Source organism: Teleopsis dalmanni, chromosome 1 (assembly GCF_002237135.1).
Source record: "Teleopsis dalmanni isolate 2A chromosome 1, ASM223713v2, whole genome shotgun sequence".
NCBI classification, from domain to species: Eukaryota; Metazoa; Arthropoda; class Insecta; order Diptera; family Diopsidae; genus Teleopsis; species Teleopsis dalmanni.
The window spans coordinates 182,015,202-182,142,516 of NC_051846.1; the positions used below are offsets into that span (position 1 = coordinate 182,015,202).

The 127,315-nt window shown below is 29.4% G+C and overlaps 5 protein-coding genes across 5 annotated transcripts; 1 reads left to right on the forward strand and 4 right to left on the reverse strand.

Moving 5' to 3' along the window:
• Positions 1-33,588: 33,588 nt before the first annotated feature.
• Positions 33,589-44,319, reverse strand: LOC119666850 (FK506-binding protein 4-like). The gene is made up of 2 exons (XM_038076130.1): positions 44,220-44,319; positions 33,589-34,979 (listed from the first exon to the last, which is right to left on the reverse strand). Exons 1-2 carry the CDS (start codon positions 44,317-44,319, stop codon positions 33,589-33,591), a joined length of 1,491 nt encoding a protein of 496 aa, XP_037932058.1.
• Positions 44,320-49,814: 5,495 nt separating this feature from the next.
• LOC119670558 lies at positions 49,815-56,449 on the reverse strand. The gene is made up of 11 exons (XM_038080858.1): positions 56,243-56,449; positions 55,998-56,160; positions 55,613-55,935; positions 54,339-54,474; positions 54,071-54,273; positions 52,041-53,750; positions 51,814-51,969; positions 51,399-51,578; positions 50,787-51,212; positions 50,531-50,722; positions 49,815-50,464 (listed from the first exon to the last, which is right to left on the reverse strand). Exons 1-11 carry the CDS (start codon positions 56,439-56,441, stop codon positions 50,097-50,099), a joined length of 4,056 nt encoding a protein of 1,351 aa, XP_037936786.1. The 5' UTR covers positions 56,442-56,449; the 3' UTR covers positions 49,815-50,096.
• Positions 56,450-75,332: 18,883 nt separating this feature from the next.
• Positions 75,333-77,784, forward strand: LOC119670560 (FAST kinase domain-containing protein 5, mitochondrial; the record flags this gene model as incomplete). The annotated part of the gene is made up of 3 exons (XM_038080859.1): positions 75,333-77,022; positions 77,382-77,554; positions 77,624-77,784. Coding segments are annotated over 3 exons (1,953 nt in total), but the record flags the coding sequence as incomplete, so codon positions are not given.
• LOC119670561 (mitochondrial ornithine transporter 1) lies at positions 77,697-79,401 on the reverse strand. Its single transcript, XM_038080860.1, has 5 exons — positions 79,326-79,401; positions 78,609-78,973; positions 78,442-78,529; positions 78,124-78,229; positions 77,697-78,054 (listed from the first exon to the last, which is right to left on the reverse strand). The coding sequence occupies exons 1-5, from the start codon at positions 79,399-79,401 to the stop codon at positions 77,763-77,765; spliced, it is 927 nt and encodes a 308-aa protein (XP_037936788.1). The 3' UTR covers positions 77,697-77,762.
• Positions 79,402-84,162: 4,761 nt separating this feature from the next.
• Positions 84,163-100,956, reverse strand: LOC119670563. The gene is made up of 8 exons (XM_038080862.1): positions 100,085-100,956; positions 90,257-91,605; positions 89,801-90,157; positions 87,669-87,816; positions 87,440-87,603; positions 86,062-87,386; positions 85,254-85,999; positions 84,163-85,168 (listed from the first exon to the last, which is right to left on the reverse strand). Exons 1-8 carry the CDS (start codon positions 100,909-100,911, stop codon positions 84,163-84,165), a joined length of 5,922 nt encoding a protein of 1,973 aa, XP_037936790.1. The 5' UTR covers positions 100,912-100,956.
• Between the last annotated feature and the right edge of the window lie 26,359 nt (positions 100,957-127,315).

Here is a 127,315-nt window from a genome sequence, read left to right on the forward strand (position 1 = left end):
GAACATGTGTGTGCGATTATTACCTCATAATTTTACAGACCACTCTAAATTATGTTAAATGTTAGTTAAGTAAATATTTCGTTATTATATTATTTGACATAGTTAAATAAATTATATAAAATATTAGATATTATTATTAGATATTTATTTTAAAATATATGTACTGTAATAAAATAAATGTGATCATTAAGATTTAAATCAAGTAAAAAATATCTATATAACTCTGTTCACCTAAGAAGAAATGTATGACGAAGTCAATGCATCTCAGCTCAGAGCTTTATGAGAAACCGAAATTTGAATCCAAGTCTGTCTGTATGGTTCCATTTTAGTTGGTTCACAGCGTTTCAACTTCTTCTTTTCACTGAATGTGAGTTAAACACAACAAAAAAAAAAAAATAATAATAAAAATGTATATTTAAATAAACTTTTAAACCGTAATTTGTCATAAAATTTGCTTTTGTGTATGCGTGTGTACGCATGCTGATGATCGTAAACTTTTTTTCGAATCCGAATTTGGTTCATGCTGCAATTACGGAAAACAAGTAGCGTTTGCAACATTTTAAGCATCAAAAAATCTTTTATTTCTGGTGTCTTACTTTTACGAATGCTATTTAAATCGTACGAACTTCTGTTTCTCAGCACCTTTTAACCTTAGTACGTCCTCTTCGTTGTGGTGCCCAAAACAGATAAAACCGAAACATGATCTGCAACTTCTCTGCTGTTTCACAGAGACATCATTTCCATTGAGCTCGCTTGGATTTCATCGCATATGGTGTACACTTAAATGGCTAATTGTGAACTTGTTTCATTATTTTTGGACAATTTCTTTTGGTTTTTTGATGTTTTAATTACGTTGCAAAAGTGTCATTAAACGACATTTAATGAGTACTTACACGAATACGTGCAGGTATAATTGGCCCAGACCATCGACATCATGTGAGAGTTTTTCACATATTTGTATGTAAAAATGAATGTTAAATTTTATGTTAGAAATATGATAGATATGATTTTTTTCTCATACATATACTCTATGTTCAAGTTTAACGAGGTTAAATATTTTGAAAGTACATTTCAGTTCAGTTAAATCTTACGAAAAATTTATACTTCTATCATGCTTTTTATAAAAAAAAAACTCAATAAATTATTTAGTGAGATACGGAGATACAGTTTTCATACATATTTATTTATTTTATTGAATAAATTTATAAATAAATTTTTATTTTATACTCTACGACGACATACTTAGAACATTACTATATGTATACAATATAACATACTCTACAATATTGACAATATTGTCATGTAGAGGTACTTGTACTTATACTTATAACTTCAATCACTACGTAGCGTGGCATGAAAGAGATTATATATTGTTTACAATTTAGAGACACTGATGTTGAACATCAGTACTTTAGAACTTGTTTCAAAAGTTTATTTTTACACGATAAACTCTAAATAGTTATAGATATTTAAAATATCAAATAAACTATTCGATAAGATTCTTAATATTCCTAAAAGGTGTATGAAGGACCATTGATTTAGGAGTTTATAATATACATCAAATTCTTAATTGTAGAAATTATGAAGGATTATTATTACCAGGTATGTTATATTCTAGGTACATCTTTGACTGAAAGAACCCACAGTACTATAGCCATCTCAATGCTGACAATGATTTTCTTAAAGTCAATGAGCAGGCAATGAAAAGTGAGATCCTAAAGCTTTCTCTGTTAGTACATTCGGCTTTTAATATAAAATCGTTAAATCCTTGCAATCTATATAGAAGAAATGTCGCCTTTCAAACACATGTTTAATTAACATAATCGTATTGCACAAAAATTAACGGCTACTTTATATATTACATAGTATATCCCTACACTCCTCACATTTCGCATTGTTTCCATTCTTAAATATGGAACAAATTATATCCTAAATCTATAGTACAGATTTTAGAATCTTCTTCCATACATCATTATATATACATATGTTACGCAAATTATTATAATTTTTCCACAGAATTGAAGTAATTATTTTCAATTGATAGTATTAATTTACTATAATAAATGTTTTAAATATAAATGTCTAAATATTTGATATATCTTGAGGTTATCAATTCTTGACAGTGCTTTTTATATCTGATACATATTCTGCTAAAAAAAAATGTGCAGGTATGTTATTTTAAAATAAAGTTACTTTTAGACGTCAGTTCACTCGGTATTCACGAATTTCTGATTAAAGCAAAAAATGTACTTTAATTTTTATAATACATACATTATGCAAATCATTAAAAAGTATTTACGGAAACAAGCCTAAGTCCACCACATCAACATAGAACAACAATAGGGATTTCTTTTAAAGAAAACTTATAATCACAGCTAATCTTCATTAACCAAGCCAAGTTATATCACAGAAACACAATCTTCGATTTTTACACGCAATCATAGCGTACAGAATATTAGCCCTTCGCGCATTTTCCACGTACAAGCATGTAAGCTATATAAAAAGGATCATTTGTCAGAAATAATTATGCGCATCATTATCACCCGGGTCAATATTTACACATTCATAAGACATTAGTGATGCTGTGCAAAAGCGTTAAGATATTTTCATTAGAAACTTGTAGAGTAGCTTCATTTTAGCATCCCTTGGGCCATTACAATTCATTTTAATTTTCTTTTTATTTTAAGTTTGATGAAATCAACGCGTCCTATCACTTTTTAGTGAAAAATAAATTTTCTTCTACTCGAAGAACTCATAAATCAAAAAGCAGAAAGAAACGCGCGCATTTTCTAACGGACAATGTGAGTCCTTTACCTCAGAAAAACCTGTATTTTATGTAGCCTTAAGATTAATTGTGAAACTACTCTCCCCTTAAAGATTACATACATACGATTTCTATACACAACTTAAGAAACGTACCTTTTAAGGTCATGTCCGAGCGAAAGGACGTTACGCTTGACTAAGATGTTATCCTTTGACGTAGGGTTGAAAATTATTTGATGCTGATGTGACTAATTGTGAGTTGGAGAATCAAAAAATGATGAACTTTCTACCTTAAAACTAATGAATTTTATGAGATCGTTGACACAAATTCTGATTTGTTCACATTCCTGCCAAATATCCCTTTGCACAATTGTTAACCTCTTCATGAATTAAAGACATCTAATTGAGGGTTGAACTCATGGTATGGCAGTAAGCTGTAAAAATGATGTTAAAATGGGTGAAAATATAAGAAAAAGTTACTTTTAATTGATATTTTGATCTTCCCTAATTTGCAGGGTTAAAAATGTACAAATTTCTAAGGGGAAAATATGGCTGCTTTTAAGAACATTTAAAAAATATTTATTTTATAAAGGTTAAGTAAAGTTAATTTGAAGATTAAAGTATATATGTAATATAAGAAAGTTATTTAATAGTAATTTTATAGGGTTTTCAATTGGTAAATCTCGATTCAATCTAGGTTTATTATCGATCTGTTAAATTTTGTTGCCCAATTGAAAATTTTTAGAGTAATTCAACATTTTTGTAGAAGTCTTACAAGATATTTATAATTTTCATAAATACATTAATCGAATAAAATCATACTTTTTTATCGTCATCTATGACAGCTGTTAATCTTGCTACTCTGGCAAAATATCTGGAGTGTTATAAATTTATCTCGAGTGTTATAAATTTACCTCGAGTGTTATAAATTAGTCTTGAGTGTTACATATTAATCTCGAGTGTTATACAGATTTACGAATTGAAAATGAAAATTGCACTAAAAGTGAATCTCGATCAAAAAAGTTATCCCAAATTTACCCCAATCGAATACGCCATCATTGTTAAGGTTTTGCTTTCATTTTTTTGCAATAAACATTATATTTTTATTTTAAATATAACATAATAAGAATAGATTAATCTTTTAAATTAAATATTTAATGAAAGAAAGCGTAAAATCAAATAATTTTAATTTTCATCCTTTATAAGATTTTATTCAAAGGCTGCTATAGACTAATAATTTTTTTACTCTAAAAACGGATAGTCTTTTACTTGTCATCTTTATTGGCGCCAAAAAATAATGTGTACAACTACCTTCCATAAACTGCTACTTGAGACAAAACGAGGAGCTGTCACAGCTAAAAGGATAAAGGATAAAAATCTGTTTGCATACATTTCCACATGAACAGCTTGCCATTGTTAATTAAATAGAGTAACAAATCTCAAATTAATATTCAGAATTGACCAATGTCCAGTTTAGAATATCTGAAGTTGAGTTTCCTAAACAATCGCACAAAGGAAACGCAACAACTTACCAGATCCTTTGACGCTGAACATTTCGCTTGTAACTAAGACCATTGAGCATGTCCGTTAAAACTTTTGAATTATGCTTGCCAACCCAAAGGATATTTTCATGTTTGTTTGCGTGTCCAGTTTTTTACTTTTGTTTGTTGATCTAATTTTAATAAATTTTTCCGTTACTATTTCACTTTTACAGGCAAATCCTTAAAAAGTGCACGTACACATGCTCAACATATAAAATGTATCTGTTGCCTTATGTGCTTACTTTAAAAGGGACGGATGTTAATTCTTAATTTAATTGCGAAAACCTTCATGCTTAAAAGTTTTACTTCTATAATTACATATGAGTATATCGGAATATAGAAAGTATTTTAAAGATACATTCTGTTTGTATTAAAACTATGAATTTTAAATTAATTTTATGCGCATAAAATTTGTGCTATATTAGTTAATTTAAACATATGTTAGCTGTAATACATAATAGTTATACTTTTAGTTATGTAGTATATATGCTTAGATCGAACAGGTTACGTTGAAGAAACGAAAAAAGAACAGCCACAACGCATTGTGCATAACTCGAAGTGACCACTAAGCGAAATTCGTGTTGTGGCACTTGTAAAAACAGCCATAACGTGTTGTAAATATTTTAGAATAAATGCAAGGTGAGATTCGATTTATAACACATAAAAAATAGAACGAAAATGTTATTGTAAAAATATATCTTGTGTGATTTTAGTACACATATTTTTTTCTAATTTTTTACTATATGAAAGAAAAGTAAGGTTGTCAACAATTTCAATAGTCACCATGGTACATAAATTTTTTCTTTAGTAATTGGCAGATCTCTTCGAGGATAAATATAAAATATAGTCAGTTTGTGCCATTCAATAAAGCATAAAATTCTTGGTACTTACTTATAGTAAAGAGGTATGTAGAGAACTATGTACTTAAGTAGAGGTATTTTTACTTATACATATCTTGAATCATTAGATAGCACGACATCAAACAGATTATATATTCTTGTTCACAATGTGGAGACAGTAGTTCAACATCAGCATATTAGCTCTTTTTTCTTTTTTTAACTATTCAATAAAATATTTAATACGATTTTTTATAATTCACAGCCTTGTGGTCTCTAAAAGACCTTAATTTTTGTACAAACATCTTACGTTAATTTTTTTAGCACGCTAAATATTACTAAATGTTAGTGAATTAATACTAGTTCAACATAAAGCTTAAATAATATATCTACATGCCTACATCTATATTACATATATATATAATTTAAGTCAAATCCTCTATTTAGATCAAAATCAAGGAATGAAAATAAAAGTGAGAAGTTATACACTTCTCATAGAATCCATAGAAGTGTAAAAATGGCTCAAGTCATATTCACAAAATATAGAAAACAGTAGAGTTCTTAGGAGAATATATAATATAATCCGTAATAAGGAGATACAGTTGTTTGGAAATTCTTTAGGAAAATATATAATTAATAAATATATAATATTTAAAAAAGGTCTTAATAGAAACTTGTAATCTAATTATAATTATCTATCTGTTATCTAATCAAAATTCTCCAAACTATAAAATCCATTTTAATTTAAATTTTGAAATTGATTGACTCAATTTAAAAATTAATTGAAAGTTTAATTCTGTAATGAACTATAGTTGTTTGACTACAAATGATCTTAAATCAACATAAGACGTGAACTGTATCATAAGCCTATTCTTTTAAAGGGATATTACCATCTTTATACATACGCCATATTGAAAAAAAAAACAAGAAATAAGGATAAAATATTAAAAAAACAAGATCACTTTTCTAAATTTTTTAACATTTAAATAACAGAAAAGTTCAGCAGAAACATATCTAAAGAAAACATGTCGTTGCTCTCTAAATCACCCCAGGAGACCACTCAACCTTTAAGAGTTGAATGGGTAGAAATCAACAAATATTATACATAAAGATAATAAAATTTGTAAAAATAAAAGTAAGGCACAACTGCCATTCCCGTGCTGCTGTGGACGTAGTTACTATTGTCATTGTAGCGCGAAAATATTCCCATCGTTCTCGACCAGGACACTACTAAACTAACAAAAACACTTATCCTGTTTTCGTACACGAGTTGCAAACTGGACACATAAATAAGAAAACTCAATAAATAAGAAAATATGGAAAAAATGCAAATTAGGCGCGATTATAAGTTCTCTACAGTACCCCCCTTGCTGACCCATGACCATGACGAATATGCAGCCTATACACATGCATACAGAACGATCAAAAACAGAGCAAAGAGGGTAAATAGCAAAATATTTTTGAGAAAACGAATTACAAGTTCAGGCGGAATTCAATTGAATTTATTTTAATCTTAATTTTGTGCGTCTCTGACCATTGTCCAGTTTAACTAAGAAAAATTGCATTTAGATATGAGAAAAAGGACCTTCCGCAGTGCTGTGCATAACTTACCCTTGGGTGCGCAACAGAAAGTAGCAAAACTTGATCTTTGTCTGTAAATACTTGCCATGCAAATACACTTTTGATCTTCAATGAAGAGATAGGGTTGTTCTTCATTTTAATTCCTTTTAGTTCAAACGCATTTAGCTGCTGATCACTCGATCTCTTGCCATCCGTCGGGTTATTAAGATACCCTTTACTGCATGCATATTGCTACTGCTCTTATTATAATGAGTCTTATTACTTACAGATCTATAATGTTGTATATATGTACGTTGAATGTATACTTTTATCCTTAAAGCGGTGGTCAGTTTATTCCTGGCTTGTTGTTTCTTATATTTGCTTGTGTGGTATTAGCTTATATAAACATCAGTTTAAATGAATTTTTGGTTCTTGTCCCATCATTTCATGGATTTTATTATGTTATGCTGTGAAATTGGTGGTGTGGCATCTTTGCATAAATTAATATTATACGCTTGACCAACGTTGGCGTAAATGACTGACGTAAAAATTGGAATGAAAAAAGAATGAAAGGGTACGCCAAAGATGCATCCTTTTAGTAATTTAACTATTTTATGTCCTTTGAAAATATACATTTTTATATTTGCATGAGCTCATATTTCATTTGAGATAAACATAAAAATGCTCAACAAGAGCATTACAATTTGATCCTGATTTAAGGAATATTATAATTTGTTTTATGACTTCGTAATTTTATTTTTATGTGATATTAAAATTTTTATATGCTGTGATAATTGTTTTATGTTGTCTATTATATATACGATTTTTATAAATACCTATTGTCATTATTGGATATAAATTCGTTAATGAAATTTGGTAGTTTTATTGGTTATTGCGTTTGAATAAGTAAGTTTATTCTTTGTAATTTTAATCGAAAGTTAAAAGCTCTGAGCAGACTTTTCAAAGTTCCATGGTACATTAGGACGAATGACATCCTCAGAGACATCAAGATTGTTCCCATCAAAAAATACATAAAGGATAGAACCCTGAAATTATTTGCGAAAACTGACAGACTTGCCAACACCGCGTTATCAAATCTCAGAATAGTTACAGGCTCCTCGGGGAGGTATGCCTATCTGAGGTCAATTATTGCTTAGTCTGATGAAGTGATAAACAATAATCCAGTCAAGGCGCAAAGAGGGGTTTTGAAGAAACCTCGCAGTTAATAGAGAGTAAAAGTGCTCAGGTGCACTGACTCAACTAGTCTCAACATAATTAATTAAAAAGCTATAAATAAATATTTAAAACTTCAAGTTTAATAAAAACAATGGTAAAATGTTTAATTTAAACTTGCAATTCAAAAAAGATTTAACGGAATTATGTGTTAGTCATTATAAAATATTATTTAATAGATACAGCTCGTGAAATAAATGAGTTCGGTTTCAATGAAAATATTTCTGAAGAAAAGGAAAGTGACGATTTTCACAACAAATGTTTAGACTTTGAGAAACTATGTTATGTGTTAAATCGTATCGTATAAAAAGATACCCACAATTAATGAGCTAAAATAATTTTACCTACAATTACGAACACGTCATACATTCTACGAATATCTATCTATCTATCTGTCTAATTTGCAAAAGTGCAATTGCCTGCAGATTTACACAGTACGTGTATACCCTTTGAGTACGAAAAAATTATAACTATCTTAAATGCTATTTTTTGTAATAAACTAGATACAAATTGCATAATGGTATAATAGCATATTATATAAATAAAAATATGCTATTAAGCATGAAAAAAAAAAACAAAAGAAAATGCATCAAAAGATATTAAAAAATATCTTGTAAGTACTGTTTAAGACTGATTCAAGGTACACATAGCACCAACACAAAATGCAACTGCAATTCAATGCAACTTCGTAAATTTTATTATTTATTGCTTTAATAGTATTAAATGTAATTTTTATTAAACAATATTGAAGTGAGGAAAAATTATTTAGATTTTAATTGCTCGCAGACGCAAGCGCGTTTCGTCTATACTCGTACTCGTGCTCGTATGTTGCACAGACAAAATGTGTATCTAACAGATACTTGGCAAATGTATCTGCGAAATACCAGCAAAGTGCGTTCACTTGAGTTGCCAACAGTTTTTGATGTTTTATAAATCTTTTTGTTTGTTTTTAAAAATATGTATATATACATATATGCATATATATAGATATATATGTGTTTATAAATTTTTTGTTTTTGTTTTTAATTCTTTTGTTTTATTTGTTGTTAGAGTTTTGCGTCAATCGATGATGGCAGGCCATGCGACGTTGCATTCATGCTGGTTGGTAAAAATGTTGGCAAATGTATCCAAAAACAGTTTGTTTTGGAATTGCATTTTGTTATTGTAATTATCTGAAATATGTATAAGCATACATAAAATTTATAATTGCATGTGATTAATTACTGCATCAAATTTATGCGATTACTTGGCGCAAAAATTGGAAGTTGTTTTGTATGCAGACATGATTCACTTTTGCACTTTTTTTAGTTTTTCTAATTTTTTATTTTTATTTTGTTGATTTTTCTTATGATTTTTAATCCGCACTGTGGTACTTCTTTGTAAAAATACGTATTAATACAATAATTTCTTAGATTTTTTTAGCATCCAGTTTTTAAAATCATATAAGTATAAACAATATCTTCTTCTTCTTTGCTTTTATTTCTTCGAGAAGCATTAATAGTTTTAAATAATAGTATATATATAATGGTATATATAATATATAATTAATGGTATTAGGTTCTATACTACTTTTTATCGACAAAACAGTGTTGAGAGACTAACTCTAAATCCAGAAGGAGACACAATAGACAATAGACTCACACTATTATGAGTTGATTCTGTACCGAATGCATAATTTCATGTGTGTTGAATAAAGTTCTACTCTGATTGTACTTCTTCAGGTCTTTTACGAGGCTTTTGGTCGACGACTAACCCGTGAATTTCATTTAAGAATGCATCGAATGATATAGTAAATAAATTTACATAAAGTTTTAACACTGTAGTAAATGCTATAGTTATAGATTGCATGTTACACTCTTTCAAAAGATGATCCAGCATAAAGTACGGAGTTATCATTCGGCGACTGTCATACATATTATATTAGAGGGTGTTTTCAGGAATATAATTCAAAGACTTAGGTAAAGTAACGTCAATTTAGTTAATGTTATAGCGATTGTTTGTATAATGTAATTGTTGATTCTTTAAGAAAGTGAAATTAGCAAATTGCACTAAATATCGAAACTATATCATTTAAAAAACATTCAACCTTATTTTGTTGTTTTCCTTATTTTTCTAGATTTTTACACTTTTGTCAAAAGATTTTTTCCAATTATGAAATACCCATATTATATACAAAAACCATGATCATATATTCTAATATACAAAATTATTAAAATCAACGTTGAAGTTAATAACTTCTCTAGCGCTCTTAATGATATGTTATCTCTACCTACTATACGTTTTAGTCGGTTCAGTTATGAACTGAAGTTATCTCATACACAACTGAGAGTCAGTGATGAATAATGATCTTCAAGTTTCTTAGCCAGATAAAATTACTGGCTAAGAATAAACCACACTATATTTGACTGAGAAACCATAATATTCTTTTAATATACATGCAATAAGATAAGTATCTACAGATACTTATCGAACAGATACTTAGAGATGAGAAATAAGTAACACTTTCCTCTGAGGTTCTACTTCTCTTTCTGTGGAATCAGGACCACAACTTGATAGTCGTTGTTGAAAGGAGCCTTTTCGTCGTTAGTACGTCATTAGTATTGGGATCAGTAAGACTAATCAGTCGCTTTGTTGTTTTCTGAGATGTGTTTTTGTTTCTTACATTTGTATACTTCGAATGGGTGGGATATGTAGAATAGCAACGATTTGTTCCACTGTGCGTTATATGCGCTTCACCAAAGACGCAACACAATCTCCATTCGAATATTTCCTTATTTGGATTTCAAAGTTGTTATTGCGAGAGGATTTGCTAAGATTTCATTTAATAATTTTTGCTGCCTGCAATATATTTGCTATTGGCTGGCTGCTCATAAGCCATCAAATTCTATCTGCAACAAAATGATGGACTTTTACATTGTTAATTTTATTTATTCTTTATTTATTTGGATTTCGTCTGTGGTCTTTCATCATTTAAGCTGCGCTACCTTTTCTTACAACACTTGATGCATTTTATTATATAATTTTTCTATATATTTTTTTTTCGTGAGTACTTAAAACTCTTCTGCTGCAACGATTTTTGCTTAATTTAATTCCGTGTTAAATTATTTAATAATTTAATTTGTAATTGTTTTCGTTATTGCTATTGTAATTATGAGGCTTTTCATTTAATTTGCTCTTAATAAAAATGAAAGTGTTTAGAGTTTCTAATTTTTTTCTTCAGTTTTCTGTGTTGAATTTTGTACCAGTTTCATGGTTGCACGTGATGATTTTGATCAGTTGTAGTTGCTTTTGTTGTTGTTGTAATTACAACACAGATTGTCTGTACTTAATTCTCTTATTTTTTTAAAACTTTAATTATTTTCTCGTAGCGGAACAAACATATTTTTAACTCAAGTCTGCAGATATAGGAAATATTTTTAATATTAGAGCATGAATTAAATCATTTTTCAGTTTTCACTTCCTTTAAATTGGTTTATATATACGTACTTACTTTTAATCAATATTCGAACTTTCATTTTTATATAATTATGTGATCAGAATTATCTTTTAAGTAATTGAAACGGTTTCCTTTCATTTGATTTGTACTAATTAATAGCAGAGATATTCAAAGTTAACCCAACGACACATACCCTTTGTAGAAGTGAGCATCTCTCTTAAACAATAAACAATTATCTGAAGGGCTTAGTGAAAAATATCTATGGATACACGAAGAAAAACCGCAACCTTTCATTTAGCAGCAATATCTTTAATGTTTTTTTTTGCGGTGAGGAGATGGAATGCTTTTTACTCCGTCAAGCCGACCGGAATGGTGTGCTCGATTCCCATATTAATATGTAATATATGAACTAAAACACCCCCTCTTTAGGGAGACTATTAGTTGTTTAGGTCCAGCATACAAGAAAATTATGGCCCAATGTTTCCCAAGGAACGCAATAGAATGAAAAAGAAAAAAACAAGAAAAATATTACAATTTTTTCTATACCTTATTATTTGTCAAAATACTAAATAGGTTAAAATTTCAGGCATGTATTGTACATAAAATATATGGTAGCGCCAAAACCACTATAAATAAAAGCTACTACGGTTCAGTGCCTGGTATACATTATACCAATATACGAGAAGTAAATAATATTAATTAAGATGTAAGATGATGCCTTTTAATACAGGGTTCATAATGTATATATAGGTATATGACCTTGATCAGTTCGAGAAATGGAACTGCATTAATATTGAGACTCTGTTTCTACTTAAGTTATAATCTTAAAATAAATCACAATGTGTATAAGTATAACTTTTGTTAAAATTCTTTTTCTCAAATTCAGTTTAACACCATATATATTTTAATTATATTTAATGATTTTTTTGGCTTAGTTGTATTTGACACTATATATTTTGATTTATAAGTAATATAACTTGTCCTTTCCTTTTCATATAAAAGATTCATTTAATGAATTTAATAAGCTTTGACACCATTGACAATATGTATTAGTATCAAAAAATAAGATGTTATTCATTGGTTTAGAGTCTGATAAAAATGACATGAAGACGTACTGAAAATGATATTTCGATGAAGTCAATACTACTTCATATAATTATATATGAAATAGTTGGTATATATATAGTTGATATATGTTGATTAAAGTAGTTCTGTATTTTGAATTATTAATAAAATTTTAACTGTTTAATATAAAATAAATTATCATTAAAGATATCATTTATTGATCTGCATTCATGCAAAAAATCTCAAAGATTAGATCAATGATTAATAATAAAAAATATAGGTCATTAGTGCAGTAATCATTTTATTAAATTAATTATTTTTTTACAGCCTCCATACCCATTCTGTAAATAGTGTTATTAAGTTTGCTTCAACACTTGTAACGCGCTTTAAGAAATCTGAGACAGTATATAAACCTATATAGGTTAAAATATAATTATATATATAATTACATATATAACCTATACTTGCTTGTATTCTTAATCTGTATGATAAGATGAATTGATTTAACGTTGTATATTTATGTTGTCTATCTATTTAGACAATCATATAAGTTAGTGCCAATATCGTGTTGTTTCTCAAACAACATAAGTGGTAGATGGGTATTGCTTCCCACCAGCCATTATCGGCACTACAGTCAGTGTTTAATCTTGCGTTCTTTAACAAACATATGAACTAATTCTGTTGCAAACCGATCCCATTCAGTTGGATACCCCAGATTTCATTCAGCGCAAGCGTAGATATGCTTATTATCTACTATAAAATATTGTTTACTACCAAAGGGATAGTGATATTTTATCAGATTGATTTTATCAGATTGATTTTATCAGATTTTCCATAGATGTATTTATTAAGCATATTATCCTAGTTAGAAAATCCGTGATAATAATAACGAATTTATAGATTAGAATAAATGAAATTTAAAGTGCCAACTAATAGTTCGAAAAAGAAGAAGAAGGTTTATATAGTGCTAGCTAACTGTATAGTAATGCTAGCTAATTGCACTAAAAACACAAAATAGAAACTTGTTTCTAATTTCTTTAACTATGTTTAATATTTTTACTATTTGTATGAACGGTATTAAAGTTTCGGCAAAGCCAAAGCTTACTTTCTTCAAGGTAGTACTAATAAAAAATAAATTTTTTTTATTTTTACACTATATTTTTTTAGTGTTAAAAAGGAAAATTAATAGGCTAACTTTTGAACGACTATTAGGCTTCGACTTTTAAAAAAATTACAAAACTTTTATGCGCAATTATTTTATTACATTATGTGTATAATTGAAAATTAATTAATTGCTTTTTTCCTACTGATTGTCTCATTGGATTAATCATTCACAACATCATAATCATCTGAACATATACTCTCACCAAGGATACTCGAATGATACGACGTGTACTATAATACCAGACAGACGTCATAATTTAAAGTAAATTACAATAACAAAAATTATAACAACAATAACAATCCTAATAAGAATCACTACAATAAAACATGAAGCAATGGCGTAATGAGTGTTGATCTCAATTTGCGTGTTTTATGCAATTATCTTCAGCTGAAAATGCCACCCCCCTTGGGATAATATGAATTACGCACCCTTGTCGACTCACACACCCACTGTGAGGCGGAATGTATCAGTCAATTTGTCCGTTTATTTGCTCATTTAGAGTACAACAATTGATGCTGCTTTGTTACACTGAACAACAACAACGACAACAACAAAAAGCGTATTTTATTCCTTGGCTCTTTTTTGGTTAAGCATGCTGAGTGGCATATTAAGTTCCTTACACTAACATTATTGTGTAGTGTGTAGTGTGTTGTGTTATGGTAACATTATGGTGCATTAGAAACGAGGGAGGCAATATGTGTTGTTGTTTGTTTTTGCCATTTGCTATGGTGTTGAATTGTAAGGAATGACTTTGCGCGCGAAGGGTAAAAGTCTGCGATTATCCATACTTTAAGCTGCTAAGTGGTCGGTAATGATGACTTTTGGGATACGAGTATATGCGCGTACTTGTTAGCGCGGTGTTGGTGTTTTGTTTGCGGATAAATTGCGTGAAATTAAGTAATTAATTTCAAAGGTTTATGCTGCGAAGTTGCAAAGCTGAAAAGCTGAAGAGCTGGAAAGGTTATTCAATTAAAATGAATATGTTCTGTGTTGTTAATGATGACATTAACAAAGATGATGATGATTATGATGATGATGCAAAAATTTATTTGCTTGTGGATTAGTATAAACATGCAAAAATGGTATTATGCATCCGTTGTGTATTTATTCCTAGAATTTTCTCAGTTTTAATAACTGCTAAGGGAATTATAAGGACATTTAAAAAATGTTACTTTATGTAAACAAGGGAGTTTTACACTATAATTTCAAATTATTCAAAAAATTTGATATGTGAAGGCGCACGTGTGGGTTTTATCTGTGAGTAGATATACATATTCATCAAAATACTAAATAAAAAAGAAATGTACTCGTACATGTACTTATGAAAAAAATATTGGTTCAATTTTTATCAAAAATTAAATATAGTAACACCTGTCCATTCAACTTCCGGTATGAAAATCATATTAAAATCACCCTTTTTACAACAGATATGTATCAGACACGAGTCCTTTTAAATCATATAAAAAGTTTTAATACAAAGCTATTAGTATATTATTGATATACGTGGAATAATATGATGTTTTAACATTAATGGTATTAAATAAAAACATATGGATACATTTAAATAATTAATTTATACTAAGCTTAGTTGTAATATAAGGATTTCGCATTAACGAGAGTTGCACACTAAAGCAATAGACCATAAAATGTAACAGGGTAAATAATTGACAACAAACTTAAAATTTTAGTTATATGTTATGTACCAGAACTTATTATATCTACAATTTTCCGAATACATACCTTCTGCTCAAAAAGTACTCGGATTTTGTAAATAAAACACACAAATTTAAATTTTATTCCAAATTTATTTTATCTTCTTCAAAATATGCTCCTTCTGAAGCGATACACATATGCCAACGCTTAACCCAATCTTCCATTCACTTCAGCGAATTCTCTTTTACCGATTCAATCGACTCAAAACGCTTCCACGAAGGGACAATTTGAGTTTCGGGAACAGAAAAAAGTCGCACGGGTCCAGATCTGGCGAATATGGTGCCTGGACGATGACAGTGATGTCATCACAGAAATATGCTATCATATGGGTCGTTAGCGGTGTTAGAAGGATAAGAAATAAATTCATTATAATAATAGAAGTATATTAAAAGCATCTAGGTTAATATCTGTCCTAATGGGACGCTGGACTTTAGAAAGTCATGAAGCCAGGCTTGGCCCATTAAATTTTTTTATAGAATATGTCTGCCGGCCCTATAAGAAGAGACACCAGAACACCTGTTGTATTTACGTCCAGGCTTTTCTAAAGCAGGGTTAAGTTATTGGGGTTCCCATTCTTTAATATACTCAGCGATATTTACAAGATTGTTAATGGCCATATACTGTTATTGGTATACAGGGTGGCCTAATTAAACTTTTCAAAACGGTGTGTATTTTATTTTTAAACAAAAAAATGTTTGAAGGCAACGCATTTAGAATTTTTGATATGGTCTTTGAACTATAAATATGAATAGGTCAACAAAAGAGTTGAAAGCACTACCAAATGTTTATTACTGATTTCCAAATACTATGAAATTGAAAAGAGTAAATCTAGTAGCTGTGGATGCAAGTTCAAATAAAATGAGAATATTAGGTAAGGCTAGGTTATTCCAGAGATCAAATAAAATGAGAATATTAGGTAAGGCTAGGTTATTCCAGAGATCTTAAGGTTCCACTTAGGCTTTTTGGTACATTGTGTTATCTGTGGCAAAGCTTAAAATGCTCTATAAGAGGAATTTAGGATTTCCCCAAAATCATCCAAAAAAGGAAAGAACCTAAAATAGTAAATTCTCGCCACGCATGCGTTATGCAGTAAGATAGATAGTAAGTTTTATCGTTATATTCACAACCGCGACAGGTGTAATTAAATATGAAATTCAATCTTCTATTATGGTGAACATTAAATCACTGTCATTGTAGGTCATACCGTCCAACTCCCACTATTGGTGGTACTTAACTTTTTGCAAGTATATAAATGTCAAACTTTTCATATCATTTCTTTGTTAAGACAATTAGCTTATTCTCGAAAGTTTTTATCGGATATTTTTTCATCAGAGAGGATAACATAAAATAATTGTTTGCTTTTCCGCAAGCACAATAGTTTCTTCTGTTTATCCAAAGTAGTTTTTTTATATATTTTATATTATATGTATTATATATGAATTATATATTATGTTATATATTATATTAATATACAACTAAGACGTTAATATTATATAAATTGTTCAACATAATCAACATTAACTAATAAATATTTTAAACAAAACATAAAGTATTCTTAAATTTTCTATGCAATATAATAAATATTTATTCAATGTTTAAAAATATTCCTGGTAAAGCCTATGATTAATAGCAATGTATTCAAATTCTTATAAGCCCAGGAGTATTTTCGATTCGTAATAAAATTACTCAGCAAACTGTAGTTTTTGTTACAACAGCAAAAAACACGAAATATCCTTTAACGTGAATCAGAAGAGGGTCCCTCTTCTTTCGTTTTATAAATTTTTGCTAAACTATTGATTTTTCCCATTTCATCACAACCGCAACACTACCTTACAAATTCCAGTCCCCACCTCAATCCAATCCAAAACAGAAAGTTAGTGTAAGTACGCTACCGAACTCACATCAGGTAACTTGAATCTGTTTCGTTTTGGTTTGTGCGTTTCGTATCCAGCATTTCATGTACAAATAAACCAACAACATTGATTGCTGTTCATGTTGTTGTTGTTGTTGCTAGTCTACTGTCAGTTCGTCATTCAAATGTTGTGCTTACGTGTCCTTGCTTTAAGTTGAAGCCCAACAAACTAAGCATTCAGCCCACCCCCGAAAGCGGCAGCGAGCGAGCACATTATTGCGGAAGCTTGCTCCGTAGTGTGGAGGGTTGTGAGAGAAATAAATTGGAGGGTGTGGGATATACTCGTACCTTTGCTGCCAAACTCAGGTGAAACATCATGACGAATGATGTTTGCTGCTTCCGTTGCAACAACAGCAGCAGCAGCAATGACTGCGGCGGCAGCAACAACGTAGTCGTCGTTGCTCGCGCTGCGGCATTTCCGTTTTGTTTTGGCTTCGTTTATTGTTACTGTTACTATTGTTGTTGTTGTTGTTGTTATTAGTTTTTGTTTCTTATTTCGTTACTACTCTTAAATTATTTGTGTTCTTTTTCATTCATTTCAGTTCAGTTGAGTTCTTTTTTTTGGTGTCAGTTTCCGAGGGAAATAAAGTGAATACAAACGACGTAGGCCAAAATGAAAATATGGACACTAATTTCGATCGATACATGAATCGCAGATGAAAGCACAGTACATGAGTGCTACACAGTATCTACGAGATACATTCATGTAAAGTCCAACTATGTTAATATGTAAATGTGTTTGTGAATTGGTGAAAGCGCGATTTACTTTGGCTTCTCTGTTTTTGTTTGCTTGCCACAAATAAAATTACTTGTCGGTCGGCAGTTCGCAGGACTCTGGAGGATATTTCATGTCAAAAGTTTTGCGTTTACCTCACGACATTTTACACGACAGAGATATCGTACTATATCTGTAAATGGTCTGTGTTCTGAATTTCTGAATTGTAGATGAGGTTAGTGAATCCTTAGTATTGTTTTGATGTAAGAACTAAGCTGAATATTTTTTTGTATTGCCGCACATGTGTGCAAACGTGCTGTGCGGCCATTTGTTTCATTCTTGGGGGAGTAAGTCCACGGCATATCGTGCAGCATTGTTTTTTCTGGCGAGGTACGGTGTGGAATGATTTATGCCATGCGACATATTTGTTTTGTCAGTTCTTGTTGGTATTTTTATTATAGATACTTTTGTTGTTGTTTGATGCAAGTAAATATTTACTTGCCTGCAAATGGTCGTCGCCGCATTTACTTAAAATACATGTCGTTCATCGTTCATCATCATTGGGTTTTCAACGCAGTTCATAATTGCTAAAGAAAGGGTGATTGTAGAGATATCCTTTATCCTTTTACGAATAAATAATAATTTACATTGAATTTAAATGCTATAGCATACAATTATTGATTGAATTAATGAATACACTGAATAGTTTACATTTGATTTTATGTGTAGGTCGAAAATCTACAACGAATATGAATTATTTATATTCTAAACCAACTAATTAATTAAAAATTTCAAAAGAATAAGAACTCAGCAGAATTCAGAGGATAGCATGTGTTGGTAGAGCCCATAGGACGATCTCTTCGGATGCCCTAAACATTATGCTATTTTTGCTACCCATTGATCTTGATATTAAAAATATCATTTGCAACATCGCTGTCAGATTCAAAGCGACCTGCTTCTGGACAGAATGTACATACGGATATAGTTTGATTCTAGACACAGTTCCAAACTGTCTGTATAGAATGACATCAGATTATCTCGAACAATACTTATGCTTTAAAAGAAATTTTTAAACAATAATAACGTTAACAAGTGCATAAAAAAAAAGAAACTTTTAAGCAATACAATTTTCACAAATGTCTCAAGAATGGACTGTGGGGTAGAAGTAGTGATATTCTCATCATTTGAAGTCACATCAAGTACAGATGTGGTGTTGCCATATTTATTGATAGGCGACAATTGAAGCACTGCAATCTTGCATCATAAAATCAAAGCTAGTTAAATAATGTAGCAAAGTAATTGACGAGCTTAACCAGCTAGGTGACATCACTATTATCTGGGTTCTTGTAAATAGGAGCTTTGAAGGAAATGAAAAAGCAGATGGTTTGACACGCCTTGGTGCTTTACTTAAAGTATTTCTAGAGGTACTGTTTTATGTTTTCGTAAAAATCGTTAAGAGATCATCTCTACTTTCTTCAACTTAGCAACAATAAATGAAAAACTTTTACATCATAAGAGCATTTCTATAGGTACTGCTTTATGTTTTCGTAGAAATCGTTAAGAGCTCATCTCTACTTTCTTGAACTTATCAACAATAAATGAAAAACACTTACATCACGTTAAGTTTCCGGTTAACAAAGTCACCTTATAACAAGACTATCCTTATATCTCATTAAAAGGTGAACCACGTGAATATTGTAAGTCGTACTACAGTTCTCTCTGGTGACTGGTGTATAGGAGAACTGCATATAGAAAAAAAGTATAGTCATAACTTCTTAATCGCTTTTTCGGTTAATGCTCTATTTTTGCCTTAAGAAGAAATAGGGTTTTAATGAATAATTTTTCAACTGCTTGTTAGACTTTAAGGATGAAAGACCTTTACAATTATTTAAATTTGACGGAATGGATTTAGTTTGTCTTTTCATGCCTCAAGATTTCTTGCAAGAAATGGAGTAACAAAATCGCAAATTAAGTTCAGCGAAATATTATCTGCTGATTATAAAAGAGGTTATTGAATTGTTCCTTGATATATGAAGCCTACTTAAGTCTGTGTAGTGAGTTTTTCTAAATTTTAGCAACTAATCATATTTTCCTTCATATATTGATAAGAATCAATCGGTAGAATTGATCCCTGTCTTAGTTTTAAAAATGATTTCTGATTTTTCTGCGGGACGAATTCTTACATAACAAGGTCTAAGGGATTGTTGTATGGCACACAACACGTCCTGGTTTGGTTTTGTTGTGCAAGAAATTTTTCAAACGCTTAATTTCACATTTTGGTGATGTGAATTGGCCACCAAGATTATGTGATGATTCGTCACTAACGTACTTTTTTTCGGTATATGCACAAATATAGATAGCACTTATTCTCAAACTTTGAACGTTTTTAAAAGGAATATTTAACATGTCATCACCAGCTATTCTCGGCTAAGTGCTAGCAAGTCATCACCAGCTGTTCTTGGCTAAGTGATAACAAGTTATCAAAAATTATCTCAAAATGATCAAATGATCCAAACAATGTATTCAAATGATAATTTGATCAAAATCTCTATCAAAAGCATGCCATATATGTTTAAAAGTAATGTTATTTTAATTCCAAAAATCACCAATCCCCAATTAAGCCTACAACAACGGAGCCCTAATGTAATATAATGTAACGGATATTAATTTACACTCCACACACTAAATTAGTGATATTATTTTAGAATATAAGTATACATACAGGTTAAGTAAATAAGAAATACACTTTTTTAAAATGTCTTATCATAATAAATAAATATGATAAATATGATAAATTTTAAAGCAAAAATGTAATTCTCATTTACTTCATATGTGTGTACACTTTTACTAGTATTTTTACTCTTTATGTCATTCCTGGAACTAAGTTTAATATTTGGTGTTATAGAAATGAGCTTATGTTGACGAAGCGTTAATTGTTGTTATCTAAGATGTGAAAATTAGGGAACTCTAAAATTCTTATTATTAATCGTAACTGACTTGATGTTGATAATGCAATAATTTTTCTTAAAATTAAATTCAAATTTTGGTTCTAATCCAAATATAAAATAAGATATATGGTTTAATATTCGCATTTAGTTTTATATTATGCGCTTCACTAAACTTACGACAGAAAATTTTGACAGAGACGCCACATCTCAGGAATATTTTAACCCAGTTTCTCTAGAGACAATAGATTATATATCTGTAATTTGGATATAATGTTAACATTGTTTGATATAAGGAGCCTTATAAAGTCTGCGTGGTTAGCATTTCTAAATTTCAACAGCTTATCATATTTCCATGCATAGATCTTCTTATCAACTGGATGAAGTGTTTCAAGATTGGTTTACTTTATACACTTAAAACACTACTACAATTATGGCAATGTTTTAAAAGTCATTTCTGATTTTTCTGCGGGAAGAATCCTTACACAAATGAGTCTATAATATGGTAGTATCTAATAAAATTGTTGACAACCTATATAGTCATTTCAGTTTGTGAGATTTATTGAATTCTTTCATAGCTTTGTACAATTCATTATTGTATATGTTGAGATTATTAGAAATAATAAACAACAGGTAGATAACAGGCAACAATTTAAAGATGATTTGCCAAAATATACACAGATTTCAAAGCCCGGAGATCCGTTAAACTATTGTAAAATTTTGATTTACTTTTTATGATATTGACTTTTGATGTGGTTTTGAATTTTTCACACATTGATTGTTTTTATCCAAACTTTCGGAATTAATTTAATCGCATAATATGTTGATCAATTACAAGACCTGCTACTAAACAGCATTTTAAGCTTCGCCAAACGTTCTAGGTGGTTTTAAATCCTGGGTTTTTTCTATATACGGTAATATAATGGGCTAATAGGCCCATTAATCAAACCTAACCTATAACAATGAAACAATAAAATAAAACATGTTATACTTCCTGCAGTATATATATCATTGTTCTGATTTCTATCAAAATTATCATTAGTTATATAATAAATATTTATATTCTTACATCAATTTTTTTTCTTTTTTCTATATTTCTTCATATATCCACTATAAAAGGTATTGGAATATTTTTTTATAAAAAAATACTTTATTATTAGAATTTTTAGACTCCAGATGTTTGAAGACTTAATAGCTTTCAAATGTTCAATTAAATGCCATAATTAACAGTTTAATCTTGTGTTTTACCTTTCATTATTTATCATCATCACCTCGAAGAGATTTAGTAACGCATCATGCTAACATTATGAAACCAATTATTGCTAAATAGAACGCACCTTGAATTCATCAGAGGCTTAACGCCTACGCCCTTAACAATAAACAACAGAAATCTAAGCGATACAAATTAAGCAAGTCAAAAGAAATAAAACTATGGATAAAAATTTTAACAAGAAAAAACTGTAACATCTGCTGACAGTTGAACAATCTGTCAGTCTGACACATGCACATAAAAAAATTCAGAACCGAGTCGATAGATTACCAAGGCAACTGGCGCTCGACTTAACTAAAAATTAAGATTGCAGTCAAATACAAACAAAAAGTTACGAAATATATTAAAACCCTTAAAAACGGATATCAGGAGCAACCCTTGTCGTGCAGTAACACCTTGGCTTGAAACTCGGCTTCACTGCTTATGTGTGCTCAAATTCCCCGTTTAATCAATAACGAATAATAAATCAGGAGGGGTTCAAATATTTAGTTCAACCACAAAAACAAATTAAAGAAAATGTAGCAGTGAAAAAACAGGCACATTTGCCTTAAAAAGATACAATAATATTAAAAAAAAAATTGTATTCCTTCGTGGTTGTTGATCCTGTTGCAGCATGGCATGTGCCATTGACCGTTCAAGAAGTCAGCAGCCTTTTGACGGACGCCAAAAGCAAAGACGCGGTCATCAGCCCTTAAGAAACAGTAAGGAATTATAGAAAAACAATGGAAGATGTACAAGATCAGATACAAATTGTGCAGCTTTTTTTCTCTCGTTTCTTCGTTTTCTTTGTTAGCTCAATTTAAGGATAACAACCGCTGTTCAACTGTTGCAAATGTTGCAACATTGTGGCTAAGTAGGCCACTGCAATAATTCAATTAAATTGCAAAGAAGAAATACGACCAGTGCATTCTCCTGATAACATAACATACATATAGAAATTTTACATATTTTTTTTTGCCAATTAGTTCGAAAATTTGCATAATAATGATCACAGTTTTTTAAATAACTTAATTATAAATTATGCAGATAATATCGTTCATTAACGTGGAATTTTTATGATACACCATTAGACTAGATAAAAATGTTATAGGTTATATTTGGATCCAATATGTCCCAAGAAATTCGACCCCCGCTATCCTCTTGAATTAAGAGTTAAAAAAAAAAAATGGATCAAAATATCACGATTAGAAAGTCTCCAAGGGATAATCGCAATCCCCCTGCTTAGGCACCGCAGCTTGCACTCCTGATTTGGAAATGCAAAATTCATGTTATCTTAGCAAAAATTCAAATATAGCAGAAACATGAAAAAACAGAGACTTATGTTCCAATGGAAGATGTAGGAACGATTGAAGGATGCTTACAATGATTATGAAATTCGATTAGAAATGATCAGAACTTCACAATTGACTGAAAGAGTAAGAAAAATACCTGAACAACGTAATGCGCATCTTCAGGCTAGTCATGTGCAACCAACAAATTTCTGTTAATCAATAAATTTAAACGACGGAACATATTCTGATTAATTTTTTCTTCTGATTTTGATAAAAAAAAAAATGGTTTTTTAAAACTGTTATTTATTTGTAGTCAATCAACCAAAAATAAATGGGCTAACCTCTGATATTTATTGTGTGGAAACACGGTTGCCACTTATGGTACTTTAGTGCCAAAATTGGTACTTTTTTTCCGTTTGGTACTCTGGTACTCATGTTCAAAAAATGGTACATTTTCGGCGACCCAACTTTATTGTGGATATTGTATTGTTTTATACTTTTTGTACATTCTATATAAATTGTATTTTCTTATAAAAAGACAATAGAAAAATTTTGGACCTTTTTTTACAGAAATGGTACCTTTTTAAACCAATTTTGGTACAGAAAAAAATTTTCAAGTGGCAACCGTGTGTGGAAAGTTAAACTTTTTGTTCTCCAAATTGACAGACAAAATAGATCTTTTTAAATGTGACAATTTTCTCCATTTCTTATTTTACATTTATAGACAATAATTTTTAATCAAACTTTGCTATATTAAGTTTCACAAAGAACATAATATAAAATTAATAAGGAACATTAAAAAAATAGACTTTCCTATTTCCCCACATCTAGGGTTACAACAATTAAAGCTACAAAAACATAAAATTACCTTCTATAATACTAAACATTAAAATTAATTCCATAGACAACAGCAGATAATAATACTCTTAATATAATGCCGCGCACATATGAAGTAAATGAGAATTACATTTTTGCTTTACAATTCATCATAAAATCCAAAAGGTTACAAGTCTATATTTAAAAAAAAAAAATGTAATTCTTATTTACTTTCCTCGTATGTATGATATATTTTTTTATTAATACCATTTATTTGGTGTATGGAATATGAATTAATATATGTTACGTTTTACAACGTCAGTGTTACGTTGTTGTTGTGTTAGGTGTTGAATATGGAGTTTAAAGTAAAAATAATATTAATACAAAATCAATATTTCGAACAAATTGTTAAAATATTTTGTTTCTACCCCTGTGGGTTTGAAGTACATTATATTCATACATTATTACTTTGTGAGATTCTTTTCTTCGATGATTTAGCTGGCAATGACTTATTGAATGCTTTCTCTTTTTTTTTTAAAAAATTTATAGTTTAAGAAATGTCCGCATAAGCAGGATTTCTTACAGAATCGACCCCAAAAAGTCAAATCTTCATGAGTCATCACATAACTCGTGGCCAAGTCAGATTACTGAAACGTAAATTTGAAAAAAAATTAAAACAGGACGTGTTGTTCAGTGGCGTAACTACATTTTTTAGGCCTGTAAGCAAATTCTAACTAAGGGGCCCCTACCAACATACTAAGGGGCCCCTCTTTTTATACTCTTTACACGAAAAAATGTAAAAAGGGAATATAAGGTTTGTCAAGACTTTCGTAACGCATTAAAGGAAACTTCGGAAATACCATTAAGTATATATCAGTATACTTTTACAGTTCAAACTACTCTCTCAGCTTTTGAACTCTTCGAATAAAACTTTATACACATACTTTTCGGGAGCGCACCCTGTTCACCATTTGATTTGATTGAAATTGGACGTCTATTTTTTGTAGCTGTGATATAAACTTAACAATCGTATATGAGGTTTCTCCGTTTTTAATAAAGGTATTCAAATGGAATATGGTGTATACAGTACTGATATTTGCAAAAGACAACGTATAAAATTATTTTCAAATGGGTTTAAATTTAGATATAGCTTCCATATAAACTCTCGATCAAGACACATATTTTTCTTAGAAAAACTTTTTTATTTCATAAATAGGTTTAATATTTTATTTGAAGTACATACATATTGTGTACTTTAAATTTTAAATTTGAAGTACATACATATTATGTACTTTAAATTTAAAATTTACGTATCTTTTATAAAATGCAATATGAAGTTATTCCAACAAAAAACGTTTCGTCCCACTTTTGAAAATTTATTAAAAAGAAATACAATGAATACAAAAATTTATAGTGGGGCCCCCTAAATTCGGGGGCCCGAAAGCGTTGCTTCCAGTTGCTTCCCTGTAGTTACGCCACTGGTGTTGTTTGTCATGTAGGATTGTGTAGTTGAAAGCATACATATATACTCTACACGAATTCTTTCAATTTAAAATAAGAGTCATGCGACTGTGATAAACAGAACTGACGGTTTGTGTCACTTTCATGATTTCTAAAACCATACTTTATAAGTACTTAAAGAATCACAATCAGTAATAAGCTAAAGAATCACATCACCATCATTTCCAAGTATTAACTTGGAACCTATAATTTATCTCGTTAAAATTTTTGGCTACCGTCTATCTTAGTAGATTATAAATATAAGTTTATAAATATTTATATATATATACTTAAAATCAATCATTTAAATAACGAAATCGTGAAGTAAACGAAAACCAATTCCAAATTATTAGAAATTTTTTGCTTCACAAGAAAGGACGATTTCCAATTTGCAATTCATGTATCCTGACCATAACAGATTCTAAATATTCATCCTAATTACAGAGCGGTACAAAATTTTTTTTTTATCGCAGCGGCACATATGAGTATAATTATCTTTTGTTGGCTTAAACACGCAACATCTTTAATCTCGCGCCAATTTACCCTCTCTTCCGTTATGGCTCGTGCTAGCAGCCCTTGTTTGTGACCAATTTGGCGACTTTACACTTGCAGCCTGAATCGGCGTTGATCTTCTTCAACGATAAATGCAGCTTGCGTTTCATTGCATCACAATTGCTTGCAGCAACACGGTCTTATGATTCTTGATCCTTTAAAGAATTGTATCTTATTTGCAGATCGCGAAGTTCCTTGCGTTCATCATTAATTTCTGCATTTTTACTGTATTTCAGACGGGAAAAAAAGGAAGCATCACAATAATGATAATGCATTTGCTGCATACGAGTATAACGCGAGTTGTGGCACAATGCATTGAGTTATTGCTGCATTGCTGCACATAAAATAAAGTTACTCGTGTCAATGTTTATTTATACAAGGAAGATGCGGTCAAGATGGAAAATGCACCTGTCCTTCTTTATATTGTATCTTAACCGGTCTTTAATATCTTATTGCAGCAGTTCATCTTCATTAATGCTCTTATTGTTGATTATCTGAAAACAAAACAAACACATCGAGTCTCACGGAATCTGTAGTTAAAAACATATCATTTGAGTTAATTGTTTTTTCTATTTTATTATCCTGCGTTAATTAGTTGAAGGTGTTCTACTTTAATTTGTTTTGCTCTCGTTAGGTTAATTAATTTTTGGGCTGATCTCATTTCTGGCATGAATCATTGCTTAGACACACCCACAATTTGTAAGGGGTAAGAAATTTTTAGAACAATTTAAATGCACCCTTTGTATAAAATTGGTTGCCCTTTATAGTTAATTACGCTTAAGCATCCCTTGAAATGGGTGCGGTATGATTTTTGTAGAAGGAGTAGAAGGACTTATACAACTAAATGAGCTTGTCGTTTTATTATATATAGTCTTATAGCACATTTTAATGATAATATATATTATTTTGGCTGTGTAACTATTATTTTCATTTCAAACATCTTTGCAAGAATAATAAAGTTTAGATATAAAATTTCTTTACTATGATATAATATACAAATTATAATTTTCGAGACATGTTTTTAGGTCTTAATTTTTAATATCTCAAAGCTCTTCTTATACTCTTAACAAAAATATATAAGATTTTAGTAACTACAATATAAAAACTTATATAAGAAAAATCTGAAAAACTTGGATAAGATTATTACTTGGTTTAGGGTCACTATAAGAATTGCCGAATATACTATAGCTCTCATATTAAGAAGCGATTAATAAGTACTATTAATACATGTCGTTGTAGCAAGATAAATTCACCATCCGAATAAGTTAAAAGAAATTAAAATATTTAATGTATTTAAATAATGTAATGTTGTCAGTAAAAATCAATTTCATTTTTATTGGTAACCCACCAATTGGGATTAGTGCAAAAAATTCTATATACATTTTTTGCAATTGCAATAAGTCAACTTTTGGTGGTGCATAAGCCCAATGGCACCAAACATTTATATCGAAACATTGGACATATAATAACATTAAAATTTTAAAATATATGTAGGAATATGTTTTACAAAAAGCGGTACCGCTGGTATACAAATCTGTACAGATGAGTATGTAATGCAATTCTATTGACAATTAACTGTTATACCTACGGCCGCTATGAATTGTGATGGTCCTCGAATATTTACCTTCTTGGGAAAATTTAAATATTTTGTCAATGTGCGACTCTAAATCTCATACAACTCAGAAATTTCAACAAATATGCTGTGGATGCTTTATGAAAAATTTCAATTCCGGTGGATATATCTAATAGGTTTGAGATCGGACGTAGTTGTTCAAAATTTTTCGATTTCGAATTGGTTTATATTAACCTATATAAGCCACAGGAACTAAGATTGCAGTTTATTTTTATTAACAAGGCTTACCAAAGCGTTAAAACAACAAAGTGGAAAAGAAGAATAAGTAGCAATCGTGATATCGAAAGGTCTAACGATCTACAGGTATTCAAGCATTTAAACTATAAAAATAAGTAAAAATTATAAAAAAAAACATTATGTTACTCAATTACTATCATTATATTGTACTAAATATAGTGCAATACTATTATTTATATTATGAATTTAAATAGGGTTAGGATGATTTCAATGTACCTGTCAGTCTATCCAATACTTGGATAGACGATATATCGTCTTATCGTCTTTTTTGTCGTTACCTGACAAGTGGTGATCGTTTTACCACATAAAAATTTGTAAATATGCATATATTAAACATATAATAAACATATATTTGTTCCCAATATATTAAACTTTCATAATATAATATATTTTAATCAAAAGTCCAACAAATATCTTATCCACTTATGACGTCGTAATACCTTTATACCGTATAACACTTTTTAAATTCTAAGCTATCTGTAGTTTTTTTTAGTTACAAGATAAAAAGTATTAAAGATATACCGCTTTATGTATATGAACTATCTATTTATTTACAAGATTTCTCTGTTAAGAAGCAAAAAATCAAGTAATTGGCATAATAGTGAAATATCAGTCTTATAGAGGAATTGTTGTCAGATCGCTTAAAGACTAATGCCGCAGGTATGAAAAACATTGACTTTATTTATTTACTATATTAATAATAGATGCTGTCCTGTTAGATTAGAACTTTTCTATGGTTTTTGAGACACATGTGATCTATGTAATAATTTTTGTATATTGAAAACTTCCCTCAGAAAAATTAATGAGTCAAAATAGCAGGTTATTTAAATAAAATAACTATAAATAAAGTTTCGGTCAATATTTATTTTACGGCTTTTACTTAAAGAAAAAGTTTTTCCATAGAATTCAGGACATTAATGGATCACTATTACAAGATCCCTCTTTATATAATGAGATATTAGTTTTGTTATATTTTTAGATGAGCCCATTATTCCATATGCCCCTTTAGCTACACCCGTGACCTTATCAATAAATTTCGATAATTGTTGAAGAACCTGATGATACTCTATTAAATATTGTAGAGCCAAAATATGATATTATCTATTAAATAGATCGATTATTAATAGCAAATATTTAAAATGAAATAATTTTAAGATAATTTGAACAATATTTTTACTTGATTTCTTAAAAATGAACTTGTCTATAAATTATTTCTTCACAGTCAACAAAGAAGTTCATTCTTTTGAATCACTTTGTAAATGTTGAAATGTGAAAGAATTCTTATTTATTTTCTTATGCCAATATTTATCAATTCCTAATCAGCTAATAAATGCTAAGTAATCTATATTTTTCAGAATTCCCGTCAAGATATTAATAATTATCAATTGCAATTTATTCTGTAAAGCGAGCTTTGCTATTCATTTTTTTATAGTACTTTTATGTGAGGAAAATATCTTTGGGTAAATAAAATAAATACATAAAATTTTTACAGGTTATTTTTGTTACCTCAACAATCAAAAGAATTCTTTCCCTTTTTTCGGAATACAACAAAAAGTATATATGATTCATATATCAAATACATGAGGATTTCTTCATGAGTAAGTCAAAGTTATCAAAAATTGATACTATAGTAAAAAAAGTTCCCCCTTCAATGATAAAAAACATAGAGTCCAAAGTAGAAAACACAATAAATTCTATTAAGATGCACTGACAGCATGGAACGTATGAACTGCTATGACATCTTGATATCTTCATGTCGAGATAAAGACCAAGAGTGGAGCATATTTTCTTTGTTTCCTAAGATACTCATATGAGTCTTCTTGCTCTATTATACGCTACTCTCATTTCGTAGCATATGTCTGAGTTCTTAATAAAATTGTATACGGCTTCTTTTTTATTTTATTTTATTTTTTCAGTCATTTATATTATTTCATATATGTTACGAAGTTAAAAAAATTTACTTAAAATATCTTCATATATAGGGTGCATCCATGACCAAAACTAATAGTTAAAAACGAATTCGCTTTTATCAAAATGAAAATATTTCTCTTCTTATAATTGTAAAATTTTAATGGTAAAAAGTCAGTATTACAAAAAAAGACCCCGATGCAGCCAACCGCAGTAAAAGTGCATCAAGAAGCAGTTGCATCTTAACCTTCATTATTAAACTATATGAAGCACGAAGCTGTCAGGTGACTGCCGGATCTTAGCTGCCTTTAGGAAAAGCGGGAAAAGGCGCGCTCATTACTTTTCTAGGTAGGTTGTTTTATTTTGTTCTTCGCTTGAAAGGACACGTGCCCTTATCGAACTCAGCGTTGATGGATCTGCTATTAAAAAATAGAACAATATTATTCTTTTATAACGTGATGAACACAGATGACATTTAATTTCTTTTGTTATATAGTCTTACTTTAAACTTATGTTACACCTTCATACACTCGCCAGTGGCGGTTTAAATAACTTCAAAAAAAAATTTGATTTAATTTTTATATTCTTTATATTGTTATTAAGATTATAAAGAAGTTTATTTGTAATATAGTATGATAGATCATAAAGTACAATGAGCCTTCTATTTCATTTTCTCTTCTTCTTTGCTTGATCAAACGCGAGTTAGTGTCTAAAGCAGTTTTACTCAATAGAGTCTGTGACTATTTAGATGATCCACTTTGATAAGAGCTTCGTTGAATTCTGATAATAAGTTATGCAGATGATTTTATAGAAGTATGCTTCAAAGCCCAGCATATCTTTCTGCTATTAATATAATAATAAATATATTATTTCTAATTATCTTAAATGTATAATCATGTATATATTATATAAACATATAATCTTAAATAAAAAATTAGCTATTTAATTTATTTAATTGATACGTTATAAATTGTTATTTATTGTATATACGAGTACATTATTTTTTTCTTCTTTTATCAGTTTTTAGTTAATTCAGTTTAGTTTTTTAAAAATAAAAACTATTAAAATAAATCACGTGATCTTAATCAAATCAAATCAAATAAAGTCTTAAACTTAGTTAAACTCAATGCCATCTTAACGATCATTTGCTATATATTTACTGGCACATTATTTATCAAACAAACTCCGCCAAAACACCTATAACATTCAGTATACGTGCTCAGAAATACTATGGACTGAAAAACTCTTCACAAGGAATATGTTAGAAATATTCAATACAGTGCTTCGACTTATAACTAAATAAAGAAGTGATATAGAGCATAAGAGAAAAGCTTAATAATATAACAGAAAAGACATTTACCAATTTAGCCTTATTTAATAATCGTCTGCAGTACTTTTTGGCTATATCTACAGCTGATATCTGCTATGTTAAATATAATTTCAGTATTTACTTTTAAAATTATTCTTAATGAAATATTCTATTGTTAGACCTTTTAAAATACTTAAAGTGATAATATATTTGCTATATTTCACATTCGATAAAATTAAAATATATCTATACTTCTTGGTTTATTAAAAATTTCCAGATCACATAAAACTACTTAATCGCTTATCTTACAGACTGATTTCTCTTCAAAATAAATATTAGCAGTTCTATAAATTTCATAACTAAATAGGTTTAATTAAAATTTTTTATTAAGCTATTTATTCAATATTTTGCAAATTCACAAATAATAATATATCGTCAAAAATATATATATATAAAATATGTTTTAATAAAATATTTTCGAATGGATTGCTTTGCGAGATATAAGGCTTCAAAATGTTCGAGAATAACTTTATAATAAATATTAATAAATTTTTTATAAAACTTGATGAATATCTGTACACAATGTAAAGATATAATACAAAAATATAGTTATTTTATTTGAATATGATATAAGAAATTTGTTAATTAATAGATTTGTCTCTAGCAGAACTAATAATAATATATTATAATCAGATTTTGTTAAAATTATATATGCCCTATAAAGATCAAAAAATTAGTGACTGCTAAATATGAAGAATCAGAACTATGTATATACTATGATATTTTTCCAACACAAGTAAATTTTTAACCTTTTCACACTTCCCAACAGGTCAGCTAAATTTCAATAAATTAAATTAATTTTTGTCCTTGTCTTTTCCTTGCTATTCGAATCCATCTAACTTTTAAATAATATTTTACTTTTTCGCCATTCAGCATTCTAAAACACTGGAATTACTATATATACGTATATTGTTAATAATTTTAACTCCAAAAAATGTGAGAAACCCGCCACTGTGTGTTAAGGAAGTTTACTATAAACTTCTTTTGACATATGAAGTTGTGTGCAATTAACTCGTGTTAGATTTTTGACGAATAAAAACTGGCATACTTAGCATACTAATGCAGGTACATCGGGGTAGATTCGGTAACCTAATTCCTTACGAAATGCTTGAGTGAATCATTTGATTTCATCAATGCAACCACGTTCGTCTTGACACATGCGACAGTTTTGACACATATGGTTTGAATATCTAAAATTTTGGAGGGAAAATTACTCATTTTTGTTAAGATAAATAGATAATCAAATTTTAGTATTTATTATTAAATTATGTTCTTTTATTCTAAATAATAATTTGTATTGTACTAATGGAGAGAGACACACTCTATTAGAAGCAAATAGGTATGTCATCAAAAATTTGGCTTAGGAACTAGTAGGTGGTCAAAAAGTAAGTGTCTTAATAATAATACATATGTATTAAGATAATGAATGTTTAGATGTAATGTAAGTATTTAATTATTTATTGTCAACATAGTTCAATGTTTGGAGCATTGTTTGGCTATGTTTTTGTAATAAAAAAATATGAAAAAAAAGCTTTCTATCCGTGGGTATAATTTTTCCTACTGAAGGTCTTAACATGTCGCATATGTGCTACATTTTCGTCTCTGGGCGCATATGCTTATCGCAATTTTTAACGTATTTTTTCCTTAATCGGTAATAAACCCAGAAACTTGTTAAGCTTCGTTGAGCATTTATAGTGTTCATTTATGAGACTGGGAAAAATTAGAAGAACTCATAAAGTTCATATCAGCCACAACAAATTATTTGCATAGAAATAGAAAATAAAGAAAATTTGAAAAAAGCTTGGGAAAACTCTATTAATTACATGCGGGTGATAAAAAGTCCTGATTCTACGATAAACTAAATGACAAATTATTTAGCAATAAAATTAATTTTAAACGAACGTGTGAAAAAACTAAAGAGAAGTTAGTGGAAGTTCTGAAACTAAACACAATTTTTTAAAAATAATTTCTTATAAATTATCTCTATAACTCTTTATAATGGTAGAATCTAAGACTGAACTTTTGAAAAATTAAACAAAACCATAAACATATATCAAAAGCATTTAATAAATAAATGAAGTAAATTAACTTAAGACAAACAAATAAATTAAATAAATAAACAAAAAAATTCTAATTTTTTTAAATTAATTATGATCCTACACGTAGATTGACACGTTTCCGTTTGCCATATTTGCCGCTCTGGTGTACTGTGCCAGCATCACGCCCAAATATATTCCAGAATGGACGCGGTGTTGTGCTTGGTGGTGTCTTATTAATGATAATGCAGTTTACGTCATTGTCATTGGAACCACCAGTTTGAGTTGTGGTAAATGTTTTAGTAAAAGTATTAGTTCCCTTATCGATGTTTTCTAAATTGTTGTTCTTTCTGCGGTTAATATCCCTGTTGGAGAGATTTGCATTGTAACGGTGATTGAAGTTAGATTGGAAACGGTCTTTTTTCCTGTTATCATAATTTGGTCGTCTTGTTGGACGGCGTTTTCTATACACTTGAGGACGTCTCTTATTTTGATTCTGTATGCGTTTCCTATTGTTTGTCACCTTCTTGATTGGTTTATTTTGTTCAATTGGTTTACTTGGTCTGCTTGGACGACGTTTATTCACAATAGTTTGTGGTCGCCTTGTTGGCTTTGTTTTCTTATTCGTTACTTTTTTCTTTCCACCCGTTTTAGTTGGTCTCTTCTTATTTTTCTTACTTTTCTTTCCTTTTTTACTTTTCTTGCTTTTTTTACCTTTCTTGCTTTTCTTTTTCTTACCTTTTATTGGTCTCTTATTTGCATCAGCATTGTTATCATCAACACCAGTTGACCAAATGGCCGTTGTGCTTATTGGACTAAGCTCTTCTTCATAATTTAATGCATGATCATCACCATCATCATAATCGTCGTATTCATATTTTTCAACATCACCTTCATTTGGTGGCACATATTCGAAAACAGCATGTGTTTCTGGATTAACTTTAGGAGGTTTATTGGAATGTACGATCACAATACCATTTGTACTACTCATTGAAGGTCCTGCATTTACTGCGTTTACTGCACTTACTGCATTTACAGCGCTTACCGCATTCGCATCTTCTGTTCCTACAATAATGCCACCATTTTGTTGCAAAATTAAAGGTAAGTGTACGTCTTCTTCCTCATCATCATCTTCTTCATTATCATTGTTTTCATCAGATTCAGAAGCTTGTTGTAAAATTGCAATATGTGCAATTTCATCATCACCATTTTCCATATCATCCTCGTTATCATCTTCATCTTCAGCATCTACCGCTGTATCAGTATTAACAGCGGTTGCTGGTGTTACCAACGCCCATGTATCTGACAATCCCTTCTTGAGTGTATGGATTTGATTCTCATTGACTGATTCGTCTGAAGCTGGTTCTGAAGCAGGAGCAGAATTTCTCTTACGTCTAGTAACCACACATTGTCTTCGGCCGCTATTCACTTGACGACCTTCAATGTTAAATCTCTTTACTTCATATTCATCACCATTCTCATCGACTTCAATTGAAGTTTCAGCTGAAGGAAATAAAAATGAAAAGAATTTTATTAAATATAATTGAGAAAAATTGGCATAAGGTTTATATACGTATTATGTATTTATCTATTATGCTATATATGGGTGCTATAAATACTAAAGTTGAATAAGTTATGATGTTTACTATTACTGATTCCAATTAAGATATTTCTCTACAAATTTTATATTATATAAATGTCTAATAAAAAGTTACGAAGCAGTACACATATAGTAGCAATGAATCATATACGAGTACATATACAAGTATCCAATATGACATTGAAGGCACATAGTCCAAATACACAATATTCCAAATTTTTAACGTAGCTATCATATACTTAGTGGTTGTTACGTAGTTAACAATAAATCTTATATCTCTCTAGTTCCCACCCTGAGAGACTAAAAGTATATTGCTTATCGATTTCGAATTTGAATTAGATAACGCTAGTTTAGGTAATTCAACAGATAATTTTTTTTTTAAATCTACATAAGAGCATTTGAGTCGGGAAAATTAAATGTACTCCGGGTTTGTGACTTAAACCACGGATCTACGATTCTAATTTGACTGGGTTCAATTCCTAACAAATTCTGCCAAGGACCAGTATTGAGAGGTATTTGGCGATATCCGAAACAGTTGTATTGGGAGTACAAATTTTACTTGATATGAACAGTATTTTCGAATCATCCTTTTCTAAGCGAAATGAATTTCTTGTCATATAATATAAAATTTTAAATTAAGTTTATTAAGCTATTGTATTATAGCATCCGTAGATTAAGTTGCGGATATTATTAACTGCAAAAATTATTAAATCATTAGAAGCGGATATACTTCATTGGCAATAAAATGTGGATCTTATTAATAAATATATCTATAGTATCCATTGCACAACTATATAAAACTGAGTAGAAAAAAATTAATGAAACTAACGAAATTTAATAAAATAAATGATATCCTATGTAGTACACAAATAATAATTTTAGACCATTATATATACATAAAACAATATGATAGGATATGCTTCTTTCTTCATTTGTTAGAAATATTGAGACAGATTTGTAATATAATAATAAAAATTATTATATGTGATTTCCATATCTTCAACTGTTCTGGCAATTCAAGTGATTAGATTAAATCAATAAAATATCCCTACTAATGGAACTATTATCTTATGTGCAGACGTATCAATGGGTTATGAACGGCTACTGTATTACCAGAAGATCAGAGGCAAAAAGAGAATTTCAACTTTCACTGGTTTGCTTTTTCGCTGCTTAACACTCGCTAGAAGGCGTTTCTTCACTCTAAAGTCTTCAGTTTCTCTCTGATATCACTTGGATAAGCATTTCAGACTTTATCGTCTTTATTGAGATAACGAAATGTCTTCTTAGTTCGTAAAGGAATATTTTTATTTCACCTGGTTATAATTAATAGCCCGAAATAACAAACTGTGGTATCACAATAATCCCACTTAAAGCCTGAGGATGAGCGCAACTCTTTCCAAAAGGATTGTCTCTAACATTTAACATCTACGGATCTACTTTAGTTATACTATAATTTGAAAATATATACTTTTAGCTTAGGTATAATAAAATTACCGAATTATTTTTCATAATTATTAACCAAAAAATTATCTTTGGTTTATATTATCCCAATCTTTTTCTTATTGGGATTTCTATTCTTATGTGAACAATATTTCTAAAATATGACATGGATAGAGCCAATTTCATATCTCTTTATGAAGCTTGAAATTTGGAACTCTATATTGATAATTCTATATTACTGAAATGTTATGTATTATGTGTCTTAGTCACATGGGAAATATATTTTAGAATAGTAATAAATAATTGAAGTTTATTTTCCAACGAAAGTCTTGACTGGACTTAAGTGATTGCATTCTAGCGAATAAAAAAGTTATGTGTTGATAATCCTACGAAGGTCTTAACTAAACTTAACTGGTTCCACTCTATAGAGCAAAAAACTTATGTGTTGTTCATTTTTAGTTCATAGTCACTTATGTTTTCAAGGTTCGAGCATATAGATGATATGAGACATGTTTGAGAGGGTTTTATTTCTTGATGGATGTCAAACTAAAATGTTACAGCTTGAGTTTTATCTGGACTTTCTAAGCCAGGATCAAGTAGCACTCACTAACTCTATTTTAAAAATACTCTTATACCTCCTCATCAAAGGAGATTGGAAATTTTAGTAACTAATAGCTAATTATCAAATTTGATCTGGCTTTCTTTTATAATAATTTTGTAATATTAAAAGCATTTATAGTGACATGCTGTAAAATATAATTTATTGTATTCGATTAATTAATGTTTCGTGTCGAATCAAGTTTTATACATACTCATGTATAGTATATTTTCACGATTAATATATTTTTATTTTTTATTAAGGATTAAGTATTAAGTGATCATTTATCATATATCATTTATTATAAATTAAACTGCAATACACAAATGTATTTATTCCAATCAAGAACTTTTCATTGTATATATATGTATTGTAGATATTTTTAAGCGTCAACGATTTAACATCTTTTATAACAACTTTATTCAAATAAATATTTTATATAATAAATGTGAAATATATATTTAACAGAATCTCACTAAGTCCTTTTATTTGATTTTATAAAATTTGAAAGGACTTTCGCTTTTTATTGCAATTTCATCATAATTACATGAAATTTTTTATAATGATTCAAATATATTTTTAACAAAACTTCACTTAGTCCTCTACTTCAATTTTATAAAATTTGGAAGGACTTTCGATTTTATTATTTATTAACTTATCCTTTTTATTACATTTGACTAAAACCACGATGAAGCACAAAAGAAATAGAAAGCACAGTTTTTGCCTCATCTTTCGAACTCTTACAGAGACAAAATATAATTAGAAACTAAAGCCAACGAAATCTGTGACTTACTTTTATAAGTTCGCCACTGCGAAGATGTTTTTTTTTTAATCGCTAACTAACTAATCAAAAAAAAAAATTTATTAAAAAATTGATACATCCAAAAGCGAACTGTATTTGTTGCCAAACAAAAGAACATCATTAATTATTCATAATCACGCATGATTTCACTAATAGACAAAAGATTTGCATATTCGTATCAGAAGAAGAAATGAAGAAGACACACACAAGATACTTAGTACGAATCTTCTATCGAAGAAGCGAATTCTTCTTCTCGCAATAATCAAAGATAACTGGTTTGTCCAAATTTGCGTAATTGGGTTAATGGCATGAGTCCGTATTTTAATATTAAGTTCATTCCCATTTCACTATCGCCCATGCGTCGTCGCTTTTCGATGAAACGAAATTGAATTGCTCTCGGTCATATGTGAGTAATCTGATTGACCTGGCTGAGTTGGCTGAGTTGGCTGAGTTAGCAAAGGTGGCTAAGTTGTCTAAGTTAGCTGTGTTGGCTGTGCTAAGCGAACCACAAGAACTCTTCGTGGAATTTAGGTTTTCGATTAATTATTCGCAATTTGTATGTAAATTTTATAGAAGAAAGTTAAAATATGATTTTAAATATAATTTTAGGAAAAAGTCATTTGAATCTCAAAAAAAATAATTCTTTTATGGTATATTTAAAATATTTTCTATTTTTTTGTTGATGTGATTCAAGTATTTCTTATTTCCCATATTCGCTTTTCGACACAATTTAGACACTTTCCGAGATGTTGTCTAACTTCGGGAAGGTCAAAGTTTTTTACTATTCCATTTCAAATATTTACTTCTAAATATTTTGCAAAATTTAGTAATTATTTTATATTGTGCTATATTATATTATATTTATTTGTTTTTCTTTTTTTTTTTTTGAGATTATTTATGATTTTTTATCATATATATTACAATGTTATTATATTACTTTACTTTTATAATTCAGTAATTTCAAATTTATTTTTATTTTTTAATTTAATTTTATTTTGTTTAATTGTATATTGCTATATTTGTTTTTAATCATTTTTACTGTTTTTTAATTATAAAAGAATTATTAAATTTTTTAATTTGTTGATATTAATATTGCAATTTTTGAAATTATAAGAATGTTAACAATTATTATTTATTTTATTAGAAAAAAAATAATACATTCATATTTTTATAGTATAGTTTAATTTTTTATTAACTATATTATTATTTATATGATTTTTATATATTATACTTTTTTTTTATTTTTATTTTATGTAATTTTGTATTATTTTAATTATATGTTTTTATTTGTAATTTACATTACTTTTTGATTTCAATACGTATATTATTTTATTTTATAAAATAATATGAAATAATATTATTTTATATTAAAATAATATATATAAAAATATACGTATATTTTATTTTCATTTTAATAGATATATTTTCTTTACTGGTTTTTATAAATATTAAATTTCATATTTCAGTCTTTTTTAATTTGTTTTTTTTTTTTCAACACATTATTTATTCATTATTATTTAGTTTTGTTTTTAAAATTTTCTAGTTTTTATTTAAATTAATCAAATTTTAAATAAATTAATTTAATTTAACTTTATTATTGTTGATTTTATTTCATTTGTTTCTTTTTATTGGATTTCAATTTTTTTTTATAGTTTTGTTATATATTGACTCTTCCTTTATTTATTATTTATTATCATTTTATTTATTGCAAAGTTCTTATTATTTGATTTATTTAGTTCATTGTTTATAATATTATTTTATTTAGTTTTAATTTTTATTAGTAAATATATATCATTATATTTTTTTTGTTTTGAATTATTTTATTTTATTTTAATGAATTTATTTTTTTCACTTCTCATATTATACTTCATTATGCCTCAAGACTTTGTAGGCATCGCCAGGAATCGGGGCAGTGCGATGAGGGGATTATGAACAACCCATTTTTCTTTTAAAAACTACCGATTAAAAAAGATTATTCGAATGCTTAATAATTCTACATCACAAAAACACCATTGCATTTAAATCGGAACTCTGGTTTCAATTGCTACACCCGACTTTGTGCACATGTACCTTCCTACAGATCAGGACCAGGCATACTGATCGGTATTGATCTAATATATTTATGTAGAATCTTAACAAATGAGCTTTTTTGTATTATAAAATATTACATCTAGTAAACATTTAATGAAAGATAAGAAGCCCTCGTACCTTCCTACAGATCAGGACCAGACATACTGATCGGTATTGATCTAATATAATTATGTAGAATATTAACATACATATGAGCTTTTTTGTATTATAAAATATTACATCTAGTATACATTTAATGAAAGATAAGAAGCCCTCGTTTCATATTTCTACTTTGACTAAATCCATCCTATTTTTTATTTTATATTATGTTATTAGATTTACTCGTTTTTGTTTTTTTTTGTAGTATTTTACTATATGTTCTCTATTCATGAAAGTTCAAATTTAAAATTTAAGACCTAAAAAAGATTCCGTTTAAATTCTGTTGGACTATTTTTTTTTGGGTTTGTAAAACTAAACGTTAGAAAGGGTATTTAAGAAACCACACTATAAGTTTATCGTGAATTCAGGCGCCATTAGATGTAGTGATATTAGATGCCATTAGCTTGGTACTTATCTGAAAAGATATAAATTTTTATTGAAGTTACAACTCCTAGTTCTCAGATCTAGGCAACCGAACAAGCATCAAAACAAATATAAATAAATTCAGATTTTATTGGCTTTGATCTGTTAGGAATTTAAAGACTCCTAAATTTATTAAGATTAACTTTTTAACCTATTGTAAAGTTCGTGTAGGTAGTCAGTAATATATGTAATGACAAGAGTGTGATTTAAACTGAATTCTGGATAATATTAGTTAAAAGTCTGAGAGTTCAACATTTGGTAGTCCTCTTTTAGTTATCACTTATTAGTTAGATAACTTAAACATCAAATAAATCATTTGAGTTAAGCACCGTCTTTTATTGAAGGTTTGTGTGTTATTATAAACAAGTATAGAGATTTTTAATTAAAACTTTAAACAGTTTTTAAGCCAATGTAAGTTAAGATATAAAATCTTTCTTCATATGGATTTCTTGTTTTGCATACTAAAATCCGAGAATCTTAGAAATATAATTTTTATCGCATGCCTTTATGTTATTACATAGCTAATTTTATGTATGAAAATTTATGTACTTAGAGACCATACAAGAAAGTATCTATTAAGTGAAGTGCCCCACGATCTTAAAAGCAAACCTTTTACGCACGAACTCAGCGATACTGCACTGAGGCAGTGCCATCCATTGCATTCTAATGAAGAGCAATAAATTTCCCAGAAGTCATGCATCCGTCCAGGCGACGAAACCTTTTCAATAATGATCACAAGAAAGAAGAGAGAATGAGAAGAGAGAGACACATGAAAGACATGAAAAATGTTTAAGAAAGAATTATCAAAGATCGATTGGCATTTACTGCAGACCAAGGAGAAATGCTGCTGTTGCTGTTGAATAATAATTTTAGATATTCGCATAAAAACCAATAAAATTAAATAAATGGAAGCGTTTATCTGTGCAGAGTAGAGTAGAGGCAAAGGCTTTTCACCATCCATGATGAACGAAGTACATATAAAATAATTTTATTATGAAGAAGGTGTCGTAAAGCTAACAAATCAACAATTTAAGAAAATTTAAAATATTTTTATATTTTAAATGAAATATTTATGTAATTGGTTTATTCACCAAAGACCTAAAAAATGTAGAATTAATATAATAAAACTTTTATAATAAAAGGTTTTTCTTATTAAAATAAGAAGTAAATAAATCTATTTAAAGTTCTTTTCCCCATTAATCTTTCCATTCTTATTTTGTATTGTTCAAAAAATAATATATTCTTGATGAAAATGAAAGATAGTTTTTTATCGTATATAATTATTTATGTTATATATCTTTCATTTTGGTCCAACAACTTTTGCCAACTTTCTGGGAGTAGCTTAATTTCGCACTCATAAACCTTTTGATCTTTGTTTACAAAAATCTGATCAAAGCAAAACCTTTGTGCCTTAGAATTTAAAAAAAAAGATCAAAAGATACTACTTCTGGAGAAAATCGTAGGGGTGCTAATATATTTTATTCAAAATTTTTGGTGAGTTACCAAGCAATAATAAGTTTTATCATCATCCGTGACTATACAGTCTATGTAGGACCTAAGCCTGTTTAATAACAGTCTTTCATTCTTCTCTGTTTTTTGCTTTTCTTTTCCAATTTCTTATATTCATCTCTTCTAAGTCCTGCCTCACACTGTGTTTCCATCGTTTTCTTGGTCGCCCTCTTCTTCTGCTGGTTGCTACTTCGTTTTCATAAATATTAAGCGATACTCTCATATCCGGCATTATAATTATTTTTATAATAATAATAATTTAACAATGTAATGTAATATAATATTTAATATAATAAAATTTAATATAATATAATAATTTAATTATACATCTAAACCTTAAGATATTAGTGTTCTGAAGATTATACTAACTTTTATACTAGTTTGGTAACTCTTCAAAAATTTGGGATAAAAGTTATAAGCACACCCACCCAATCAAACCTTAACCAACTGATGATAATAGAATTCAGAATTGATTATAATATTATTTGGTAAAAACTAAAATAAAACTTCAAGGTGAACCTCCAACAAATAGGTAATATAACGTTTTTTAATAAATATCGGCTTTAAGTCGATTCATCTTTTTATTACGTGATCTATTCTGCTCAACATTATTATACTCAGTGATGATTTGGACGAAAAATAGATAATTTTTTGACGTTTAAGAAAGAAAGTGTTAGAAAGTGTAAGAACATGTGAAATCCATATATCTACTTTTCAAATTTAATCAAGAATTTTCATGTGCTCATGAATGTTCGACTTCGGTAAATTCAAACACTCAGCTTTCTCATGAAAGTTTTTGTCAAACAATATCTTTATTTTAGACTTTTTAGTTCTAACTGGTCTTTCGAAATGTAGGATAAGTCATTAAAGTAAATGGCACGATACTGTTTGGTATTGATCCGTACGGATCGGCACAATTTTCAACCTAGTTTGGAATTATTAGTATTTTTTCAATATATTTTTTAAATACAATAAGTTAAATACTTCTTGATATATACAACTAGTTTAGATAAGTTCAATGTTGTGATTTTAGAGACCTACTAAGACTTTTTGATCTATTGCGTTGCTGTATATACCTCGAAGGATTTAAATTTTAATTTCAAAGTTTAATAACGACAAAAATGCTCTTCTAGAAAAACGATGGCAACTAGCTTCTAAAATAAGACTCCAAAACTCATTCTAGATGGCAAGACTTTAGTTTGTTTCGCTACAATCCTCTTGGACCTAAGACTTTATCATATTTAATACACATTGCGGATATGGTGAACAATCACAAAGCAAATATCAAGTACTATTCTATCCTTTTCATAGGTCCAACAAAAGTTATTAGAGACTATGTGAAATCTACTAGCATGGTGTCCGACTTGTTAGCCATGAGCAAATCTTTCATAAGACAGATATCTTTGCAGAGCATCTTAATTGGTAAATATTACTGATGTCAAAGCAGATGTAAAACACTCTCTTTCATGCACCTGTGGCAAGAATTACTGAATGGAATGAATCAATCCACTAGTATGGTTTTCGAACCGCAGATTGATATAGTAAATATCATTATAAAAGAACAATGACGTGTATACAAAACTTTAAAGTTTTTTAGTATGTAATTTATTAAAGATCAGCGGCCTTTCTTGATAATATCTTTCCGTGTCAATTCAATGAGATCACTATATTTCTTCCTTTTTAATAGGGTCCAACGGGAGTACTGATATTTGGATATCATAGATGTTTATTATCTTGCTTTTAGCTATACTATACATATATTTAACTTATTAATCTATGTATTCTCTATCCGTCACTATGACATTTGGATATCACCTTCAATACCTTTCGTTTGTTATTAAGTCGACAACTCTTATACCAGTCACACTGTCGCTTAAGGATATATAAAAAATCAACAAACAAATGTAATAAATTCAAATAAAATAACAAAAACCATTGTTGGCCATTTACGTCTGCAGTTCAAAAGAATGCAAATAAAGAAATCATTTGACTCCGTTCGTTTCAAATGCATCTTACAACTCCCTGAGTTTTTATTTCTTTTGCGATTCACATGCAATTTTTAGTACGATGGCTTCAAATATCACGACTTTACGAGTAGTTTTAATCAAATTAGGGTATGGAATGCTACATGATTCTTCTTACATGGCTCTCTGGTTGGCCTCTTGGCTGGCTTTCTCCTACTGAACTGACCGTTGATTCTTGCGCGTTCATCATTGTTCGTCTCTTGCATACTTAATGTCATGTCTTGTTTTCTTGGACTCAAGCAGAGCTAATGGAGAGGCTTCATATACTGGTGCAGTCGGTAGTGAGGCTATGCAGCATTTGTCTCTATGCATGTAATATATGTAAAGTGCGTGTCTATTGATTTCCCTAAATGCAAATTAATCGTTTACAGTGCTTTCTTTAATGTAAAAAAATTAAGTTTACTTTATTTTTTGTAATATTATTCTTCATTTACAAAAAAAAAAAAAACTGTAAATACTTGTATGTTAATAAATTTGCTGATATTTAATAAAAATATTTTCTCATTATTTTACGTTATCTTTTGAATTTTAATTTTATATATTTTAGTTAAACACTTTAATGACGATCATAATTCGCAATTAATGTCAAAACTTATTGGTCGTGTAGATTTTTTTGAGTATAAAACGAATTGTTAAAACTGTCATAAATAATGTTAATAAGGTTAATTTTATTTAACTATTTTATTTTATTTTCTTGTAAATAATTTTATTTCTTCTAAATAATTTTATTTCATTTCTTAAATCAAGACAACCAAATCCTAATCAAAATATTTCAGTTAGAATTTTTTTTGAAATTTAATTCTAAGATTGAACTTGAAAACAGGGTTGTTATTTCTTTTACTTACAGCCTAGTACTAACATCCAGGGTTAAGTTAGGCTAGGTTGGAGTGGCGGTCTTTTCTTGTACCACAGTAATAGCGTTGGTTTATGAAAAATTATGTTAGTATTGCTGGCCCTATGGAGTGAGAGAATTTTCTCTGCGGAGGTTAGCTCCGAAGGTAGGTTCAACTGAAGTTGAATCTTTGGTACTTCCAGTTTAAAAAAAAAATTATTTACTAACAATTAAATACAAGAAATATTTTCAAAAGACCACGGTCTTTTTTTAATTATTGAATTAATTAATAAATAATAAAATTTTATTGTTGTGATTTACTACTGTTAAAACTACCTCTCTATAAAAATAAAAACTTAACCTAACTTAACCTACAATACTCAATAAGAATGTGAAGAGGAAACAGCGCTTCATCTCATGTGTCAGTGTCCATCCCTTGCAAGGAGTAGATGTAAAATGTTAGGGATTTCTTTTCTTATCAACCTGACCAAAGTGTTATCTTGCAAAACTAGTGACTTAGCCAAGTTGATAGAACTATCAGGTGGGTTCAACTTTACCAAATGGTAAAGGTATATATGAGTTTTTACCTTTTCAGCGTTGTTTGTACGCTGACCTCTAATCTATGTATGAACGAAAGCGAATCTCCTGGTACTACATAAGCATTATCCATAGGTACACAGTCCATGTAGGACCTAAGTTTATTTTACGACATTCCTTCATTCTTCTTTAATTTTGGCTTTTATCCTTCAGTTGTTGACATTCATATCTTTCAGATTTTGTCGAAAATTGTCAATGCATCTCTTCTTGGTCTTCCTTTACTTCTCGTTGTTCTAAGTTCACTCTTGAAGATTCTGTCTGCTGCTCTTTCTTCTGGAGTCCGCACAATGTATCCTACCCACTTCAAGCGTTGCTTGTTTATTTGCTTGATTATTGTAGCACCTTCCATCAATTGATCGAGTTCATCATTATATCTAACGCACGTGCTACTACAATGGGCTATTTTTTGAACACAAGTGGGCTTTGGGTTCAAGGCCGCCACTCCAATCTAACCTAACCTATTGGGACTTCGTAACAGTCAAATCTAATTATTTTCTCTTTTTTATGAACATAATATTACACTTACGTATAATTTTGGTTTCGGTGCTAAAATTTCCAACTGGGTCACTTTTTTTAGTGACTGCGTTGTGTCTTAACTGACGTGAGGAAAACAAGTTTTTCTTTAAATCTTTGGATTGCAGTTTAGCTCTAATATTTCCATGCCTTATTGACGAGCATAAATCAGTGTAGAAAAACAACAACAAAGGTTGAGGTGTTGCATGTGTTGTTGTTGCTGTGGTTTGATTGGTGCATCTCAAATAAAATGCATTTCAAAAAATGGTTGTTTGTTATTATTAAATTGAATAAGAGTCAATAAATTCTAATAATATTAAAACAAATGATATAAAATAAAATAAAAAACAATAACAAATAGAATCATATAAATAAATATTAATTTTTAATAAAATTAAACTAAAAATTAACTTCACAATATTGAATAAACAAAAAGTTGCAGTTAAATGGAAAAAAATAAAATAAAATTAATAAAATATATAAAATTAATTATTTACCATCAACATCACCGTCCACTGTCGATTTTGACCCAAAAAATGCTGTCATCAAGGTAAAGAAACGGCTTCAAACTGATGCCCGTGATGATGGCTGTTAAAAAAAAATATTACCTCTGCGCATGCTCAATGAAATCCACGCGTTTTGCATAAAAAACATTTCAGATGCGTAACACGTAACGCCACAGAAATTGTTTCATCAAAACAAAGGCCCAAAGCACTGCGAAAGATTGGCTTTACCGCTAAAGTTGCTCTGTAAAATAAATGCTTTTAATTGAATATTCAGATAATTTGCAGTTTATTCAATAAATAAATGCAATTTTATGGAAAAAAAAAATTTAATTATAATCTGAAAATACGAGGTTAAAAAGGGATTCTCAAAACTATACATATCTTAGGAATAAAATTTTTATAACATTAATTAAGTGTTAATATCATATATTATAAATATATATTATTTTAATAATATAATACTAAAATAATAGATGAATTAAATGCCTTTAAAAAGTTTGAAAGAATTCCAAGGGGTTTACTTCTGAGATTTGACACCAACCATTTTTTGAAATGCATTTTATATGAGATGCACCAATCAAACCACAGCAACAACCTTGACCTCAGGGATTTACTTTTGGGATTGTGTATCAATTCCGCAACCTTCCTTAAGGTGAATTGGGTTATAATGAAGATAAATTATTGTTAAGTACCATATACACAGAAGCTTTTGCTCTCTTGTGCTTTGATATAAATTGTAACTTAGTGTTAAGAATTTGAATGTGAATAAAGTTAGTCTTTAAATACAATGACTCAATACACAACATAATTGGCGACGAGGATGGGATCCGAACCCACGCGTGCAAAGCTCATTGGATTCTAGAAGGTCGTATAACGGTGTCACATATACACTCTTATATCTTATATAACCGTAGTTCTGAAAATCACTTAGAGGTAGATCCGTAACGAAAAATTTTAGTTCACTTGCAGAAAACTTTCCATACATTTCAGTACTTTAAAACAAATCTTTATGTTATTAAAAAGTCACAATATATTAATAATAAATGTGTATATTTATAAATATACATACATCAGATTTGATAATACACGAGTTCAACCCTTGGTATTGCAGTCTCAAGAAATTATTTTCCAATAATTAATTATAAGAAATAAATCTAAGACAAGTGATGATGGGTCTTTTGGCCAATTTTGATGGCCAAAAATTCAATTAATTAATAATATAATAAATTCTTTTGTTCGAAATACCTCACTATTGAAAATAATATTTTATATTAAAAATTTAGTTTCTTTAGTCAAAACGGACGTTGAAATTCAATTATATATACTTAGATATAACTGTAGTTCTTGATTTTACTAAAAGGGTTAAAACCTCCTTCTCTTCGGTAAGTGTCTGGTATATGGAAAGAAATCTAATAACAAGAGTTCTGGGGAAATGCAACGATATTTACAAAATTGATCACACTTTCACTGCTAAAACAGATATCTATTTTGAGGTTATACCTACCCTAACCTATAAGAACTGCATTCCCAATTAAATTATTTTGGGCCATCGTTATTGCCTTTAAATATGTAACTACATTGCAAACATGCAAAATGTGGTTTTAAGCGTTATGACTCAAATAATTGACATCATAAAATAATTTTTATACCTAAGTTAACCTAGGAGAACTACGCTTTATGTCTCGGGTCCACCGTTATTGCTGTTAAAGAAAGTTTTTACCAACACTAAATTACTTTGGTTAGAAAATTTTAACTGAATTAAAATAAATAAAAAATCATCGGTGTTATTGCATACGGAGTTCTACATCGGATTACAATAAAATCACATCCTACTAATATTTATTTTGTATTCTTTTCATTAAAAATAAAATAAATTTCATTTTAAATAATTAATATGAATTTAATTTAATTAACATTAGAATTTAATTTAATTAATATTAAATTAAATTGACATTAATTTATCAGTTATTGAATGCAAAGTAATTACTAATATTTTTGTTTTTTGATACATAAATTATTTCATTTAATTATAAATAATTAAATAAATTCGACTTTAACGAGTGTTAAGAAATTAGTATATTTTGCAACCAAAATTCCAATGACTTTCAAACTAATATATTGCTTTATCGTATTATACGATCTTTGTGGCCTAGTATTGAAGATCGTATAATTACAAAACTAAAACACCGTAAGAATCAAAAATCGTAAAGTTAAAAAGGCGGTTGTTTAAATAAAATGAGGAAGTGCAAAATATTACATTAGAATTTTATACAACGCATCTACATCTACATCTTTTAATATTTATTTTTTTTAAGATTTAATTAAAAATGAACAATATCATTCATTTTAATCATGGATAATATAAAACTCTAATATAAAACAATACAAAAACTAGAGAAAACTGAATAATTTTGACGTTCAAAGTAGCCATACAATTATTACAGTATAAGGTCTTTGCAGACCTATTATAATTTGAAATAAACAGTTGAATATATATAAATAATTTTAATTTGGGACACATGAACACATATGAATATTTTTCTTAAATATAATTTGTAATTTAACGTAATTTTTAAGACGGATGTGACTATTATATTTAATAGAAATCAAAGATTTTATTATAGACAGTTTAAATTGTAAAAATTGTTAACGAACTTTGATGAAATAATGCTATTATTTTCACAATGCGCTCTATAGTCATCATGGGAGCATATTATAAATTATATTCTACAATATTTATGTTGACACTAAAATTGAGGAAGCGTGTGTGTTTCAACAGATTTATATGCCAGTTAATTCCAAACCCTATGGAAATAACTCGCAAACGCTACATGGTAATCTGTCTAATAATATTATATGTGCTTTTAATATGAAACGCCATACATTTTTTATCACCTACTTAGTTATAGAATCGCTTCCACATCCTCAGAACCGCTTAAACTTAAAAATAAACACTTTTATTCTACTCCGTTGAGAGCTAGTACCCCGCTCATTTCTATTCTAACTTCATTCGATTCCACATATTGAAATTTCACCTGACATCTTCATCCACAAACTGACAACTGTAATATTCCTGCTATATTTAACAAATAAGGAATAAGTTACGAATTATAATTATATTATTAAAATTTAATTTTTATTTTTCTTTCAAAAGATTGAGCAAGGGCTAAGCTGTTGTTAGTCATTATAATATGAGTATATTTTATCTTTTATAAATAAAAGTAAAATAAAATATTAAGTAATGAATAAAATACAAAATTATGGAATTTGGCAACAATTCTCTTTATAAATTCTTGAATAATAATATCGCTTTTTCTGTGAAAGTTTCCAAAATTATATTAACATAACAAATTCATAAAATGCTGAGACTTAAAATTAGTTTAATTATAAATACTATACATTAAATATCCTTGTAAGTGTAACGACTTAATTCATAAAAATAACTTATGTTGAATAATTTATTTGAATGACAATACTTAGTATTGTGTTAAAGAGCTTCTGGTACATTTTTTTTTCAAACAGAAAAAACTTTTTAAATATATCACAATTATTGGTAATTTGCCATTACTTCTCGAATTCTAATACCACACAGATCTTGTGTTCCATAACTCAATTCACCCACAGCGTAACTTAAATTCTTTAACACCAAAGCAGGTTTACAGTTTTCCATATTAATATCAACGATAAAACGTTCTGGAAAGTTTATATCCTCCTCGTTAGCCCGATCATCAACGGATTTATTCAGTTCCATTGGTGTACGTATTTTCAGTTTAAGCTGTGAATTTACGCTACGATAGATTTCATCGAAATGTTTAAAATATTTTTGAGTTAAACGACAACGCATGTTTGGATCTGCTGTGGCATAAATGCGATAACTTCTGATGGTATCATCTAGTTTTTGTAGGCAGTTTATAACTATTAATTAAACAAAAAAAAATTAATTAATTAAATGTACATATAATAACCAGCAGAAAAACTAACCACTTGTATTCATTTCTTTGGCAACGCTTTTCCAAGCATTATATTTTTCCTGCATGTCGCAAGTTTGGTAAGTTTTCGGATTTCGCCGCAATGACAAAATAAATGAATAAGTACTAATTGAACCACGCATGTACAGCGAGGCGAATTCAGAAATAGGATTTTTAGCAGTAAGCGAACTCATATTGCTATAATCTAGAGTAGAGATAATTATTAGTAAAATAAAATAAATTCCAAACCCATCGTATGAAGCACTTACCCTTTGCTAATACTGAAGCAGATAAGCGAGAGTCTCGTTGTACATTTATTGGCGATGGCGCCGATTCGGTCATTTCCATTAATAAAGGTGATTGAGGAGATCCTATTGGTGATTCTATGTTTATAGTAACATTTGTTTTTGTAACGTTTTGCAGAAACTTATTTGAGTCGACTTTCACATCATTCAATTTACGACGTTCAAGTGTTGATTCTAACAAATTGCAACGTTCAATTTCTTGAATTATCTTATTACGTGTTATATAGTAGAATGGTTCCAAGTTATTATAGCGCGTTTCCATTAAAAATTTTAACTTGGCCAAAGTTCGCCACCAAAATAATGGCCACTTGTTGTCATTGCCAAATTCCAAATCGCACATATATTTGCAAAAGGCCATCTTTAATTCAAGCCAAAAGTCACTGATGTCAGCTGTAAAGATTTGAAGAAAAAATGAGAAAAAAATGTTATTAATAATTGTTTTAATTTTCATATTAAACAATTTTATTCAGAGTTGGGTTACAAAAACTGTCAAGCCCAACCGTATTTTATAAAAAAGATAAGATTAGGAACAAAACTCAAAAATGGATTTATTTAACAATATTAAAAGTTACTTACGAAAAGTTGGAAATTGTTGAGAGAGGTAAGAGTATACTTTTTTCACGCCTTTTTCAAATGGAGCCATCGGCGAGTGAATTTTTGGCACCTTTGCGCAATCCAAATATAATATACAGTTCTTACCAATGGTTTCCACAAGCTTAGGAGTAATATTTACATGACGTTCCCAATTTTTAAGTTCTGTAAAAAAAAGGGTTTTCGTTTAAATTAATTATCTTTAGGTTTATAGGCGATTCAAATATTAGTCGGGCTATTGAAAGTGTAGGTTATACTAACATTCGAATATGTTACACCCGTTCAAGAATTTTCGAACATCACTTTGTGTTCGAGCATTTTGAATACTCGAATTGCTTAATTAGCTTAATGTGTACATACTTTCAACCACTATAACATATATATGCATTATAAAACTTACTTGCTGTTTCCAAAAACGCTTCAAATGCTTTCTGTGATTCACTCCACACCGGTATGTCAGCTTTGTGTGGTCTCATCAATTCTTCGATGGGTGCAATTTGAGGAAAATGATTAATATTCTCAGATAGAAAATTCCAAGTGGCTTTACAAATATGTACTAAGAATAAAAATTGAAGAGGTTATAGATCTTGATTTAGTCACATATACAATCGTATACGTTTAGCTTACCAGGCATTACAAATTTTTTTGAAATATACATCCAAAACGATTGAATTTGTGAAGTATTTAGTTGTTTGTTATGTAGCTGGGGTATAGCCATTACTTCTCTTATGAAATTAGATGTTGCAGTCATTGATATAGAGAACTTCTCCGCCAACGGTGGGCCATGTATAATCAATTGATTGCCAGATGACGATGCGATTAATTCTATCATAATTTCGTTGGAGTTCAGTAATGAAGCAGCGCCTGATATCTTAGGCAATGGTCCTGATTTATTATCCTTTGCAGCGGTTTTTACGACTGCTGTCGATGTGGGCAATTGTGGTTGTTGAGGCGAATGTGGCAGTGGTTCTTGCTGCAGACCGTGTTGTACTTTTTGAAGTTGTTGTATCGACTGGAAGTTTTTTTGTTGCAATTGTTGTTGATTTAGAACTGGCGGTGGTTGTAGAACCAATGGTTTTTGTAGAACTGGTGCTGGTTGCAGAGCTGGTGGTGTTTGCAGCATTGGTTGTTGTGTCAGAAGAATTTGTTGCGGTTGCACAACTGGTTGTACTTGCAGTTGCTGTTGTGGTGGAGTAGATATGTCTTGTGATACACAGACTACGTTCTGGTTTACAAAAGTTGGAAGGGTTTCCGGACGAGCTGGCAGCTGTATTGGCCTAAACTGTTGATTTTGAGTTGTTAATACTGGCAGTTGTGCAGGTAAATGAGTTTGAGTTTGTAAATGCGGAACTATATGATTTTGCGTTTGTGTCGGATGCTGATATTGAAACTGTGTTACCACGGAGTTCACTAACGTTGGCGTTTGTTGTTTTGATTGTGTTTGTGTGATCGTTGGAAGTAGTTTTGGTCGAATAAATCTTGAATTACCATGTCTATACGTAAATGGTGGTTTAGGTGATAAGGGTTGCGTTGGTAAAACAGTATTAGCAGTATTAGTAGTAGTAGTAGTAGTAGTAGTAGTAGTAGTATTGGTATTAGAAATAGGCATTTCTTTACGAGTAATTTGTATTCCAACCTTATTATTTAAACTTATAGAAACCGGTGTGGCAAGACTTTTTGCTGATGCAATTTTGGGAACTACAATTTTTGGTTCCTTATTATTTACTGTTTGATTTTTTTCTATTCTTGCGGAAGATATACTATTCTCATCAATATTCAATGTAATTGGCATTACTGGGTAGGTAATAGCATTTGCCACTTTTGGTAGAAGTGGTCGTAATTCTGGTGCTGATGGTAATACTGAAGGATAGTTTGTTGGCCTTGGAGGAGCAACTGAATTCATAGTGGTGTTTGTGGACATAGGAATTATTGGTGGCGTGCCAACACGCAGTGTTGATACACGTTGTAAAGCTTCAACTGTTACTGGTAGCGGACTCTGCATGTAAGCTTGTTTTTCATTCACAGATTTCGCGGTTTTAGGCCTTTTACTTGGTGGTTCATTTTCATGTGGTCTTGAATTTGAATTTAACGTTTTTGTCACCTTTGGTTGCGTTTGTGATACAGTTGTTGTTATGGCATTTGCTGGTTCCGGTGCAGTATTAGAACCCTTTTTAGGTTTTTTAATTGCAGATGCGGTATATAACTCAGTCATGGTATTTTCGAAATACCACTTATCTTGCAATTGGTATTTATGTTTACGCAAATTCATTAATTCCCAGTAAAATAGGCGTAACAATAACCAGGTAACTTCATATTGTGCAGGAGTTCCTTCTATGCCTGAAAAATAAAAAATTAATTATATTATTTAGTACATATATTGAAAGCTCTCTTTTAAAGATAATAAAAAATCATTCGCAATCGAGTTGCGAAGGATCAAAGTTCTCAACAGGTTCTAGCTTAAACATATATTAATGAAGTATGGTTTCCTTGTGTAGCCAGAACTTCCTTGTATCTTATTAAGATCAGGATGGAGACAGTAGTCACTTATATACATGCCTAAACATAGCCTAAGTGAAGCTCTATCTCTTATAAAATCACTCAACTGTCTTGAAGTCCTAACTAATACAAAATAAATATACATTTAATTAGTTTTTTACCTTTATTTACTAAACTGTTTTCCCACATAACACGATAGTCTGCATTTTTCTCTAGTCCATTTGAGATAACGTTCTCTGTGTACTTAATTAGATGGGGTAATTTTTTCAAACATGTCAACAAGTTGAAGATACTTTTAAAATGCTCAATAGGTTCTACCCATTTTTGTTTCATAAAATACGATTGCTTGCAGACAGTATTCCGACTGAAAATTTTAAAACATTTTTATTTCATCACAATATTAATATAAAATTTTTAAATATTACATACTTTTTTAATATATAAGGTTTAAGGAACTCCAACAAATTTTCTAAATCTGTTTTATTATCCTCTTTTTGCTGTTGTGTAGTTAATATCCATTCATAACGAGTTTGCAAATAAATCCAGGATTTCATCAATTTAGTAGCTAAAAATTCAACAACAAATGATTATATATTTATTATGCACATAACAGTTATTATAGACAGAAGACAATCATAAGTATCTTAATTGGACACAGTTTATTAGCAGAACATTCATATAAAATAAAAATCACCAAGAGTACCGAATGTAGAGAATTTATTTATTTCGTAATTAAAAATTAAATTATATTAATTATCGCTAGGGCTATGTGTGGGGCTCATGCCTGGCCATTTTGAAGTAATCTATTATATAGACCTCTACTTATATAGTATAATAGACAACACAATTCATCTGCACTAATGACATCACTATCCTTATCTCCAACTCCAATTTATTATCACGACATATGTATATACATAAGAATACTATTTCGAACTTTTATTTGTTAGGCTATAAGTACAAAACTCAACAACTTTAATCAATCGAATTGCAGTGAATCTCAAAATCTTAAAGTAAATTCCCTCCCTCAAAGTCATCCAGGGAAATGACCCATTTGCTCATGTAACGAACCGCGAACTTAAAATTAGAATTGGGGTTTTAATCGTGGTTTCTCTCTATCGAAATTATCTCTTTACCATTTTAACAGCAGTCAACACCAAATACTGTGTTATAGATCGACATGCTGAATTTACAGTCGAGCATTACTAAGGCCACGGTCTGAAGATGAGGATACCTTCAATCATTTTATCTGTATCCATCGAGGGAAATACAATAAAAGAATAATGACATTAGTTTATTGTGAACTGGAAAATAGGTCATGTGTCACAAAAGTTACCACAATTTGTAAATTCGTTAAAATGATACAATAAAAAATTATTTTTATTAGAAACCCTATGGGTTTCATGTGGTTTCATATAGAACCAAATCGGTCTATCTCGGTTTCTGTTTAACGGAAATTTTAGCAGAAATCATTTCTAATAGTTTTAGGTTTTGAAACATAACAATCTATATACATATGTTATTTGCATGAAAGTCAACATAATGGTGGAGTTGAAAAAATATGTTACACTTTTCCACCACATTTTAGATTAGGAAAGAAAAACAATAAATTGTTATTTGAAATAATGCTTACAAATACTCAAATATATATAATCAAAATCTATATAAAATTTATTTCATAAGACATATATTATAAAATTTACCTTTATCGCCAACTTCATTTGCAATTGCGGTCCAAATGAAACCTTTACGTCGAAATTCATTAAAATATCGATGTTCTGTATCATACAATTCTGGGTATTCTTTTATAATTTCAATTAATTTTTTAATGTCATGATTTATTGGAAATGCTTTACGCAATACTTTAGCATTACTATCATCGTCATCATCATCATCAAGATTAATAATGACTGGTTCATCACATAACATAATTAAGTCATCATCTTCATTATCAATTTTTTCATTCGTTGTATTCTCATTTTCTTCATTTTTCTCATCCGGCACATTTTGCAATGGAAAGAAACTCCTAATAATTTTTTTAAAATAAGTTTTAATTTTTTATAATTTAATATACCATATATAACTTACTTATCAGGTATATATTTCCACAAGAATAACATTTCAGATTCAAGTAGCATTATTGGACGACGTTTATTATTTTTATTGCCGGAATGAAAAAATTTACGTAAACGACGTACATAAGTCTGGTAGGACTCCCTTATATTCATCCAAGTATTTTCACAGACATCCACTATAAAATAAATTTAAAGATTATATTATTTAATTCTAAATTATTAAATATATAGTATATATATAAAATTAATTTTATTAACCTGTAGTATTCATTATTTGCGCTATTTGGGTCCATGCATATCTCTTCTCTTCGATCTTTGAAAAGTTTGGATGCCGTGGATTAAATAAAACTGGATATTTCTGCACTTGTCTTATAAGTTTCTTTTTTAACTTAACATCATCAAGATGCGAAATTGGATCTGCTACTTTTATTGGATCTGAAGATGCACCTTCATCCATTGGTATATATATCTGAAAACCAAACGTTATGTATTTGTGAAGTAAATATTTTTGAATACAAAAATAATAAAATATTTTCTCATAAAAATTCATACATTAGGAATGTGCAGAATATCAATATCGGTAAGGAAAGAAATTTGTACAATTAATTTAAGTCCATAAAGTCATATATATAAAAAAACAAAAGTAAAGCCCATAGCCCATAGCCCATAACTGACATGTGTTGGGGATCCAGGTTTTTCCATTATTGGATACCAACCACAATGTTCGCTTCATTTAGCTTAAATAGCTCTAAACAATCCTCAGAATCGTCCGCACATTCACTTCACGATCACTCAAAATAGTTTTTAGTTTCCGACTCCCTTTTAGTTTGCTAAATAACAAAAATTTCAGATATCCAGACTATTTAGCTTAGTCGACTAATTATTCGGCTAAGCCTTTGTTCAAATCATAATTAATAACATTCATAAATATATTAAGTTTTCGAAGATATGATCGTTTACTAAGATATGATCGTTTACTCCTACATTTACTATTATAATCAAATTGAGAATTTTATAATTATCATACATTATCTTTCTACGAAAAACTTTCAAAGTGAGATAGTTACTCTCCACTACAGATCGTATATTTATTTTTAAAATTAATTAGATTGCCCTATGTCTACCCAAAAAGTAGACTAAACGAATTATACTTACTATATTGTTGGTATTTAAGTGATGCTCAAAGTATTATTATATTATTTATTATATTTCACTGGTGTTTTATTTTCAAAGCGTCTTGCAGTTTATAGATCTTTTTCAATTTTGTCTCATTTTTTTCAATGTTTTGACATTTCTTCATTTCAATTTTTACTATGTTTACTAAGTTGTTAATTTTTTTTTCTTTAATTTTTTGCCATTTTACTTTTTCTAATATATATATATATTATTGAATCCTTTAACTCCTAGGTGGAGCATAGGGCCGCTTACGGTTTAGTTAATCAATGGGTTTAAGATTGGCAGGTGACTGGACTACCGCATCCGATTCTGGTGTTGGGGCTGCCAACTGTTACCTACAAACCGATAGAAAAATATTGTGACAGTACTCCTTTTAAAGGTATACGAGCGCCGCCTTCGACGAGATACAGTTCCTCCACCACCATCTCTTTTGCAGACTCCTGTCTAAACATGCAAGTCTATCCGCAACCTACGACCTCAAAATATCCAGTCGGTAGCTTAGGGTAGGGGTTTTTAAGGAAGTGAGCTTCTATCGAGTATTTGGTCCACGGGAGGTATTTTATTTCTCTCCTGCCACCCGATAACAAGAAATTCATCCGCCACCCTCGACACGTCCCCTAGGGATTACAGCCTCCCCTTCTAATATGACTTCCAATTAATAAATTTTTCGTTGCCATTTTTAATTTTGCTCACACAAATGCTTCAGCAATAGAAGTTAATTTTTTTTTTTTAATTAATTCAATTATTGATGTTTCTTATGTTCTCATTAAGACAAAATTTTTGAAAAAAGAAACCATTTCTTATAATATCCTACAAGCGCCACCTATCGGATTCAAACATAACCTATGACCATTTTCTCTTAGGGCAGTATTATGTAGAGTGTCACGGGCACGTCATGAGCAAAATTGTTGTTGTTTTCAATGCAAATTATAAATTTTAGATTGGAAGAAAAAATATGTCTGAGAGCCGAGGCTATCTATGACTCGTTACTTAGACAAAGCAATATTGTCCACTAATAAATGTCAGACTTTGCGACTTTTAGGAGCAAATTACTACAATTTCAATACGTTTTAAAGAAAAAATGCCAGGAAGCAACACAGTAATTATTATAAGATAAATTAATATTTTTACAACCTCTGTTTTTTTTTTTTTTTTTTTTTTTTTTTTTTTCAAATTAGCATATCTACATTTTTTTAAATAGTAGTCACAACTAAAAAGTGCGATAGTAGTAGTAAAAATACGAAATTGGCAACACTGACAAAACATGGTATTTATTAAATTCGATAAAACATTATGAAATATTTAATATTTATATAATATTTATAAGTTCAACTATTTAAATAACTTTAAATAACTTACTTTTGAGGTCTTTAAGGTATTCTGAATCGGGATTTTTTCCAGACAGTTTTATAGGGTGTCGTTTAATCGCCTAAGTTAAATTAATTTGCGATGTTAACAGCAACGATGTTAACAGAAGAACCCACCACCAAAAATACTTTCCGATTATTGCTCTCTCGTTTGATTTTTCTTACTCCGCGTACAATGACTAATAAAACAACACCAAAAACGACACAAATGCATGTGCACAGCTCTTACATGTTCACGCACATCTACAAAACTTGTAGTTCATAGCAGAAATCGGTCATTAAGCAGTTGTGTTCACAAACACAAAATTTGTGACAAAAACATGGTTGCCAATAGCATTGAATTTATTAACAAATTGTTTCAATTTTTAAAAAAACAAATTATTTGTAATTAATGATAAAAAAAAAAATAATTAGTATGCTTAACTAACACTAGAAAGCAAACCAAAAAAACAACTAATTAATATACATAATATATATATATCAGTTATATATCGGATGTATTGTATATCCTCTTCAAAAGAGGTACAACCAGAAATTCGTCAATTTTGTATTAATATATGGAACTTGCTTATAGTTTACCTGTCTACTAACACGCAAAATTTCAATTTGTTTTTATAATTGCAAATTGTCGAAAAAAACAGTTAGATCTTCTTTTTTGTTAGCAATGACACTATGCTGTAAAATAGTTTTGAACGTTTTCTGAAAATTGACAAATTTTCAGTTGTGCTTGTTTTGAAGAGGGTGTGCGTTATATAGATATCTATATAAATATTCTATAAAGATCGATATCAATACATAGATATCGGCAATATAAATACATAGATATCAATATCAACATATATCGGTATAGGTATATGATATCGATAGAAATATCGATATAGATATAAATATCGATAGATATAAATATCGATATAGATATAAATATGGATATAGATAAAAAGATTTCGATATCGATATAAATATATAGATATCGATATAGATATATCGATATAGATATATAGATATCGATATAAATATAGATATCGATATAAATGTAGATATAAATATAAATATCGATAGATATAAATATCGATATAGATATAAATATGGATATAGATAAAAAGATTTCGATATCGATATAAATATATAGATATCGATACATCGATATGGATACAGATATATAGGTATCGACATAAATATATATACGTAAATATCGATGTACATATATACATATCGATGTAAGTATATATAATAGATTCATATATTATATAAAATAGATTTAAATATGTATGCATCCGTATTTTCCTTTACAAACACATTTTCATGTATTTCTACATCTACATTATCTAGATGATCTTCATTTACATGATCTTTATCCACATTATTTTTATCTATGTAATCTGTATGTACATGATGCTGATCTATGTGACCTTTATCAACATGATTCTAATCTCTATGATCTTCATTCACATAATATTTATCTACATGATCTTTATCTACATTTTTTGAAATGTAATGAAATTAGGAGTAAAAAGTCCACAATAAAATTAAATTAGTTAATTCTTAAATGCAATTAAAACTTCCCACAGAAGTAAATTATACTATGTTTCCACTGCAGCTAAATCAATTTATGTTAATTAAATTAAGTTTTGTTCATTTCCATTGACATAAGTTGATTTATGCATGTGAAAAAATTTTTATGTTTTAGAAAAGTTTTAAGAGAGCTTCTGTTTGCTTACATTTCAATTACTTACAGTTAATATTTAGTTTTATATTAGGTCTTGCCTTTGGTAAGCATGTCGCAAAAGAACAAATAAAATAAACACTACTTTCGATGGCAACTCTGGACAAAATGGAAATTTTGTTAGGCTTATATATGCAAAACACGTAATAAAGTTTAAAGTTAAAATTTCGAAAATGAACAATAATTCTTTGCGAATATTAGTGAGAATATTTTTTTTACTTGCTTGTGAATAATCTATAATTTTTCATGCCTTTTAACAGTAAAATAATAAATCGAAAATATAACGTATGTTACGAATAATGACGACATGATGAAAGACGAATAATTAACAAAATCATTCGTTGACAGTTAACTGTAAATTTCGTAGGTACTTCCAAAAATCATTCACAATAGACGAATTTTTAGTGTTGGCAACCATGTGATTTGAGCTGCTTATTAGTTAAGCGATTTTAAAAAGGTTGGACTAAATAAGCAAGCAGTGTTGTTGTTTCTTATGTTATTTTTAAAAGAAGCAGAAGCAGTTGTTCTTTTGTAATATGTTTAGAAAAGAAAAGGCCTATTGTTAGCAGAAGTTAATTAATTGATCATAGAAAACACAGAAAATGTAAAAAATTTTGTATATAATATTCATTTATAAAAAAACCAACATTTATAAAAATTTCCCTTTTAGGAAATATAATTTGCAATGTTGCATTCAACATGTGTTTGGTTTAATTTCCCTTGACTTATGTTTAAGTAAGTTAAAAAAGCTCGAAAGCTCTTTATATAGTTAATGAAATTGTATTTGTATTTCATTTTAATTGTTTTTAAGAGATAATTTCAACTAAATAATGTAATCTAATGTAATTTTACATAACAATTCACAATAACAATTACAATGACATATTATAGTGAAGAACACCCAACTTATTTCGGCTAAAAATTTAGTTTAAATTTAACCCAAAGACAATTTTTGCTCTTATCGATTCTTTCCCCGTTCTCAATTACCGTCTCTTTCACAAACGAACTATTTCTCATTTACAATTACGTTCAAAAGAAAATAAAAAATCATTGCTTAACATTTTTACATTGCTCTTTACTAGTTCATTCGCAAGTAATTTTTTCTGAGTACATCATTCCGCAATATAAAATATACGAAGAATACAAGTCACACAGCCGCACAAAAGTATAAGCAGTGGAAATACCACACACACACTTATAAACACATATTCATAAATACGTTGCTGTGGCTGCGTTACTGTTTGCCGTACTGTAGGTTTTTAAATGTTTTTACTCTGCTTGTATTTTGGTAAGAAGCGCACATTCAGTAATGCTTGGCATTGGGCACATGTATAAGATATTCAACCAACAATAACAACTTGTGTACACGGTAAAAAATTTCATACTATTACGCGATTATATGCACGAATATTATATTTATATAAATTTATATTATTAAATATTATAATTATTTATTATATATATTATTTATATATTTACTTATATATTATATATATATTTTTATATATATTTATAATTATATAGTTATATTTATAAATATCTACTTATATATTTTTACACATATTTATGAATATCTATATTTCTGTATATTTTTTTTTCTAATATTAGAATTTACTATTTATGTATATAGTATATATATAATGTATATATATAATGCATATAGAGATTTTTTTTTCGAAAAGTAGTGAACTACAACAACAAAAATTATTTTTCTACTATTTTAATTAATTAATTTTTTGGCTGACCATACAGCTGTTTCGAGTATTGTCAAATACCCATCATCAGTGGTTTTGTAAAAAATTCTTGCATTTAATTATTCGTAAACAATTTTTTGAGACTGCAAGTATCAGGAATCGAACTCGTGCCCTGCCAAATTTGAAGGTCAGAGGCAGCGCACCTTAACCAACTGATCCAAAGCCATATTTGACTGTTATGTTCGCATATTTTTCTAAAGTTTAATTAATTTTAATGTGAAAGTTTTTTATTAACAAATTGAGACGTAAATGACTTATTCTTTCTTTTTGTTTTGCTCTTTTATTAATAAAAATATCCCTGCTCTCCAGTGCGAGCATGATGACGTCATAAATGTACGACGGCGCATATCACTTATTTTTAAAAAAGGCGAGAAAAAAATACTACTTTCGGGTGCGACCATAATACCGTCATAATTATAAATACACATTTGTAATTATAAAATATATAATTATATAATATAATATAATTATATTATAATAGCCATTAATTTTTTCTTTCAGAATAGCAAAAAAATCCTCGCAACTTACGTCTTATATTTTAATGTAACCAAATTCAAAAATGAATATATTATGAATGTTCACTGTTAACATGCTGCAAAACTCCAGTCATCCGTTAAAATCACATGAGCATTTTATTTACTAATAAATTCGAATACATAAATAAAAAAAAGTAATTAAAATATATAAGATAAAAATGCTAACCATTGCCCTTCTAACATTCATTTTGTTTCTTTTTATTTAAATGAATTAATGTAAAAATACACAACAAAAAACATATGTCAAATATGAGTCATTTAACATAATTTAAAAGTGATGCCAAATTTTTTTAATCAGATTTAATAGGCCTTTTCGGTGGCTCGCAAGTATGGCAAAAAATGCATGCTGGCTTATATTCGCTACGCGAGACATTGGCATCACTGTTGCAATCTGTCAAGTGGTATATTTTGGCAAATAGCAAATCTTGCATATGTAAACATAATGCAAGCAAGTTACATTTTGTATAAAAATAAATAATTCATATAAATTGAAAAGTAAAATGAATACAAAATTAAAAAAAATGGTTAAAATATTGAAAATTTGAAAATAAACACTGAAATATTTCTTTTATCTCAATTTTTAAATTTATGAAATTTTTAAATTTTGTTTGAATTTTTGTTTACATATAATTTTTGACATATGATTGCAATATTCGTTGGAATTTCCAATGAAGGTTCACAATAGCTCGATTATTGCCTTGGTAACACTTTTTTTTTACTGACCGATGTGTTTAGTCAGTATACCTATACAAGGGTAGAGAAAATAGTGTTGTTGTTTTCCGTAAATTTCGGCTAGTATAGGCCAGCAAATTGCTGTTTTTTGCCATACTTGCGAGCCACCGAAAAGCCTTAATGTTGTGTTTTACAACTCTGAAAGAAGAAATTACAGCGAATATAATTACAATTATAATAATACATCGACACGTACGTATTAGTTTTGTTTATAATAAAAAATTTATATTTATTAAATTATATTTGAAAACATTTATATAAATTTATTATCTGTATTTATAAATATTTATTAAAATATATTTAATATATAATATATATATATATTATTTAAAATTAATATATTGTCATATTATTATGTATAAAATATATAATATATATGTAGATAATTTATTAATTATATATATTGTAAATATATTGTATTATATATATTAAAATATATGAATGTCATATATAAAATAATTGGGTACCTATTATTTTATTTGAATTATACAATATTCCATAAATAATATATGACATCATATATTGCTTTTATATCATTCGTAATATATTAAACAAAAATTATTTTTTTCAGTGTACTTTAATAATTGAAGCAACAAAGTAAAATTTTGCATATGATAATTTGAACACACATATTTTACAAGTTGAGTGTATTTGTAAAAATTTTTTTTGCTATTTCATTACACCATTTTGGACGCTCTTTCTCCTCTAACTGTTGCATTATTACTGCACTCTTTTTAAGTGAAAAATAAAATGCTCTCTACAAAGCAGGGCAGCATTATACAGTATATCGTGCGCAAATAAAAAAACGTGCGTATGGGAGTAAATGTGTTATTATAGGCAGACAATCAAATGGTAAAGGCAACGGCACAAATGAACTTAGTCAACATGATTGCCGTCTTTTTAAAAAATAATATTTAGTTTAAGCAAAAAAAAAAATTACTATAGAGTATAACAAAAATATTTGAGATTAAAAAATCTTTGGAAGTTAGAAATTGGAAAAATTTTGATCTTTAATAAGTTATTAAAAAAATATTTTATTTTTTTTTAAATAGTTATTTTTAAAAGAAATCATATGATAATTGATCTCCCTGCCCAACGAGCTGTGTAATCCAGCAAGAGATCATAGACTTTAATAGAAAAAGTGGCTCAAAGCACTTCAAAAGTGTTTAGAGAAATTTAAACGAAGTTGTTTTTTAAGCTTCCATTGGACAATAGCAACATCAGTTTTGAAAGATTTTTTTTAAATCTTTCTAGAAATTTAAGTTTTGATCATTTTCTCCATCCACCATTTTTGGAAAAAATTTTCTTCCACATTTCAAAATACATAAAAATATATATATATATAGAAAATTTTCAACCTCATATTCGAAAATTTCATTTATTAAAGTAATCTAATCAACCATTGAATATTTCAATTACAAAATACGGTTCGTAAATATTTATTATTTAAATCAAATTATTAACAGAAACAGTATAAAATAATGCGATTTCTTATGCAAGTTTGGTATCTCTCCAAATATATGGACAAGATTAATTACCACAGTTGAATTTTATAAATCTGGCATCTTTTAATTATGATTAGTTTAGGTCCTACCAGAAAATTTTAGATGGCAAGATCTGGATTTCAAATAAGAATATCAAAAACAATTTGCTTTTGTGAGCAAAGATCAGGAATTTTATGAGTGCGATCACTGCCAGAAAGAGTGCAAAATGTATTGGAATAAAGCGGACCAAAAAATTTTTATTTTTACCAACAGTTTATGCCAGTGAAAAATATCAAAAAAATATTAATTTCACTTAAATGATCTTTGAAGAAATGTATACAGAAAATGTTCGTATTACCAATATGAATTTCATATCTTTAACGATTTTTCTATAGAAATTCTTTAGTATATGTAGTTCTTTAATTTTCAATTACTCTTGAAGAAAGAAAATGATTTTAAATTTAATATATTTAATTAATTTGGAATATTTTTGATATTTACATATATGTTCATAGTTATTTATATTGTTACTTCGAGAGAAATCGTTATTTTAACAAGCTGTAGAACAATATTTATTATCTATATTATTTTTTAATTGCTTTCCAATGAACAACTATTCTCTATAATAATAAATTACTTCTAAATTATTCTCTATAAAAATAAAATGTGTTCATATATATAATTTATAGCAATACAATTGATATACTTTATTTCATTCAAAGAAGAAAAAAAACCAGTACATCTGTATCAATGGGAAATAGTCGGTCGTTAGTTTTCTCAAAAGAAAATTGGTATGTTCCACGATCTACCCCTATTAAAACTCAAGTAAAACACAAGTACAAACTGAGAGCGTAACACAAATAAAGCGTCCATTTACTCTCTTTACACAGATTTGAATGGTGAGAACAACATTGCCGCGCAAATAAATTAAAATTGAGAATGAATGAATCTAATAGTTTCTTGCTTTATATCGTTTGATTTAGTTTTTGTAGAAAAGTAAAAAAAAAATGTTTTTAGAAAATGAAATAAAAGACGTCTTCAATGCTAAAATGTATGTTTTCTTAAAAGTCAATCGCTATCTTGGGATCAAGATCAATCAGCATTTATCTGATATTTTTGATCATTTAATCGGCCATTCGAAATTGGAGGGACTTACACAAATAAAAAAAATGTAAAAGTAAAATAAAAATAACAATATTGAAATTTTTCTTAGTCACTGAAAGTTGGACATAAACAGCATTGGGAGTAATACTTTAAAGTTTTGTCCAGAGAAAAATTGAAGTATTCAAAAATATTTGAACAAAAACTGGTGTTCACACTAATTAAATTAGTTGAAAGATTAGCTGTTTTGTTCACACTTCAATCATGTATTTTTTTGTTGTTTTGATTTCAATTCGAAATTGTGTTAATATCAAGAATATTTCTATAAAATTTTAAGTTGTACAAAATTAAAATATAATTAAAAAGGCCAATTCACAATAGTGGCATGATTACTATATTCATGATTACTATTTCGCATGAATATCTTTTCATGCAATACATAAAAACATACATACAAACTTAATAATATGTTAACACTATGGCATTTAACTCATTTACGCTTTTGTTATTATGTTGAGGCTAGTTGAGTCAGTGCACCTGAGCACTTTTACTCTCTATTAACTGCGAGGTTTCTTCAAAATCCCTCTTTGCGCCTTGACTAAATTATTGTTTATCACTTCATCAGACTAAGCAATAATTGACCTCAGATGTGCATATCACCCCGACGACTATAATTAATTCATGCAAAAATGTACAAGATATAAGCGCATTCATTTCTTAAAAGCATGAAACTTATTTCATTAAAAATTTTGAAAAAAAAACGAAGAGATAATTTTTTAAAATAGGAAAAATTGTTTTTTTTATTTTTTCTTTTGTTTCGTTGTTCGCTAAATGAGAAAATGAAAGTGTAAACACTTAAATTTTTTTTAAACGAAACTTATTGACTCAACTTAGATAAAAATTGTAATAAATCAATAAAATATATAAATTTTTAATTATTAAAATAAAATTTGTATTTACAATATTTGCAAAAGTTTTGTTCACTTATCACCAAAAGAAAAAAAGTTTAGACTACTCAATGCAACTCTGCTTCTAAAACATGTTTAGTTAATTAAACCAGTTTCATTTTTAGCAGCAATGGCAGTGTATTTAAACACGTTTAAGAACAAGTTTACTGAATAAATGTGTTTTAACGATATAAATGTATCGGTCTGAACTCAACTTAAATATTTAAGAGCACAAAAAATTATTCTGATGCGTACACAACAAAAAAAGAAATATTCATTCCCATTTCCATCATATAAAAAACTTATTTTTATGTTAATTTAAAAAAATGTAAACTTAAAAAAAAAACTCGAAAACTTTAAAAGAACAACCACATATAAAAATGCACATGTTTTAAAATTATTTGTCTTTATTCGTATTTTTTCATTTTTTAATTTTCCATTAAAAAGAGAGAAAAACATATTACTGTTTTTTTCTTAATTTCATTAAGGTTAATGATCACAATTAATCTAAGCATAGGGCAACTCTTTTCTTGTATACATAAAAACATTTTGCTCTCTATCATTTCTCATTAATTTACTGAGCACAAATCATTCTCAAAAGTTTTTTGCAATTTTTCTTTAAACAATTTTCGCAAAAATTTTTAATACTTTTTTTAAAATAATTTTATAGGAATTGTTACTATATGTTTACCTCCACTTCATCCATATTTATTTTATAAACAACAAATTTATATTATTTTTTACAATTCTTAAAAATTTTTAATAATTTTTATACAAAACATTTACGCGATAAAAAAAATATTCAATATACACCAACCGAACGATATTGAAGCACTGAAATTCAAACGGACACAAAAAGCCGCATAAGCCAAAAATTGGAAAAAGAAGAGAATAAATCATGTGCAGAACAGTATATGGGCTTGAGTATGTTATTTTACATGATTCTGTTCCCCTATTCTGTTATTAAAATATTGTGTGCGAGCGCTTGTTGGCAAATATATTGTAAGAGCGCAATTGAAAACAAAGCAAAAACAAAGCAAACCCTAAGCTGCATTTACAAAAATGTTTCTAATATGTAGAAGAGCGTTTATATTGTAATTAATGAAAAAGAAATAAACAAACACAAAAAATGAATATTTTGACATCATGCGTAACAGTGGACCCAACGACTTTAAAATGAAAGACCAAACATAAAAAACTGATCAAATTAAGTTTAGTTGTAGAAAACAATAGATTTTATATATTTAAAGTTTAACATAAATTATTATATACATAAGTATTGTTCAATTTGCGTTACGAAATGTAAACAATTCTTTTTTTTCTTAATATATTTCACACTAAAACCGATCCAATCAAAACTTAATTTGTGAACAATCAGCTGTTAATCAGTGATCAATATTAGCAGATATTCCAGAAATCAGTAGAAGTTAACATTCCCACACACAGCAGCGCAACAACTTCAGGTATTAATTCACCCCTACATCGTTATGTTATTGTGATATTCACATCAACGATTTTTTCTTTACTCAACAGTGATGTTAAAAGTTCAGTTCGAATAACCGATTATTTGTTTATTTCATTATAGAAATGTATTCATCAATAGACGAAGGAGAAACATTTCTTATCTTTGAGTATTTGTGAAATAAAAATTACGATAGAAAGACTTTTTGAATAGTAGTAAATTACAACAACAATAAAAATTTCTCTTTTCTATTACTTGAATACAGCTGATTTGGGGAATTGCAAAAACAAAAAATTATACTTGGACGCAATTAAATTTGAAACTCAGACTCAGCGTTATTTAGCCAACTGACCCAAAGGCATAGTTTCTGTTAAGAAAATAGTATAATTAATTTAAGAAAATAATTCACATAATTAAATTTTTGAAAGTGGTTAACAAACTCTTCTTTCCTTCTCTTTTATAAACAATTACGTATATTATATGCGTCCTGTTCATGTTTGCTTATTCACACAGCATAAACTCAATATAAAATATGATTTGCCATATTAACAGGTTTTTAAAAAGCAGAGCCCAGCGAAGTACTATCCACATTACTTCTCTCTTCTTTCTGTCTCTTCTATTAACAATTATATATGTTATATGCGTAATGTTCACGTTAAGCCTATTCACAGAGCACAAAATCTATTTATATATGATAAAATTATGATTTGCCATTGGCTTTTTTTGGCTATGTCGAAGATGCATGTTATGCAGTGTCACAGAAATTCTAATTATTTGCTATTAAACGACACAAATGTTGATATTTATTACTGCACAATACTGCTTAACCTATGTGACGTGGCATAGATAGCTTCGGCTCTCGTGACCAAATTTAAACCGACATTTGTTTTTTTTTTCTCACTCTCAATTTTATAATTTAAATTTATAACAGCAACAATATTGATGTCGATGAGCTCATTACACTTTACAGAACATGACCTTAAATTATTACATTTTTCATATGTCTCTTGTTCACGTCATAGCCTATTCACACAGCACAAATCAAGATAAAATTAAGAACAGGTTCTTGAACAGGCCGCTTGAACAGGTTTTCAGCAAGTGATATCAGCGAATAATATTACAATGTGGATCAGTGCAATTTTGCTCACTGTTTACACTTGCAATTATTTAATCTTCTTAGAACATTTTTGTATTGGTTTTATATGAAAAACGTAAATTGCTGGACATTTGCGATAATGTAAGCGTATTGTTAAAATAAGTGATCACGGCTAATATTATACTTGCTTTTATGTGCCTAATTAAGTTAAATTTAATTTTAAACTCAAATTAGAGTTTGTAATAAAAATTAAAGATTATAGGAAAATTTCCTAACAACAATAACAACAACCTAAGTTTACAGTGTATGTAATCTAGATTTACAGAAATACGTTACATTTATATTTTTGATAAACAGCGCTAAGCAATTTTAAGATGAATAAACTCACCGTGAGTAAATAAAACAGAAATAAATAATGTTGTGTTCACTTCCCTTCCCTTCCTTCTACACGTATTCGGTGCAACATGTACATAAGCTTGTATGTGTGTTCTGTGTGCCCAAAATGCTGGCGCAGAAATTTTCTTACATTAAAGTAAATTATTTTGTGTTTTTGTTTATGAGAAACAAACAGCATAAATATTTTTGATTCATATGCCTTATAGATTATAAACAATCCAACTGGAACTTCTGTGTGTGTGGGTATTTTCTCGGAGAATTTAAAAGTAAAATGACTTTTTTTTAAAATGAGTAAACGTTTATAATACAGAGCCCGATTGAGTCTGCTTCGTTAATTTTGAATTGGCTCGCTATGTTAATTTTATATTGACTCTGCTATGTTAATTTTACATAACAGATATTTGTGTTTGCGGTTGGGGTCGAATTAAATATTGCAAGATGAATAAATTTTGTTTTAACATTCAATAAACGCAATGAGAAATGTTATAAGTAGCTAAGATTGTACATTTATTTTAGTTTTATTTAATAATTATTATTGTTTAGACTAATTGCATTTTAAATGTAATGTTTATGTTTTACAGTAGTTTAACATTATCTTACAGACAAGCACCACAACAACACACATTGCAGCTCACACAGCGAACAGAAAAAAACCACTGCTTTTATGTTGAATATGAGAGTAAAAGCAAAAATCAAATGTTTTTGTTGTTTCCATAAATTAAAATTTATAAACAGTAAAAAGTTTATTTTCTGGCATTGAAAAGTAAAAAACCAGTCATATTTAATTTTTTTTTGTTTTAGTTTTTATTTAGAGAAAAAAACTATTGCTATGGACATTACTTATCGCGCAAAGCGTGTTATTTTCTCTTTCTTCTCCTTATGTTAACAACATAATTATCGGAAAAATGTTAAAAAGAAACTGATAACTAAAGAGAAAGAAATATTTAATTATAAGTTGGTACCTTTTTTTATTTTATTTGCGAAATAAATATGTATGTTTATTTAAAATCGGTTTATAGAAAAACTTATTTAATGATTTTAATGCTTTAATTATATTGAAAATAATTATATTTAACTAAAAACGAAGCAGATAAATCTAAGTTGTGGATGTAAAATGAGGGTGACTTTTTAGCACACCTTTTTCGACGTCTCGTCGTATACATACAAAATTCAATTAAAAAGAGAGTACGGAGAGAATTTTCAATGGAAGGAAAAAAGCATCAAAGCGAAAAAGTGTGATAAATGTGAAGCAAGAGTATAAAGAAAAAATGAGAGTTTTACGAACAATGTAAGAAAAGTAATTAAAAATATTCTCAATATCGTTTAAATATTTATCACTAAACATTTGCAATAAAATTAAATTACATACAACGTCTTCCAATGAATTTATAATCGCTATAAATTCACTTAATGTTTTTATTTTTTGTAATTTTCTAACAAATTGGCAATACGGAGAAGAAGAAAAGAAGTGTCGTTTTTATGCTCTACTTTGGTTTTTAACATTGAGACGTGCATAGGGTTTCCACATTTCATAATTCGTTTGTTACTCTAAGGCCCATCTAAGTTATAGAGTGTCACGGGCACGTCAAAATCAAAATTGTTGTGGCTTTCAACGCAAATTTAAAAACTGAGAGTGAGAGTAAAAAACAAATGTCGATTTAAATTTGGCTACCTGCGCCTCGTTACTTAATCAAAGCAGTGTTGTATGTATGTACATATATATTTCCTTTACAGTTTTTAGGCACAACCAAAAAGTACAGAAGTAATTGTAAAAATACAAAATTGACAAACTGATATGACACTGTATAATACATATGTGTTTTTATCATAGCCCGAAAAGTCAATTTTGACGTGCCCGTGACACTCTACATAAGACGGCCCTAACGGCCATGTTATACAGGCAGTCATGGTCACGTCATATTTGAATTTGTTATCGAGTTTTCAATGTTAATTAAAAAATTGAAAATGAGAGAAATTTTGATTTTAATTTAATTGAGATGATAAGGGTTTGTGTGACTCGTTGCGTTGATCAAAACAGAATTGGTCACGTCAAATTTAAATTTAATGTTATTTTAAATGTAAAACAAATAGTTAAAATAAGATAAGGAGAGAAATTCCGAATTAAATGTAAATCAAGAAATTGAGAACGAGAGAAATTTCAAGTTCAATGTAAATCAAGAAGTTGAGAACGAGAGAAAAAGAGCGATTTTTATTTAAGTTAGATCACGGTTATGAGACTTTTGTATGCTTGTAACGTTGGACAAAACAGTGTTTTTTAATAATAAATGATAGAATATGCGTCTATTAGGAGTAAATATGTGTATTTGTTGCAACGAAAACGGTGCCAAAATTAACAATTGTAACAACAAATGCTTTTTCATAACAACTTATCGAGCAACTCAAGATCATCGAGCAAATCGCATATCATCATCACCATTCAGGTCGCACATTAGCAAAGAGAGTGCACATCATCAAGCAGATCGCACAACAACGAGCATGATGAGCACCATCAAACATTTTCGAACATTTCAAATGTTCGTAATGCATTAAGAAAAAATTGAAGCTTGAACATTCTAAGTAACTGGAAGTTACTATTACAATAGTAATACGGCATTTACACTGGCCAAAAATGGCTCATTTTGGTCACAAATCGAAAATAAGAAGCGAATGGATCATTCTTGCATATAAAATTTCAAGCTTGTATGAGCCTTTCCACCACATTTTATATAAATGCGTCCTAACGACGTTCGCATGCGTTCCAAATATCTTCCAAATGCAAAGGAATACATTGAAAAAAAAGCTCTTCATGGCATTTTGACAATTTAAAAAAAGCTGTTTTTGACATATTTACAAAAAAGGTAAACAAATGTTTGGTGGTTGCATTTTCTTGAAAACGATGCACCTCTTTTCAGAACTTCTATTTCCCAAAAAGTAATTAATCGAAGTTAAAAATATGTTTTAAATTTATATTGTAATGTTTGAAGCCATATTTAACCTTCATGCAACATTTTTTTGGCACAGGCCAAAAATCAAATCAACAGATAAGTTGAAAAATCAGCTGTTTGAAATGAGAACAAAAGAATTAGAACGAATGTAAACACTTTCAAATGGCTCATTCAAAATCAGCCATTTTCGGCCAATGAAAACATCATATAAGGTTGTGTTTATAAGGAATGAACTCTGAAATGGATTAATGGTTGTTTGGTAAATAATAAAATTGTGGATAAAATAAAAAATAGTATAAACAATTTCTCAGGCCAAGATAAATACCACCTAGCTGAGATAAAACTCGCCATTCGATAAAAAATTCGCTAATAGTACATTCATACTGTCTCATTTAAGCACTTGCTTATTTATATTAATGAGTGAACGTTCATATTATAAAGGGCTCATTTACGCAGCTGATAGAATTTTTATAAACCTTTATAAACTTCACTTAATATATCGCACAAAAAAATTAAATATATAATTGATATATTTAATAATTTATATATATATATACATTTTGTATATCAATTACATTATTCAATTAATAAAAACAAAGATTTTATTATATTCTTACTTTCTTAATGCTTTTGTTTACAACTCAGCTGTTGTTTGTTTACATTTTACATATAAAATATGATACATATTTCAAATTTTAATAATTTCCCTCATGGGAAATTTGTTTTTAAAGATTGCATTCGATATTTTTCGCCTTAAATGAGCTGATTTATTGATAATGAGATAGTGTGAATGTGCTTTAAGATAATTGGCGAAACGAACGTCCCAAATAAAATGTATAAATATTATGAGAAATTAATGTTAATTTTCTTGTACCAATAATTTTTTCAAGTGTAGTATATGTTTTCTCACCACCACGTTTTTCTGTTCTTACAAAGAGAAGACGTCAAAACACAACATTGAGTATAAACAATAAACTTTTTAATTAGTTTATTAAACGTAAATTAATCTAACATTATTTATATTAAATTTTCACATATTTTGTTATGTACAATAATATTTTGAGAGAACCTTCTAATTTTATAATACACACTAATATTCTTTACTCAGCAAAACTACGGCGCATGAGCACTCGATTAATTTATTTCTATCTTCAAAGCTCATATATTGCAATTAAAACTTACCTCAATTTCATAAACGTCATTTTCCATATTTATTAATTGTATATTAAAAGGATTTAATAAATAAAATATCTAAAACTTGATTTATTCACAAAACAAAACTCAGAACAAACAGCAAGCATCAGGTAACAAAAATGCACTAAGGATGTATGTTAATTGTAAAGACAATAAAAGCAGAAATACAAACAATTTTTACATAAAACTGCAAACCAATGTAAGTGTGTTTATGTAAAAATTGAACATAAAGAGATTTTAACAGAAGCAGCACAGCAACATTAGTCTGTTAATGTTAAAATTTAACATAACAGAAAGTAGAATCGTAATTACTGTTTACTGTTGCCTTATTAAGAATTAATATAATTATTACCAAATTGTAAATAATATTACATTTTAGAAGCGCAAAAAGTACATTTAACTTTTACGTGGCGCAGAAAACGTACACAACTTCCCTTTACCAATACTGGCTATTTTATACGATGGCTCTTTATTCGTTTCAAGTTAGATTAAGTGATTTCATCTTAGTATCTGCTGAAAAGCGCTATATGGGACTTGCTAACGTTACCTTTTTCTTATTCGAAAGGATTTTATGTTAATGACTGTTTGGCAGTACAATCACTATTCTTCCTTATAGTGCCGATCCAATGCGATTTAATTGTCCTTATTTTCATAACAGTGTTATCTAGCTTTACTTTCTTCAATAAATTAGAATTTGTTATGGTACAAGGCCCAAAGAATCGATTAATATGACGGAGACATCCATTAATATAAGTTTGCTGATAATGCTGTAACTTCTGTAACTTCTTTCCAAATAAAGTAGTGATTTAGGTTTGCTTACATGGACTTTGAGTCCACTGTTTTGTAATTTCAGAATTAGGTTCAACGGAAGAAGAAAATCTCAGAAGTACCCAGAAGATCCGGATAACACAACGAAGGCATGTTAAACGTATGCACAATGGAACTTATTATTTCATATATGATAACTTATAGTTTGTTAGTGGAGCCACTAATCAATCCAATAGTGAATACAAAATATTTTGCTTTAGGAAAACCATATAGAAAAAACTAATAATATTGAAGCCAATGCATACATAGCTCCTAGTGCATGCAATCGGAGGAACTCCAAGACGAAATAGACTTTGTTGATATTGATTAGCAAAGCAAACAGCAACAACACTTTTTCGCGTTTATTTCTCCAAATATATGATTGGTTTTTCAACTTTTCATCCACATTCTGTAACACTTTGATATTCTGTAAAGGTGCTAATGTAATGTTAAATTCTTTAACATTCTGTAACACTTTGATATTCTGTAAACGTCTTAATGTAATGTTAAATTAGTGGCAAGTAACAGCTGTCAAAAACGGCTGTGCGTTTTGACAGCTGAGCTGTCAAATGCGGTAGACTTGTGCTCATCTGTTGTTGTTATTGGAAATTTGTATAAAATGTTTTGTAAACGATTTTTAAATAGTTATAACATAAAAGTATTAAAGTTTAACAAATTATCTTTATTAAATTATTTTGCACAAGTTTCAACAAACAATTTCGCTGCTCGTTGCTATAGAACAGCAGCTGTAAAAAACACAGGTTATTTTGGATGTGAAAATGAACATGCACACAATGTTTTGAAGGAATCTTTAAAACCGTACCAAATTTTCCGGCTCAATGTTGAAGCAAATAGTATAAAATCAGAAAAGGACTTCAGTGACCCGGCTACGCTGGCAATTGATCCAAAAGCAGCGGAAAGTGACATTTTCGAGCACTTTTGCTTAGTGACACAATACTGTACAAAGAACAATAAGCACATATCAAACGAATGTTTTAAAGATTTCGTACAATTGTTTTGTAGAATTTTACCAAAGTTAACCGATGAGCAGCTATTGGAAGCACTGCGCCGTATTGCTTTACTGCCTTTAGAAAACTCAACATCAGCAGATAATTTCATTGATTTATGGAATCATATGGATATCGAATGCTGCCGACGCATCGAACGTTGGGATGTGGACGAAATATTACTTGTATGCGATGCTTGGTACACTTTAAAATTAGCACGGATATGTGAATTTGTGGAGGAATCATTTCGGAAGATCGGTCGTAAGGTACGAAAAATGAAACCCGAACAACTTGTACATTCCATGTTCTTTTGTAATCTTCTACGTAAACCACTGGACGATAAGTTAGAGTTTGAGGAAAACTTATTGAGTTGTGCCGACAAACTAACACTGCAGGAATTAGCTGTAATGTCTTTGGGTTTCTTCAAAACAAAAACACCAATACGTAATCCAGATTTATTAAGTCATATCTATAAACGACTTATGTCGGAACTAGAAACTATAGATGATATAAGTTTAGTGGCATTGCTAAAAATAATCCGATACAGCAGTAAAATTCCTTTTGCCAACTCCTTGGCGGAGTTGCTAGACGCACTTACGGTGCACATCGAACGTTTTTCCTTATTGTCTTGCTTGCATATTGCATTGTTGGGTAATGATTTACAGTTCTGTCATAATGAGAGTTTGGAACGTGTTTTGAAACGGTTTAACACGGAAATATCAACAGTAAGACTCAAGGACTTAGAGCGCATAGCTTTAGTTATTGCTTTATTTGATTTTGAAAGTAAATCCGGGGTTGAAAAGGAAATTTGTCAAAAAATTATGGATTCACTGCAAAATAGAGTAGATGAAATAATGCTGCATCCACGTTGCTTTCCACTTTGCATGCACTACTTATCAGTGAAAGGCTACTATGATAAAGAAATGTTAGGTACAATATTTGATCCGAAATTCCTGCTGCATACATATAAAAACAATGCAGTTATGGCCAGAGAACTGTTTCAGTTAGATGCATTTATAAAAATTAATTTAAAACAAGATAATTACGTTGGTCCTCAGTTGTCTGATAAATATAGACGCACAATGGGTAAAATGCTTACCAATTATTTACCAGAGCGTCATTCAAAATATAAACTTAGCGCTACAGATAAAGTACTTTTGGAAGTTAAAGATACTTTTGAAGACCTTTCCTTAATAAATCAATTTAGACATGTTTTGCCACATTTTGAACGAACGGATATAGTGATTTGTTATGATAAAAAGCTACGTAAAGCGATACCAATTTCTGAAGAGTGTCCAGAGCATTATGTTGGTAAGTATTAATATTTATAGATAATTGTTGTTGTAATAAGTATTGCGAGAAGTTAATGGCACTTAATCGTTTGAAAAGGTAAAAGCTGAGCTATGCAGACTTGATCTTCCAGAGCTTCTATTGTGTTATAACCCATGTTTAGAAAGGATGGGTGGGATTTGATCGTCTGTACCATATCTATAAATGACGCATTAAAAATTTCATGAGTGAACGGGTGTGTCTCCTGGAGCCACACTTCTTTTCAGACAACTAACAGCCACTCTTCTTCATCAGCCGAACATAGGTGTCTCGCATTGGTTACTACAACAACAACAAAAAGAAACTGAAATAAAATTGATAATAATAAAATTTAATTTTAGGTGCGATGCTAACACGCAAAGATCTTCTAGGGGATTTAGATGCTCCACATATTGAGACATTAGTGGTTACCGTTACTGGTTGGAATAACGTACTAAGAGGCACAACAAAAGTTACTGGATTTTTCAAATTAAAATTTAATCAACTCGAACTTTTAGGACATAGACCTGTTATAGTGAGTATATATATAAAGAAAATTTTTATTTTCTTTAAATTAACTAATGTTTTCTCTAAAATTTCATAGATATATTGGCATGAGTGGCGGGGGTTAGAAACAGCGGTAGATCGTAAAAACTTCTTAAAACGTAAATTATCAACAATCGTTAAATTATAGGAATTTTTCTACGATTAATTTTAATGAATAAAAATATTTTCTTTTTTTGTTAAAGTGCGTTATTTAAAATTTTCTTTGTATATTCATAAACTACAAATAGTGTCGCTGTAGCTGGAATCGTTCTCAGCACGGATGGCAATAAACCATTGTATAAGGCCAAAACGCCTTCATTTCTAAATATTTCTAAACCAACAGAAGTCATACTACGCTTTAAATTGTTAACTTGTATGCGACTTTTAATGACATCAGCTGGAAATATGACAGTCCATAATGTAACGCCACCAACTGCTCCAGCCACCATTGTTTTTAAAGCACCAATATCATCTTTACTTTGACCAGGTCTAAAATACATACATTTATTAGGAAATAAGTTTAAATAAGCATTTATATATGTGTGTATATGTACTTACTTTGTGAACAGTTCTCTGGTGCCCTCGTAGCCACCAAAGAAAAAGAAGTAACCTGGCATCTCACGCATGAAAGTAGAAGTCAATCCACGGAAAAAACCGGGAATGCCTGCAGTTAAAATAAACAAAAAATTATTATTCTGTGATTTGGAAGTTAGAAAAAATAATCTAATGCTAATGTACGATACGTAGAAATCTTATCTACCATATAGATTATAAAGTGAATATATTACACCGGTTGACAATAAAAAAGAAAGAGCTTAATGAATTAACTAAAAACCGATTAAAGGGTTTTAAATAAATGTTTATATGAAAACTTACCCTCCGTACAATAGACTTGTCTTGTAAGTTGCCAAGGCGTTATGTGTTCTGTTTTTAAAACTGCACCGGCACTAGATATCTGCGACATCTAAAACATGTTTAAAAATCAAATAATTTAAAACATTGGAAGTATATATATATATATGTATATATAGATAATAACGTACTTCTCTCATAGCTTGTAATTTACATTTAATTAATTCTGTTGGACACAATGTAAAGGTGGAGAAGAATGCAGCTAAAAATCCAGCGAAAGCATTTCCTAATACTGAAAGATTTTTTGTATCTTCTACATTCATGGCATGGGCCACAAATTTTTGACAACCACCATAGGCTGCAAATAATACAGAATTTTCGGCAACATTGGCGATAACTGCAGGCACAGAACCCGCATATAGACCACGAAAAATGCCATCCTTCCGATAAGTTTTTACAAAACAATCGAACATGTTCTTATAAAGCTTGGGAAAGGTTTGTTGTTTAACCTTCACCGTATCCAGCGGTTGGGAGACATACACCTGTAACATACCACCTAAATTTGTACATCACTTTAGTAGTATGAAATTAAGAAGATGAGGATTAATATGAGCTGGAAAAGATGAAGTGATGATACGTCGAGTATTAAATGTTCTAATTATTTATTGTTAGTTATATAAAGTTTTATTGGTGTTACTAGTTTCTTGATTCATTCCTAAGCGGTGGTTTTAGTGGATTTAAGTCTCACAATAATTTTAATTTCATATATACTTATATATACATAAATTTATATAATTATATACATATAAAATTAAAATCAAGAAGCGTAATTGTTCAGAACTATTTCACCAGATAAGACTAAACGCAAGATTTTGAATTCATGTGAAATCGAATCTGTTTTCAATTACCTAATGAGCCCGCTGTAAAGTCAATAGCTCCCTGTTTAAAACTATTTTGATCTTGTGTTCCATTGCCACCATGCATTTTTGTAGAATTTTATAATATAAAATAAAGAAATCTTCAATCAATCTTATTCTTTTCAATTCTTCAATTATACGTTTGAACTAAATTTCGCGCACCACGGAGACCTTAGCGAATATACCCAAACGCAAAAATTTCCAGACTAAATTCATTTCAATTGTTTTGTATCAATGCCGCCTATAAATTATGTTGTCTCTCTTTCTCTCCCTCTCTCTCTGTGATATCGCACTCAGCTGTTGATAAGACCGTAATGGGCAGGCATTGAGGCAAGAGAAATTAGCGATTAGTAATTTTTATAAACATTGCGTCATGAGATGGAGAGAATGTAACGAAAGCATGTGCTCAAGGGAAACGTGCGAAATATTTGTCATGTAGATAATATTACCAGGGAAGGTTGCTTTGTTTTTTAAATGATATATATACAATAAAAATATTTTAAAATCATTGAAACAGCAATATTACTATTCACCAACTTCAATCGTTTTGTTAAACAGAAAATTATTTGTCTAAAAAAGTCAAGTGTAGAGTGAAAGACCACATACATACTTATAATAACTTTCAGTATGGCAACACTATACCATCAGGGCCGTCCAATGAAAAGGGTAAATAAGAAATTGCTCTAAAAAGCAAAATTTTTGGGATCAGCAATCTTTATTATGTGATAAAAAAAATATCGTTACTTTTGTATAAACTATAAGGCCTATGTTATGTAGAGTGTCACGGATACGTCAAAATTGACTCTTTTGGTCTATGGCGAAAGATGTTTGCATATTATGCAGACTATCACATCAGTTTGTCAATTTCGTATTTTTACTATTACTTCTGTACATTTTTGTTGTGCCTAAATTTTAAAGGAAATATATACATACATACATACATACATACAACAATGTTTTGCCTAAGTGACGAGACACAGATAGTCTTGCTTTTCATGACCAAATTTAAACCGACATTTGCTCTTTTTCTGTCTCATTTTTTTAATTTGCAATAAAAGTAACAAAAATTTTGAATTTAGCACGCACCAAATTACTAAGTCTGCCCCTTTATATCACATAAACATTTTGAGACCTGACATAACAGTGAACAACAGCTTATTATTTTTTCTATCTATCTGGCTACCTCTGAAAGCCCTATATATTCAAAACCAAACTTATGAAAGTTTTTCAACTAAATTATTTCAGTGAGATAAGTTGTGATATCACAAATGCAAATTTTGAACTTTGCTGTCAACCCCGGTAATTAGGACAACTACTTACAAATATTTAACATTGAGAATTTTATTTACAGATCAGGCACTTTTCTTATCAAATATCAATATTTTTGTTAATGAATTTGTTTTTAAACTGATTAGACGATATGTTGACTTACGAGAACATATCGTATCTAATCAAAAATTCACTCTTTTTGGAGATTGTATATAGATTTCAGTTTTTCTATTTTCAATTTAAAAACATTAATTTTTAACCTGTACGCACATACTAAAATTATTATAAAAACCATAAGAAAAAGAATAAAATTTAGAAATATTGAAGTCAACGCTTCAATACCCTACATACACTATTATTATTTTTAAAACACATATTCTAATTTATTTTAAAAAAATCAAATTATGAATTGCTGTGTGAACAAGTTTTTAGCGATACCAGCTGATCCCTGATAATTACAACTTAAATGATGATTACTAGGCTGTGTGAATAGGATATTACCCTATTGAAATTAAATAAACATTTTGTTTATATATATATTTACCTTTTACTTTATTTGACATATGTATATATGTATATAATTTATTGTATTGTATTGTATGTATTAATTTGTATATATTGTATTAAATATTTTAATAATTTATTTTTTATATAATATATTTATATATATATTTCTATATATATATATATGCTTTATATTACCTTTTTACATAAAATGCTAACCATAAGATATATTTAGGTGTAATTATGTATGTATACTCTATTGAATATTTTTATATATATGTTTTTTTATATATAATTATATATATATACATATGTGCTTACATATGCATATACATATATATATATATAACTTTATATTTATATTTAATGCATGTATGCTTTAGTACAAAATATTGGGTTTATTTTAGTTGTTTCAATATTTATGCATTAATTTTGAAACAATTGTTTAAGGGAGATTATTACATGAATTTATTTTGTGCTTAATAAATTTAATGAGTCTAATCTGTTTACAATTAGCTTTAGCTAACTTCCTGATGTTACTTTTTATACTAAAACTATTATCATAAATTGTATATATGGGTTAGTTATGCATTAATGTTAACACTAAATTATGGGTTAATACATCATTTACAAGAATATATTATTTAATAAACATAAATTAAGATTACAAATTTTTGTTTCTCAAAAAATGCGTCGCACTTAATTTTCATATAATGTCATTCAATTATTCATTACTTGCCAGGCGCTTACTAAGTAAAGTACAGTACGGCACGGTTTTGTCCGTTAAAGTACTGCACAATTCAAAAACATATTAAATGGATTTTAAAAATTTAATTAATGCTCTGCTATTTACTTTATTACATTTTGTAAATTAATTACGAACAAAAAAATAAATTAAATTTAAAATTAAATATAAAAGTTGCTTTTTCGTATTAATTTTTTTGTTCATTTTTTTTAGTTTTAGTTTACCTTCTTTTTGTACTTGAACTTTTTTTTTATAAATTTTTTTATATATATCGATTCTACAATGTGTAAAAATAGCGCTAAAAATTTGCTGCAATTAATTTTTCCTGTATATTGTTTTTTTTTAATATGTGTATATTGGTATTTGAATATATTTCTATATATACTTTAAAGTGCTATCATTTAGCTTCGCAACTTTGTTTATAGTTTATAGCAATTTTATTTATATTTGTTACAATATATGTGCAATTTAATATTTTTTTATTAATTTACTTTTGTTTTACATTAATTACAATTTTTTTTATTTGAATATATGTATAATATTTATTTAATATTGTTTTCATATTTATATTGGCACATTAAATAACTAATTAATTCTTAATGAAATTTACAAAATAATTTAAAATTGTTTTTCTATAATTAATTTCATTATTATTATAGTTTTAAATAAATTATAATTATTTGTAGTTTTCCAATAAAAAACTGTAATATATAATATATTTTATTAAGGAACACAAAACATGCAATTTATATGTTTAAGAGTTATATAAGTAAATTATTAACTAAACCTAATATTAGTTTTTTATATTTGCATACGAAAATTATAATAAATATTTTTTTTAAACTTAAACACTTAATTTTTAATTTATTAATAATAATCATCTAAACTTTTTATTCTACAGACAACGTCTGACTAATGATATTTATTTTTATGAATTATTAAATAATTTAAAATACATATGTAAACATAAATAATAAATATATTATATATAGTGTGCATTAAATTTGTATTTAAAATACTAAACAAAATTTACTACATTTACAAAAATATTAAAAATGAATTAAATTTCATTGAGTTTTGTAGACAAAAGTTGAAACTGCAAAAAGTTGAAAATACAATTCTCATTAGTTTTGAATAATTTGAATAACTTAACTACATATACGGAATATTAAACTTATTTGCCGTCAAAGCCAAATATAACTACAAACTTTGAAAAATTATTGAAATATCTGTTTTTTTTTATTTACATTTTAGATCGTATAATTCTTTAGTTTAGTTAACAAAATCATTTAAGTCGCTGATTACCATAGTAATCAAAATATATTATAGTTAAATATCAAAGTCAATTGTCAAGTTCGAAATATTATAATCGATGAATCTGATAGATTGGTATACAAAAATTCCAAGAGGAGGAGGAAGAGAAGAAGCATACCCATATTTAATACCCAGTTCGGATATTGGACAAAATATGTCCAAAGGATAAAAAATTCATAAGGAAAAAATTATTATTCTTCTTTATTGTTTTTTAAAGTAGAACAGTGCAAAAATAAAATATGAAGAAAACTAGTTGAGAAATTGTAATCCCATGCTACATTGGGAGGAGAGATGACAAAACAAGGTATAAAACAAAATCTTTTATATAAAATAACTTATTTTAGATAACTGCAGATAAAAACTGTAATATTCGCCTTAAAATACTGCGATAAGCCTAATAATTCCATTTTTCACTTTCAAAAAGTAATATAATTTGGGCACGAGTTTATCAGGAAAATGTTGATACTATTGCAGTGCATATAGTAAAAATGTTCACCGGAAAGGATATAAATCTACCATTAAGATTTTGTTCCAATCATTGATATTGTATATCAATCCATATGTTAGAAAACAAAACACCTCGAGGCTTCGATCTTAATATGACAGATTTTGACATATTAGAAAATATTTCTTCTTCTTGAAGAGATCTCATTGCTTAAAAGTAAAACAATATTTATATAATGTCTATTATCCGACTTATCTGTGAATTACTAAAAACTGAGTTCGAGCAGAAATCATCTCTCACTATAGTAGTTTTGAAATCTTCGTAATCAATCTACAGTAGATCAAGTACACTGAAAACAGTTGGTACAGACAATTCATTGAAAAAGGAAAAAATGTATGTTCTCCAGTTAATACGAGTATCGACTGACATTATCGTTATGTTTTTTCATTAATCAAAAAAAATATACTATAAAATATTTTAAATATCTCAACTTTTGTATACAAAATCGAATGAATTAAAGTAATTCAACCAATTTCAATTATCAAAAAGCTTTAGTAGTACGCTGGAAATGGATGATAATTTGATGGATTTGATGCATGATGATTAGCAGTTGGCAGCACTGGTGGTCTTACACCCGGATGATAGTTACCAGAAGCAACCTGATGATAAGCACCAAAGCCACGTGCCATATGCCTATTTTGTGCCGATTCACCCAGTAAACGTGACTGATCGGAACTCAACAAACGATTGTTTTGTTCCATTAATAAATGTGCGGTGGGATCAACTAATAGACGATGTTGATCAGCAGCAGCAGCATTCGATGCTGCTAATATACGATGTTGTTCAACTGTTGATAATAATCTATGGTGTTCTAAACTTTCACGACTCTGATGCTGCATTTGTGATGAGAGGAAAGAGCGATTATTACCAACACTCATATTCGTATTCGGTGTTAAATCTAGTGAGGCCATACGCAGCATATCATGATGAGGATGATTATAGGGTAATTGCGGCGGTGATGGCACCACATAGTTTGCGGTACGACTTAAGTCAACAGATGTGGCTTGATCATGTTCTTGTTCACTTAATTGCTCTGGCAACATATTATGCATTGAACTCTGATGTTGTTGCATTACCAGCTGACTACTATGCTCTTGCTGTTGATGTTGAGCAGCAGTGGCAGATGAATGGTGTTGTTGTTGTGTTTGGGATTGTTGGTTTTGTTCTCGTTCGGATAGAATATCATATATGTGATGATGGTAACGACCAATGCCAGGTATGTTCGAGCTAGCACTACTTGGTAGTTGAAAATTGTGATGATAATTTGTGGAACCAATATTTGAACGTGATGACATATCTAACCCTTGAAGGTCTGACATTTCATTAGCTGTTGCTGAGCCAACGCCTGCAGAACTATTACTACTACGAAATTCGGCAGGGGAATCTAAATCTTGATTATTGTACTTAAGACTACTAGCATTAGCCATATTTTCGTATTTCGTATACATTAAGTCCACTTGAGATTGAGAAAATTTCATACGCATATCCTGACCAGAGCTGCAAAAAAAAAAGATAATTTGTTTGTTTTAAAACAGTAATAATATAAATATTAAAAATAATATTCAATTTTGCAATGAATTACCTGTTTTGCGGTATAATACTATTTTCATCATCACTGGAGAGGTGATTATGTCCGGTCAGACTTTGACGCCTATCATTATCTTGCTCTGCGCGTTTATGTCGTAACATATCACCATTAAAATTATAGCGAGGTATTGAAGGCGAAGACGCTGGTGATATTAGCTCATGTTCTGGATATACGCTTCCCACGCTAGAAGCAGTTCGTCTTTGAGATTGCATATTTGGTAAAGGAGATGAAGCTGATATGTTATTTGTAGTGCTGCCGGCGCCACTGTTGCCACTACTAGTACTGCCCGCAGTACCAGGGCCACCAGGGGTTCCATTAGATCCACCAGTACCAAAGATGCCATAATCTCTGCCCGGTGATATGGGTTGTGGTGTTGGCGGTGTTCGATGATGTGTGGAAGAAAAGCCATCAGAATCTGGTGCGCCACCCATATGTTGAGGACGAGGAGTTGAACTTGGATCCACATCAGCCTCGTTATTTTGATTACTTTGCGGGTTTGTGGGTGTCGATGCATTTGGTGATATGTTGCAGGAATTCATACTGTTGCCAGAATTTGGAAACATTGGCAGTGGTGGTATTTGCATTGGGAAGTTACTAAGATTTTTCATCATTTTTAATTCATTTTCTAAGTTTTCCATGCTATTTATTGGATTGTTGGTAGAACTATTAAATCGATTTGATTCTGAATCTACGTGTGAACTCATTGGGCTATCTGTGTTTATATTACTATCGGTGGGAACCTATAAAGTACACAAATAGTACAGGTAAAATTATTGGGTTGAATATTTACTTGCAAACTTACCTTAAGTTCGTTACTTTCATTATCAATCATATTACCAACAGAATTTAATGCTGCCTCAACTAACATACTTGCAGATGTGGATGCATTTGAGCCGGATCCAGTCAGTCTTGCATTTGCATTGTTGTAGAAAGAACTCATAAACGATTGTGGATGCGTAAGCGAATTAATTTGCATTTGCGTACTTTCACCCTGATTTCCAGCATTACCAGTTGCTCCAGCTGAGTTCGCGCCCACACCATTAACAACATTTGCTCCACTGCTTACATTCGTTGCATTATTTGTGCCAGCATGATGATATTGCGACATCTGACCACCCACACCTGTGTTATTTGATTCTACTACATCTAGAAATGAAGAATTTTCATCTTCTTCTCGATTGGCAGTATTATGATGCGTGTGATTGGCATTGGCAGAGTTCATTAAACGCGCTAAAAAGTCACGATTCTGTCCAATAAGCTTACTTGGATCATCAACAGCGCCGGGTGGTACTGAAAATCCAGGTATACCCATATCGTTAGGACCACCAACTCCAGACATACCACAAGAAGACTGATTATTATTCATGCTAGGTCCGCACACATCATTATTTCCCATACCACAGCGATCAACTGAATTACAGTCTCGACTCATATGTCTATCATCACCGCTTATCCACTTTTTACTACCCTTACTCACAACCAAATTTTGTCCTAATGGATTCATGTTAGCATGATGACGATAACTATTATTGTCATGAAGTCCTTGTTGACCTACGTGATGATGACTTGGCACATCATCCTCGTCATCTTCATCATCTTCTTCATCATCATTTACCATAGATGAGCCATGTCCCATGTTCACCATATGTTGGGGATTAAGACCTGTCATCATGTGCATCTTATTAGGATCGTCTGCATTATTACCAGCCATTGCAGATACAGCCGCTGCAGCTGCTACAACTTGCTGTACTTGTTGCTGTGCGGTCAGACGTTGTGCGGTTGTTGTTAAAAATGATTCTACGAGACTGAGTTGTGCGTTCTGTTTTCTTCTCACCTGATCTAAGCGTTCATCTTCTTCATCGTCTTCAGTCAGTAACGCTGAAGTTTGTTCTTTCTTTTTCTTGCGTTTTCTTGTACCTGCGACTTTTTCACCAAACATGCTGGAAATTTTGGAACTCAGCAACGACAGATTAGGTTCATTTCGACATAAGTCTTTAATGGATTTACCAGACTTTTTGATGGCTTCAAATATATTATCATCTGAAAATTCGGTATCACTTTGTATACTAGAACTAAGTATAGAATTTTGATCCTCCAAGCTCTTTCGGCGTCGTCGTGGTGCTTGTTCTAAATTTTAAATAAAATTAATCAAAATTTAAGATATATCATACAAGTCGTACCGAGAAAGTCTACTTTCATGCCACCGGAATATGCATCAAAGGTGTAGGCAACACTGCGTTCAATCTTCGGCATTTGTTCCTGTGTATAATTGTGTACCTTCTTATAATGGAACTGTAGACACTGTTTGGTTGTAAAAGCAGCATTACACTCCTGTTCCGCACATCTGAAATACAGAGTTTTTAAGATTGTGTAATGGAGCAAGAGGGAAAAGTAGTAATATATATTTACTTGAAGGGCCTCACACCAGAATGAGTTAACATATGTATCTTAAGGTTACTTCGATTCTGGAAAAGCTTCTGACATCTTGGACAACTGACTACAGTGGAATTCCGACTATGGACCTCCTTCGAATGCCGTTGCAGTGCTGCACGTGATCCTAGAAGTTTTGAACATAATTTACACTGAAAATCTCGTAAAACTTCAGCCATATCTAAAATGAAATTTATGAAGAAAATGAAATTTTGGATTGTGGTGATTTGGAAAATAATAAATAACGAAACAGAATATAACGATGCATATGATTGTGTGTGTATTGTCTGGGTGCGATCATCTTTGAGCAATAGATTCAAAAGTTATAGTATTTGAAGGAATTCAGAATTAAGAGCTAAAATAATTACTGAAGGTCTTACTATTACTTTTTATAAAAAGAAGAGTTTCAGGAGAGAGTTTTATCACATTTGCGAGTAACAGAAAGAAGTTACAATATGTCATAAAATGACAAAGGATTTGATATAATGATGGCTTTCTAACACTGATTGTGGACTATAATGGTTCCGATGTTAAATTGAGCTATTAATTTATTTTAATTATATGAAAATTACATAATATTAAAATAAATGTTAGTAAAAAGCCGTGCTATAATTAGTAAATCTTTTCTTACGGATCCCGATGGTAAAACCTTAAAATAAAGCAGTGATACAAAAAGAAGAGATTCACTTGGGTATCTGCGGTGTGAGATCACAGTTTTTATTTGTCCCTAATAATTCCAAGATACCAAGGTAAAGATATTGTTATATCAGAACAGGTAAACAATGTGATTTTAATGAAACGAGCAATGTTTTAAATTCCTATATAGTCAATATTGGATACCTGATATTGCAACACATTAAAGGGGACGTACTCCTTCAGGTTTGGCAGTGGAAGAGTAAGTGAACAGCACTGAACTGTAACTCAGATAATAGTTGCTGAAAAGAACCCATAACTGGTTGGCATGTCTAGATAACAACGGTGATTATATTAAACAGTTAAAGGCGGATAAGATTAAACTTATGATCCCTTTTTGTTTTAGGCAGGTTTAATCAACATCCTATCTCATTATTGGATGTTGTTATGGATATTTGTGTGTGTTTTATATGTTCTCTTCGTTAACCTTACAGTTGCCAAGTCTATGACAATGTCCCTATGATTTGGTGACCAATTTTAATTTACCAATGAATGCACTGACATCTCATTCAAGGATGTATGACTTTTTAATTATAAAAGATGTTAGGAAAACACTAGCTGGCGACATTATATATGTATATCTGGCACTAAAAGTGTAAATATCAACGCCAAATATGTATTTTAATTTGCGAAAGTTAGTTTTTAGAGATCAGAGATTAAAGAGATTACAAATAGAAATTTATATTAATAAAAATAGATTTGTTTAAGTAATGCGGGTAGCTCACGTTATATAAAGGATATCTGTTTTAGTTCTTAAAATTAATGAGTAGAAATGTTCAATTAATTTTATTATAAAGACTTGTGGAAGTCGTTAAATTTATAATTTATCTGCTATCAAAAATTATATTTAATGTTTGTTCCTTTCTCAACTAGGGACACTGGATTATTGGAACTTGCTAAAGAAGATGAACATTTAATCGTCTTTATTATTAGTACTTTTAGAATACATATTAAGCTATTTTAGATATCTCTTTCATATTGTTGGGTGACAATTTCAGTATTGTTGGATGACTTTGGTATTGTGTGAGTGTGCGTCATGATGAACTTGTCCATTATGAGTTTCATGAGTATTAAATCAAAAATACTAAATTAATATAAAAATTGTTAGCCAATCAAAGTACCAAAATCAAAATGATTCAGATGGGTTAGTGAAATTAAAACTATTGAAAGCATGATAGGCACGATACAATACGCCAGAGACTTATTAATTACTTATTACTTATGAAATTCATATACCATACATATCTATAAAATACGAATACATACAACATAGCTTCAAATATACAAATATACTACATTAACTACATAGTTAAGATACATACAAATTTATTATACTATATACGTATGCTCATATGTATATATTTTGTAGCAAACTATTTAACTACTGTTACTACAGGACTCTCTTTGAGCCTTCTTACCACTGTGCATTCGTTTAATGTGAGCTTTCAATTTCTGTGGTTGGCAAAATTTGCGACCACAAAAATCACACAACGGACGTGCCCGATTTGGATTTGCGGCACAACCGTATGTGCGGTGCATTTCAAGGTAGTTGAGACGCAAGAAGAACTTGTTGCAAAACTGGCACTGATATGCACCCTTTCCATCATGCTTTTCCGCCGCATGCTTGGTAATGTTATCCTTGCCCAGCACTGCCTCGCCACATACCTTACAATGATATTTGCGTATGGTTAGGCTCATTGAAGGATCATGAAACACGGAGCAGTGTGTACGATAATAAAGTGGATGGTCAAATTTCAAATTGCAACCGCCACAATCTAAAATAAAAGCGATTTATTAAGTTCATATAATAATAAAAAAGGGATTTTAAATAATTTGTGTAAGACTTCATTTCATAACTCATTGACTGCACTCACTTATCTTTTCCGTGTGCTTTTTTCGCCACATTGTGTTACACTCATCACTCCAGTAAAGTAACTCCATGCCATTCTTAACCTCTGTACATGTAACAAAATATGCTTGTCGCTCAATGGAAACCAGATTGACGTTGCGTTCATCATAGGTGGGCGCTGGTCGTATGTAACGCAACCAATTTGACGTGTTCGGATTTTCACAACTCAACAATTGCGATTTTTCTGCGCCAGCTTCACATATTTCAAATATCCACTTCATATCACTGCCTTCACGTACCTCAGTCGTTTCCACCTTTTGACCAATTAGCGGACCTAGTTTTGTAAATGCTCTTACCTCACTACGCACAAATACCCCGGTTACATTTGGTTCCACATTATGCAACTCAAATTCTGCTGGCACAGAAGCTTCGGCAAATGTTATTAATGGCTTTGTTTCCAATTCCGACATTTGAGAAGTCTCATCCATGTCCTCATCATCATCGTGATCTTGTTTCGCATGTCTATGTGCATCTGCTTTCAGTTTGGCCAATGCTTCCAAATTTTTACGTTCAATCCACTCGGCTAAGTCTACTGCATCTGTTATTGTGCTCATAGCATTACGCAGCGGACACATTTTTTGGTCGTGTGTGATGGAGCATTCACGACACGATTGATGCGAACGGAAAGCAATGTCATGTTCATCTTCTTCTTCAACAAAGTTTTGTTCATTTTTCATTTCACGGGCCATTGCTTCTTCATCCATTTCCTCATCATCATCATCGCACTCACTGTCTTCGCCTTCATCTTCATCATCTTCTGGATTCGCGTTCAGATTATTGTAACTATTGGGTGGTGCCATGCCTTTGCTATTTTTCTTATTTTTGATACGCATACGGAAATTACTGTTTTGACCATTTATGCCATCGACTGCATCTGTAATGGTCGATGCGCCAGCATTAGTGTTCTCGTCATCGTCGTCTTCCTCATCGCTCTGTTCATCACCTTTCTTTAGGCATAGCGCATTTGGTAGTGATTCTTTTGATGCAGATTTTTCTTCAAGTTCGCTTTTTATTTTTTCAGCTATGCGGCAGTCCAGTACTTCCGGTAGTAAGTCGCCATTACTGCCAACGTTTTTCATTTTCTGGTCATGTTTCTTTGCTTTCATAGCGAAATTTGAAAAATCCTTCATTTTAGGGAAGCCATTTAGTGCATCGCTGAATTGTACACGTTTCTTGGATTTTTTACGTGTGGGCTGTGAATCTCCATTTTCTGCTTGGCTAGTGTTAAACTCTTTGGCGCTGAGATTGGGTTCAAGTTTGAAGTTATTCGCAAAGCTTTTAGTGGTGGAATTTTGATCCGCCAGAGCCGGTAGACTGAAATTAAAAGAGGAAAGAGAATTAATCTAAGTCATAGTATTGAATAATAATACATCTATAAACACATTTGTTTTTTTAGTTCGAATGTAGCTGCATTAAGCATTTTTGGGAACTAGAGGTATTTGATATCATAGAATTTATTAATTATGAAAATAAATGTTCAAGTAAAATAAAAAAAAATATTAAATAATATAGATTTTAATACATGTGTACTTTTTTGAAGTTCACAATCTTTGTACACTCAAAGTATTTTGTAAATGGATTGCGAATGAAATCATTACCCAGAAATGTAAAAAAATCATAAGTATGATCCCAAAAGTGTTATAGTAATAATTATAATTAATTAGTAATTTAAAATTATGAATCAATAATATAATGGGCTTTGTTCGTTTTTTACGAATTATTAGTCGAGAACGTATATTTGAAACCCACCGAATAAAAGGATTAAATAAAAAATGCCGGTTCAAAAATAATTACTTGCAAAAAGGCCAAGAAAGCACACGAAAGGCCAAAACATGCATTTTTGAATATCATATCAGAATATAAGTTCCCTATCCAGCATACTCTTTCAGGTCAAATTTCAAACCTGGATAGTCACAAAGTGAAAAACTGGAAGACGCATCTCAAATAAACACATCTTGTTGAGACGATAATGAGACGGTTGAGACAAGTGAAGATGTAACAACTGTCAACCTGTTAGTAACCCTAGCTGCTTTCTACTGAAGAGGAATATTATTCCCGACACGGATTTATATATTTTACAGATTTAGATTCTTGTTAAGTTAGATTTTGATATATATTTAAATATATGCATGTTAAAATTATGCTGTAAGATAATGATAGATGATAAAGTATGGTGGACTGTGTACATATGAAAATGAATTCTGATTAGTTTTATAGCCCAAGAGAGAAAATATAAATATGCTTAACATATGTTTAAGAAAAAGAAGGAAAAATGTTTAAAATATTTCTTAAAATTAGTTATTAAAAACCTTGTTTTCAAATAAATCACAACGTGCTATAGAGATTTAATATAACCATATGTAAACGATACTGTATAAAACGAGTATAAACACGATCGTTAACAAGGATATGTGCTATCATATGTATTTAACTACATCTCTTGATATTAGATTGAAATATGTTTCTTTTTTGTTCTGTGCAGTGCATTAATTCTTCTAATGTCCAGTTCAGTTTCAGATGTTTTTGAGCCTGAATAGTTAAATTTATTTTTTTTCTGAATAGAAGAAATCGGGTTCAAGCTTCACATATCGAAAATAGTTCACTTTTTGTCGTTCTTTTCTTATCACCAATTTTTTATGCCTGTTTTCTGACTGCATTTTTTTAGAACTTAGATCCATAACATATTCGAATTTTTTTTGTAACTCTACATTTCGAGCTTTTAAAACACCCCTTTAAGGATTTTTAGATTTTTTATTTCTCTGTTCTACGTTTTGGTTCCAATATATTGGATTATTTCCAATATAGAAATTCATCAAATTATGTTGTAATCTAAATCTAATTTGTTTAGTACTTTCTAAGGTTTATTATGCTTTACTTAATGGAAATCTATCTTACAGGTAATGAATCGAAAATTTCTATTTCAATAAAATATCTTTGAATTTTCTTCCTTCTGTGGAACTTGGCTATACTTTTTCATATTTTATTCTTCTACAAAACTTTTCAAATCAATAAGAATATACAAATATGTTTTCATAATCTGTCATATTAGAAATATATATATCATCTGGCAACATTTTTACAGTTTTAAAACCTTTTAAAAGTTTTAATGTTCATTCTTTTTGTATTTGATTTGGTTTATAAATCACTATATTATAATATAGTGATCTTTTATGTGATTATAAAATATAAGTACATATATCTGTAAATTTTCATCTTTTTTATCTTTGAAATCATCTTTGTTTTTAATTCCTTCTCTAGAACTTAGCTACACTTTTTCATATTTTATTCTTCTACAGAACTTTTCAAATCAATAAAAATATGTTTTCATAATCTGTCAGGTCACAAATATATATGTATATTTAATTTGGCAACATTTTTACAGCTTTAAAACCATATATAAGTTTAAATATTATTTTTTTTTTGTTTTTAATGTAGTCTATAAATCGTTATAATATTATATAGTTTATGTGATTATGAAATATAAGTATATATATCTGTAAATTTTCATATTTTTGAGGAAATTATAACCGAATAATCGATAAATAATAATACTCTTTTAAGTGTTATGCCCTTCTATCATAGTTCAGCTCTTCACTTTCTTTTTTGAAAGACATAAAAAAAATTGTGTTGCATACTTAAAGGCGTCGCTAACAGAAATTTTGTATCAATATAAGAAATATTGATGAACAATAACTAATGGTAAATATATAAAACATCTTCTGGTTGATATACAAATAAATTGCAATTATTTTATTTATATAAGAATTGTTGGTGCTCTCGATGAAATGTAGCAAATATATTTCTGCAATAATTTAGATTATCCTTAAGCACAATCCATACACACCCCAACTATTTTGTCATCGTCATAAAAACTCATTTTATGAGCAGCACAAATAAACATTTACTAAAATACATACATATAGTATGAAGGAAGGAATGTATATACAAACACACGTGCAAATATACATATATAATCAACTACAGTTAATTAGCTTTGGTGCCAGAGCGCTCTTTCGTTAACAACAATATAAAAATTAGTTCATGCATAGATGAGCGCAATTCTCATTGTGTTTATTTGTATCAAATATTGAACATATGCTCACACATATATATATATATATATATATAACATACGATATACATACATAAATAAAATGTAGTAGAAGTGGTAGAATCAAAAAAAATTATACACTGTATGTAATCTTAAGGAAGACATTGAAAGATTTAGCAACGAAAAAAAATGATAGAGGATAGAGGAGAGAAAAATTGTAGTTTCGCCTGTGGAAAGTAGAATGTCTACAACGACACGATAAACATTAATAGAAAGTCCTGCACTGCGTTTAATTGATTTTTCTTATACTTTCATTTTGAGTTGTGTGTGCACTGTTAATACCAATCGCAACAGCAATAGCAATAGCAATACTAAAAATAACAACAATAACAACAACAACAATAACAATAGCAGCAATAGGACCAACACATTGGAGTGGCATCAATTTCGAGAATTTGCCAATTCACATTTGTTGTTACTGTTTTCGCTGACGTTTTCGCTCGCTACCACTGTGTGCTGTCCTTAACTGATGTAACTGTTTTTTTGTTTTTGGTTTTGTTCTTATTGTTGTTACTGTTATTGTTATTGCTGCCGTGTTATGCTGTGTTCTGCTGTGTTTTGCTGTGTTGTGTTTATGTGCAATTGCGCCGTTAGTGCGTTACAAATATCGGCGCCCAATACTCGCCCAGCGAAATTCATCGCAGACTCCTACAATTCAAGAATCAACGAATTGAGTTGTGTACATTTGTGCATATTACAATAATGCGAAGACCATCATGGAAAACAAGCACACAAACACATTAAGATTTGCATATACAGTTTTACCTATTATATTATGTGTGTACATCCATCTTGTTGTCGTTCATATAGGCATGAAGGCATGCAAGCAAGCATGTTAGTTTAAAGCTTAGCACTTAAGGGGTTGGAGCAAGGTGGCATTAAATATAATGGCACATAATTTTACTTTTGCATTTGGACTGTTGTGGTTGTAGTTGTTTTGTTGTTATTGTTGTTGTTGTTGTAAATATAACGTTGTCATAAATGTGCTGATGAATTTCCTCGAATTCCCTTAGTTCCTATTGTATATGGCCGCACAATTTTGTGCTTACGTCTTTTTACATAGAATTTGTTCATTCGCTTGTACGAGTCGAAGTCTGAGACAGCAAGTTATTGTCGTGGCATACATAAATATACCATATATGTATATGTATATGGATTGCATGCATATATGCGTGCGTGTGTGTATGTTTATAATGTGCAACCGTATGGTAAAATTCACATAGGAAATCTGTGCGTTTGCAATTGAAATTTGCCACACTGTATTCTTATCGCTTTATACCGAATGAGCACACTGAACACAAACAAATATGCACATTTGTATGTAAGTGCACTCGTATATATTCACAAAATACAAATTTACAAATTCACATTTGTTTGCCAGCGCAGTGCCAGTGAAAATACTGTGTACTGTATTACTAAAAAGTAAAAAAGCAACTCACAACGCTGCACTGTTTTACCGCGTAAAAACCTCTCTGCTTGTTGTTCTTGCTTCTGATGTACCGTTGCTGTTGTTGGTGTTGTTGTTGCTCTTGTTGTAGTTGTTGTTATCGTCGTTACGTATTATTTCGTTTCGTTACGTTGCGTTTGTATTTTTATTTCCGCTTCCGCTGACACAGCTTCAGCATGTACATCATACGCATAGCGAACGTTGTTAGTGTAAATGTAGACAAGTAAGCCAACAGCATTCAGTTGGGTTGGTAAGAAGGCAGGAAGGCAGAGGTAGGCAAAGGTAGACCAACACAGCATTGCAGCATGAAAAGCGCAATGTAAAGAATCAAGCAACCGCATGAGCGGTGCTTTTGTGACGGCGGCAAGTTTATGCGATTCAACCGGGCATGAATCGTTTTTATATTTTCTTTTATATTTTTCCTTTCATTTCATTTTTAGATTTCTTTATAGTTTTTTTTCATATTATTTCTATTTTTTGGTTTGTTATGTTTACGTTTTATTTATTTTAAAAATAAAGACAAGCCAACAAGGAAATTATATTAAAATATTTTGTAAACACAGCAGGAATATTCCAATAATTTTAATACTTTGGATTTAACTATTATGCTGCGAATTTCAGTTTGATTTACTGAAACAACAATAACAAAAGCAATAAAAGACGAATATGAAAAAAGAGAATAATTCCACAAAACATATATCTTATAAATCATCATATAACATTATGGTAATGATAAGGAGAGATCTTACTATTATCGAGGAGCTTCAAATTATTCAGAACCTTCCTATTGATAATAGGATAGGATAGGAATCGGAATAGTAGGAATAGGAATTAATAATAATTGATAATAGGAGTGTTCTCTCATGTAAATAACAGTAATTATAAGGTTTAGTTCCCTAAATTAAATAATAGCTTCCCTTTTATTGATGGAATTAAACCATTCACCTTTCACAACCTTCTTGAGGTTATACCGGCAACCCTAAGAATTCACTTATTGGCTCATTGCGTTATTGTATAAAAGACTCAGAGGTTTAAAAATCACCTTGAACCTTCACCGAAGCTTAATATGCTCTTTAGAGAAAGGTACTAGAGAGAAAAAAGAGGTCCTGGAGATTGCAGATGTGAACTGCTTTATTGTTCTCTCCACAACTACAAAAAAATGGAAGGGAGTTCCAATCTTTTAGTATGGTTCTCTAATCGACTGCGACTCGTCAACAAACCGACCATAAAAGTAATATCTTTTCGGGGCATCTACATTTTTTATATTGCTGGATTTCTTCTAAAAATAACAAATCTAACTAGTTTAAAACTGCCTACATATCATTAAGTTTTTCCATCATTTATTAAATTCTTCAACTCAGAAAGAATTCAGCAAAATTTTACATGATGTCAACGATGTACGCTGATATTTAGGTATTCCGAGTGATTACCTGAAGTACTCTAACTGGCTAGCTCGTCGACCTAGCAATTTGCCAAGTAGCGTTCGACATCACGTTTAGAGATGTTTAGCAATCAAAAACTACCCTAGATGTAAATTGGATTGAACTTCAAGAACTTTAAAGCAGTTTGACTGTCTGTTAATATGTATACTACATATTCCTATTAAATATGTTATCCACTTCCATACAAGATCTCCTTCTGCAATCATTTTCAATCACCGTAATATAAATTAACTTTATTTGTGAATTCCAACGGTGTTTTCAAAGATTAGAAAGTTTAAAAAAAATCGTATAATTTCTAAGACGGGTATGCCGCACAATGATCCGTAGACGCTTAGCGATACCAACTAGAGTTAAGTGATATTAATTACAAAAAAAGTTAATAGAGTCTTATTAAGGAATGCGTCTACAACTTGGGAACTAGTAGCAAACTAGTTAGCTAAGAAGCCCCCATTTCGAATATTAATATTGTCGTCAGATTCGTTTGGCTATGCAGTCTAGCTGTGACACTGGAAAGGCTAAAACGTTTTCTTGGTCAATCAAGAAAAAATCAGGTCATAAAAATCACATATAAGTAGTTATAAGTAGTTAATCACATATAAGTAGTTAGTATCACATATAAGTTAATATCTTGTAAGTTTTGTTTTCGACAAAGCTGGTTTTAAGAAATCTATCAATTTACCTATTGCTAATCTGCACACTTGGTAACAAGTACTATGACATCATAACCTTTAAAAAAAGTTGGAGATATTTAGCAATTAATTCAATATCAGTTTAGCCAATTCGCAAATTCGTATTCATCCTTGTGATATGATAACAGATTACTGATATTTTACAAATTAAGACTGAGATTATAGTTTTGGGTTGTATTTCTACTTTCTACTTTTCATCTCTAAGTAATGGGTTCAGAATGTTTTGAAAGGATTAAAGTATTTCATAGCTTGCTGAATTGGTGAAAAAACATGTACATATTACGGTTATTAATTATTTAGATGTGTATCATAAACTTGGTTACAATCCGTACTATATATTTATATATATATAGCACAAAATGAGCGAACATTTTTAGAAAATGAATTTTGATCTATCAATATCCATCAAAGACACAAAAATTAAAGAAAATTTACAGATTTGAAAAGCGATATATGATTTCAGCTATAAAATAATTATTATTAGAAATTATTTTCGGTATACTCGTATACCTGATTTGCTCTTTTTCAGTTAATATTGAAAATGGATATTCACCATTCATATTCCATTACTTTTATTACTATATCAATATTCAAATACCTTTATTACTTTATTTGGCAGGTTTATAAATAGATCAGACGAAATCGAATGATTGATTCAGATCAAGGTTATAAAAAGAATGTAAACAGATGTGTTTATTAGAATCTAATGAAAAAAAATCTTAGAAATTGCAATACGTACATATTTTTTGTTAGTTTTTTTATTGATAATTGGAAGTTTTGACTACAGATATATATTTCTATATCCACATATATTATATGACAGGAACTATGTAATAAGCATTTAATTAATTTTATTATTAGTTTTTTATAAGTTTAAATCTACTAAAATTAATTCAATTGTATAAAAGTAGCAATTTCTATAACCAATTATATTATGATAATCGTATAAATTGACTAGCAAGTTAGTAATATAACTGATATTAAAGAGACAAAAGGCCATTCTCAGTAAAAGTTGGTTACCTTAAAAATTAATTCAGAAAAATTACCAAAATACCACTATCTTCCGAAAGTAAGTAGTCGCACGATGCTAAGTTAAGTTTCGATTCATCACGTCAAACTGCTCCTCCTCATTTATGTTCTCAAGATCATTTTCATGTAGTCTGTACTGCTTGACTGAAATGTTTTGACACTATAGCGTCTATAAAACTATACCGTAGAGATAAATGAGATTCTTATAGATTGTTTTAGTAGTATTTTTGTTTGTTTAGTTTGAATTCCAATTTTTACCATTTAATAAAATAATCTTTGGTAAGAGCAAGAACAAAATCAATCACTTTGAAAATACTATCGTAATAAACTAATTTATATGATAGCACCCCAAGATTTTATATACATTCAGCAAAAATAAATTACATTATTAAATTTTTATCGACATATCGATCTATAATGAAATAATTGGATGGGAAAGTTTCAAAAGCGTAATAGCACTTTGACCTTAACTAATCACAATCGTATATAAAACAAGTGTCTAATAAAACACGAGCCTGGAGAGATATGCTTTAGGTCGAAACTCGGTAACGGGTTGTTATGGCCATTTAAGTTCAAGAAGGATTCGATTTATAGTGATTTAAAATCCATTTTTTTTAATTTGTTCAATTTTTTTAGCTTTAAACTTTTGTAAAGTTTTTTAAATATGGTTTTTTTCTTAGTATTTGAAACCTTCATTGTCTTGCTATTTATTTTTACAACTGAGCACTCTACCTATCGCGTACCATATTCCAACAATAAACTGTTGTGCTTAGAGAAGAATTTTCGAAATAGTCCCACTTATAACCTATTTAAGTAATAGTGTCTATTCTTGCATTGGAGAAAATGGATATGTTGATAATTCCGGTAAATTGCCAGTACATTTGCTGTACTCGTATCATAGGTATAAAATTTGAAAAGATAAAGCTTTCTTTTTTTTAAATGAAGTATCAAAATTTCCAAAAAAAAATCAAAAATTGTATTTACAATGTTGTAAAATTTTCCCAAAATTTTCATAGAATTTTATTATTAAAATTCATTTTCAAATAAAAATAAAAATTCCATAGTATTTACTTACTTTGCTAAACGTTCGGTATCCTTATCAGCCAAGTTCAAAAGATACGCCACGAACTCAACGTCGTTTTTGAACTGCAAACGTGAACGTGTGTGTTCCCATTTTTCTGCATTTTTTGTGCCAATATAAATATTTTTGCTGTAATTCTGATGTCGATATTTTTTACGTTCACTCGCCGAAGTAGAACCAGCAACAGAACCTCCACCAACACTACATAAGCTGCTACCGCCACCGCCACCCCCACCTAGGCCACCGCCAGTGCCTCCACCATGATTGGTAGATGTACTGTTGTTACTTAAGCTAGCGCTACTGCTGCGAACGAGTTCATTATTGCAATTGTTACTACTGCCACCGAGTGCACCATCAAGTAACCCAGCAACAGCACAATTACTATTATTGGATTCCATAGCATTGCTAACAGTTCCGGCTGCTGTGTTGATTGTGCCACCATGTGGACCCATAGCACCCATTAACAAACCATCGGTATTATTTGCATTCGTATGCGTACCATTGCCAATAGTTGAATTGCCATCGTTACTATTGTTCCCGTTAATGTCGCCATCATGTTCACGGATATCGGTATCAATTTGTGAGCCACCGGCAATGCCGTGCTCATCATTTGTACCGCCCACATTGTTAAGATTCTGTGAATCATTTGAGTTGCCATTGTTACTGGACGAGGAGCTGGCTGAGTTATTGGTGTTATTGTTTACTAAGGAATTATTGCTAAGACTGGCACGACTTAGGTAGGGACCACGTGTTTGTATATCGGAATTATCGGAACTGTCATTAAAGTCGAACGCACTAAAATCGGCGTTCGACTTGGACATTTCGTTTTGTTTTAGAAAATAAATTTTTAATATTTTTACTAAATCACTGAATGGAAGAAAGAATTAATATGTAAACAAATTTTTTTTTGTTTTTCTTTTTTTTGTTTTTTTGCTAAATTTATTACCACCACCACTTACTCCCCACACTTCCAAAACTACGTTCCAAAGTTTGCTAATTTTTTTTTCTTTTTTATTATTTCGCTCGCATAACAAAAAATATTTTATCACTTATTCTGTTTTATTTTTATTTTTTATTTTTATGTTTTATTTCATTTATTTTTTTTCGTTTTTTCACTTTACCCATTCAAGTGAAAATACTTTTGTATATTTCCGTAGTTTCCTCACTTTACCCCTTGCGAATAGTTCCACATATCCTAGTCTCGGAGGAAGCTGACATCTTTTGCTTTCTACTTTTTACTTTTTACTTTTTGGTTTTTAATGTTTCTGTTTCTGTTTCTGCTTCAGCTTCTGTTTCAGTATTTTTGTTTTCGTTTTCTTTGTTAGTTTTCTTCGTCCTGCCCCCCTTGTCTTCACAACATAGTTACACACAGAAAACACAATTCTCATATGAGATTTCAATTCCGAAATTTTTTCGCATTATTCTTTCTTGCTGTTGTTTTCCTTTTTGTATATCTACACCCGCGACGTTTCGATCCGCGACGCGCCGCGGCGTACTCAACACAGGACTTTGTGCAAAGTTGCTTTGTCGTTGTATAAATTTTTTTTTTGTTTCTTTGGTACACTCCCTGAAAATTGTTGGTTAGACTTTAGTGAAACTGATCATTGGATTGCACTTCCGGCTTGGAATGAATTTCAAAGGTTCACTTATTTAAAATTAGACAAAATTTAAATTATTGTTTAAGGGACTAGCGTTGTGGGTACAACGCCCATTTACGTATACAAAACCGGATATGCACGTTTATTGAGCCTGTCTTATTCCTTGAAAAATATAAAACAATTTTTAATTGTTTTCTTTCTATATTCCAGTGTCACCTTTGTCGAATAACGCGTTACAGTCTGTACGCGTTGGAAACGCAACCATTTCCGTTGTCGTCGATTAGTTGTGGAGAACAAAAAATTTTTTATCCTTTCACTTCAATGTGGTTGGTTGCTTCCTTATAAATTTTTGCACATCATATTTTCATTTTATAGACACTTCACACGCTTTTGAAATATTTGAAATATAAAAATAAATACCACACGCACTTTATATTATTATTTTTTAATATACCATAGGCATTTTATTGAATTTTTTCTATAAAAATTTGCAATTTTTCACAGATTTACTCCCCGTGACTAGATTTTTTCTTTCGGTATTTCGTGTCATTCGCCGTTTTCGCAGTCGTCGGAATGAAAAACTTTTTTATTTATGTTGGCTGAAAGTTGCTGTCAGTGCGAAAGTTTATTTGCCACCCAACGTCAGTGCTCCTGCTTCGACTCCCGCTCATGCTGCTTTCTTTGTTTGTCGTTGTAGCGCCGTGTATAACGAACGAACGATTCCTTACCATAATATCCTTGCCTTCCTTTTACGTCTACACTGTCTACACAGTCTACATTGTCTACATTATGCATGCTCTCGCGCTCATACTCATTACTTACGTTCATTTTCCATGTGTTGGTCATAAATCGAAATTTGGTTTATGCGGACCCACATTCCGCGCTGTAAGTTGTTTCGCAGGATGCTTTACGGTTTGTTGTGCTTTGCAAATGTTTTATGTGTCTGCGTGTACAACTTTGTTGCTTAACTGTATTTGTCTATGAATGTGTGCGTTTATGATGAGAGTAACTTTGTTATGTGTCTCTCTGTTTGGCTAGTGTGCGTGTGTCTGTGAGTGTACATGTTCAGTGGGTGGTTGGGCACACTAAATTAATTTCCACATCTGCAAGTTTGCGAGTATGTCATTGCCTTAAGGGTGAATTTGATTTTTCCTTTTATCTTTTTACCGTAAAATTTATCAACAAACGGACATAGTATGAAAATGAAAACAAAATGAATGAAAATTTTAGTGTTGCCACAAGTTTTTATATCAAAAGACATTCTCATTTTATTACGATAAATTTATTGATATATATATACATATATATACATATATATATATAATCTATATGTAAATATATTAATATATATGTATCTATATTAATATATATGTATTATATAAATATTGAATATATATTAATATAAATACTATATATATGAATATATATTAATATATAAACTTTTATGGTGTTAAAATTATTTCAAAACTTATTGTTTTAGGCCGTGTGCGAGTTCGAGTAAATTGATGGTAAATTGAGAGAAAAAGATAACTATATCGGTATGCCAGCGAATGTCGGTATTTCTAGTAGGGTGAATTAGATAAAAATTATGTAAATTGGATGTTACGATTATAAAAATATTATAAGATGTTTAATAAATAAATAAATAAATTTGAAAACTTTTAACCAAAAATAATAAATGAGTGCAATAAATAAATAAGTAAATATTTACATAAGTGCAGTGCAAAAAATCGCTAGGAAATTTTAATTTACTTTACCTCAATTTACTTGAACTTGCACACGGCCTTAATGACCAAATTTTATTTATATATTTTCGAATGGATAAATTGGTCAATTGATAAATTGATAAAACAATTAGATAGTCAATTAGATAAAACACTGTATTTTATAATTATTTCTTCAATTTAAAATTTGGCAGGGTATCAAAGTACCAGAAATCAAACTCGTGGATTTCTGGTACTTACAATCTCAAAAAATTATTTACGAATAATTAAATACAAGAAATAATTCCAAGATCACTAATGATGAATATTTGCCAATATTCGAAACAGCCGTATGGTCAGCCAAAAATTTAATTAATTAAAATAATATAAAATAGAATTTTTGTTGTTGTAGCTCACAACTTTTCGAAAACTTCTTTTTTAATTCTTTCTCGAATATATTAATAATATATATCATAAATAAATTATATCAGTTTCCCCGAAAATAACTATAGACTACAGTTAAAACATTGGTGATAATAAAATAATTAAATTAAATAATTAATATACAAAAAAAATAAATAATAAAGTAAATAAATAAATCATTTTTATAATAACTTAAAAAGTTGTGTTTTAATTAAACTATTGACCAATTAATCCATTGGAAAATATATAAATAAAATTATTTTTGTTTTATAAGCCTAGAACAACTAAGAAACGCAAAATTTTTTGATTTTTTAAGTACTCATTGTCATATATAAATTGTTAACATGTAGTTTATTATTATTTATTTATTTATTATAATTAAATACAATATATAAAATTCTAAAACTAAAACGAGCACTAGCTAGCAATGCATTCACCTCGTATATTATAAATTAAATTTTATTGACTATATTAGAAAAGTATATTTTCAATAGTAACTTTATTTAACAGGGATAGTAGGTATAATATTTAAAAATATATATTTTTCAATAGAATCAAAAGTAAAGCAATCATTTAATATATGATCTATATAAGGTAGGCTATAATTCACATCAAAAATCCTTATGGAGTGCAACAATGCACTCAATCAGCTGGCCACCTACGAACAGGTCTCTCTGATTTGGGTACTCGAACATAAAGCACACGAAAACAATGAAAAGGCGGGCCCTAATGTCATAAAAGGGGCAAAAGAATCATTCATCGGTCCAACCCCCTTTTTGGCTTTAAAAAAAACAACACAAAACCAAAAAATGGACACAACAAAAAATTCACACAATTTTGGAATGGCACAGATGACCTAAATCACTCTAGAAGATTTTTAAATTTTGACACCAAAAGACCAGACATTATTCTCAATCTAAACAAGAAGAGTCTAAAATTATTCTCAGATACACTAACAGGCTACGCCTTTTGCAATAAACACCTACACAAAATAGGTATATCTGACACAAATATTTACAGATTCTGCTGTGACGAGGAAGAGTCTAAGGAACATCTGATCACCAACTGTGATGTACTAGACAACAGAAAATACAAAATTTTAGGTCCATACCAATTGAAGAATGAAGAGTTTCGAAAGATCTCTCCGAAATACAAAGAGATGCACAATAGATCAAGCTCATCCTAGTGCATAAAAGTCTAAGCCCAACTCATAAAGCATTACTATTACCATTACTATGGCGGACTATAACAAAATGGACAGTTAGGTAGCTAATCGCTACTTTAAAGGTACTCATGAGAAAGTTTTAAAAGGCCAATAAGCAGTAAAAAAATCGTTAACAAAGTTACATCGTTAACTGGCGCATGATCGTAATTATATTGCTTTGAATACACTGACATTGATCGAATAGTAGTAATAGTTGTACATCGTTTTATCATCTTCCATATGTTTATTTGTAATGTTTAAAGTATCTTTGTTTTCACATATATTAAATAACAACAAAGGAGAGCGAATGACAGTTCCTGACAAGAAAATATTTGGACTCACTTAGATTAGAGCTTTGTTACGAGTTCATTTTTTTAGTATCATTTCTTTTATGCAGTCACTATCTAAATAAATATTCCGTCACTTTGAAGTTTATTTGACTTCTTCCTTAGGACGGCGTATTATTAAAGCTGCTTGTGAAAAGATGTAAGGATTCTATTTATACTGGAACCTGTTTTCAAATTTAGTTCTAAATGACAAACAACAATTGTTTGATTGTTTATTGAACGCTTATAGAATAAATCTGTTAAATATTAGGGTGGTCATAAATTAGAAACTGATTCTGTCATAAATTAAATGGTCTAAATTTAGACCTTGTGGGTCTAATTTCATAAATGTTTTCATTTCGTTAGTTTTGGGCTGAAAACAGGTAACACTAGTTTTTTGAACTTCTTCAAAATATTTTATTAGAGAGAAAAAACCCAGAGAAATGAACAAATTTCAAAAATTAGAGTTTCCCAAAAAAGAAAGTTTTAAAATCAAAAAGTGTTTAAGTATATTGAAAAACAATTAAGTTACAAAAATCACAAATAGATAAATTATCAATCTATATATATTTCATACCAAAAAAATAAAATCTATTTCCTAGCATTATTGCGCTGTGTTGCAGCATTAAATTTTCTCTTTACAAATTTGCCGATTTAAATCGTTTTTTTTTTTCGAAGAAAGTTCTATTTAAAAACTATTGCAGAAAAATTTTATATGATAGATACAAAAATCTTCAATAAAAATTATTCATAAGGTTAAACACTATTGATATACGAAAAATCAATGAAAACATTTACAAACAAACGGAAAACATGATTACCCGGGCATGATGTTTTAATATCGGAGTTTAGTACAATCAGCTATTTTGATCAGGTTTTTTTTCAACGCTATATACTGATCTTTCTAGTTCACATCTCTAAATACCGGTATTGAAAGTTGTAAGCTTTTTACAATAATTACGCTAACAGAAACTACATAAACTACATACATACATTTACTAACCCTAACTAATATATGGAAGTTTTTCATTGATTTTCACAAACAACAGGTAAAAATTTAAAACTTGATAATTCAAAAACTAAACTGTATTGATATATACCGTTTTTGAAAAAGTTGTACAGAAGAGTTGACCGCACTAAAATCTGTTATAAAATGAGCCTAGCGAAGAAGTTAGAATCCTGCTTTTTCCTTTAATATTTTAGAAGGTTTTAATAACCGTACTTTGCTTTTAATATTCCAATAATGTCTTCGTCATATATTTAAGATGACGGGTAATATGCAATGGATCGTCCTTGGTTAAGTTCATGAGTTGGTCGGTATACAAATGTGTCTATGTGAAATATATGTATGAAATTATGCAGGTAAAAGAAGTTTACGTGGTGTTGGGTTCAAACTAACTGAGTCTTATATAAAACTAACAAGAAAGTTTCAGCCATTTGACCGTAAAGGAAATTGGCTGCCGAAACTTATATCACTAAAATGTAGTTTTAATGGGTTTAAGTCCCATACTGTGGCTTTCATATCGATGTTGTCCACCTAACTATGTTCACAGTGCTCCATTACACTGAGTGACCACATACTTTTCATGTTTTTATTTTAATTTTAAGTATTTTTAATGAAATAATAGTATAGAATTATATAGAAATTCTTAAAAAATATCTTACTTCATTTTTTTGTAATATAATCTGTTTAAAGTGGAATATAAAACAAATATTATTTTTAAAATGTCCTACCAGTAGTAGAGTGCAACAATTAATAGTTTTACATTTTAAACGCGTGATGGCGCAGTGAAAAAAAAACTTATTCAGCTTTGAAAAGCTTAATGAAAACAGTGTTGTTTGTTAAATTGAGAACACACCATTCGTGAATCATTTAACATACTCAAAAAACAAACTACAAGTACGGCAACCTGACTATGTATGTTGGGGAGTAATTGCTGTGAGAGTATTTCATTTGAGAATGGCTTTGAAGGGAAAATTGTAAATAAATGTTAATAGAGGGAAAGTGTGTAGCAACCCTTATTACTCTATTTGTGTGGCATCAGTGGTGAGGTTAATAAATGAAACAATGACGACATAAAAATTTTACGGTTTTCTTTCATATGATTGTACTTGAAGAAAATATGTCAAACCTTACGTTGTCGTTTAGTTTGATTTTTTTTGTTTGTGAACAATTAATGAAAACTTTGTGTTGTACTATATAAATATTTAAAGTAATATAACAAAGTATTGTGTAATAATAAAAAAAAAGTAAATGTAAATGAAGAAATATATATCTAAGAGCCTTTGAAAATCTATGAATAGTTTGTGTTAATTTTTTTTATATATAATTGATATATACTTTTAATAGAAAATAATTTCCAGTTAAGTGCCTTGAAGTATATACAATCAAATGTCTTACAAAAATGATTAATAATTTATTTAATTAAATCGAAAAAAATGTAATAACACATGTGCGTTATTTTTTTTTTTTATTATTGAAAAATTCTACAGCAACATGTCATTTTCCGTTTTCATATGAAACGTCAAAAAAGCTTTTGAGTGTTGTCAAGTGGTTAGGAACAAAAAGAGAAAAAACGTAATGAGTATTTTTACACGTTGCTGAAAATGTTTTGTATTCAGCGTCGCTCAACACTGGCATTTAATGCTGAGACACAAATGCTTAACGAGAAATCCAATTTGAATTTTAGTCCTTCGACGTACTCTGATCCTGTTAGTGCTGCTAAAGCGGAAAAAAGGATATTTCTTTGAATGTTAGTTTACTTCAATGAAAACCAATGAAATCAAAACAATTTGAAGTATATGTGGACAGCAGAATTATTTAATAAAAAAAAAAAAAATAAAAATAAATTAATTAATATATGAGTAAAAATCAAAATTTTTTTTAAATACTTTGTGAACTTGTAAATTAAAAGAAAATGCAAATAAAATCAAATGCAAAACACTGTGAGGGTTGAAATTTAAATGCAAACTCACTCAACTTCTTTGTACTGTCGAAAATTCAATTCAGTCATTGAATTGACTGACTTCGGGGAGTCCTTTCGTTCTAGCTCGTGCGTGTTTCGTTTCAAATAAAGTGCGTGCTTGCGTGCGTATGTTTACTCGTTCCTGTGCTATATCGTCTGTTTAGTCATACTTTTTTGGTTTTGGTTTTTGTTTTTGGTTTTTGTTTTTGTTGCCATTCATTTTGTTTTTGTGTATTATTGTTTTATTGTTGTGTCTATTTATCGTGAGTTGACACACGGTTTCCTTATTTTTGGCGTAAGTGGTGTGTGAGCATTGACAAAAAATAAAATAACAAAAACAACAAAAACAAAAGCGAAAACCTGCTCACGCCACTGCAGTGTGCCGTAGTAAAGCTAATTGGATTATAAATTTTAAATAACAGTAATTATTTTAAGCAAAAGTGTTGCCAATATTAACAATATATGTAAAATTACAAAAAAACAAAGTAAAATAAAATTAAAATAAATACAAGTCAATAAATTAATTTTATTAAAAACAATATACAATTAAAGTTAACACTTATTTAAGAATTTAGAAAAGAATAACTCAAGGACTTATCCTGTTCACACACAAATCCAAATCTAGTACAATTTAACTCGCACAGTACAATTTAAATTATAAATTTAATTTTACATAAAAAATTGTTAAAGTAAAAACACGCAAAATGTGTCAGTTTAATCAAATGCAATGTGAGATTAATTAATTAATAATTCGTTTTTTAATTATGTGAAAATTAGTTATACATATACATATATAAATATAAATATATGCTATTTTCTTACTCCAACTTTCTTAGATTTTTCTTACATATTTAACAACTGAGTTATACGTAAATTTAAAACTTTTCTTGTTAGTAAATTTGTTAGAGTTTCGAGTTTAAATTATACAAAATAATAATAATTGTAGAAATTATTTGTATCTATAAACGAACTTTTAAAAACTATTTGTATTGTTAAATTTAAAACATAATTTATATCTGTATAATATAAATGCTATCATAAGTTTTGCATTGAAAAACAAAAAAAAATAATAAAAATAAATAAATTGGCCAATGTAAAAGAGAAATACATTGATACTCTATACTTACTTTGCACATCCATATATATCCCTCATTTATATTTTATTTTAATAGTAACAAAATTTTACCACTTGCCGGAGGGATTTAAGTTCAAAACTTACAATATATTCAACTTTGTAAAATATTTGAAATAAAGTAAAAGGAAAACTAAAGCCAACCATAGAATACAATAGTGGAATGATCGCTTAGTATATTTTTGTTTGAATTTTTGCTTATGAATAACTATTGACAGATAACCAAAATATTCGTTAAAATTTCGAATGAAGGTTCATAATAGATCGCTTATCGCTTTGGTAACATTACTTTCTACAATCTCTTCGATGTCTCTTACATTCTAACTAATCTGTTCCCTGCGTTAATGCACATACGGAATAGATTCCTGCAAATGTATATTCTTACCGAAGAGGCAATAAAACTCTGTAAATTAGGTTCTATACCACTTTTTATTAATGCAATAGAGCTTTGAGGCCTAATCTAAAGCCAGAAGGGGGCACAATAGACCCGACGGTTGCAGTGCCACATCTCCTAACAATAATAAAAACTAATCTATTAAAACAAGATTAAATTAAAATTAAAGTACATGTTAAATACCTCGAAACAAGAATTAGAATACGGCCGAATATATTTTATAGCAAAGAAATACAGAAAATGAACTAGAAAGATGAACTGGATTAGATAGCAAAGATACCTAATTATTTATAAGTTGAGGGATTCTTTGACAGTTTCCTTTACATCATGATTTTGTATGTAAATTAAAATGATGTATAATAATTTATTATTACTCTAAATGATAACTGGACTTAATTTAAGAACTGCAAAGCGGATGGATTGTCCAAGGAAATTTTCATTATTTTCCTATCAGATTTTTAAAGAGACTATTCTTGATTTTAGTAGAACTGTTAATTATTATTAGTAGAAATTATTTTAAAACGTTTGTATAAATGTTACCATCTTCACTAATTGATGCTCTTGTTTTGACATTAGTTTGAACTGCAGTCTCTGACCAAACTTCATCCTTAATGCCGAGATTTTCTGTATTTCTAATAGTTTGTGTTCATACATACCGTCGTATGTGAATTTCGTAGGCGAATTTCTTGACTACTTTTTTCTCATATGCCAAAAACTAGTTCATGTAAGATTATTAAATGGTCCAAAAAGTAGTTTACATTCATATGTATTGCCAGGGTGAAGAAGACACGTACTATATTTTGAAAATCAAGTACTTTACTTATGTATGCTACAACGCTCAGAAAAATAAAGTTGATTTGACCAGATTTTGACTTACTCCCAGGTAAAAATATTCTTACTCAACGCATCAGGTTAGTTCAACCATACCATCTATTGGTTTTGATATCTTTTCTACCACATGGGTTAAAATTTTTCAAACAAAATTGTAAGGTCAAATTAACCTGTATGTAGTTAGACTATATTTTTCTGAGTAAAGAGGGTCTTGCATTGCGATGGTTGCATCAACTTTTCTATTTTAAACCTTAACATATAGTATATTTGAAAATTAGATATCTCTGAAATTTCCCTAAATTTTTAAACATTTTTCTTTTCTTTTAATTACAAAAATAACAATATTCTTAACTTTTCTTTTGAACTTTTAATTTAATTTAATTTTTAATTTAAATACTCCAACGCAAAATTTTTGCTCATCCTTAAGTGCAAGTATGGAGTGTCGATATTGTCCTTAAAATTGAAATTGCATTTAAAATTGAATTTTCAAATTTGTATAATAAAATAAGTTAGTTGAAATTTACTTTTTCCCCCTCTCTTCTACTCCTCTTCTACTGTAAATATTTTTCTTAAACAAAATCATACATAGAAAAATATTACCGAACTAATGTTGAAGTAATTTTTTGTGTGTTTTCCTTTGCATGCAAAAATCTATTCTTTAAAAAAAATATGTAATTTTATCTTTAAGATTCTAAAGTATTTTCAAATTTGTATATGAAAATATTGTTAATAAAAAACTAAATCAATTTGAAGTTGTTAACTTTACATATTATATATATTTTAAAGAAAAAACCAATCAAATTTATTAAGATACTTTCCAACTGCATTTCAACTGCAGGACTTAAATGTTGTTAATAAGAGTTTAGTTGTGTTTTGTGAATGCTTTGAAAATAGTTTGTTTGTTGGATTAATTGAAAATTTTAACGTTCTTAATCTAATCTTAATCTAACACTGACACTCTACAACACATCTTCTTTGTTCTTTACTAAGGTAAGTGCAAAATTGTATATTCAAATTTTCCTACAATACAGCAAATTTAATAAATGTCCGCCTTTCTATGTATGCTAAGTGTTGTCTTTAGCTTTAGATGTTAAGATATTCGATATATATATATATATAAAACTACTATATAGGTATATAATATACTAAATAAATATTTTTTAATTTATTTTATACATATAAAAATATAGGACAAAAAATATGAATATACGAGTATTGACATCGGTTGCAAATTATATCAAAAAAGTATATATGAGTAATATATAATCGTTATATTTACTTTTGATTTATGGACGATCAAACGTTTTAATAACGTTTTAATAAGAAAACGTTTCTTTTTGTTTTTATTTGGCCATAACAACCCGAAAATTGGTCTCTCCAGGCGTTCCTTCTCCAGTCACGTACAATATATACAGTATATCCGGTTACTGCTCGCTCAAATTGATCACTTCATCGAAAACACGGTCTATCTCATGGTCTACCTCTTCATCAATTCTCACGACATGACCGAGCCAGCGAAGTCGCTGGATATTAATTCACTGAATTATATAAATGTCGATATAAAGCTCTTACAACTCGTTATTCAATCGTATGCGGTGGTCGTCACCAACTCGTAGAGGACCAAAGATCATACGAAGAACTTTTCTCGAGTTTTGATTTTTCCAACGCTAACCTTTGGGACAAATATAATTTTAATCCGTAAATTGAGGATTCAATATGAATTTTGTATTTATCAGTTTCTTCAGCAATCTCCAAAACATATCAAATAATGTCCAACTATTAAGTTAACGATACAATTAATAAACTGCTTATGAATTATAATTACCTATTTAATAATCTCACAAAAACATATTATATTATAAAAAAATTGTTGAATAATTTCTTTGCTATTTTGATTTGCTCTATATATCTTAATGGAATTAAGTGTTTAGTAAAAACGTATATCAACACTTTGTTCTGGTGTTTTATTTTTTCTGCTAATACACCAGTCAAATTATTGCATTCTCTAATTTGTCGGGGTATTTATATTTTGAAATAAATGTCAATAATAATAGTTTAAAAATTAAGTAAGAAATTACTAAAAATTATTAATTAAAATTAAAATTAATTTTTAATTAATTAATTAAAATTAAAAAAAAATTCTACTTCCTATTAATTCTTAATTAATTAATTAAAATTAAAAAAAAATTCTACTTTCTATTCTTTGAATTATTAATTAAAACCAATAATTGTAATTAATAATTAAAATATTGAACCTTCAACTCTACAACTTAGCAATATTATTTCTTTATAGATAAAAATGAGCTTAGAAATATGAAACATATGACCAATATAGAGTAGAGTAGTTAATAAATATTAATTCACATATATAATATAAAGGAGACTCATATTTAGCGTAAATTCCGTGGTAAGAGTTTTTATATTCGCGGATGTTAACTTGGTTAACAAAATGTATATATAGTATGTACTATATATCAGTTCTAAGTACTAAGTCTGTTTATTTCAATTTTCTTTCCTAGTAACTGGAATAAAGCCTATCTCAACTCTCTTCCCTAGTTACTGGAATGAAGTTTCTCACACTGCTTCCCGGGTTATTGGGAGCCTGCTTATCTCAATTTTCTTTCCTAATTGCTGGAATGAAGTTTATTTATCTCAAGTCTTTTCTTTAGTTACTGGAATGAAGTTACTCAATCTTCCTCCCAGATCAATGGTGGAAACCTTTTCCATTTATTGTTAAGAGATGATTTTAATGGGTTGTAGTCTCACATTGTGACTATCGATGATACTATATAACATACTATATATATACCATTAACATGAAATTGAGAATTAGAGATAGAGGCAGTTTTACTATTAAGGCACTAAAGAAGATCGGAATAAAGCTGCTAAATTTAATGAAAGTCAGAAGATTGATTATAAAACTTAACGCCATGTTAAACTGACAGTCATATGACGAATGGACACGTCAATTTTTGATCATGACCATTAGACATATTGTACAGGAAGTCATATCACAATTGTCAATTTTCTACAATTACCTTTTTGGTAGGTTTATTTTATTTCTACATTTAAATACAAATATACTAACATTTACTCATAGTAGGCGCAAATTCTGACATTAACTACATAGCAAGGCACACAAAACCTTGTCAACGTGATCCAATTTAAATCGAAATTTCTGTCTTTCTCTTATTCTCCATTTCTTGATTCACTCTGAAAACAACAACAAATTCAAATTATATCCGATCTAAACTCTCCGTATAACATGGCCCTTAATAGTATATCTGTGCGCAAAGGACAAAAAATGACCATTAATTCTCTCTACTTTGAAAGTTGATTAGAGGATACTGTTTAGATATATAGACATATAGTATTCAATTTAACTTAAATATATATATTTAAATTAACTGTCTGCTTTCATTTACAAGGTTATTTAAATATTATAAGCAAAAAATGCTTACTAACTGCACTAAAATACAAAATAAAAATGAATTGAAATCTATTCATTTTATTAGTTATATAGTCAACTAACAAACTAATCTTTGACATATAAAATAAATATGAATTGAAATCTATTCATTGTACGAGTTATGTAGTCAATAACCAACATAAATATTGAAAGCAAAAAATGCTTGCTAACTGCACTAAAATATAAAATAAAAATGAAATGAAATCCATTCATAGTCAATAACCAACATAATCTTTGATATGTAAAATAAATATGAATTGAAATCTATTCATTGTATGCGTAATATAGACAATAATCCTACCCGCCTTAAAATGCCTTTGTGGTATCACTATGCCCTCACTTAAATCCTAACTGAGATGCCAATGTCATCTATATCTATCTATGAGTCATGTAAATTATTTCATACGTTTCCAAAATAATGAATTATTTATTACAAAGAAACAAATCATATTTCATTTAAATTTAATCTGTATTTAATATTGAAAACAATCTTGTTGGATTTATGGAAAAATAATCTAAATTTAAGTAATTCGATTTATTTTATTTATTTCTTCTTCTGTACAAAATCTAAGCAATTTTTGAAAAGAACAAATCCGCATGTAAATGTTATTATTATATGTATAAAAATTGATTGGAATCTATGAAAACAATGTGAGCACTTTGTACATTCTTAAATATTAATAAAATTCCGTAAATTGTGAACACATCCGAGTCGAAAGGAAAAATGGAAGAATGTCCAAATGTACGAACACAACCAACCCAACCAACTCAGTCATGTTTTCATGCATATTTTACAAATACGAATATATATACCATATATATATAGTATTTAATATTTTATAAATTTAAGTAAAATATATTCTCTTTTTGTCTTAACAAAGCATATATATTAAATATTATTTGTATTTTTACATTTATTTGGGATTTTGAGTTAACAATCATACACAATTGTGTAATAGGGAAATACGCTGGATTTGTTTAATCCAAGCCAAAAATGAAACTAAACTTAAAATATCGTATTGTGTAAACGTACACTTATCCTTAAAACTACCCCAAACCAATTTCGTCACGTGGCTGAAACAAGTGAACAGCAACAACAACAATAACAATAAGAACAACAACAACATTATTCAAAGTACAAAGCAACTCATGAGTCACCATTTTCATGGAAAATCTGTGTATAAAAATGAAAATGGCTGCTAAAAATAGATTTTCCATTTATGTTATGTGTGTTTGTGGCGCTGTGTGAATGCGATATGCGAGGCTATGCTGTGATGTGATATTTTACAATACCATAGAATATGCGGGACTGAAGAGACTGAAATCGTATCCATTCGCGTGTAATTAACAGGACAGTTTTTTCAATTTATTTATTTTAGTTTCTGTTTGTTATTTTATTCGTCGTATTTTTTAGTTTTCATTGCGTTAATTCAATTAAACTTCACCAAAAACAGATTAAAAATAAATATGGGAAGAAAAACAATTACAAAAATAACTGCAACAACTATATGTACTGAAGTCCTTCGAAAGTCCTGAGTACAAATTTATTTCATTTTAAATATGCAAACCTATGCGGAAAAAATAGCTTTCTCGATTAAAACTGATGCAAACTGCTTTAAAACTAAAGCTCAATAATCTTTTTCCTTTTTTGTTCCAACAATCGAAATGGCAGAATAAAATCGCTTTAATCCCGTATTTAAATATATCGCAGCGAAAAAATCGAAAAAAAAAAAGTATAGAAAAAAAATTTAAAAAAAAATTTAACAAAAATTGTAAAAATAATCGAAAAAAATATTGTAAAAATAATCGAAAAAAAATAAAAATTATAAAAAATCAACTGAAAACAGAAAAAAGTGGTGGAATTAAAAGTCATAATTCTTTCTTTTGTTCTTCTGACTTTACTAGAGGCAAAATTTATATGCGGCAAAAATATCCAAAAAGTTGCCATTGTTTCAGTTCGTTGGGCGGCACTGTTATTACAATCCACTATTTTATTTTTTATTGGCTGTGGGCGAAGTTAGCTGCAATTGCAAAATTCAAAAAGGATATAATTGCAAAATTGCAAAAAAAAAAGAAAAAATATGCTGTTGCTGCAGCTTACATAAAATATTGGGTATTAAGTATAGTTATGCAAATTTATGTGCATATGGGTGTCTGGTACAGAAAACCCTCCACCCACTACAAGCAAATCCATGTACTTGTTTATAGAAGCCATCCACTCGCTACTGGTGGGTACGATACTACTATTTTGTTTATGTTCATGGTGTGAACTGGTCAGGGACATTTCAGTTTGTTACTTTGTTTACGGAATAAAATAATTTATCGTAACGTAACAATTCGAAACCATTAAATGCAATCGAATGCAGTTTTAGTGAATTGCTGGCTTTATTATGACCGCGTGATAATATTTGTGTTTATTCGTTTATTTAATTGCATTAAACTGCATTTGCAATGCAAATAATGAGCTTAATTTAAAATTATTATCTTGTGTGTTGCAATATTTTAACTGTGCTTGTAATGTACGGGATTTGTACATAAATTTAAAAGGAAAAAAGATTTTTTTTCGAAACATCACAACACAATTAGAATAAAATTACAGAACACGGAATGGTGATTTTTTTTTTGTTTTTGAGGTTTGATTTTAAAAGTGAATTATATCAAACTGTTATATGTCATTATACATAAAAATAGCTTTGTACTAAAGCAATAAAAATAACTTTGTACTAAAGCAATATAAATAAATTTTTGAGTATATGACTACCATATACTCCGAGTAAAAGAAGAACTGCATTAAAAACTGCTTTCACAGGCCCTCAACTCTTTTGTGGGTTAAACTGGGCCAATATAAAACAAATTATCAAGAATAGGGCAATTCATATGCGGTTGAAGTACTGGGAAGAATTCCCAGGACTTAGACAAAGCAAAACACTGATAAAACCGTAATCCTACAAAAATATTCTTGAATTCTCAAAATGTAATTTGTTTGATAACGGGTTTTATTACAGATCATTATGGCCTAAAATATCACATTCATAAACTACGATTATCTGTTAATTCGGAATGCAGATTATGTCTCGCAAATGAGAAAACTACTATGCTTATTCTTTGTGACTGTCCAGCTTTAATAACACACAGAAGAAACTTGTTTCATATAGAATTTCTGTCACCAGAACAGATTAAGCGTTCTTCTATAGATTTAGGTCTGGACTTTGTTCATAAAGCGCTTTGTGTAATCAATAGTGAAATTGGTTACCAACCTGAAGTATACCATGTTGTGTGACACATTGCACTGTCTTGTTGACACTAAAGTTAGTGTCCATTAAAATCTTTAAATTGTAAATAAAAAAGTCACAAATTATGAATCAAGATTCTCTTTCAAAAAATGTACGTCAATAATTCAATAATCTCATAAAGCATCTATTCATATTTAATTTGTAATACATATTAAATATAAATAATTCAGTTGTGAATTGAGAAGAAGATAGCCACTTAAAACAAATAATGTGCCAACTTAAAAAGAAAATCATTTAAAAAACATTATATAATTTAATATCAAATTAATAACTATTAAATCTATTTCAGCAGTTTGTAGCCCTCGTCTAAAATAATTCACGAATGTAGACATTTATTAACATACTAAGCAGTAGCTCCAAGGTATTTTTAGTTTGGGTTCGTGGATATTCAAATATATCAGGGAGCGAGTACGCGTATGAACTAAAAAGACTTGACTCCTCTTCTATCAACACTCTCATTCAAACCCTACTCCAACCTTAGACAGAAATTAATATATGACCTTTCTTGACACAAGCAAATAGAAATTGGGCTCATATTTCTTCAATAAACAGGCAAAGTGGTATATGGCCTCTACACTTGTAATGAAAAATCTCCGATTTAATAAATAGAAGTAAATCGGAAGTATCTAGGTCAATATCTATTCTAACGAAACACTGAATTATGCGATAGCATGGAGTTCACAGTTCACTCGGACTGCCCGGTAGTATATCTGAAACACAGTTTATTCAAATATCTTAGTTCTTATTCTAAATTTATTCATGAGAAATCATACGGTCTTGGAAATTTTTATATTTTAATTAAAGAAAGTATAGCTTGAATCAAATGCTGATTGCTAGTAAACGGTGCATGAAAGAAAGAAAATTCTTTCGTCAAAAGCATTTGCAAGATAATAAAGTATGCATATACTCAAATTAATAAAAGCTAAATGTTCGCTCAAAATATTCCTCGACTAAAAGTTACACTGGAGGTACAGAAAGTATCCATCAGACGAATTACTGTTTCATAACAACTGAATATAACTTCATATATATAACTGTCACTATATATGTAGATTGGTAATACTTATTTTGTTCCACGATTTATGCAACTAAAACTATAATATATATATAATGTTATAAAAATTGTCTACTTTATCCAGTCCTAATATAAATTTGTTCAATACACTTATTATCTTATTAACATAAGCTTTTATTTTCTTCAAACTACAATAAGTTTTATATTATTTTTTATGGTTTAATAACACATAACCAAGTGAGAATTATAAAATATGATATATATAAAAGTTGACTAATTAATATTAACTTTATGGTGCTAACTTAAGTTGGGTAATCCAGAAATTGTAAGAAATTGAGTTATGTAATTTGAAGCCTTATCGCTTTCAAGTCAAAGATTGCATTCTATTGCATCGTACATCCCCAGTTTCCTCTCAATTCGAGATAGGGGTTAAAATATTCCTGAGTGAGTTTCCACTTGGGACACATAACCAGAGAAGAAATTTGTCATTACGTGATCTAGTACAACCTACAATTTAGGTTATCATAGACACTGAATTGTTGGTGGTTGTTAAAACTATTTTTTAATTCATACTCCTCTCAGGGATTTAATGTTTCTATATAGGAGTTGTAGTTAATTTATTCCTAACTCATTTTTAATTGTCTTTCTTCAAGACACCAAATCATTTAAAGACTCTAAATATATTATCCATTTAATAAGTCGTCATATGGCTTATATAGTATATTTATTGCCTAATATTAATTTATATATATTAAATAATTTATTTTAATAATAAATTTAATACATGCTTGAAATACATTTAATTATTTGTTTATAACAAATGAGTTACAATCATATTTTGTATTGATTTTACTTAATGTTTCATTATGCACTCATAAGAAAAATTATTTTATTCAATTTATTAACAGAAATGGATGCGATGATTAATCGTTTCCTAATTGATTGATTAATCTGTATGTATACTATGTAACTGCAAAACAATAATGTAATTTTCATTAAATTAATTGCATAGGCAGCCATAAAGCAATTAGAATCCTTTCATAAAATCCGGAAAAAGGAAATTAGTCTGTAAGAAGTTGAGTCATTGTTATTGAAACAACTTTTTTTCATGTCCTTTATTAAACTTTATTTGGTGTGCCTTTCTGTAATTTATCCAAATCGCCATAATATTTTTTATGAATTAATATAGTTTCGGAAATTACTGCATTATATTGAATATAAAGTTAGATTAAAGTGTATAAAAGAGTAAAACTTTTCTGATTATTACTGTTTTTGTATTCAAAACCGAAGATAATAATTTTCTTCAAATCCATACCATAATTTAGAAATAAATTTATTTATTAATACATAAAAAACATTGAGAGTGTGCTAGTTTCTATAATACGATCTGTCAGAAGTTTACTAAATTTCCAAGGTAAATCTAGTTTGAGTTTCTGAACATTCTAATATAGCAAAGAATGAGTGCGCAGAAGAGCTAGCTATACTTGGTACCTCTTCTTTGGAATATCCGTAGCAATCCACCGTAAACCACAAAGGAAACCTGATTCACGACTATTTTCTGCGACAAATAGGAATTGAACTAATATTTCTTCAGCATTTTGAGAAGAGCTACATGACCACTAAAAGTAAGAAGTAAAGAAGTAAATTTGAAGTATCTATGTTAATATCTGTCCTAATAGGATACTGGTTTTTAGGACCGCATGGTGCTTCTGATTCGATTTGCTATTGCGAACCTTCTGTAGTAGATGTATACTTGCACCCGAAGAGTAGACAATGGATCCCCTGTTATATCCATGTCTAGAACCAGGGTTAAATCTATGGGTGCCCCATGCTTTAGCACAGTTGACGACATTTTCAACATTTGTATTGGCCATATACTTGCATTAACCTATACGATCGGCTGGTTCTAATATGCTCATCTTTCTAGTCATCATTACGTGAAATGTGGGATCAAAGCGGTTTTCTTAGCTTATTGAGATGAATTCCCATTTCTTCCACTTTTTCCACAGAAATAACCGAACAAAATGATACGTGTAGCATAAATGCCCTACAGACAGGTCAATGTCTTTTAGACAATGTTGGAGAAGGCTGTTAAACTGATTAAACTGCAATTCAGACATATTGGAATGAGAGAGAAACATTGTTCTTCTCCATTTTGGATATTGGGGCAAGAATAAATCGACTGATAGTTAGAATTATTTCTATTCTTTACTTTTTCAGCCGATATGGCTGTTTTAAGCAATGTCTAGGCAATTATGAAATCTATAAATAACCAATTCTATCCTAATTGTCTTAGGGGATGTAAAAGATACGAAATACTGCAATGTCATAGTTTTCCTCTATTTTGAATATTGGGGCAAGAATAAATCGACTGATAGTTAGAATTATTTCTATTCTTTACCTTTTTCAGCCGATATGGATCTTTTAAGCAATTTGTACGTAATTATAAAATCTGTGTATGATCAATTCTATCCTAGTTGTCTTAGGTGATGTAAAAGATTTGAAATAGACACAGAATTTTTGAACAAACTGCACTCCTTAAACTAAATTTTCAAAGCAAAGAGCAAAAAGTCGTATAAATTTTGTTTATCCTTAGTTAATAAAATAAACCAACTACGATCATTTACTTAAGGAGCAATAAAATTTTCCCCTTGATTAATTTTCAAAAAAAAAATTTTATTCTCTCTGGCAATAAACAAATAATTTCTTTACTAACAATACATGAACATTTGTTGCAATTTCAAAATTATGCGATATTAAATTTAATGTTGATGGACTCGTAAAATATTTGCATACATTACGAAGTGAATAAAAAAAAAACTTAAAAGGCACAAAGTCACTTACAAATTGCAATTTTCAGAGTATTCAGAGTTTTCGTATAGCAAAAGTTGCATATAAATTGCGAATTTTAATGCTAATCAAATTTCATTTTAAGGAAGTGAAAAATATTAAAAACGCAAACATGGCTGACGAAAAGTCATGAAAATTTAAGTAAGTCCTTGTCGTAAAAGAGTAACGTGACACATAAATTTACATATGATAGTATATATGCGTGTTTGTGTGTGCATGTTTGTTGCTAAGTGAATAAGTAGTTGTATGTGTTAGCCACTGTTGCAAGATAAACACGCACGCACTAATATAAGGAAATACAATAGGTCTCTTGAAGAGGTGTGCGTTTGTATGTGAGTGAATGCATGCACAGCAACAAAAAGAAAAAAGTAAAAATTTTCTAGCTAACCACAACAATAGCTCAAGCGCCTTAACAACAATAACATTATATACAACAATACTGCAAGCAACAACAATAGCGACAGTGACAGCGCCAGTGCCAGTGCCAGCGCCACCGCCAGCAACAACAAAAACAAAAACAACAATAATAAATGATACTAAATGCAAAAACACTAACTACGTCATGTTAAACAAGTAGTATACGTACCTCCCTGGTAGCATATTAGCCTCGTAATCATCCAAAAGCTAACATACATTTTTGCCGGTTAATAGACACGTGTGATTGTGTCTGTGAGTGAGTGTGTTATATGTGAGTTTGTATGAACGTTGGTGTGTTTTTGCTTGTGTATATTACGCTTCTCTTTACGTTATTCTACTCCTATTCAAAATTGTGCCTTCTGTGCTTTGCAAAGCTTCATATTTCAAATATTTCAAAGCGCTTTCGAGTGCGAATTGTGGAATGGAAACGAAAATATTTTTTCTTTATGCTTTACTGCGGTGCTAGTGATTGGATGTGTTGGAAATGTTCTTACGTTACCTATATCCTCATATCCTCGTCAAAGTTAAAGTGACTTTAGTAAATTTACACAAACCCGCACACATAAGTGTAGAAAAATATTTGTGTTCACTTGTATGTGTGTAATACACACACTGTGTATATCGGTTGCTCAGTTTATATGTGACACGCACTTACGCTGAACGCAGTTTTATCGACGTTCCAACGTGTTTTTAATTTAAATGAGCTTGCGTTCTTTACGGTATTTACGATATAACAGAACCTTAACTATCAGTTACGCTATTTGCGTCCACAAGTGTCGCATTGCATTAACTTGTATGAAATTGTTATTCTCTATAGAAAATATTTAAAGAAATATATACATTAAATAAATTGTTTATATGTCTGTTTGATTATTTAACAAATCCGTTCAGAAAAATCCTGGTAGTCTCTCATTGCAGCGATATATACGTACACATAAGAAAATTGTACACAATTGTACACCTTTTAAGCATCAATACAGTTAAATGAACTTAAATAATCCTTTAATCTACAGAAAATGACTGATTTAAGAATACCTTTTACGAGAGATTAATAGGAGTTAATCAAATCTAGCCAGATATTGAGCTAAGTTAAAAGCCAATTGAAGTGCAAATTAAAATAATCCATACACTAAGAATATAATAATATAATCAGTTGATGAATTAAGAGAAAAACTTTCTATCCAAGTAAGTATTGGATAACCATGTGCTTGGGGAGTATCCGACACTGAAGCACAAGCGGTAAAAACACCTAGGAGGGTATTTCATGGATCTTAAGGATCCAAGACTAGGAAAGATAGACTGTATCCTGTCTTTCATTAAAGAAATCGGACTTGAAAACTTGGAGAAACACAATAGATCTTTAAAGTCGCAGTGGACTATCCCTTATTTCCCAATAATAATAATAAAAAAGTAATGGATATGTTTATTATGAAAAAAAAAATTTTTTCCTTCTTTGAAATAAGATCGAAAAACACAGTTGAACGCACTTAAATAATTATTTTATCCATAGAGAATACTGACTAAGGAATACTTTTTGTAGTAGGTCAATCGAAATTTATCAAATCTAGGTATAAAGTTTGGTCAAATGCAATTGGATCTATATACTTCAATTTAAAAAATTCAGACTTTACCAACACATTGAGAATAACATCATCCCATCAGGTCTTAAATTAAAAATACCTTTTGTTTAATTGTTCAGATTTATACATGTCTAGATACAAGCATAAAAGCGCGCTCTTTCATAACTTTTTTAAATTAAGCTCAAACGGCGCATCCAGTTGAAAGTAAGTAAAACACACAACACCCTTATCCTTCACTAACGATGTTGGATAAACACTTAAAGAAGAAGAACATAAAGTGAACAACTACCTACTGCTAAATTCTAGGTAATGATAGAATTTGCAAGACTTTCTCATAAAACCCTCTTACCCATGAATGAACATTGCGCTTGCTGTAGCCAATAATGATGATTTCTTCTTCTTTTTCTTTATAAATGGTTAAAACAACTCGTTACTGGAGATACGGTCTATTTTCACGCCTTCCTCTTTTAACTACTGCTTCAGATGTCTTTCACGATAAAGCATCGTAATCCACTCTCACGATATGACCAAGTCAGCGAAGCCGCTGGTTATTAATTCACTCAACTATATGAATGTCGTGATATAGCTCCTACAGTTCATGTTTCATTCGGTAGTCATCGCTAACCTGTAGAGGACCAAAGATCTTACGAAACTTTCAGTGGTGCTTCATCATTCTGTGGTATTGTCCAAGCTTATGCTTCATACAGTACACAAGTAGGATGGGCTATCGGTAGTGTGTAAATTTTGTCTGTCGAGTGAAGGTGTTTTACATTCCAACTGCCTACTAAGCCTATAGTTGCTTATAACAGTTTTTAGATATGATATTGATAGTCATATCTAAAAGGTGTTTGAAACACCTTACCAATTTGGAGAGTTATTAAATTTTGAGAAAACCATCTGGAACTTCAGTAAAGAGTGTGGGCTATAAATATTCCTTTATATGAGTTCTAAATTTTAAAAAGTATAGATTATTTTTCTTTAATTAAAAAAATCATTAGAAATATAAAAAAAAACACCAAAAAGAAAAGATTTTTGGAAAAGATTTTTTGATTATTTGTAAATTACTGTAATTAATTTAAATGATATATGTATGACATTTATCAATTTATTTTACTAATTTAAAAAAATTACATTTTGAAATCACATATTTAAGTTGCAAATGTTTTGTTAGCCCTCAAACACTCAAACCCTACCCTTATTTGCACTAATTTTGCTGTAGAATCTTAAATTTCACCATACATGGCCGCGGTTACAGCTGGCGGAACACTAAATTTGCATGTTTACACTCGAATATATGTAAGTGGATATTTGTTTCGAAACGCATTTATGTCAAATGCATGTATACCGTCATTTTCCCCGCACCACAGTTTGCTTTTCAATGGATTTATTATTTTCGCCATGAATACGAAGCAGTTTGGTATGTAATTTTTTTTTCGTCCTTTGCACCTGTGCATTAAGCGTATTGCACCTGAACTAAATTAGGTTTCTGCGGTTCGGTTAACTTTGGTGCAATTGTCTCCAAACAGTGAAGTCACAGTAAAAATTTTATACCAACTACTCTATCCATATGTGCGCTAGATTCAAGTCTTCACAAACACAAAAACCCTAACAAGGACAACAAGGATAACAATAACAACAACAACAAAGCAATTGTTTTATTTACGGTTGCGTGACTTACAGTTAATGAAATTCTATTTAAACATTTTTTTGCAATTGAAATATTTAATTTGCCAGTTTAAATTATTTAATTTTTTTTTTATTAAATTAATTTAACCAAGAGTCACGTGCAATGTTAAAAAAATACAATTTTCTCTTTCAAAAGCTTGGTAGTAATTTTGTAACTATATTATACATATATTATAAATATAAACATATATGTATTTATATACACAGACTAAGTAATTAAGTTGAAAATCAAATTATTTAATTGTTTAAATTTAAATTAAAAATAAAATAAAATAGCAATTTTTAAAAATCATTTAGAAAAAAATGTGTTTTGGCCCCTTTATAGAGATTTATAGATATTGTAATAAAATAAAATTGTAAATAAGTTTCAATATATTCAATATATAAAATTATCATAAATTATTATATTATGGTTTTAATGATAAATTATTGTTATAAAATTTTAAAATATTATAATATTGACACTGTCTTTATTTAGGCACTTGCTGGTTTATATTAATTAGTGAACGTTCACATTATAATGAACTCATTTATGCAGCTGATAGAATTTTTATAAACTTCACTTAATAGTATATCACACAAAGAAATTAAATATATAATTTATATATTAAATTTTTATATACATTTTATATATCAATTACATATTCTATTAAAAAAAAAAAGATTTTATTAAATATCTACTTTTTCAGTGCCTTTGTTTATAGCTCATCTGTTGTTTGTTTGCATTATATATATAACACATATGACAGATATTTCAAATTTTGATGATTTCCCTTGTGGAAAATTTAAATGTGCTGATTTTTTTGATAATGAGCTAATTTATTTGCTGCAACTGGATTGTATGGTAAATCATCCTCATTAGTAGCTATAATGAGCAAAACCACCTAAATGAGACAGTGTGCATATGCTATCCATTCTTGCTTCAGTCTTTTTCTCTGTACTCTTAAAAACATCTGCTCATATCCTACAATTATATTTTAACTTCTTTTACCGTCAGAGTTGCCAAAGCACTCTAAATACTTCACTGTTATACTAAAAAATTGAATTTCTCTATATAATTTTTAATTAAGAATTTAACCACAGCTATCCAAAATACTTTAGCCATACATACAGCTTACATTGGTTTTTCGATCATCTCATTTTATTATCTATATTGCAGTCTTTTGATATAATTTCATTCCTCTAAAAAGGTGCTAATATTCAAACGAAATACACATCAATATATTCCCAATGAAATTTTACCTTTTTCCTGGTTATAATATTTTTGTCAATATGTCATTTTTTGTGTCAATTTAATAAATTATGCAATAGGATGTTTTACTATATATCTTCCTCACTAAGAAAACAGTACCTGAAATGCATTGTTTGTTTGTATGAGCCTAAAGGGAACATTCATATGTAAAAGTAGTTCTTGCAGCTAAAATCGACTTGAAATACGAAGATCATGAAAAAAATGAAGAAATATATGCACATTGCATTGAAAATTCTCATAAATGAAAATTTCTGTCAAAATTTTCAAAAATATGTTTTAGAATCCCTGCTTGAATTAGATGAAAAGTCGTTGAATTGATTCCTTTGCGAATTGAGAGAATAAGCTGAAATAGCTTTTTCTCTTTATATAGCTTTTTTTCTATTAAGTGCATTTATAGAGCGCAATCGGAGTATTTTCAAAATATTATTATTCATATCAATTCATACAAAATTATATTTAATAAGCATTATACTTTATAGCTTGAAGGACTTAATATATCATGAAAAATTTAATTTGTCCATTAACGACGGGGAATAAAATATGTTTTGATATAATTATATTTGGTTTCACATGTAAAACCATAAAATGTTTCCAAGGAAACCATTTATAAGTATATCCGAGATATTAAGAATATTTTTTACCTTTATAATAAGCTTATTTCCTTACCCTTAAAAAATATTTAAATATCTTACGATATTTAGTTTTCGATTGAAATTGAAATGAAAATAAATCGAAGAAATAAAATACGCAAATCATTTAAACGTGAATAAAGTTTATAAAATAATCATGAGCCTAGCCAACTTACACGTATCCTTTAAAATGTTTAAGCTTCGAATTAAATCCTCTTTCCAATTCAACGATTAAGTAGGGACTACAAATCCTTTTGCCGTAATTTATATGTTTGTGATAAATTACATATACATTTTTTTTCTTTTTTTACAAAACAATAATTCCATCCCCTACATTTTTTCTCCTTTTACTTAGGACTTTATTGCATGTTCAAGGATATCGAATTTTAACCACGCGTCACACATGACTAAACGCAGAGGCATATAAAAAAATATATCGTTTAGCATATTTGTTGTT

What these genes read in the sequence shown, in the direction of transcription:
- LOC119666850 (XM_038076130.1), bottom strand. Translation starts at nt 44,319, where the DNA reads ATGACATTAAGTATGCAAGAGACGAACAATGATGAACGCGCAAGAATC. An exon ending in GAGGCCAACCAGAGAGCCAT is followed by an intron (nt 34,980 to 44,219) that starts GTAAGAAGAATC and finishes TATTTCCTTCAG; the next exon opens with CTGAAACTTCAATTGAAGTC.
- LOC119670558 (XM_038080858.1), bottom strand. Translation starts at nt 56,441, where the DNA reads ATGGATGAAGGTGCATCTTCAGATCCAATAAAAGTAGCAGATCCAATT. An exon ending in AAATGAAGTTGGCGATAAAG is followed by an intron (nt 54,475 to 55,612) that starts GTAAATTTTATA and finishes TTGAATTTTTAG; the next exon opens with CTACTAAATTGATGAAATCC. An exon ending in AGCGTTTTTGGAAACAGCAA is followed by an intron (nt 51,579 to 51,813) that starts GTAAGTTTTATA and finishes TTTTTTTTACAG; the next exon opens with AACTTAAAAATTGGGAACGT.
- LOC119670561 (XM_038080860.1), bottom strand. Translation starts at nt 79,401, where the DNA reads ATGCATGGTGGCAATGGAACACAAGATCAAAATAGTTTTAAACAGGGA. An exon ending in AATTACAAGCTATGAGAGAA is followed by an intron (nt 78,530 to 78,608) that starts GTACGTTATTAT and finishes AACATGTTTTAG; the next exon opens with ATGTCGCAGATATCTAGTGC. An exon ending in ACAAGTCTATTGTACGGAGG is followed by an intron (nt 78,230 to 78,441) that starts GTAAGTTTTCAT and finishes TTTTAACTGCAG; the next exon opens with GCATTCCCGGTTTTTTCCGT.
- LOC119670563 (XM_038080862.1), bottom strand. Translation starts at nt 100,911, where the DNA reads ATGTCCAAGTCGAACGCCGATTTTAGTGCGTTCGACTTTAATGACAGT. An exon ending in CATTAAACGAATGCACAGTG is followed by an intron (nt 87,817 to 89,800) that starts GTAAGAAGGCTC and finishes CAAAACTTCTAG; the next exon opens with GATCACGTGCAGCACTGCAA. An exon ending in CATGAAAGTAGACTTTCTCG is followed by an intron (nt 87,387 to 87,439) that starts GTACGACTTGTA and finishes TTTAAAATTTAG; the next exon opens with AACAAGCACCACGACGACGC.